The sequence below is a fragment of the Dama dama genome, chromosome X, assembly GCF_033118175.1.
Source record: "Dama dama isolate Ldn47 chromosome X, ASM3311817v1, whole genome shotgun sequence".
Lineage (NCBI taxonomy): Eukaryota > Metazoa > Chordata > Mammalia > Artiodactyla > Cervidae > Dama > Dama dama.
Window position 1 is genome coordinate 19,194,327 of NC_083714.1, and position 144,179 is coordinate 19,338,505.

At 37.3% G+C, this 144,179-nt stretch overlaps 1 protein-coding gene across 2 annotated transcripts; it reads left to right on the plus strand.

Moving 5' to 3' along the window:
- Nucleotides 1–26,081: 26,081 nt before the first annotated feature.
- Nucleotides 26,082–116,290, plus strand: PLS3 (plastin 3). 2 transcript variants are annotated; one of them, XM_061137781.1, is made up of 17 exons: nucleotides 26,082–26,184; nucleotides 67,227–67,309; nucleotides 70,299–70,379; nucleotides 84,911–85,074; nucleotides 90,952–91,081; nucleotides 91,805–91,937; nucleotides 94,300–94,381; nucleotides 95,146–95,311; nucleotides 97,222–97,364; nucleotides 105,579–105,674; nucleotides 109,292–109,487; nucleotides 111,039–111,117; nucleotides 111,839–111,953; nucleotides 112,141–112,274; nucleotides 113,130–113,253; nucleotides 113,460–113,584; nucleotides 115,040–116,290. In XM_061137781.1, exons 3-17 carry the CDS (start codon nucleotides 70,307–70,309, stop codon nucleotides 115,170–115,172), a joined length of 1,893 nt encoding a protein of 630 aa, XP_060993764.1. In that variant the 5' UTR covers nucleotides 26,082–26,184; nucleotides 67,227–67,309; nucleotides 70,299–70,306; the 3' UTR covers nucleotides 115,173–116,290. The 2 variants fall into 2 exon arrangements, with proteins under 2 accessions (XP_060993764.1, XP_060993765.1); XM_061137782.1 differs by lacking the exon at nucleotides 67,227–67,309 and having other exon boundaries at nucleotides 26,116–26,184.
- Nucleotides 116,291–144,179: the final 27,889 nt, after the last annotated feature.

Here is a 144,179-nt window from a genome sequence, read left to right on the forward strand (position 1 = left end):
CCATTGACATTTTGGTAGGGATTGCATGGAATCAATAAATCATTTTTTGGGATAACTACCATCTTAACAATATTGTGTTCCAAACTATGATCATAGGCTGTCTTTTCACTTATTTAGAGCTTCTTTAATTTCTTTCAAAAGTATTTTGTAGTTTTACATATATAAGTCTTTCACCTCCTTGGTTAAATTTATTCCTAAGTATTTTACTCATTTTGATGCTGTTATAAGTGGAATTGTTTTCTCAATTCCCTTTTTGAATTGTTTATTGCTAGTATATATAAGTACAACTAACTTTGGCATGTTGATCTTATATCCTGTAAATTTGCTGAATTCACTTATTAGCTATAACTTCTTGGGGATTTTCTATATATATGATCACTTCATCTGCAAATAAAGATATCTTTACCTCTTTCTTTCTAATCTGGATGCCCTTTGTTTCTTTTTATCATGCAATTGTTCTGGTTAGAGCTTCCAGTGTTTTAAAATATGAGGTTCTTATGTTTGAAAATGTACATTAAGTTAAACTAAGCCAATCAAGTTTTCATTATAAAGCTATGTCAAGACATTTTCTATTAAAAAGAATTTTTATGGTCAGCATATTAATATATAATTTTTGTATATGTGTGTGTGCATGTATGTGTACATGTTTGAAAGATTCTCAGAGTACATGTTTTATGGATTATGGGCCAGATTTAATTTGCTTGGCAATTTTTTTAAAATCATAGTGAAAACATATACTTATGGCTAACCTATAACTAATTTATCATATATTTTATGTTATTAGAATCTTAGTTACTGTGGTTTTATAGTACATAGTTATTTAAATGCCAATATTATTGTCAGATATATATATTTCATAGTGTGGGAAATTCTTAATTACCCTTAAAATATCTTTTTATCTTCATGTAGCCATATATTTAAATTTAGTTATTATAAGTGAAGCTCCCTTGGACAAAAGACATACTGTATAATGTATATGGTACAAAGTCACATACAGAAAAATGTATTTTAATCAACATTGAAGCTCTATCTGAAAGTATGCTTTTGCTTATGTCAGCATCTTGAGGACATGATATCTTTTTAAGCCCATATAGTGTTTTGGGGGCTGAGCAAAAGATTTAATAATCATCATAAACAAAAGCACACCAATATTTTTCCATTAAAAAATTCCTGAGAGGGCAGATAGTACATGCAAAACTGCCTAAATAGAGTTCTAACTTATTTCTATAGGCAACTGAGGTACTTGTCGCTGTGTGTGCTTTTGAAAATCACTTACTCTCTCTAAACCTCAATATTTTTCATCAGTAAAATAAAATAATATTACCTACATAGCTCAATAACTCATGGGGTTTCAAGTATAATATAAAAAACTGTGTGTTTAACAAATTATATAAACAAAAGACAGGAGTATGTAAATCATTTTAAAATTAAAAGAATAAAGATTTATAAGAAATGTATGAAAAGCAACAATTTAAAACTTTGAATCTTATATTTAAGGTTATTTCATCATGAAGATTATCTGTCATAACAGAGTTAAAACTTTGATAAGCTGTCTCGGGTTTCATTAAAAGGTTTTCTTATGACACAATAAAGAAACAACTGAAAATCTCTAATATTTCTTTCTTATAAGTTTGATTTGCATAATTTGATGCCCCTCTCAAAACTGTTATAAACTTAGTTAACAGCCCATGTTACTGAGATTCCTTTGTACTATTTTATACTTAGAATCTGTCTTTGGAGCTAGCCTGATGTGGAGAGGGAACTAATTTTTTTGGGGGGGGGAGAGGATAAGAAGTAATGCCAGATGCCGACATCAAGGTATTTAAATGTGAAGAAAGTGTATTTTTCCTTGTAAAATTATTCAGAACTAAATGCAGAACCATCAATTTTTCAGACATTTTTAAACCTTCTGATCGAAGTGTGAATTAAATGCTCATTGAAATGATCAGAACAGGTAAACTGGCTGAGTTTTAGTTAAAGAGGTGAGATGCTTTAAAATAAAAGAAAATTCCAAATGAGGTGTACATTTTGGCTCACTGCATGTTCATTTTGGGTGCGTTCCAAATTCTCAATTTAATATATTTCTACATTTTTTGACTCGGCTGCTAGCACAAAAAGGGGCTTTTGGTTCACATTTTTTTTTTTTTTTTTTTTGCAGAGGGATGCAGGGCTTTAAAAGAATTCATTTATGAAATGAATAGTCTTCTTCACTGAAGATCTTTCCATTCATTTAAATAAATCTTGTATGCTGAGCAGACATGCAGAAACAGGGAAAGATGAAAACGCAGAGACTAAAAGCAAACAGGCCTCCTAAAAATTAACCAGCCCACTGGAATATTATATAATCGGGCAACACCCTCTAAGTAACGTTAGAGTTGCCAGGTGTAGTGTGGGTCATAATAATACTAAAAAATTATTTTGGTATCTCAAATTCAAGTTTAACTGGGCATCCTTTAATTTTATTTACTAAATCTGGCAACCCTATTAAGGTGCTACTCTATCACATCTGTGGCATTTAAAATTCAGAGTCAGGTTTTATAATTAAGCATTCTTTAAAGAGGGCTTCTTAGGTGGCTCAGTGATAAAGATCCCGCCTGCCAATGCAGGAGATGGGGGGTTGATCCGTGGGGGTGGGGGAGATCCCCTAGAGAATGAAATGGCAATGCACTTCAGTATTCTTGCTTGGGAGATCCCATGGACAGAGGAGCCTGGTGGGCTACAGTCCATGGGGTTGCAAGAGTCGGACATGACTTACTGACTAAACAACAACAATTCTTTGATGAACAATAAAGGGTTAAATCATTACATTGTACACTTAAACAAATATGGTATTCTATGTCAATTCTATCTCAATAAAAATGTCATCCAAAAGAGTTATTCAATAGCACACTTGAGTTGATAATGGCTGTACAGAATATCAACTATTCATTCAGTGCTTTTGATAATTCTCTACATTTTCCTAGGAACTTGTAGTTTTGGAGAAGCTTGGTTTAATATTTAGAAGAACTAAAGAGCCTCTTGATGAAAGTAAAAGAGGATAGGGAAAAAGTTGGCTTAAAACTCAACATTCAGAAAACTAAGATCATGGCATCTGGTCCCATCACTTCATGGCAAATAGATGGGGAAACAATGGAAACAGTGAAAGACTCTATTTTGGGGGGCTCCAAGATCACTGCAGATGGTGACTACAGCCATGGAATTAGAAGACGTTTGCTCCTTGGAAGAAAACGTATGACCAACCTAGACAGCATATTAAAAAATAGAGATATTACTTTGCCAACAAAGGTCTGTCTAGTCAAAGTTATGGTTTTTCCAGTAGTCATGTATGGATGTGAGAGTTGTACCATAGAGAAAGCTGAGTGCCGAAGAACTGATGCTTTTGAACTGTGGTATTGGAGAAGACTCTTGAGAGTCCTTTGCACTCCAAGGAGATCCAACCAATCCATCCTAAAGGAAATCAGTCCTGAATATTCATTGCAAGGACTGATGCTGAAGCTCCAATACTTTGGCCACGTGATGTGAAGAACTGACTCATTTGAAAAGACCCTGATGCTGAGAAAGATTGAAGGTGGAAGCAGAAGGGGACAACAGAGGATGAGATGGTTGGATGGCATCACCGACTCAATGGACATGAGTTTGAATAAACTCCGGGAGCTGGTGATGGACAGGGAGGCCTGGCGTGCTGCAGTCCATGGGGTCACAAAGAGTCAGACACAACTGAGTGACTGAACTGAACTGAAATGACTGAAAGGGGCTTCCCAGGTGGCGCTAATGGTAAAAAACCCGCCTGCCAATGCAGGAGACATAAGAGATACGGGTTTGACCCCTGGGTCGGGAAGATCCCCTAGAAGAGGGCATAGCAACCCAAATTTTCTGGGATCCCTTTCATGGTATGGCATTTACCCCTTCCAGTATTCTTGCCTGGAAAATCCCATGGATAGAGGAGCCTGGTTGGCTACAGTCCATGGGGTTGCAAGGAGTCGGACACAACTGAAACAACTTAGCACTCACACAAATGACCTTGGAAAAAAAGAATAGTCAAAGAGTTATTACACTGCTATGTGGGGAAAAAATAAGTGTTTTTTTCCCGTGACTATAAAAACAAAAAATTTGAAATCTAACTGTTCCATTACTTTTTAAAAATAATTTAGGATGGTAATAATTTCATCTACAGAATTCAGATTCTAAGTTCCCATGCAGTGTCAACTTCAATGTTTTAGGTTTATAAGTTTTCTGACCATCCATGGATCCTCTGCCTTCTCTGTCAGGGCTCTCTATTAATACTACCCTTTCTGTTTCAGTGAACTTGGGAAAGGACAAAAGCCAGAAACACCCCTTTGCTATTAGTCCTGACTCAGTGTGCACAATATGGGCTCTGTGTCTGCTTCATACTTGCTGAGCAACAGAGGGTTAAAATCTTTTACAATGTCACCACTCAAATTGCTGTTTACCATGTAAAGTACAGGGTACAGAGTGAGGAGAAAGGCCACAAAGGTCATTATGCTTTGGTGGCAAAAGAGCTATCATTATTTTCATTCTATACAGTGCCAAGAAGCTATTTATTAAAGAACAAAATTGGAAATTCTCCACTTTGCTCTTTTTGAAGACTGTTCTATTTTATTTCCACAACCTGAGGAAAAGAAAGAAGGCTTTACAAATAGAGCACTGCAATTGTCAGGGTCTTCTGGTGCCCACAGGCTGCCCTCATACAATGACACTATGCTCATTGTTGAGACAATTGAATTTCATTTTTTCCTTATATTAAATTGAAATATTTTAAGTCTTGTTGCAGAAGCTGGTTTCATGAGACAGTCTTACCATTTGGTCAGTCACTGAGGGAAACTAATCACATGAGGTTTTCAGCCTGGAGGAATCTCTCCCCTCTCTGAAGATATATTCTCTTTCATTTGTATGGCATTTAACCCTTTATGCTGTGTATTATAGTTGTTTGTGGCTTATCTTCTCTATTCGATAATAAAAACTGTGAGATCTCAGCAGTGCCCATGTCTACTCATCTTAATCCCCCTATCCAGAACTTTACATTGCATATTGTAAATTCTTGATAAATATTTGCTGAATGAATGAATGTGTGGACTGTTTTTAGTTTGTACTAACTACAACTCTACAGTGATCATACCCAGATGTGTGGGACTTCCAAGCAAATAGAAAGGACTTTCTTCCCTTTTCTTAACTCACAACAAAAGACTTTGCAGTTCTGTTATCCAAAAGTACTTGGATGCAGAAAGGAAGAGGAGAAAGATTTTGGCATTTTCTTCACTGACAAAGTCTAAAATATAAGTAATTCTCAGTAACTAGATTTCTGGGCCCCTGTGGATAAGTGGAGAGGTTTAGCTGAAGTTAGTATTGACTGTGAGTACAGGGTAGTCTAGAGTCTTAAAACAGGCCTCTTATCATCCTCTAAGCCAAGTGGTGAAAGCTCCAGCCTGGTTGGGATCTCATCCATAATTAGGTGGGTTTTAGGTCAGTGTGTTTTTGCATCTCTGTAGGAAGGCTTGATTGTGGCCAGAAAAGGATGACAAACACTGAAGGGCTAGAAAAGTTACTCTGGAACAAGAGGAGAGAAGAATTTTTTTTTTAATCTTTGATATAATAACAGGATAAATCATGCAAAATAAGAAAGTGGCCATGAAAAAAAGTGGAAGGCTAATTTAGAAAAACTTCTCTGAGTAGAAAACCAAGGGAAGGTATTCAATATTTAGGCAGCTAAGGAGAGAATTTTTCATCTGGAGAGAAGTGGTCCTAGATTCCAGAGCACATGAATCTTGATTCCTTAGAAATTAAGGTTGGAGGGAGAAAACATAAAAGAGAAAGAGATGGATCAAGCAAAAATGGCTAAAGTTGAGGAGGAGAATTGTGGACCCCATAGGATAAGGGTAAAGGAATATGCTTAGGCCCTCTATTAGAAAATCAGATAAGAATTATTGAAATTTGATTAATCAGTTAAACAAGGATACCAGTCATTGTACCAGTTTCTTTTGCTAGGTGATCTGATTTAATCCTCCACTAACTATTCATGTAGACATTTTTTATCTCCATTTTCCAGATTTTATAGATAGCGGCTCATATATAGTCATATTCAAGAGCACACAGATAGGAAGAAATTGAGAGAGAATTCCAGCTCAGGGGTAATTCAGATGGTTCCTGACACATGGAAGCCCATGCTCTCTCCACTACACTTAATGAACAGAGTTTGCATTGGCCTGGTTTAAATAACTATATCTATATTTACTGCTATATATTCTATTTGTTGTGCTTTCCAATGGCTCAGGTGGTAAAGAATCTTCCTGACAATGCAGGAGATTCAGGAAACTCGAGTTCGATCCCTGAGTTAGGAAGATCTCCTGGAGAAGGAAATGGCTACCCTCTCCAGTATTCTTGCCTGCAGAATCCCATGGACAGATGAGTGTGGTGGGCTACAGTCCATGGGGTCATAAAGAGTCAGACACGACTGAAGCGACTGAGCACACATATATACATTCTATTTGTTACCCCGAGATTTTAATATTAATAACACTGGAATGTATTTAATTTCACAATAAATGAAGGTGACTGAATAGGAGAGAAATCAAAAGGGAAATTAGACTATTTGAAGGCATATGTTCCATTTCATGAGGTTGTGACAACAGGAGAAGTACATATTTGGACTCCTGCCACTTCCCCTCATCCCCTGTAGCCCTCAACCCTCTAATTCAAGGAATAGTTTAACTTAGTCACCTCTTACAGGTGAGCCTCACCTCATATCCTGGCCCAATCCTGATTCTAAATGGGGTTGCAGGGCCAGTGTGAAGCCGGATAAAAGAACTTAATGGTCATTATTCATATTGCTCAGTGAGACCATAACCACTGAAAGAACCGCTGGAGGCTTTGTTCCTTCTTTCACGTAGGCCTGCCAATAACTTGTGCTCCTTCTTCTACTTTAGCCCTTTTAATGTTGTCCTGCCTTCTCTCTCCCCTGACATCCTTGCCTCCAGCTTCAAATCCTTCCAAGGACTGGATTTGTGTACTTTGAACTCTAATAACTCCAATGACTCACTGGTACCCAGTGCCATATCTTACAGATGCTGACCACCACCAGCACTTTTTGTGATTCTATTATTAACAATGAAATCTGTGAACTTTACAAAGCACTGTTACATTTTTTTTTTATTTCTCCCAGTCCTCACAGTCTTGTATGCTTGGGTACATGCATTTTCTTACCCTCATTTTAAGGATAAGAAGCCGGAAGAATTTTTACTTACCCTGGGTCACAAGAATAATAAGTAGCAGAGCTCCTTTCTCTGACTTTCTGACCAGTGCTCTTCAATCTCTGCCCTGTTGCATTCTGACTATCCTTTCTGTCCACTGGCTGATACACTTGTTTCAGATCTATCTTTGACCTCAAGTTCTCAAACATGTGCTTTTTATTTTGCCTCTGTGGATCCACTTCTTAAACTCATTTTCCTCCCTATCCCAGAGATTCTCAAATTTTCTGGGATGCCTGTTAAAATGTGGCTTCTGAGGCCCCAAACCCAAGGGATGTGATTTAGTATGTGTGAAGGGAGGTTGGAGGAATCACCATTTTAACAATTAGTCTAAGTGATTGTGATGGAAGGGAGTCAGAGACCACCCTTTGAGAAATGCTGTTTTAACCATTCTGAAATAAGGCTACAGTCAGACAATCCTCAAAGTGAAAACTGATGGGGATTCTTGAGTTTGAGTGTTTTGTTGCCTTGAGTTACAGAGCTCTTACACAATGTGACGTGAATAATGTGGAACATTCAATCAACACAGTTGTTCACTGCAATAAAATGTCAACATTTCAAGTCGTTTTTTCAAAAGCCTTCTAAAGAATCAGTCTCTCTATACATGGTCCTGTTTAAAACGAATTACAGCTGCTCCAACTTTTGTAACTAACACTTCCAAATCTGTCTGTAAAATATTTGAAATGAACAAAGTGCAGCTAAAGCTATATGTGCAGTCATGTAGAACAGATCCATTGCCTTCAAAATTATGTCTGATTAATTAAAACTAACAGAAAACTTTACTGAATAAGAATGCAATTTTTAAGCATATAAGCAATGGAACAAATTGTAAATGGAAAAATCAATAGATTTGGACTACACAAAAATGGAAAAACTTAAAGCTCAAAAGTCATTACTAAATAAGAAAACCTAAAACACAAGCCACAAACTGGGAAAAATATTTGCAACAAACATTAAAACGGGATGATCGATTTGGAATACTAAATAGCCCACAAAAATAAAAGAGGAAAATGTGTAAAACACAAGAAAAGAGATAAATACACATGAGACAAGTTCAAGAACCTAATGGCTAGATTTTTTTACAGATGTTCAATATTTGAAAATACCTTTTTTGTCAATCAAATTAGGAACTTTTAAGTGATTATTTGGGAGATGGTTCAGTGTAAAGGACAGGCACACTTAAACTGTTGGTGGCTGGGTAAATTGATACAAACTTTCTTTAAGATACTTTTAAAGTTCTTATCATGTATGCTTTTTGAAAAAAAAAAATTACATACTTAGACCCACTAAGTTCCTTTGTAGGATTCTAGCCTAATGAGATGATCAGAAATTCAAACAAAGATTACAGAATTATTTTTAAGATGGAAAAACTGGAATCAAACTGAATGCCCAACAATAAAAGTATGTAATTTTTAATAAACAACCCATGGTATATTAATATGACAAAATGTTATATAACTATTTAAACGGGTGTTTTCAAATACTTAACAGCACTTGAAAATATTTCAAATATAAGGATACTTTGAAGAGCTAAGACATAGCATTGTATGTAAAATATAATCCACATTTAAAATATATATATTTTATATGCACATTAAAAATGTGCAAGTAACTACATCAAAATGCTAACAGCTGTTATATCTGGGTATTGAGATTTTTACTCTCCTCTTAGTACTTTGTACTATCAATTCTCTACAGTGACCATATGTTACTTTTTAAATCAGAAAATGCAACAAATGGTATTTCAAAAGTCCTTCTGAAAGCATAACATAAAGAAGGAAAAGTTGTCAACATAATTAATTTATAGTTTGCAAGTGACAGAGAACATTCACCACTTGTTTCTGTAGCAGGCACTGGAATCCATTTATGGAATGCCAATGACCTTATATTCTCAAGACAACTGCTTATCTGTCTCCCTAGTTGAAAGGGGGGATAGGGACTCAAGGCAACAGTCTCTGGGAACAGATGTCTGAAGGAAGATAAAATGATTATCAGGATAAAGCAAAGGGAAATTTTTACTAACATTCCTTGTTTAACTATATTCTAATTTAGAACTCTTAGACCAAAACATTTCTTGTATAATCCATTACCCAAATTGATGAACATAACATCATAAATACTTATAAGATTTTTTTAACAGAAAAGACTTTCCTTCAAGATATTTAAGTTGTAATTATAAGAGAAATGTCACATTCCATCCTTAGTTGGATGGTCGGGTAGGGGTTAATTTTGGTAGCTAAAAGACTGAAAAGGAAGATGATACAGGCTGAGTACTTGACCCAACCCATCAAAGATCAACTTTTCAGGAGAAAATACCAAAGAATCTTAGGCAACCATATGAATTTTGTATGTATCACGCTTGATAGACTGATGGGACAGTGATAATTTTGGTATATTACTTGCTAGCTGAATACCCACCTAGAGGCCAAATTTCTTCATATGAAAATCAGCATGGAAAATGGTTCTAATTGGTTGCTAGGCAAATGAAAACAAAGCAGGGGTCACTTCAGGTAACCTGGAAGGGAGTTAGAGCCAAAATTTTTATCCCAGCCCCATAAGAAGTCACTACTTGAACATTCCCAACTCATAGTGGGGAATTAGATTTGGTGAGTTTAATTCTCCATGTTTAAAAGAATAGGTTCAAAACTGAGAGATTTTGAACATTACAGCATACTAACACATATATATGGAATTTAGAAAGATGGTAACGATAACCCTATATGCAAAACAGAAAAAGAGACACAGAAATACAAAACAGACTTTTGAACTCTGTGGGAGAATGTGAGGGTGGGATATTTCAAAAGAACAGCATGTATACTATCTATGGTGAAACAGATCACCAGCCCAGATGGGATGCATGAGACAAGTGCTCGGGCCTGGTGCACTGGGAAGACCCAGAGGAATCGGGTGGAGAGGGAGGTGGGAGGGGGGATCGGGATGGGGAATACGTGTAACTCCATGGCTGATTCATATCAATGTATGACAAAACCCACTGAAATGTTGTGAAGTAATTAGCCTCCAACTAATAAAAAAAAAAAAAAACTGAGAGATTTTGGGACTTCCCTGTGGTCCAGTGCTTAAGATTTCACCTTCCAATGTAGGAGGTGCAGGTTTGATCCCTGGTAGGGGAGCTAAGATCATTTATGCCTCATGGCCAAGAGATTTAAGCATAAAACAGAAACTATTGTAATAAATTCAATTAAAGACTTTAAAAATGGTCTACATTTTAAAAAAATCTTTAATAATAAAAAAAAAAACCTGAGAGATTTCAGAGGTTGATGCACTATATCTAATTTATCACAGCTCTGCCCATGGCTAGACATGCCAATTAACATACTGTGTAGTCATTGTATACAATGTAATTTGAAAGATATTTTAAGGATTATGCATCCAAATCTCCCCTCCCCTATCTCCTCAAAACAGGTTGTCTTGAGGCTGGATATATCGCCATTCACCAAGGCATTTACTGCTTGGGAAGGATGACAAGGAGTTAGCTAATAACACATTAGCAGAGATGAGTTTATCTAACACAAACCTATCCTTTAGTACTTAGGGAAGGAAAGCAGAGACTGACAGCACACAAGGAAAGGCAGATATTGTAGGGATCCTATGAAATGGGGGAAGAGTTACTGAAATAACAGAAAATAAGGCATGAAAGAACCCTAAAGACAACTTTGCCTACATGAACTCAACAGACATCTGTTGAACCAGGTACGGTGTCAGCACTGCAAATACAAAGGAAGTGGCCTTCCCTTAGATTTCATGGTGTAGTAGGAACTGGGGAATATACAAATATGAAAGTTTAGTTGATTCTCACAATCTAGTAAAAGCTCTGGCAGACAATTCAGCCTCTTCCTCATCTTTTATCACACATTTATTTGCTCTATTATGCACCTGGGACTCTGAAACTAGGAACAAGAAGCCAAATAAGGTGGCATCACTGCCCTCAAGGAGCTTCCTATACCTAGTTTGGAAACACAGACCATCAACAATGACACACCATGCTCTGGGAGCCAAGTATGAGATGTTATGAGAGTGCAGAGATAGAACTATTAGCTCTGCCTTGGGGAAGCTGGAGAAGTCCCCTCCAAAGATATATCATTTGATGTGGGACTTGAAGGATGCTTAGGGATTTGCTAGTTTAAAAAAGAACACAAGAGATTTCCCCGGCAGTCCAGTGGTTAGGACTCTGTGCTTCCACTGCAGGGGGTGTGGGTTCCATCCCTGGCTGGGGAACTAAGATCCCTCATGTCCAGAAGTATGACCAAAAAAAAAAAAAAGGTTAGCTCAAAGAGGAATAGAGGGTACTATTTACTGATACTTTATATATATTTGATCCTTCATTTTCATTCAGTAACAACTAACTGAGCACATGCTATATAATATATACCTGGCACTATGCTCAGGCGCCAATTCTCTGAATTTTCTTATGAGGATACAAAGCATATGAAGACTAAATAACTTTCCCAAAACTACACAGAGAGCAAGAGACAGATTCAAACCAAGTTCTGACTGTCCTCAAATACACATGTTTTCTATCCCACTGCCAAAACTGGATTATATAGGTACAGGCATATTTGGGAAATGATGAAATAGCTGGTTTGGTTCAAATATGAGGGAATGTGTAGGTAAGGGGAGAAGTGGCAGCAGACGATCTGTGGAATGTTTCCCTAATTTGCCTGTTAAGGCTTATATATCTGATCATTTGCATTCAATTTTAGAAAAGAGGAAATAATTCCTTTTTGTGCCTTTTCAAGAAAATTCTGGAACAGGCACAATAATAACTTCTTAAAGTTTTTATAAACTTATGACCCCACAATGTTGAGGAGGAAAATAAATGAAAAAAGAATTAAAATTGATTCTCAATGCACCCATTTTTTACTTGCAATTACATTAAAACACCATGAATATTTATCACCCAGCTTTCCAGACAATATGCCTGAACCCAACTGCAAAGGGAACAGTTGTCCAAAGCAAATATGAGGATACCAAATAAAGATGACAACCTTCATGTTGCATCATAGCTATATTGCATTTATGTAATTTCATGTTTTCATTTTCCAAAAACCATTGCTAAATTCTGTATATATATTGAAAATTCATTTCTTAGAAAATTAAATCATTAAATCATCTACAACTATATTTAACAGTGTTACAGAAGAAAGTGTTTTGTGATAACGTTTAAGTTGTTGAGTGGTGCAAATAACCAGTTTCATGGGGTATCTATTAAGCCTTCAGGGCAATAATTGAAATGACCAATTTTAGTTACCTTGGAAAAGAATTGTCTCCTTTACTGAGAATTAAGATATTGGTTTTAAGTTTGTAGATGTTAATAAGGTGTTCCAAACCTTCAGAGGATTTTCTTTCCTCCACACAGGTGGTGCTAGTGGTAAAGAATCCACCTGCCAATGTGGGAGACGCAAGAGAGGCGGGTTTGATCCCTGGGTCAGGAAGATTCCCTGGAGGAAGAAATGGCAACCCACTCCAGTATTCTTGCCTGGGAAATTCCATGGACATAGGAGCCTGGCAGGCTACAGTCCATGGGGTCCCAAAGAGTTAGACACAACTTAACAGATACACAAAAAATGGGTTGATACAATTACTAATGGAAATATTGATTCATTTTTGAAAAACTTATATTTAATTCAAAATGGAAAGTAAGATGGAGAAAAGACCTCAATGTTCTGAATCATTTCCAGTAAAATGAATGATACATATTACTATTTTAAATATTCCAAGATAAATTTTAAAGAAGATAGACTCCTGGACAACTGGCTCTAGTCTGGCATATCCATTCATTTTGAGTATCTCGGGAACTCCAACACATAATCATATGTCATTGGGTGGTAGGAGAGGGCTGGTATTCCTATCTGGATGTAAAGGAAGCACTACCAACACTTCAAAGTCTATTACCTATGGGTCTCTTCTTGGTGGGTGTTCAACTAGGTTGAAAGTTGAAACTTACACTGCTCTAGAATGACTATGTCATGCACTTGATTAAGCAGTACCTGCTTCAATCAAGGTAACAAAGAAATTGGAAGTGATAAATAAGCCTAGAATCTGCTTCTCAGATTTGGTGACGAGAAAGGGCTTACTCTCCTTTAACAAAAGAGAAGGACTTCTGTATACTCAACAATAAGGAAAGGGAGAAATGAGAATAAGAAGGCAAGCTGGGTGAAGACTTTCCACTGTGGGGCAGAATGACCTGTCAAGTGACCTCTTTGCAGACATTGAATTCACTCTTGTTGTGAATAATTTACTCCAGCTTCCCCAGGAATAATGTAGTGACTTTCATGCCTCTTAGAATCAGAGTACTTAATTAGTGAAGGTAAAAGTGTTAGTCGCTGAACTGTGTCCAACTCTGAGGCTCCATAGACTGTAGCTCCCCAGGCTTCTCTGTCCACAGGATTCTCCAGGCAAGAATACTGGAGTGAGCAGCCATTCCCTTCTCCAGGGGATCTTCCCTTACCCAGGGATCGAACCTGGGTCTCCTGCATTGCAGGCAGATTCTTTACCATCTGGGCCACCAGGGAGAAAGCAGACTTAAAAGAGGAATCCAAATAAGAGATCTTTGCTTTATAGGACCAGTGGAAGGCATTGTCTCAAAAAACAGCAAATCACATCTACACTGAGCTGCTTTCGGGTTTTCCTTGCCTTCCCTTGCTTCCTTGTCAAGCCCTCATCTTGGACTGGGTCCTTAAAACTTGAATTTTGCATTTCTTTTGATTGACAAGGCTTCCTGATCTAGGTCAGTCCCAGTCCTACTTTTGCTCTGTAAGTGAAAGGCTTTGGAGACCCACGTATACCGTACCTGCTATCTGATTTCAGCCAGTATGGTATTGTTGTTGTTGTCTTCTCTTCCCCAGGAAACTGACAGTTGGAAGGGACTCTACCCTGCTAAATAGCTTGAGTTAAGGCAAGGTCACTGGAATGCATCATTGTGTAGCATATTTGCAAAGCCACACTTAAAATTAAATTACACAGAAAGAAGATTATAATCCTCAAAATGTCACTTGGTAGAGTAACTTTAAAAGGGCTTTGAATAAACCAAAATATTATGGCAAGTTGTTTTGCGCCTGTGAGCCTCTGTTTTACTGAGTGAAGGGGATGGTCTATAACGTTCCTTCCAACACAAAAATTCTATGATTTTCATTATCCAGCTATTTTAGTTTGTAAATTTGATGCTTCAGGAGACCCTGTATTAAACAAAATTAAATGTCAGCCATATGCTATGAGTTTTGTTATCAACACATTTATTTTAGAATATATTTCATTTGTTTAAAACTACATCCCTCCAACACATAATGATTTATATAACCCAGAATTCAGAGTTCATTAGGTAAGACAAGTTGGGCTATAATAGTGCATTTTCTGGAAAATTTGATAAATTATCCAGCCTAGAGGGTAAACTGAAAATCTGTTATTTTGTAATAACATCTGGTTCGACTAAGCTTTTTACTGAAATTATCCTATATTTTAATATCTCTTAGAATATAGCCTGAAAATATTCTTTGCTTATAGTCTTCATAGTCCTGAAATATCTATGTTACTAATCCTGGACATCACCTAAAATATTATTAAAGAGGAAGATAGAGTTATATTCTTTTTGTTGCCATTGGCATATATTTCTATTTCATGGATCCACTGACTTACTCTTCGAAGTTGACAGTGTTATTCGGTGGAAAGAAAGCACCATGTGTAGAATTATAAAAATAAATACATGCTACTATACACAGCTAACATTAGATTCTGCATAAGTATAATAAACATGCCTATTTATCAATGAAATTTACCACTAGTGGGCTAATCAATTTTCCATGAAATTGATGATCTTAATCAGTTGTGCTCCTATGCTTTATTTCTTGGGACAAAGTATAGCGAACATTTCCTGTAAGATCCTATGGTTCTATTTACAGGATGTAAATGTGAATGTATTCACACAGTATAAGATGGCGTATCTATCTTTTCCCCACCCCGACACCTCCCAACTTCTGCATTACCAGCCAAATGATCTTGGGCAAACATTACTAAATTCCATAAGCCTCAGTTTTCTCATTCTAAAATGGGGATAATACCCCTTCCATTCATGGACTAATCATTAGCCTTAAATGAGATAATACATATAAGGTTCCTAGTACAAGTCTTGCCACATAGAAGGAGCTCACTAAGGGATAGTTGTGCATGGGTGCTCAGTTGCCCAGTCAAGTCTGACTCTCTGCTAGTTGTCATTTTTTCCCCTTGATGGAATTCTGCCATTGTGATGATATTCACATTTGAAAGGTGACAAAGAAATGAGAGTAGAATACAGCTCTCTATCAACTGCTTGGTATTAAAGATTGTGAAGACCTAAGATTGTAATGTGCAAAGGGTGCTAATTTCTGTCTTAATCTGTTTCTCATATCTTCAGTCATGAATCAATTGTAATGTAAATACATACACTCCTTTAAGAATACAACTCCATCTGGATACCAAGTCCATATTGGGGTAAGCACAGGAACCCAGACAGTCAGCAAACTAAGTTGTTTCAGGCCCAGCCTTGTTTTTGTAAATAAAGCTTTATTGGCATATCACCAAGGCCATTTGTTTATGGCCATTCTCTATGGCTGCTTCTGTACTCTAACAGCCAATTTGAGTAGTTACAAAGAGACTGTATGGCCTGTATGCCCAAAATACTTACTATCTGGCCCTTTATAGACAATGTTTATAGGCCCTTTAAAATTCCTGACCTAGAATATTCCTAGGAGTCTGATCGCATTTCACATGATATCCTTTCCTGAAGACTCCCAAATATTTTTTTAAAAAATTTAAAGCTTAGTTTAGTTCTAGACCTACTCCATTCCAGCACTAGATGAGATGTATCTTACAACAACAGTGCCAGTGTGTAAAAGGGAACCCTCTCTGAATGGACAGGTTTACACTCTACTTACACCTTTTTTAGGTGACCCTATTACACTGGCAAATAAACAAGCCAGTGGATATACTCTTGGTCCTGAATTATCAAAAAGATATTTGTTGGTTCAAATGAAACTTCTTGTCATCAAGAAGTTTCTGTGACATTTTATAAGGAAACTCTTGGCTACTTAGACCAAATGTCCAATTATCTTTCTGATGGCAATTAGTTATGAAAACATTTGCATGATTTAATCCCTAAATCAAATATATCAAAAATTAAATCAAACAGGATTACTTTAACCTTTCTAAAAGTATCAAAGGAGAAATACATCATTTTTTCTTTTTTGCTATCCAGGTTCTCTTTCTGGCTTATTTGATTTGTTGAAATGTTTCTGCAAAGTTTAAATATCTTCTGTAGTAAATTAAAGCACTTTGTCATTTGTCCTTCGTCCTTATTGCAATGACAATGGCAGACAAGCGATCATTCTAAATAAGATGTAGATGACTTATCTTTCAAGGTCCTTTTGATTTCTGAGTTTAGTTTGTCTCTTGCAGTATAGATCTTTCCTATACTTGTATACATGCCATATCCTCACTAGTGTGGTTTTCATGTGCTTAAGCAGCCTAATTGTGTCAATCTCTCTCTTTTAATACCAGCTTTATTGAGATATAACTCACAACACCACACAATTAACCTGCTTAAATGGTAAAATTCGATGGTTTTTAGTGTACAGAGTTGTGCAACCATCAATTTATTTTAGAACACTTTCAAGGCCCCAAAAGGGAACCCCATTAACAGTAACTCCCCATTTTCCTCCAAATCCACTGATCCCCAGCCCAGCTCCCGGCAATAGCTAATCTACTCTTGGTCTCTATGGATTTTCCCTTTTTGCACATTTCAGATAAGTAGAATCATATAACATGTGGCTTTTTGTAACTAGCTTCTTTCATTTAGCATCATATTAATATTTTCAAAGTTTACCTATGTTGTAACTCTGTCAATCTCTTTTTAAAGTCACATTTTGCATGTTTAGTAGACATAGACTCAAATATTTATAGCATTTAACCAATAACCTATGTGGTGAAGGCTCTTTTTTCAGTCTCTTGATCCATCCATCTGTCTGAAAATATTTATAGCATTTAAAAATACTATTATATTCTCTCTCTCATACACACACACAGATACACACACTCTAATGCCCACAGAAACTTTTAAATTCACCAAAATCTGGCAAACCTATTGTAGAATCTAACAAACAAGAATAATAGGCTAGGGGCTTCCCTAATGGTCCAGTAATTAAGATCCCACACTTAGGCTGCAGGTGTTCAGGGTTCTAGCAAAGATCTTGCATGCCCTGTGGCATGGCCAAAAAAAGAGAATAGGCTAGACATGACTGTCTCTTTAGGAGCCTGATTAGTGGCATGGAAAATTATGGATAATCCCTATGAATTGGGGGATTTACAATTTATTTCAAGGAGTCTCTAGTATACCTTTACCAGGTCCTTCTCATAGGAAACCTCCAATATTTGAAATACATTCTGATGAAGGTTTAGGTTGGATATTTCACTCAAAAGAATGCCTTTATAACCCAGACATACAAAATGGTGAAATCAAGATATATATGTGAGCCAGTGCACTCATCTCTCTTGTCCTGTAATTTCAGGCATGTTCATTTTCCCTCTAAAATCAAAATGTGATATATTCCAATTAGTTATGTAAACCTCATGGAGATTAATATGGCTATGTCTAAAGTAACTGAGAACTGCTGTAACCAAAACCAAGACCTTCAGTAATTTTCAGTTTAATCATTATAAAACAAGATTTGGAAGTCTGTTCAACCTCTAAGTATAACAAATATTTTATATCTTAAATAGTTTAAATAGGTGAGATCTCAAGCAATCTTCTTTCCGTTGAGGTTATCATTGGACCTTTAGGATAGGCAAATTTGAAGCTCTTGTGTTGCATATGAGGAAGCAGAAGCCCAATCCCAGAAATGCCCCAGAAGCTCTCCTTTTTGTTTCTCTCCAGGAATGGAATGCCTGTCCTTTCCAGTTAACCTTACCAAGTCTTATGCATCTTTTAAAGACGCATTAAAGTCCTATTGTACAAAAGATGCCTTTTCTGAATACTTTAGCCCAACCATTCTCATTCTTTTCAGAATTCCTACAGCATCCTTTATATATCCTATCTTGAATTATTTTCTCATTATTTCACATGTTGCTTTTGCTATTGAATCATGATTAGGCTATTAATTCCATTTGTGTTGAGACCACACTTTTTCTATGTTGCTTTTAATATTGGGTGGGTGAAAAGTTCATTTGGTTTTAAGTAAAAATAAAAGACATTTTTCATCTTCACCAAGGACTTTATTGAACAATGTATTCCCCACACAAATACACTTTTTGGCTAACCCAATATTTAATACAATGTTTAGAACATGATAGGCACTTAAAAGAATACTGTCAACTAATTATATATTTAGCAGACAGTCAAAGTGGGGGGGGGCATTTTAATTTTGAGGATTTCCAGTGATGAAAGGGATCTTCCTTGGACCTATATAATAGAAGGTTAATGTTGATCAAATATGTGTTAATCCTAGTAAAGACATCATTAGATTTTTATCTTTTTTGTGTATGAGTTAATTTCTTGTAAAATTTATTTTTAACCCTTATGGCAGAAAGTGAAGAAGAACTAAAGAACTTCTTGATGAAAGTGAAAGAAGAGAGTGAAAAAGTTGGCTTAAAACTCAACATTTAAAAAACTAAGATCATGGCATCTGGTCCCATCACTCATGGGAAGTAGATGGGCAAGCAATAAGAACAGAGACAAACTTTCTTTTCTTGGACTCCAAAATCACTGCAGACGGTGATTCCAGCCATGAAATTAAAAGACGTTTACTCCTTGGAAGAAAAGCTATGACCAACCTAGACAGCATATTAAAAAGCAGAGACATTGCTTTGTCAACAAAGGTCCATCTAGTCAAAGCTATGGTTTTTCCAGTAGTCATCTATGGATGTGAGAGTTGGACTATAAAGAAAGCTGAGCTCCAAAGAATTGATGCTTTTGAACTGTGGTGTTGGAGAAGACTCTTGAGAGTCCCTTGGACTGCAAGGAGATCCAACCAGTCCATCCTAAAGGAAACCAGTCTTGAATATTCATTGGAAGGACTGATGTTGAAGCTGAAACTCCAATACTTTGGCCACCTGATGCGAAGAGCTGACTCATTTGAAAAGACCCTGATGCTGGGAAAGACTGAAGGCAGGAGGAGAAGGGGACGACAGAGGATGAGATGGTTGGATGGCATCACCGACTCAATGGACATGAGTTTGAGCAAGCTCTGGGAGTTGGTGATGGACAGGGAAACCTGGTGTGCTGCAGTCCCTGGGGTCGCAAAGAGTCAGACACGACTGAGCAACTGAACCAAACTGATAGTTGAATCACAATGTTGTGTTAATTACTGCTGCACAGCAAAGTGATTCAGTTACACATATACATATATATATTCATTTTCATATTCTTTTCCATTATGGTTTATCATAGGACATTGAATATGGTTCCCTGTGCTATATATTAGGACCTTGCTGTTTATCTTGATTTTTTTTGTCTTTCTTTTTTTTTAAACAAGTGGAAATTTGAAAATACCCTTGGACATGTCACAATTATTTATGAAAACCTGCTTGCAAGATGATTGGCATGTTTTAGGAGACATTCAGATTCATAGTAACCTTTGAGGTTTGAAAAATATTTGAAAGTACCTATTTAAGGAATTAACACATATGCTTACATATGTGTACATTTTGAGTTGGAAACAAGAAAACACCCCTCACTTAGTAAACAATGAAAACAACTGCTCAAATTTTTATATTCTAGATCAAGAATTTTCCAGGTCTGCCAATATTTCCTCCATGTTTAATATTTTAACAGTAAAAAACCTCTTAAAATTCCACCTAATTTTTTAAAAATTCCATTTCACTCCATGCTGTGGACATTAAACTATATTTTTAATAAGACAGGACATGTTGAATAAAAAGAAGAACTCATGATCAGTCCAAGAACCTAAAGTATCATAACAGTGTTAGGTAGGAAGTTAGGTATGAGCAATGAGGGGTGGCTTAGCAGAAAAGGATGTAAGCCAATCTCTAAACCCCATCCCAGACACATCTAGGAGACCTCACAGATATGGTACAAAAATAACCACAGAGAATTTTCCAACTCCTGCACATGCTACCCTAGGCACACAGTAGATGCAAACTAACTTCTTAATGTATCAGTGCAATAGGGCTGATACATTGATGACCTGTGCAATAGAGCCTGTTTTTATGTAACTTGAAACTGTCAATCTACCTTGAGCCTAGCCTATTTGCATTCCCTTTCCTGACTGGTGGTGGGTACAAGCCCTATTTTGCACAGGGCAGATCCAAGAGGAAGAGATCAGTTCAGTTCAGTTCAGTTCAGTTGCTCAGTCGTGTCTGACTCTTTGCGACCCCATGAATCGCAGCACGCCAGGCCTCCCTGTCCATCACCAACTCCCAGAGCTTGCTCAAACTCATGTCCATCAAGTCGGTGATGCCATCCAGCCATCTCATCCTCTGTCGTCCCCTTCTCCTCCTGCCCCCAATCCCTCCAAGCATCAGGGTCTTTTCAAATGAGTCAGCTCTTCGCATGAGGTAGCCAAAGTATTGGAGTTTCAGCTTCAGCATCAGTCCTTCCAATGAACATCCAGGACTGATCTCCTTTAGGATGCACTGGTGGGATCTCCTTGCAGTCCAAGGGACTCTCAAGAGTCTTCTCCAACACCATAGTTCAAAAGCATCCATTTTTCGGCGCTCAGCTTTCTTCACAGTCCAACTCTCACATCTATACATGACCACTGGAAAAACCATAGCCTTGACTGGATGGACCTTTGTTGGCAAAGTAATGTCTCTGCTTTTTAATATGCTATCTAGGTTGGTCATAACTTTCCTTCCAAGGAGTTAGTGTCTTAATTTCATGGCTGCAATCACCATCTGCAGTGATTTTGGAGACCCAAAAAATAAAGTCTGACACTGCTTCCACTGTTTCCCCATCTATTTGCCATGAAGTGATGGGACTGGACGCCATGATCTTAGTTTTCTGAATGTTGAGCTTGTGAGGAAGAGATGGGGAGTATAATAAGAGAAGCCAAGTGGGATAATGGGATTATGGCCACTCTTTTGGGGTCAGCACACTCCCATGTCTTGGAGGTTAATATCTGCTGTCTGTTTAATAAAACATCTATCTGCTTGAGCTGTAACTAAACTGTAACCAGCCTGTTGTTTTGAATCCTTGTTATGACAAGATAGGAGCTGAGAAATCCTGCCTGCTTGAGCTGTAATTAGTCCGTTATTCCAAATCTGTTATGACGAGACAAGACCTGAGGGAGATAAATAAACCAACCTGACAACATGGTAAACAATTATCATATAAACCATAAGATGAAAGAAAAATAGATTGGTTCTTGGAAATGAAATGATACATTAAGAAGTAATTAATTAAAAAATAGATTGGTACACAATCATACATTTAGACACTGAGAAAACAGTCAGATGAATTCAAATAAATTATTTAGTATTGAATTGAACAAGAATCCTTATTTCTTACTTATACAATGATTGTACAGTAAAGCCACATTTTAGTAGACCATAAAAAGAAGGTTTTGTTTTGTTTTGTTTATAAAAGAAGTGGATAAAATGGAAAAAAAATATAATTTACCCTAGGGAAATTTCTGGAAAAACTCAGACTATGTGCACATAATAAGTTGTTTACTGGGCAGAGTGTTCATCGGAGCTATAGGAAAAAGAGCAAAGAAAGGATGTGCTGGTGGAAACAAGGAAAGAAAGGTCGATTGGACAGAGATAAAACCTATGGGGAAACTTGGATCCTCCTATGATATCAAAGGAACACAGGAAGAAGAAATAATTTTTAAAATTTTGTGATGTTGATTTTAAGTTATTACAAAGACATGTGGGGCTGACAATTGGAGATGGAAACAAAGGGAAACATTTATGTTATTAATTCAAAGGATCTGTGAGAGATCTAGGTATAGAGCCTTTTGTTTTTGTTTTTACAAGAATAGAAACATAAGCTATCCATTAGTTCAAAAACACTTACTGAACTCCTGTGTGCTAGGTGCTATGCATGGTGCTGTTAAGGTGTGTTAGAACTCGTAATATTATAAAAAATATAAGAAACAACAAGTGTTGGAGAGGGTATGGAGAAAAGGGTACTCCCGTGCATTGTTGGTGGGAATGTAAATTGGTACAGCCACTATGGAAAATAATATAAAGGTGCTTCAAAACACTAAAAATAGAACTAACCATCTAATCCAGCAATTCCACTTCTGGGTATTTATCCAAATAAAACAAAAACACTAATTTGAAAGATATATGCATTCGTATGTTTACTGCAGCATTATTTCCAACAGCCATGATATGGGAAGGAACCCAGTGAAAGTTGCTCAATCATGTCCGGCTCTTTATGACCCCATGGACTGTAGCCTGCCAGGCTCCTCTGTCCATGGAATTCTCCAGGCCAGAGTATTGGAGAGGGAAACCATTCCCTTCTCCAGGGGAATCTTCTCAAACCAGGGATCAAACACATGTCTCCTACATCTCCTGCACTGCAAGCAGATTCTTTATCACTGAGCCACCAGGGAAGCCCACAATGGAATATCACTCATCCATGAAAAAGAATGAAATCTTACCATTTGTGGCAACATGGATCGACCTGGAGGGTATTATGCTAAGTGAAATGAAACAGAGAAAAACAAATACCATATGATTTCACTTATATGTGAAATCTAAAATAACAGAACAAATGAACAAAACAGAAATAGGCTTAGAAATACAGAGAACAAACTAGTGGTTGCCAGAATGGAGGGGCATGGGGGAATGAGTGAAACAGGTGAAGAGGAATAAGAAGTACAAGCTTCCAGCTATAAAGTAAATTTCATGGGAATATTATGTACATGTATGGAATATAGTCAATAATATTATAACAACTTGTATGGTGACTGATTGTAACTGGACCTGTGATCATCTCGTAATGTATAAAAATATCAAATCAACATGTTGTACCTCTGAAACTAATATAATTTGTATGTTAATTATAACTCAATTTAAAAAATATGAATTAGAGTAAAAAACCTGCCTTTGAGCTTCTGAAAGAGACCCTGAAGTTCATCTGTGCAAGATTCTTTTATATAGATAGAAAAAACTACCAACTTTGGGTTACTTTGTGAATGATTCTATATGTCTTAAACTGACGGTTTGAAAGATCAGAATGAAATACAGTTTTATTAGAGCTTTGAGCCCAAGGCCCCTTTCCTAGAGCAAAACACTAACCTCTGAAAAGGACTTTTAGATTTTGGGTAACACAAAAGTAGCTTAGTTACATCAAAATGGCTATTTTAGGAATTTTCATTAAAATGGAGTTTTACTTGGATTATATTGTTGAGCTTGTTAAGCGGGAATCTCAACCACCATCCAAATAGGGCATGTTTTATCTGCTGGAAACTACTGAGGCAGTGAGATGCAGTGCTACTGCCTGAGTACCCCATGGCTTTGAAATTATGACCACCGAACTTCTATTAAAGTGACATTTCTTGACCACAAACTCTTGTTGAATTCTGACATCCTTAGTGTCAGTAAGTAAATTAAAGCTTATGTAAAGCTCCTATGTAAGTTAAAAAAAAAACCAAAAAAACAGGAAAGCCTAAATAGCATATCCTTAGGATTCTTAATATTTTGACTTCTTCTAAACTCTAACACTTGAAAAATATACTAAAATAGAATACTCAGGTAAGTAATTGAGACAAATATACCTATTCTCGAAAATTTAGCTTGCAGAGTCCCTTCATACAGACGTTCTAAGTCTGTAAATTTAAGTTTTAAAGCTGCTGCTGCTGCTATGTCACTTCAGTCGTGTCCGATTCTGTGCGACCCCATAGACAGCAGCCCACCAGGCTCCCCTGTCCCTGGGATTCTCCAGGCAAGAACACTGGAGTGGGTTGCCACTTCCTTCTCCAATGTAAGAAAGTGAAAAGTGAAAGTGAAGTCACTCAGTCGTGTCCGACTCTTACCGACCTCATGGACTGCAGCCTATCAGGCTCCTCTGTCCATGGGATTTTCCAGGCAAGAGTACTGGAGTGGGTCGCCATTGTCTTCTCCCAAGTTTTAAAGCAGGTGGACTGTAAAGCTCAGGGAACTCTACTCAGTGCTCTGTGGTGACCTAAATGAGAAGGAAACCCCAAAAAAGAGGGGGTATACATATACATATAACTGATTCACTTTGCTATACAGTAGAAACTAACACAGCATTGTAAAGCAACCAAACTCTAAAAAAAATTAATTGCGACTGGAAGCTCTTCAGGAGTGATTTACAGACACCATAAAATGTAGAAAACTAAAGTACTGTATCAATGTATCTAGAAATTTTGTGTAAAGAATTCCAGAAACCATACCAAACCTTGGGCTAATTACTGAAAATTAGAAATCTCATTTTGGAGCCTCTTGTAAATGTGTGTGGCGCTATAGTGCACAGTCCACACAACGTGAACATGTTGAAATCGGTACTTTTAAGCTGACCTTAGCCTGACCCAGTACACAATCTCTCACACCAGAAATTTAATATTTCTGAAAGCCTGATGATTGCCCTCTCATTTATTTTTCACCTTTCTGTGCCTTTCATATGTTCTTCCAGCTGGTTAATCATTAATTAATATTTAACAAGGCTTTTTCACAATGCCAATTCCTTCTCTGCTGGTATAGCCTTTAGGCAGCATATGAACTCCCCTTTTCTGCCCATTTAAGAAGCCATGACACTCACTATAGGTTAATTTCTCTAAAGAAATCCAGAACATCAGATGTAGGGAGGTTTCCTTGACAAGACCATTCAATTTTTCAGGCCACTCCGAACTTGGTAGATTTTCCTAGTGCATATAAAATGAGATGTAATTGAACCAACTTAAAATTCTTAAAAAAATTTCCAAGCACACATTGCCTGAACAAAATGGTTGCGACTGAAACGGGAAAGGGCTTAGCCTTTTGCTTCTTGTGCCACAAGCCAATCTCTTGATTCCAAACGATTGGAATGCAGATAAGCAGGGAAAACCTCCGCGCGTGTTAATGAAAGAGGTCAGCTATGACACAGAGGCCAAGAAGAAGAAAAGGTACTCTAGGAAGCAGGAGCATGTCTCCAAGTTTTCTCTGGTGAAAGGAGACTGATGAGAATTGACATCCATTTACAGTCAAACAAGTGGAACCATGTAACTTTCACGTCCCTCCCCACCTCCACCTCTCACTCCTTTCCGCATGGACAAACAGACCACACAGGTGATTTTGGCCACAAATTTACTTGGCACGAAACCCAAAACATGAAAGCCTCGTCCTGTCCATATATCTGCTCCAGAGAACTAGTTAGAAAGGGAAGATTGCTGAGGTTTTCCCTTTTTGTTGCTCCGCACCTGAGCTGATTGGAGCCGAAGAGACTAATAACATCCCTTCCCATGTCCAGATTCTTTTTACGATTCTACGTTGAAACTGTACTCTCTAGACTTAAATAGGGTCTTGGTAACGTTCAAACTCTCGCTCCCACATTCTCATCTTTTCATTTATTCTACACGATTTTTGGGAACGTGGTACCCCAGCCAGGCTGTGAGGACTTCTAGTCTCTCCGGAGCTAGGAAAGGGGAGAAAAGGAGCAGAGGACCAATCTCCGCTCACCAGCCGCAGTTACTGTCCCCATCCCTCCAGGGCGCCCATCCCTGTGCCAGGCGTCCCAACACCCCGCCCAGATGATGTGACAGGCTCGTGGCCCAATCCCCTTCCTGGTTCCCAGGCCGACTGCTAGCACCACCCGAGCCAATGGCGGCGGCCGAGGGGCGGAGGGCCTGGCAGAAGGGGCGGGAGCGCTGGCTTTAGAACCACAGCCGCAAGAATTCCGAGCGGCAGAAGTTGTCTGAGTGCGTCGGAGGGAGACAGTCGGGCCAGATCCGGTACTCTGCGACTTTCTGTAAGTGCTCTGCAGGTACAGGAGGGCACGAGGGGAGCAGGGTCCCTGAGCGTGGGCAGGAGCGGGTCCAGAGGAGAGCATCTCCAGGAACCTCGGCGGGAACATGCCTGGCATGGGGGGCGGGGGCCTGAGAGGGAGGCTGGAGAGATTTCTGTCCCAGCCTTGGGCGCCAAAGCGACCGTTCACAGCAGGGATGGGTGGGAGTGACCGAATGTTCCTCAGGACCGCTACCCGCCGCAAACACATTTTCTGACGTTCACTGGGGAGATGGTGTTTTCTCAATAGTTGCTTTTAACTTGTTGCCAACCTTGGGCTGGAGTCCTTGACGCCAGCCTTTGCTTGCCCTTCTCCCCTTTACCGGCGGCGGCCCCAAAGTAGAAACCCAGCGCCTAAAGTTCCCTCGATCGTCCTTCTCCAGCTACTGCCACCCTCCTCCCGCCGCCTCCGCCGGCTCCGGACTCAGGAAATCCCGGAGCCCGCCGCCTGCTACGCCTCCAGCCCCCGCTCGCCCGCCTCCGGTGACCTCGCAGGCTCACCTCGGCCCCCGACTCCACGGGGTGCGGTGGCCCAGGGAGAGAACGAGGCTCTGGTTGCCTGCTTTCCGCCTGCTTCCCTGGCCAGCAGCGATCGCTTAGCGATCGTACCGCGTCTCCCTATGAGTAAGCACTTTTTTTCCTTTCAGTAGCAGGACATCCCCATGCCTTTAGGACAGTACCTTTCCGTTCTTCACTCTCCCGATTCCTCGCCGCCCTGGCTGCTTCTTTCTCAGCCCCTCTGGTTCCGCACCCTCGAGCGCACTCCGTCCCGGCCGCTCGGGAGACGGAGTCGAAAGGGGCGGTGGGAGAGGGGCAACATCCCCCTTCTCCCACACAGCACAGTAAAGGGTGTTTACTTTTCCGCACCCGCAGTACTTAGCGCCCTAATGAGAGGCGGGGGGGGGGGGGGCGGGGGGGCGGCGGGGAACGCCGACCACCCGCGCCCTGGCTTCTCGCCAGTCCCAAAGTTGCCGCCGCCGCCGCCGCTGCTGCTCCTGGCTTTAATGTGCTGGCGGCTCAGACCGCCGGGCTCCTGGGCAGAAGATCCCAGCCTGGGAGGTGGAGTGGACTTAAGGCTTTATGACACTTCCCGTACGCGACGCTTCTTGCTCCACACCCGATTTGCACGACATCCCGGCTGGTGCTCAAGGTTGAGTTTAGAATTAATTCGCCATTTAGGATCAGACAGACAGGATGCTGGGAGTACCTGACTTGTTACCAGGAGTGAGGGTGGGGACTGGGAAAAGAGCCTGGCAGGCCGCACAGTAGGTACCTAGGTGAAATGAAAAACTCCTGAGAGATAAGCAGATAGTCCGCTTTATAAGATGTCACAGTGTATTTGGGCGCCTAAACTTGATCCTGAAGCTGCAATTTAGAGCGAATTCCAACATAGTGGCGGAAGCCCCACACATGCCAATTGGCATCACGTGCCCCAAGTCTCTGATGCCCCCGGGGTCATTGTCACATGACTTCTTTTGACTTTAAAACTGGAATGTAATGGCTGAAGTCCATTTTCCCAAAAATACGCGACCAAAAAGGGGAGAGGGTGTGAACTAGCCTCCACTCAAGGGAATTCTACTTGGATGTGGATGAGGGGAACAGAAAGGGAATTTGGTGCTCAGATTTTATCCAGAATAAAAATAGAAGCTGTTTTTAAAACAAGGGCTTGAAACATGTTTGTGCTGGGATATGTGTCTCCCCTGTGGCTCTTCAATCTAGTTATGGCTTTTCTAAATTTTAAAAATATCTTACTAATTATTTCCTGGGAAAATTGTCCTTTTATTCATGCCCTGTTTGATTCTGAAATGATTGATTTGAAGCCATATCCTATAAGATAGTGTTTTTAAAAAATTAGGCTTTGTCCATGTACCTGGGTTTGGCCTATATTCCAGTTGAACTGTTCTCTATATTAGGCATCTGCTTGAAAGTGGTGGATAATCTCTTGGCTAAAATTAACCATCAGTTACTGTGGTTTGAAATTGGATCAGAAATAAGGCACAAAAACAGTGGACACTAAATTTGAGAAATGGAGCTGTTTGGGTTTGTGCCTGCCAATACTTTAGTACAATAATGAGATGCCACAGAAACAACTTCTGTAATGACCAATACCCACCCAAGTGACCCAAGTTAAGACTGCTGTTGGAAAAATGTTACGGTTTTTGTGATTTAGATTATATATTGCAGAGTACAGAAATGGGCAGCAGAACCCCTGAGGTCAAGAGTTTAAAAGCTTTGCTTATTTACAAAAATGGATCCAGTTGACACATATTCAGTCTTGAAAACAACTAGGGCAGCTAAAAATGAAGCTGGGAACAGTTAAGAGATTTTGGCTTTGTATGCTTTAGCCAAAAACCCTTTGTCTACGTACTGCAGCAACCTCTGAAAGACTTGAGCACTCCATTTTCATGCTGTGCATGGGTTTCTGAGCCTAAAAACTAGAACAACTTTAAAGCACATAGCTCTGACCGCCAGGCTTAACCTGACAGCACAGATTAGCTGGAAGTGGACTCAAGCTTAGCTGGAAGTGGACTCAAGCTGCACCTGAGTTAATTGGGAGTTAAGGACACACTGCTAGATAGACCCCCCTAGTGGAAGTGAGGTGATAATATAATTTTAGATTGAACTAATAAATATTTAACCTTAAAAAAAGAAAGAGTACAACTATCCAACTAGGTTAAAGTGGTCGGGAGTTAAGTTCTTTTTAAAATAATATTAACTCATGTCAAAACAGGATCCTCACTAGGCTGTCTGTCCAGTCTTTTTGTCTCGGAGGTGTCCACTTGTTTAAAACTACTGACTTCATTTTTTAGTGGTATGATCTAATGAACCCAGGCTTTCATTAAAATTAGAGGATTATGAGTCTAATACTTAATTTCTATTGTTAGATCTAGAAAGTGATCAAACTCTTTGTCTGGGGTGGGAGAGCCAAATAAATTATGCTTTGCCTCCATGGGGTCGCAAAAGATTGGGACACTACCTAGCAACTAACCAACAACTTGATTTTACACAATCCACACTCAGGTCGAAGGACTCCAATCTGATGGCATCCTTTAGGGTCAATTGCTAAAACTGTCTCGGCTTAATTAATTTTGGGTAAAAGGATTAATTATAACTAGTGAGTAATATTTGGGTTGAGATTAAGTTTCTTCTACAAATGGTTACAAGTACATTAGACTTAACTGGGACTATTTATACTGGCAGAATGTCAGTATTCAGGGCACTATCAGGAACTACATGGAAATTTTTGTTGTTGTTCAGTCATGTCCGACTCTTTGCGACCCCACGGACTGTGGCAAGTCAGGCTTCCCTGTCCTTCACTGTCTCCTGGAGTTTGTTCAAATTCATGTCCACTGAGTCGATGTCTCTCCAAGGCAAACAGTGTGACTGTTACTGAAATGAAGTGGGTAGTAGCTTCGCCATGGTGTTTGAGCACTAAGGAGATTATTTTTGGTGAAACTGACAGAGAAAAGGAAAGAAATCCATTTGCAATTTTTCCATATTCTGTTTTAGGCATTTCTGTTTGCCTATCCAAGAAATATACTGACATAATAATATTCTTAGCACATATGATAAATTAGTGAATTTGCTACTGTGTGACTGTTATTTCTTTAAAATATAGACCACTTCTGTCATTCCTTATCAGAATTTATCATAATCTAGGTGGAATGTATATGCCAAACTGTTTGTTTTTGCTGTTTAGTATAGATTCCAGAAGTAGCAGATATAAAATTGAAAACAAACATCTAACATCTGTCAGTACATGACGACTTGGGTATCTGTTTTTGGAATCACTTTGTAATTGCTCATGCTGTTTTGGTGAAAAGTAATCCAGGGGGGAAAGTTTGATGTGTGAAAATAACAAAACTCAGTTTAGAACAAAGCAGCTAGATCAATCACATTTTGAGTCTGTATAATTATTCCAGGGAATGACATACCATATAATGTATGTTCAATGTGTTGGAGGTTTCAAAGGTTTTTTGGATACATTATACTGTTGGAAGGTCTTTTAGATACCAGTGGTCAGGACTCGCTGTTTTTAGTTATGAGAGAGCTTTGGTTAAAATTATGGTCTAGAAATATTAAAAACAGTCTAATAATGAAATGTCAGTCTCAGGAAAAGATCTGATAATTCTTGGGCCAACTGGTAGTTATGGAGGTGACAGTTTCCAAAATTTTAATATGTTTAATAACATTGAATTTGCCTTATTCTTAGCCTTGAAAGACAAATATTGCTGAGTATAAACTGTTTTAGGGATGAAAACGCATTGCTGTTAAATGAAAATTACAATGGTAAGGGGGAAGTATGTTGGGCTTCCTTCAGAAGAACTACATTCTAGACATGGTTCTGACACTGACTCATAATTTGACCTTGAGAAAGTCACTAAAGATTATTACATTATTATATAACATTGAGTACATACATGTGCCAGACACCACACATTTTCTCATTTATAAACTGAGGGCATGGCTCAAGGACTTTGTGTCTTTTATATAGAAATAGTATGGCTTATTTCAATTTTATTTATCAGTTGATTTTTTTTTTTTTGCCAATTTTAATGCAACTATATTGCATGCTAAGTCGCTTCAGTCATGTCCAACTCTTTGCTATCCTATGGACTACAGGGTGCCAGGTTCCTCTGTCCATGGGATTCTCCAGGCAAGAATACTGGAGTGGTTGCCATGCACTCCTCCAGGGGATCTTCCTTACCCAGGGACTGAACCCTAGTTTCTTATGTCTCCTGCATTGGCAGGCGGGTTCTTTACCACTAGCACCACCTGAGAAGCAACTGTATTTAAGCTAAATACCTTGTTGGAAGATTGATGACTATACACCGGTGGCTTATGCCATGACTAATGTTTTTTCTTTAAAGTATAGACCATTTCTGTCATTCCTTATCAGAGATTTTTGGCACATTAAACTTTCTGATTTTATATTATAAGAAAGCTTAATTTTTCTTAGCAGTGTAGAAATTGGTTTGATGATAAGGAGGTAGTGTTGTTTACTGGAAAAAACTCCAGGGTCTTTTAATCCTCTACAGTTTGCACAGATAGGCCATCTTAAGTAAATTATGGAAGTTCTCTGTGTTCATATCTGGATTATACTTTATTTGTAAACCATCTGTTTCCAATCTGCGTATTTCACAGGGATGCTGAAAGGATAAATGAGCTATGTAAGCCTTGGCTCTTCAGCAGACAGGTGCTATATAAATTCAAAGTACTGTACTAGTATATTGTATAAGCACCAAAGTTTTAACAAGAGTTTGCAGAAATAGAATTCTCATCACTTTAAGTTTTGCCACATTTTTACTTGTCTGTAATAGTCTCCAACCATCCACTTTTACAAGCTAAGGAGAAATAAAGCCAGACATAATATAATGAAAAATAAGAGAAATGCTTAATAACAAGAGCATTAAGCCCTATACGTGTCATACTTTGTTATATTCTTTTCTCTCAAATATTGTGCCAAGTAGCCCGTTAAAGCCATTAATGTGGTGGCTTTTGTTTTTTTGTTTTTTTTTTTCCCTTACTTTTCCCAGGCAACTATCGAGCAGTATTTTGGCGTTCCTTGCTAAAGCTTACAAAGTACTTTGGCTTATCACACTTCATTCTTAGTTTTGTGATTGCCTGTTATAGGAGGTTTTGTATAAAATTGCACATGAAAAATCAAATGTTTCCCCGTGTAATTGCACTCTAAATTGTGTCTGTAAGTATGGAAAAGTGCATAATGAAGGAGATAGTCTGTTTGTTTAAGTGTCAGGCCATCATTAACACAGAAAAGGTGAGAAGTGAATGTAGATTTTCTTTTGAAAAACAAGCCTTGGGCTAGGTCATTTTCAACCCCCCTTTTTTTTGTTTTTTTGTTTTTTTGAAAAACAAGCCTTGGGCTAGGTCATTTTCAACCCCTGCCCTCAAAATTGTTAACTTGGAATTAATTTTCAATGTCTGTTGTCATCTTGCCAGTTACATAATGGTTCTTTAACTCTGTCATTCTTTGCATTATCATATGTTTTTATTTTATTAAAATTATGTTTGATAACATTTGTTAAAATATCATTTGTGAAGTAACAGTACCTAATGAAAATGAAATAAGCAGAAAGCCTTGAGTTAAAGGACTTTTGAAATTACCTGGTATCGTGTGGCTAGTTCTGAAGAGAAGATTCTTTTTGCTAAAAGAAATCATTTTCTTTTGTAAAATCTGATCTCTTATTTCTACCATCTCTGGTTTAAAAGAGTCAATAGCAAATCATTTTTTGTAACCTTGTAACCTAGTCATTGAAAATAAAACTTTGATTCTCTTAAGCTGTTTTTAATTTATATGTGTATATATATTTATATAAAATATAAACGCTTTTTATAAAATAGAATTTGTGAGGACAGTATAATAGCTTTGAATATTCATATTATTGCATTCTACATTATACACTCTAATTACATAGTGTTGTGCTCAGATTGACATTCTGCTATTGACACTGAATTATAATATTAATACATTGTCCTTTATAGACGAATGTCATTTTTAAGTTTTTTTCTGTATTTAAAACTTGCTTATATGTCCCTGTTTTTGCCATTTCTTGATGTCTTTTTGACATTTTGGAGCTTGTATTTCAGTGAGGAAGAATTTCCATTTAAGACTGCTTTCTCAGAGGTAAAAATGACAAGAGATGATTCCTTTGGTATATCCTATTGCTATAATAGTCAATAGGCATATTTAGTTAATCTGCTGGAAAAGTGTCTTAAGTAGTGTGCATTTCAGAAGTTTTTAATAACTTTACGTTGGATTAAAAAATATAAGGCCATTGTAAAAGTATTAGAAGAAAGCAAAAATTTTTATAAAGAATAAAAGTAAAGATTACTCATAATCATACCACCTGTTCATATTTTTTAATGTTTCCTGTATAGAAAGTTAAATATTTTTAAAATTGGGATTGTGTTGTATATACAGTTTGTATCTCTTTTTTTCACTTATTATACTGTGAAAATGTTTTCATGTAAAAAGATATTTTTGAAAATATTTAAAATTACTGCATGAGATTTCATAATTTATTTCACTAATTCCAGGTTATTGGATTTTTTTTTTCTTTCCATGTGTTATAGATAATACTTCAGTGAACATCTTGGGGCAAAAAGCATTTCGTGACTCTGATTATTTCTTTGGGATAAGTATTTAGAAGAAAAATTGCAAAGATTTTTGTTTTTAAAGATGAATTCCTTTGACAATCTTTGAAGTTGAAACACTGGCTTACCCAAAAAGAGCCTTGATTTCAAAGAACAGCACTCAGGAAAACAAAAAGCCATTCTTTATATAGTGTTTTGTATGTGACTAAACTGGAGCTGGTTTAGGTAAAGTATATGTCTTAGAAATATTGTGGTTTCCTCTGATCTAGTTAGCAGGTGCAAAGCAGGATGAAGTAGAATCCTGTGGGGTGCACAATCATAGGAAGTTCTATTTTTTGAAGCAGAACTGTTATTGGGGGAAGGGAGACAGGTTTGTATTTAATTAGCCTTTAGATTTCAAATTGCTGTAAAACTCTGTTCGAGTACAGAAAGCTTATTTGTGACCAGAAACTTTCAGTATCCTAAAGAAACTTTTAATCCTGAAGTTGGTTAAATGGCTGTGTTTAGAGGTTCTTTTTTTTTGTTTTATTAATTTATTCTTACTGAAGTATAGTTGATTTACAATGTTGTGTTAGTTTCTGGTGTAAGCAAAGTGATACAATTTTATACATATGTATTCTTTTTCAGTTTCTTTTCCGTTATAGGTTATTACAAGATAGTGTAGTTCCCTGTGCTGTATAGTAGGTCCTTGTTTTATATTTTATATATAGCAGTATGTGTATGTTAATCTCAAACTTATTCCCCCCTTCCCCTTTAGTAACCATAAACTACCATATGATCCAGCAATCCCACTCCTGGGCATATATCTGGAAAAGATGAAAACTCTACTTTGGAAATATACACATACTCCAGTGTTCATCGTAGCACTGTTTCCAATAGCTAAGACATGGAAACAACCTAGATGTCCATTGACAGATGAATGGATATGTGCTCTGTGTGTGTATATATGTGATGGAATATTACTCAACCATAAAAGGAATGAAATAATGCCATTTGCCACAACATGGATGGACCTAGAGATGATCATACTAAGTGAAGTAGTCAGACAGAGAAAGACAAATATCATCAAATATGTGATATCACTTATACGTGGAATCTAAAATACGATATAAATGAGCTTATTTACAAAACAGAAATAGACTCACAGACATACAAATGGCTCTGTTTGTCGGTAGGCTTTTTTATCTCAGGCTGTGCATTGCAGCTCAGTGATACATCAGTTGGGTTCCAGACTACCACCAAAATGTGAGTCACACCAATTGTTTTGACTTCCTAGCACATATAAAAGTTATGTATACAATACTGTAGTCTATTAAGTGTGCAATAGCATAACGTCTTTAAAAAAGTACATAATTAAAAATATTTTTTGTTTAAAAAATGCCAGTTCATCATCTGAGGCTTCAGTGTGTCCTAGTAACATTAAATATCACTGATTACCAATCACTATAACAAATATAATGATAATGACAAATTGTGAAATATGGTGAAAGTTCCCAAAATGTGACACAAAATGAGAAAATGTTGTTGGGAAAAAGATGCCGATAGATTCCTCACTTGATCCAGGCTTGCCACAAACGTTCAATTTGTAAAAAGTGAAATATCTGGAAAGTGCAATAAAATGAGGTGTGCCTGTACTTGACACTGCTCAATAAACTCAGTTTTATATTTCATTCAAGTTTCTTAAATAGCTAAACTGAGATCAAATAGTGGTAAAATTTCTGGTGCCATCAGTTAATTTGTGCCTAGAGTTCATGTATAGTGAATCCCCCAATTACAACACTTAACAAATATTTTGTATATTTAAATGACTCATTGCACACTGCATCTCTCTCTCTAAACTTATCCCATGCTGCTTCATAGACCCTTCTCGGATGTTTGTTTCCTTCCTCCAGTTCACCGGTGGCACTAAGGACCGTGTTGTTCTGGGCATCCTCTGATGACCCAGAAGTGATGTAGAAAATGTCTGACCACACAACTCATTCTCACCACCTCCTTTTTTTGTTCTCAGAGATATTATGTACATGCTATATTTCATAGTCAGACTGGAGTTTAGTATAAAATGTGGGTTCCCATGGCTTTGCCGTTTTATATCTCTGTGACATTGGGGAAGTTCTGTAACTCCTCCAAACCTCAATTTTACTATCTATAAAATGGGGATGATATGACTTGTTTTAGTGTTGTGCTTAAAATTAAAGGAGAACATTTATAAAGAAACTAGTGGGGACTTCCCTGGCGGTCCAATGGTTAGGAATCCACGCTTTCACTGCTGAGAGCAGGGGTTGGATTCCTGGTCAGGGAATTAAGATCCCACAAGCCATGTGGCACCGCCAATTTATAGGTCAATTAATGTTGCCTTAGGTGATCTTTATCAGGTGTCTGTAGCAACCTCTTCATTTTCCTCTGATTTACTCTTTTTTCCCCTTAAGTATCACCACTGAAGATAAATAAGATAGGGTTTTTTTGTTTGTTTTATTTAATGGTATTGTGAAAATATGACTTCCTAATGCTTTGCATTACACATGTGGAGGATTTTAACAATGTTCCAGGTTGAAGAAGCCTCTTGACTTAGCTAGAAACCCTTTTACCATTTGCCTTTTTATGAGGATATGTCATCCAGCAGTCTAAATTCACCCTCAAACGAAAACTGGAAATGATACTCTTTTAATATATTACAGATACCACTGTAAACTCATTGCTACTAACAAATTTAGCTTAGATCAGGATGGAAGGTAATAGGTAATGTTGATGCCTGTTTTGGAGGGTAGGGAAAAAAAGCTTCAAGTTCTTAAGTGTTTGTTTCTACAATAGTAGAAATAGTATAAACATGAATATTTAAAAGTTTAACTTTGAAAAATAGGAGAAAAGAGAAATTAAATCAGTCAAAACTTAAAATGCTGGGGAAGGCAGAGAGTTATAAATTAAATCAGAATCTTAGTCATGGGTGAATCCAAAACATATTCATTTTAAATTTACGATGCCCGTTATTTCCTCTAGTGGAAGTTTTCAAAAGCAAAAACCAGGAAATGATGAAGGACATTGACACATTCAACAAATATTTTGAGAAGTTTGTGGGTCTCCAGTTTAAAGCTACAGTTGAATAGCTTTTGCAAGTGGTTATGAATAATTAAAATTTTATATTTTGTCTTACAATAATTAAAAAACAATATAGCCAAATTAACATTAAGTATAGATAGCCAAAAAGTAATACTGATAGAGTAACATGTGTAAAGATATAAGCCAACCCATACATTTGGTATCTTATCCTAAATCAAAATTTTCTGGCATTAGTTGCCCCCCTCCTGAAATGAAAACAAACTAGAATATATTTATAGGAGCAAGCAGATCATGGCAAACTTCCCTAACCAGAGAGGGTTTGTGTAAAGATGAGGGGAATGTTGCTATGTCAAGTACTTTGAAATGCGTAAGGATTATATAAAATCAGGCCTATAAAGCATTTATAAAAAGATGTAAAACTCAGGGAAACTTTAAAATATGCCCAAAGTCTTCAGGTACATATTGCTGATAGTACAAACTACAGATGGAGTAAGAGTTAGCTAAATATAGTAACATGGACAATGCCTTAATTAGTGTATTTGTGGCATTCTTTTCATCATTCAACTAAAATAAGTATAATGAAAGCTGCTAGGTGCTAGGGCTACAAAGATGGTAAGATACTCCTGTAGTCTAGAAGAAAAGACATAATACTGGATTTCATAAAACCTAAAAATATTCTTACATGTAGAAAAGGAACTTAAATATGGCCTTTTTTCTCAACATAAAATAATTTCTAAATTTAAGCCTTGTGTGAACAAAGACATTCATGTATAACGCAATATAATCAAATCTAAACTAAGAACAAATCAAGTTTAAACATTGTTATTTCTTTGCAATAATTATTGCATCCTAGAAAAAAGTGCCCACCATGAGTTAATTTCACTTAAATAGAACATTGCTCAGCCTATAAATGAAGGTCAGCAGACACCAGTGTCTTGGAATAAAATAGCCCTTTGGCAAGAAAGTGAGCCACTCCCCATTTAGTTTTTACAAAAATAAAATTCTTTCCAGTTTTACTAAATTGTAGATGTTGTGCACAGCATGTACTTCTGCAGTAGTTGGTTCTGCAGCTGTGGAAATATCCATGTATGCAGAAGCCCTGAAAACATTGATTCACCATTACTTGCACATGTAGCTCTCATACTTTCTATAGTACAGCATTCTGTTAAGTTTTATCCGAGTCAAGGATAATAGCAAGTAACTACAGGTATAATGGGGCTTCCTTGGTGGCCTAGCTGATAAAGAATCCACCTGCAATGCAGGAGACCTGGGTTTTATCCTGGGTTGGGCAAAGGTGTAGCCTAATGGGCTACAGTGCATGGGGTCAGAAAGAGTCAACGCAACTGAGCAACTGAGCACATGTGCACAGGTATAAAAGTGTTAGTGTCTCAGTCATGTCTGACTCTTTGCAACCCCATGGACTGTAGCCCGCCAAGCTCCTCTGTCCATGGAATTCTTCAGGCAAGAATACTGGAATGGGTAGCCATTTCCTTCTCCAGGGGATCGTCCCAGCCCAGGAGTGAACCTGGGTCTCCTGCATTTGCAGGCAGATTCTTTACCATCTGAGCCACCATGGAAGTCCTGCACACAGGTATAACTGACACCTTAATTTTCTGCCTTGAACTTCTTGATTGTCCCAGACTTTGAAATGACCTAGGATTCCAAATGTGGTCATCATTCTGTTTGATGGGAGAGGATCAAATGGATGCACTGTATCTGGATGTACTATGTCCTCTGTATATGGTTTGCCTCAAAGATAGCACTAAATTCCTGCCATATACCATGGAAAACACTGTTCTTCTAGAGAGAAAGGAAAATAAACCCATTCTCCTGATTCTTTCACAGTACACCTGGCACATAGCAGTTCTCCATAAATACATTTGAAAGAGGCCTTTGCTAATAAAGATTAAATTGTGAAAACCTAATCAGCAAATTGATAGCTTATGAATCATAATTGAATAAAATACATCATGATGTGAACCTATCAGAAGACTAAGCAAGGGGCTTCTTTGGTTTTCTTCCTCTGACTTGTTTTAAATGGTCAGGAATGAATGTTACAGATAGCACTTCCATTATGAGAACTGCTTAACTTTAGGATCAAAAAGGAAATTGTGATATATTCATATTTTTCATTTTTAAAACAGTTTTATTGAGATAGAATTCACATTCTCTACCACTCATGTAAATTCTATAGTTCAGTGGATTTTAGTATATACACAAATGTGTATGACTGTCACCAATTTTTGAACCTTCTCATCACCTCAGAAAGAAACCTCATACTTTTAAGTTATCCCTCTCCCCAGGCACCTATCTCTCCAACCCCAAGCAGTCACTAATCTACTTTCTGTCTCTACAGGTTTCCCAGTTCTGTACTTTCATATATAAATGGAACATATAGTCTTTTTTGACTGACTTCTTTCACCTAGAATATTGTTTTCAAGGTTCATTGAAACTGTAGCATGTATCAACACTTCATTCCTTTTTATGACTGAATAATAGTCCATTGTATGGATATATGACATCTTGTTTATCCATTCATCCATTGATAGACATTTGGGTTGTTTCCACTGTTTGGCTGTTATGAATAATGGGACATGTTAATATTAAATGTCTAACTACAGGTCAGCTAATGCATTAGAAGTGGTACTGACAAGATAATATTTCATGTATCACTACTCTGCTGTTAATGCACATCCTTGCTTTCACTCTGAGCAGTATTGATTTCTACATCTAAGTGAAGCTATTTTTTCCTGTTTCCTGAAGCTTAGTAGCTTATTATCAACTTGTTCCCAATACTAACTTTTTCCTTAATATTTTTACTTGAATAATGGAAAATCTGTAAAAGTCATATAATCACATTAAAAAAATCTTTTTATATAATAGATTTATCCAAAATGCCTTGTTTAAACACATTTATCAAACACCTAGTATAAGGATCAAAAGTTAGCAGTATTAAGTATTGCAGAAGTAAATGAAAAATGCTTTGAAACATAGTGGTTTTCAGTCAACCTAAAGCATTATTGAGCATATCTAATATATTTATTTTTTAAAATTATTCTTCAAATATGAAATATAAACACAGAACAAAATTCAAATGCTATAAATGGACATAAAGAAAAGAAATGTGCCTCTGACTCCAATCCCCATGACCATTAGTACTAGTCTCTTGTGTATCTATCCAGAAATAATACTGAATACATTTGACACTTGACATTTTCAGAAGAGCTTGGTGTTTTACATTTAGAAAGTGCAGCATTACGTTTGAGGGAGTCTTTACCTTTTGACTCTTTAGGGATGAACATGAGAAGGAGGGATTATCATCCAAGGATGATGAAAAAGAATCACCTTCAGTTACAGAGTTTTTTCTTGTAAGAACCCTTCTGGTCAAAATAGGTAATGATGGCTAGAACCAGTCTCGGCCATTATCTTCTATATTCGACCCACAGAGAATTTCCTGGGCCTAGTTGCCTTATTCTTCTGGGCAGCTAGCACCTTGCAAACCCACTAGGAAAGGATAGGCCTCCCTGAGAGAGAAGGGCTGTAGTTCAGTCAAGAAAAGATATAATTTCCAGGAGACCCATTTAGAACTTCCTGTTGAACTTCCTATTTAATTGCTTGGGGCTTTCCAGGTGGCACTAGTGGTAAAGAACCTGCCTGCCAATGCAGGAGATGTGAGAGACGTGGGTTCGCTCCCTGGGTCGGGAAGATCCCCTGGAGAAAGAAATGGCAACCCATTCCAGTATTCTTGCCTAAAGAATCCCATGGACAGAGGAGCTTGGCAGGCTACAGTCCATAGAGTCTGAAAGAGTCAGACACAACTGAAGGGGCTTAGCATGCACGTATGCATTTCAGTACTTAATTCATTTGTTTTGTGTTTAGCCACTCAGCTGTGTCCCACTCTTTGCGATCCTGTGGACAGCAGCCCACCAGGTTCCTCCATCCATGGGGGTTCTCCAGGCAAGAATACTGGAGTGGGTTGACATTTCCTACTCCATTACTTAATTCACTTAACAGGGCTTTATTAATGATCAACAGTGTGCTAGGCACTGTTATCACTAAGATAAATAAAATAATGTGCCATTATTTGAAGAGCTCAGAGTCTAATCCAGCCACTCATTTTTGCAAATGAGGCAACAGAGAAATTGATTTTGACTTTCCACATCATGAAGTGGTAGAGCGGTGGTGGGGGACAGAGTCTCCTGATACCTAATCCGTCACCCTTCTCACCGTAAATTTAAACATCACATCCAGAGTCCAACTTTGTTTACTAGGAATGCCTCTTCCTCTTCCTCCATGAATCAATTTATACTAATTGAAGTTTTCTTTCAGATGTTAACAAAATGGGGAATGTCGTGTTATTAAAAGTTGACATAACTCTCTGAAACTCACCTCACCTATGACTTAAGCAGCATTATTTAACTTGACCAACTCTTCCATAGCTAATGGGAATTCATTGGTTATAGCTTTAAAGTGGTAAATTATTTTCTAGGTTGTATCTTCAACCATATACTTACAAAGCTGCAGTCCTAATCACTGATCTTAAAGAGATCAGTGCAATACATAGTATTGCATCCAGAGAATTTTGAAAACTCTAATGCCAATATATTGGATATAAGTTGAAGGATTTATCACTCATATTTCTTCCAAAATAGTTGTAGTTATGTCTATAGTGTTTCGGAAAACTTTGTGGAAATAATGTTTAAAATAAGATATGAAAAAAAATAAGATATGAAATTTTTGCAAGTAAATGTTCTTCTTTTATCCTCATCAGTTTAATGATACTATATCCCGTGTTTAATTCTGTTAGTTTTTTTAGCTGAACTTTTTACTTAGCAGAAATTGTAGACATGTACTTGTAAGAAATAACACAGAGAGATCTGTACCGTTTACCCAGTTTCCCCAAATAATAACCTTTTGCAGGACCTTAGTACAGTACCAAAGCCAATGTTGACATTGATATAGACAAGATGCAAAATAGTTCTTTCACCGCTAGAATCCCTTTTGTTACTCTTTTGTAATAGCACACACTTCTTTCTCCCTCCCCCACACCTGCCCCATTTCTTTCTACCTCTGGAAACCGTAATCTGTTCCCCATTTCTATAATTTTGTCATTTCAAAAATATATGAACAGAATCAGAATTATATGCAATCTTTTGGCTTTTTTCATTCAGCCTAATTGTCTAGAGTTCATTCAAGTAGTGTGTAATGATTCTTTCTTTTTATTGCTGAGTAGTATTCCATGGTGTAAATGTACCATAGTTTATTTAATCAATCACACATTGAACAGCATTTGAGCCATTTCTAGTGTGGACTGCTACAAATAAAGCTGCTACAAATATCGATATTTGTGTACAGGTTTTTCTGTGACTGTAAATTTTCATTTCTCTGAGATTAATGCCCAAAGAATACAAATCTCTGGGTCATATAGGAGTACATATTTAAATTTATAAATCCTAAAATGTTTTTTCATAGTAAATGTACCATTTAATCTCTTACCATCAATATATGAATGGTCCAGTTTTTTCACATCCTTGATTTCATTTGGTTTTGTCACTTTTTTATTTAGTGTAGAGATAAATCATTTTTGTTTCATTTTGCATTTCCCTGTGGTTAATGTTGCTGAGCATCTTTTTATGTGTTCATTTCCCATCTGTTTATCCTCCTTGGTGAAGTATCTTTTCATATCTTTTGCCTATTTTCTAACTGGGTTGTTTTTTTAATACTGAGTTTTGAGAGGTCTTTATATATTCTAGATAACAATCCTTTATCAGATAAGTGGTATACACACACCTCTTTTCTCCTAGTCTGTAACTAGTCTTTCTGATCTCTGAACAAGGTCTTTCACAGAACAAAAGTCTTTATTTTGACAAGGCCCAAACTGATCTATATTTCCTTTTATAGATTGTCTTTTTGGAGTCACGTCTAAAGTCCCTTCACCAAACATGCTTCCTGATGAATTTTTCAGTTTTTTTCTAAAGTTTTATGGCGTTATATCTCACATTTAAATCTATGGCCCATTTTGAGTTCATTTTTTGTGTAAATCTTTACACAAAATTATAAAAAAATGAGGTCTAGGTCAAAGTTCTTATTTTTTTCTCTCTTATGTCCAGTTCCTGTAGCACCATTCCTCCACTGACGTGCTTTTGTACCCTTGTCAAAAATCAGTTGAGCATATTTGTGTAGGCCTATTTCTGAGTCCTCTGGTCTGTTGCATTGATCTGCATGTGTTGCTCTGTAACCACATTATCCTGATTGCTGTAGCTGCAAGAAATGACTTAACACTAGGCAGACAGAGTCCACCCACTTTAATTTTTAAATATCTTTTACCTGTTCTAAAACTACTTCCTTTCCACAAAACATTTTTAGAATAAGCTCGACTGTGACCACAAAAAACTGCTATCGATAGAAATTGCATTAATAATGAGTAAATTAGAATTTTGAGATTGCATATGTAATGCTAATTTAGTTAAAAACGGTAATGGCATTCTTAAAGAAGACAATTTAATTTCTTCTGTAGTCTCATTCTAGGTCTTATTTTCTAAAGTGGTTCCTATGTTTATCATTTTTAAATCACTGAACAAATATTAACTGGTCATTTCTCTTCAGATATAACTTGGACATCTTTTTTTCATGGCCAAAATTGAAACGTCTTTTCCATAAGAATAACACATTCTTGATTTTGGTGTATAACTTTCAAGTTCTAAATCATCGTTATGTTTTTGAATTTTAAAATTATTTAAAGAGTTCTTTAAATTATTTGAAGAGTTCTTTGTAGAATTTTAAAAGACCCTCCCCCATTAGATTTCTCTTTACAGGTCTCCTAAATTTACTGCCTTAATGAAAGTATGGTTTACCTCTTCTGTTGTTTTAAACAGATGCATTTCCCCAAAGAGCAAAATAGAATATGCCCCCAAATCTTTGGGGTTTAGGTTGTTGGAGCTCAGGATGTGTTTGTTAGTCATAAATAGCAAATCAAAAGTTTTTAAATGAGAACTTTTGTGCATTCTCATGCTTTGATCTTTGATGCTGAAAACTAAAATCTTAAAAATTACAAAAAGAATCTGGTAAACCTCTTAATTTAAAAAAAAAGCATTTGAAAACTTACTATTAGGGATTTAAAAAAAAGAGAAGAGGACTGTTAAACTGATGAGAGGAAGAGAAAATGTCACCTTGTTGCTTTTGGGTGTGGGAAAAGGGAATGAGATCATGCTTTCATTTCTGTCTTGCTTTCTCAAGATAAGCTTTTCTACCCTTCTTTCTGCTTCATGGTTCAGGGTGGAAGCACCAAAAAAAAAAAAAAAAAAAAAGCAACCTGGCTCTCTTTCCCATCCTGTTTATATTCTAAATTGGCTTTTATTGTTTTAATAAATATATCACTGGCAGCCTATAAACATGGTATTAAGTGGTTACACTCAGAAAGCAGGAAATTGAAAATCACAGTCCAGTTATACTACCTTAAACACAATTACTTCTCAATAAGGAAAACTTACCTATATTATAGAAATGTAGCTCATAGTTTTAATATAATTATTACAGTGAAATTTACTACTAAGTATTGTCTTCAGAGTTCCGAAAGGATAAAAGTGTGATCTAAGAGTAGTAAGTCAGGACATCATTCAAAAATAAAGGTATTAGGCAGTTCCTGTAAATATAAAAGAACTAATAGAAAAGAGAAATACTTCAAAGTGAAATTCAGTCAATTGAAATATAGGGCAGTATTAAGATTTTAAGAATTGAGGAGTCTTGGTAAAAGGATGTGTGATGATCATTCAGTCTATGTAAATATAGAACTAAAACTGAAAAAAATTAGCACCACTAATATCAGTGATTTTTTTCTTCCCCACCTACTCCTAACTTTGTTTAGGTAATAGTCACATTATAGCAAAAACTATTTTCTGATGGAAAGAAAGTGTAATTTAAGGAAGAATGCAGTATAATGGTACTACTCACCATAAACAGATACTCCAACTTCTTTCTTCCCGTATAGCTTATCAGCATTTTAAAAATTTGATCTAATGAGAGACTGTTTAATTCTCATTCTCTAGAGCAGAGAACTCTCAGAGCCAGTGAGCCTACTATAGTCTACCCCATCAAAAGAACCCTGCTAATGGCTTTAGCCAATTTCTGAGGTAACAGTACCTGGGAGAGGGATAAACTGGGAGAAGGAAGAAGTTACTTTGTATGGATGACTTTTTGCTAACAATGAGTTTTAGCAGGCAAAGGCCACAAAAGCCATTTGATTTGTGGCAGAATTAATTAGAATGAGACTTTTTAGCTGGACCAGGTTTACCAGACTGCCAAATAAAATACTGAGCAAGCAAGACTGGTCAGTTACAATTCAGTCTCTAGAAATCTGAGCCAGCAGGAGTGTTATGTTTATGGATTCAGCTTCATCCTCGAAATACAATTGTGGTATCTCAGCAAAAATAAAAGTTATGGGGTATCTCCCAGACATTTGAATAGCAAAGGCATGTAACACTGTGTAAGACCGTGGTTATTTTTGCAGCCAATCTTAAGGATAAATCTACATTGTATTCAGGATGCTGTGTTGGGCCAAACTTAACAATGACCATTATGTGTAGAAAATAGCAACCATTGTTGTTGCCCTAAGCTTTCTCTGGAGATTAAAAAACATTTTTAATTAACCTAATAAAACCCTAATGGCAACATAACCAAAGATTAACATAACCAGAGAAGAGTGGATAGAAGCAGAAAACCTAGTGCAATTGTTGAGTTATCCTGGCAAAGGAACCCTAAACTATGTGAAGCCAGTGACTGTTTTCCTTGTCTAAAAAAGCCATTCCAAAACTATAAACACACACACATGTTTGGATTTTTCAGATAGGTCTTTAAAATGGCTGTTTCATGACAAGCTCCCAAAGAAATGGAATTTATCTGTGGTGTGTTTTGAAAGTGTATATGTATGTGTTTGCAAGAATTAAGGAAAGAATTAGACTGACAGAGTGCCTAGTGGTCTTTAAAGTGACCATTGGCTACCTTAAAGACATTTTGTTAGACAACAAGGCAACACTTTTCCTCTGGAAACATGTCTCCACAATAATAGTGGAAGTCAGAAAGTATTCCACATGCAAATATATCTGAACCTCTTCATGAATGTATTTAACACTTTGAAGTGATAGCTACATCTGGTAACAAGTATAAACCAGCATCTTATAAACTCTGGCTTCATGTTACCACTTATCTGAATTAGTCATTTAAGGGGGTTTTATAAGTCTTGCTAAGAACTGACAAGGTTAATCTTGGGCTAGGGCAGGCAGTCAGGAAATGCTGAAGCAGTTCTTCCCTTTGAAGGTTTTGTGATTGCTTGTGAGGTCAAAAAGTAGTTGTTTTAAAGTTAAGAAAGCTAAAGCATTGAGGTCATGACAGCTAAGTGAGACTTTTTTTTTCTTTGTGTAGCAACTTTGAAGAAAAACTTGATAAAATTCAGAGTTCTTTATACTTTCCATTCCACTTTTCTCTGAAATGCCTTTATTTTCTAAAGTGGAGAATTAAAAAATCATTTCAGCTGCCAAATATGATAATGGATTCAGTGCCACTAGAAAGATGTAACCTACCATTTCTTTGGCTGGATTAGCTCTCAAGAATCATTCTATTTTGTAGTTTCCCCAATAGGAGTAGATGTCTTTTATGTTTATTTATATGATTTGCATTAAAAATGCTACAGGTTTGTTCTTGATTATGTAAAACCACACAGCCAATGACAGTGAATTTAATTCTTTTAAGATGCAATGTTATTATCACATATTATTTAACATAATTTTTTTTCATTTGAAAATAAAAATTTATTCCTGAATTTTTTTCTTCCATTTTGTTGAGACATAATTAACATGCAGCATTGTTTAAGTTGAAGGTGTATAGCATAATGATTTGGCTTACATACCTCATGAAATGATGATCACAGTAAGTTTGGTGAACATCCGTTGTCTCATATAGATACAAAATATAAAAGAGGAAGAAAAAAATTCTTCCTTGTGATGAGGACTCTTAGGATTTGCTCTCTTAACAACTTTCGTATATAACACACAGCAGTGTTTATTTCTCATATTATACATTACATCCCTAGTACTTATTTATTTCAGAGCTGGAAGTTTGTACCTTTTGATTACTTTCATCCAATCTTTCCTCCCCCCACCCTCCTTAACAGACACTTATTGAGTACCTACTGTGTGCCAGGCACTGTTCTCAATACTAGAGATAGATTGGTGAAAAGACAAATCACTGCCCTTAATAGAGCTTAATAAATATTAAAGATGAAATAGAGGATTTTTAAATCCTTTAATCTGTCACTCAGATTTTAAAGACATATATTGAATGAGTTTTGAGAACTCTTGCACATTTTGCCTGAAGTTTGAACAGGGAAAATTTGACCATTTGCTTGGAATATATGGCAATAAGCTGGAAGATGATAATTAAAGCAAATTATTGTTTTGACTTTTGCTTTTATTTTTCATTTATCAGTGTTACGATTAGACCCCTTGAGTAACTGAGGAATGTTACTGATTTAACTTCTGGATTTCTTCTTTAGGATGATCTTAATTTATACAAGGGGGTGTGAATAGACATAGTAACCTTGAAAATTAAAATAAGGCACTTATAAACACCATCTTCACTCATTGGAAGAATTATAGAATACTTAATATATTTAATGTTCACCATGGAAAGTGGATGTATTACTCAGTTATTTTTGCCTATGTGAGTAGTACAAGAGCTGACTCAAAGGAGATGACATGATGGTTCCTGTCCTGAAGTGAAATAAGATGATGGGGTTGTGGTGGAAAAATGATGTGGTCATGCCCATATTTGCTCACATCTCTTGTTCATTTCCTTTTATAGAGGAAAACCAAAGAGAGTCTCATTTCTTATTTTTTTTAAGTTTCCTTTTTGTATTTTCTTTTCATGTCATTTTCCTTTTTCCCCCTTAAAATTGCATTATCATAATTTGCAATTCATTGGGTCAAGTTGTGCTTTGAAATACTGTAAGTACCCCTTAGAATGGTCATAGTAGAGACATTATACCCATTTTAGGCAATCGATTACATATATGCACACAGACATCCTGAGCTCCTTGGGTGTAAAAGGCAGGTTTCATAAATCTTTCTATTTCCTGATGCCATCTAGTACAGTGCATTTTATAGAGTGGATGTTCATTCAGTGTTTGTGCAATGAATGAATATGAGCCAAGAATTTTATTTTTGTTTTCCAAAATACCAAATACTTTATAAGCTCAAGGAATTTTTAAAATACTTATTTTTATGGAAAATTTTAAACATACAAAATAAAATAGCATAAGGAACCCCCTCAGTTTCAACAGTTTATCAATATCTGATGTTCTTATATTTCATCCTTTCTCTCCACTTCTTTTTTTTAATGATTTTAAAAAAGACTTATTTTCTTTATTTGACTGCATCAGGTCTTAGTTGTGGCATGTGGGATCTTAGATCTTCATTGTGGCATGTGGGAACTTTTAGTTGCAGCATGCAGAATCTTTAGTTGCGGCATGTGGAATCTTTAGTTGAGACATGAGTACTCTTAGATGTCACATGAGGGATCTAGTTATCTGACCAGGGATCGAACTCAGGTCACCTCCTTTGGGAGCCTGGACTCCTAGCCACTGGACCGCCAGGGAAGTCCCTCCCCTTCGTCTTTATTGTTGTTTGGGATTTGCTTTAAAATAACCTACTTATTATTTTACATACAAATACTATAGTCTTCTTCATTTTTAATATTTTAGAGTAGTAATAATTTCTGCATTTCATACAGAGTTTAACTTTCAAACCCTTTCTTTTCTAGTGTATGTGTCAGAGAAGGAAACTCCTGTTGATTATAAGAAGAAAAATCCATTTGCTACATATAAGCTGGATATTTTTAAGTAGTTTTGTAACAAATATATTGCCTTTCTTAATCTTTTAAAAATGTATTAAAAGCTTCTAAAAACTACACTATCATGATAAGCCCTTGTCTCAGGGACATGAACCTGATTCTGCAAAATGTTCAGAATTGATATTAATGAATTAGTTTTTCTTTTAACAATTAAACAGCACAGAACACATGTTAAAACTTATTCTGGTAATTGCATTCTCTGTTTTGAAATGTCTTGTTAAACACCTATGGATTTTATGCTTTTTTGTTTCTCTAAAATTGGATGACTCCATCATAAATATTAGTAAATAAAGCACCAGTTATCAATAAAGAAGTATGCCATCGAGTCCCTTGGAGAAAGTTACTTGTTTAGTAACACTAAGATGTTCTCTGATTTTTCAGTATACTGACAAGAGCAATAGTGGGTAAAACTGCTGGTGCCTTAGCATGCAAGGCAGCGGCCCCACACTGGATTATTAGTCTTTGTATTCAACACCATACCCATCCTGTTCAAAAAAGACCTACACCATATAGTTAATTAATGAATGTTCTTGATTAAGCAGGAAAAAATGATTTTTCTTAAATCTCAACTCTTGGGTATACATCTTTTCAATACTCTGTGTGATGAAATGGAAGTACATAAAAAAATTTCTGCTGCATATGGATGTACAGTGATTGTCCTGAGGAAAAGCACTTGTGCAGTTGTTTGAATTGCAAGCTAAACTAGCTGCATTTAAAAAAAAAAAAACAAAATGAATTTTACTTAAAAAAGCAGATGACACAATAACTGATTATTCAGAGCTGAATATTTTGCAGATACATTATCAAAAGTGAACCGTGTGCTAGTCACTGCAAGGAAAACAACTGAGGGTATTTGTTGCCAATGATAAAGATTTCAAACAAAAATTCAAATTCTTGAAAACTTGCATCAGCCACCATGCATCAATACTTTGACTTTTCTAATGAGGTTGGGGGTATTTTTAATGAAAGTGACTTGTTAGATATTGTAAAATGAAGTGTGACAACATTTGGACGATCTGTATTAGTTCCATATGATCCGTGCATGATGTTATGAAATCAAGCATTTAAAATCAATCAATCAAGTAAAAGGTCCATTTAAACTACAAGACAAACCAATGGGTTTTAGTGTAACAGTATGAAAAAGTCATTGATTTGGTATCAGATTCCACACTACAACTAACGTTTAAGAAACTACCACTGCCCCAGTTTTGGCGTGGTATTAATAAGAAGAATAGCCACAATTATCCCGAAAAGCTCCTAAAACACTTCCTTTTTCCAAACAACATGTCTGTGAGAGGTCACATTTTCTTCCTATACTTGAATCAAAACAACATTGCAACAGGCTGAATGCAGAAGCAGATATGGAAATCCAGCAGTCTATTAAATTAAACAAAAATGTAAACAATATCCTCTTCTCACTTTTTTTTTTTCCTGCAAAATCTTTATTTCTTTTTGGTTCAGGGCTTGGGTGAGGGCCCCAGGGTGGTTAAAAAAAATGCCTAGTGACTGCTGGGAATGGTTCAGGCAGCAGCCCTGACTTCAGGGGGATGCAGAAGGGCCCCTCAAAGGCTCTAGAGGCTCCAATTGTACTTGAGGGTGAGCCCTTGGAAAAGTTACTGGCTCAGCTTCGCATCCCCCCACCCCGTCCTCAGTCTATGGAGGTTTGGATGCGGCTGATCAAGTGGTTGTAATCTACTTAATGAGTTTCATTTACTCCTCCAGGAAACAGCTCTCTAGGAAGTCACAGGGATTGGGGTCTGTGCAGTCAGAATCCAGGGCATGCAGGTCCACAGTGTCTGGCTCAGGTTCTTCTCCAGGGCCGTGGCAGTTTCCTTATTGTCCAGAGTTCTATTCCATTCATCTTGAGGACAGCTTCTGCATGTCCTAGAAGAGAGCACGGGACACTGCACTGGTTTTGCATTTTCAAGAGACGCTGTGCACCCTTGCCCTTTTCCACAGTGGACTCATGGAAAAAGTTGTCCACGCCCTCCAGAGCCACATCTTCGCGGTGGAAACAGAAGCTCAGAGAGAGGTAGGTATAGGGGGGGCCAGATGCAGGATGACCTAGTGGTTGACCGCAGCTTTCATCTCAGTGGAATAATTCTGACCAATCTGGGAGCTCATGGTTGACAAGCAGTAAGGAGCAAAACCTCAAAAAAACAAAAACAAAAACGGTGTTGACTGATTCCAGAGGCCAAGGATGGCAGAGTGGTTGGTTCCTAAGATTATGACTGGAAAAGAGGTTGAGGTTGACCAGAGTCTGGGAAAGGGGGCGTCCCTGTATCTGTTGTGTCCAAACACTGTTGAAGCAAGAAATATCTATAGGAGCGCCGCATGCACTGCCTCCCCCCACTAATTTTTTAAGGTAGTTTTCATTTTCTTAAATGTTATTTATATTCAGATGCAGCAGGTTATCATTGTTTTTAAATAAATATCTTTAATACAATAATAAACACTGATTTAACCAACATATTCAAAAGCTCTTTGAAATCCTCAGGTCCTGAGGCCAAAAAGTTTAGGAGATGCTGAGTTAATTGGGTTTTTTGGTTTGTTTCCTGTCCTTTCCTGTTTCCTTTCCTCCCCTACCCTTTTTTTTTGAATGAGAGACCCTCAGAATAGGAAGGTGTGGAGCACATGAGTTATTTCTTTATATGATTTTAATAGCTATGAACAGAACACAGATGTCTTTCCCCCATTTCATTGAGATACAATTAACATATAAAATTGTATTAGTTTAAAGTGTACAATGAGATGATTTAATGTATGTATATATTGTGAAATGATTCCTACAGGTCTAGTTAACATCTACCACCCCACAGTGTCACTTTTTTTTTCCCTGTGATGAGAACTTTTAAGGTCTACTTGCTTAGCAACTTTGAAATACACAATTCAGTATTGTTAATTATGTATAGTCACCATAGATGTCTTCCAAATCAGTTCCTTATCCCATGTGTAGTTCTATTGATAATCTGTGGAGGACCCATGCTTTTAATCCTTCTATTTATTTCAACCTTTTGTTTTAGGGCATTAAGATAAGGTATATAATTTAATATGTAATATGACATCCTATTTTTAAATGTTGATTACTTAGTTATGCAAATACAGAGCCAACAAATATTTTCTGTTGGAGAGATACCCCTTGGAATATTGAAATTAAGATGTTCTTGTGGCTTATTCCCCCCCTAAATCATCACGTAAACCAGATCTACTTGATTGTTAAAACTGACACATCCACTCAACAGGAAGTTTGTGTACCTAAGACTGTTCCTAGTATAAATTTCCTAAACTTTCTGATATTGCCCCAAATTACAGTAGCAATGTCCTGCATCTTAATTTGATACCTGTTTTATGTTAGATCCCTTTGCATTATTTGTTTGTTTGTTTTATAACTCATGAAGATGGGTAAAGTCCTGTTCCATTAAAGAACAATAGATGAGTGTTATTGAGGTGTGGCATTAAGTACAGTGGGAGAGGCCTCCATTGTACGTGTCATACATGGAAAGAATATACCCAGTACTGGGTGTGGTGGGGAGAGGATGACGTTTGAATGAAAGTTGGAAGGGACTTTAAAAATACTACATCAAGGTCTTATGTCCTAACTGTGGATTACACCAACCTATCTATGAAACTCATGAAACTTTGGGTGTGCCTTTTTCCTCCCTTTCCACCCAGAAGGGTGTGTAGATCCACAGGTGCATGTGTGTGAACTTTTAACTTTATGGATTTGTTGGTAACATCTGAGAGAGTGTGAGCTTTACATGTACAGATAAAACACGGGTTGGTTTCCATTGGCTTTCCCCAGCCTTCATCAAGATGGATTTGGAACGCAGTATAAAGTTGTTTCATTCTGTGGCCTGCTTATAAAAATGTGAAATGTATTACACAACTCTTAACACCATCTTCTATTCCCAAACCAGTTCTCATTACCCATAGTAAAAACAGATGCTGTTCACACATATAGTCACACACATGCACAAACACAAACACTGATACCATCCTTCCTCCAGTCCCACACACCTGTGCATAACTCTTATGATGAGACATTTAGAAAATTACTGAAACTGGCTGAACTACTGATGGGATACAACAGTCTTAGGAAATGTCCTGGTATTTTACCAAGAAGTGCTCGCTCAGTTGCTTAGTCATGTCTGACTCTTTCCTACTCCAGGGGATCTTCCTGACCCAGGGATCAAACCCACATCTCCTGCATTGGCAGGCAGATTCTTTACTGCTGCTCTCTTTGGGAAGCCCCTTACTAAGTAGAAGACACCCATTTTTAAAGGGAGTATCCATTCCTAGAACTTCTGTCGCAATATTTTGCTGTCAAAATGAATTCTATTATGTTATGCTGCTGCTGCTAAGTCGCTTCAGTCGTGTCCGACTCTGTGCGACCCCATAGATGGCAGCCCGCCAGACTCCCCCGTCCCTGGGATTCTCCAGGCAAGAACACTGGAGTGGGTTGCCATTTCTTTCTCCAATGCATGAAAGTGAAAGTGAAGTCGCTCAGTCGTGTCCGACTCTTGGCGACCCCCTGGACTGCAGCCCTACCAGGCTTTTCCATCCATGGGATTTTCCAGGCAAGGGGTGCCATTGCCTTCTCCGATGAATAGACTTTAAAATCAGTGCTTGGGTATTGACAGATTTCACTGTGATCGAAGATTAGCCTTAGCGTTCAGAAAGCTAGAAAGCATACACATTTCAGATGACCATGAAAGCAAAAGCAAGGGATCTGTTTCTGGGTAGCATGATCATTGAAGAAGTTCATAGTACTTGGGACAGTGTTGTAAAGTGATAAGTGTGGCCAAATAAAAGGTAAGGCAGGGAAAACCCAACATTGCTGGCCTGATACTGATACTGTTTTCTTAGTGGAGGCAACTGCCTGTGCCCCAGTTTTCCCTGGAAAAACCTGATAACATATACACGGATGCCCTTTCTTCCAGTTAGCTCAAGGCGCTTGAGCGTAGCTTACTACCCCACATAATCCCTGACTGGCCACAGGCAGCTAGAGCTATCCTTGTTTCACAGACGGTGAAACTGAGACCTGGCAAAGTTGGAGAGGCTTCCTTTAGTGAGTCAGCAATGAAAACAGATGGAAAAACACGTCCTCTGGCTCTGACGCTCTATGCCTTCTGTTTTGGATTGTGTTGCCTTTTGATATTTCATGCAGTTTTTGTGATTGATGAAATAAAGTGCTTGCATTAAGGAGATAGAGTGTAATCCAGTGTCTGTTAATGGTGGTTAGTGACGAGAACAGGAGTACACTCTTGCCTCCTAATGTGATGTGTCCCAATCCTTTTTATAAGCGAGTATAACATGAATCGTCTCCTTATTCTGAGAATTCAATATGTTATCTTAAAATGCTTCACTTTGTTTTATATTATTTACAAAGGACTGGCGGATCTATTATCTCACTTTCATACTTGTTAGGTAGATAGAGCAGATGGTATTATGCATATACTATACCAGATAGATGATAACAGTGGCTGCCGCTTGCTGAGCACCTTGCTGGAACCAGACCCTGTTACGTACTTGTCTCATTTAATCATCATCAACACCCTTTGAAGTATGTGGAATTAGCTCTACTTTTATAAATATGAACCTGGGGCTCAGAGAAGCTAAGTTGTGTGATCAAGGTCACACAGATTTCAAGTCTGTCTGATTCCTAAGACCCTGATGCTCCCATTGCACTCCATTTCCTTTCAAGTGACTGACTTGCTCTGTCCATCTTAGACATGGTCTCCTGAACCTAGGTCAGTACTCGTATTGATTTATTGTTGTCTCCCATAAAGGGCAAGAACTCACAACTCACCAGTTGCTTCATTGAGCAAGTAACTGATTAGAATTGCTAGACCAGTTAAAGAAATTTCAATAATAAGCATATAGCAGTTACCACATACCTAATGCTTACCATGTGCCAGGCTATGATCTAAAATTTGAATACACATTAAATCATCTAAGCATCACAACAATGTACAAAAGTTATTATTAAGTGACATAGTTACTATTATCATCCCTGGATGAGAAAACAGGCACAAGAGCTTAAACAGTTTGCCGAAAGACAATGTAGAAAATTGTGGAGACAAGATTTGAACCAGTCTGGCTCCAGAATGCTGAGATACTCAACAGTACTGCCTCTTAATAGAAAATTCAGTTCAGCAAGTGCTAGCTTAGTTCCTATATGCTGTGCAGTGCTTAGTTGCTCATTCAGGTCTGATTCTTTGTGACTCCATGGACTGCAGCCTGCCAGGCTCCTCTGTCCATGGGATTCTCTAGGCAAGAATACTGGAGTGGGTTGCCATGCCCTTCTCCAGGGGATCTTCCAGACCCAGGGATTGAACCCATGTCTCCTGCATTGCAGGCGGATTCTTTACCCTCTGAGCCACCAGAGAAATCCCTTCCTATATGCTACGCTGGTAGAAAATACAATTCTTATACTTAATAGGTTACATTTTCAACAGCAAACAAAATGTAGATACTCACGGTAAATGCTCTGACATCTAGTATGTGGCATATAAGTCTTGTATGAAGACATGAAGAAGTATGGCTCAAGATGAATAATAGAAAGTTAAAGTGGTCTGGGACAGTTAATTTGCCTTTCTAAGTAATGTACTTTCCTATGGACGACTGACTTGGCCTCTGGGGGAGAAGCTGGTTCCATGTGTTCTAAAATAAGCAGGTTACTTGGCTAATGTTCAAACTTTAAATAGGTATGTGGGTTACAGCTATTTGACCTGAACCAACTTAAAATTCCTTTGTGTTTTTGCATGATTTCAGCAGAGCTGAAAAAATTCACTTTTCTCTAAATGTTGTGAAGTTCAAATTTATTAATACTTGGCAAAATACTGTGAGGCTGACAGGAAGGGGATTCATAAGTATTGTATCATTCCTTTGTCAGGGTATTCTGTCTCTAGCAGGAAGTGTTATGACTTGCTCTGTAAAGTTGCAGTTGTAAGAAGAATGTTGGGTTTCCAGATTGGCAGTTCTGGGCGTGGGAGGTTCCTTCTATTAGTACTGTGAGAAACAGGTTTGCTCTCGTCCCAGAAGGGGAACTATTTTAATATTTCATTGGGCTCTAACTTTTATAGTATGGAATATTTAAGCAGAAATTGAGACATCTTGAAATCCATATTATGTGTTTGAGTAGTTACACATTTGGAGACACTTTCTAAATCTTATGTATTGAAATAGAAGCAAATTTGTTTTAAAAGAAAATTTTGAAGCTTAGAATCTGACATTTTCTAAATATATATGTATATTCTGTATTTTCTTTATTTGGAGAATATTTTAGGGACTTTTTACTTTTAAAAAATTGGTTTTGTAGGCACTTCACTGGCAATCCAGTGGTTAGGACTTTGTCTTCTAATGCAGGATGTGCTGGTTCGATCCCTTCCTGGGGAGCTAAAGTCCCACATGTCTCATGGCCAAAAAACCAAAACATAAAACAGAGGCAATATTGTAACAAATTCAATACATGCTTTAAAAATGTTTTTAAAAGTCGGTTTTGTAATCCTAATTATATAGCTGTTTCTATCTAGTCAGATGCCCAAAGGTTTAAATGACAGATCCTTACTTTAATCTTGGAGGTGGGGCACAAGGGGATGGATTTACAAATGCCATTGAGCCCTGTTAAATGGTTTTTCAAAAATCTGTGACATAGAAGTTGAGGGTAGCTATCATGACAGAATACGACAAACAGTTGTCCTAGTGTTTATTCATACTTTCCAAAATAAATTGAAAATCACTGGTGATGAGATTTTGATGGTGTTAAATAACATAGTAATGATACTGATTTCTGATGCTCACAGACTCCACCAGGGATTTCTATCACATAGTGGTCATATAAGCTTTATTTCTCTTATTTCAGAATAGCTGGTTATATAAATCTCGACTCTGAATCAAGGGTAACCTCTTAGTTGTTCTTACTACAATTCAAATGAAGTAAAAAGTGAAGAAACAAAAGAATCTATTTTTCTCAATTAACAAGTACCTTATTTGAGAACATATAAGCAGAGTATGTGACACTACAGGAGGCAATTTCAATGACTAATAGAACAAACTTTCAGTTTAGCTCAAAGTCTAAGCTGAAATTTTATCTCTAGTGATTCTGAGCTGTACATCACAATATTTTGTTTTGAATTAACTAGTCTGATCTTGCCTTGTGAGAGATATATATCTGAAGGTTGCCCTTGGCTGCAGTGTTAATTTTCACTGAAAAGAGGAGAATGGAAATACTCCTTAGGTATGAAGGTTAGTTAATTTCATTAGAAGCAGATATGTCTTTTCATAAATCATTCAGATATTTTTGGAAAGTGTCAAAGTTTACTTAGGCAATGAGGAAGGGATTGGACCTTTTAAAAAAAGATCAGGATGGGGAATACATGTAAATCCATGGCTGATTCATGTCAATGTATGACAAAAACCACTACAATATTGTAAACTAATTAGCCTCCAACTAATAAAAATAAATAAAAAAAAATATGCTATTTCAATCCAAGGATTTAATGATTCTTAGCTTTGTAAAGATGGAGGAGAGGTATAACTTTGTTGTATCTTTGGGCTTGATACAATATTCTTCATAACAGGAAATGGGGGCTTTTTGAATATGGTTAAGAGGTACATTAAATGCATACAACACTCTTGTCTGGCAAGAATTTAAAGAATGTCTTCAATATGACAATTGATTTGACTGTTTCTGTTGGAAAAATTATTAACTTATTTTTAAATAGTCATTGCTTAAACATCTTATCTTTTTTTACTAAGACAAAAAGAGGAAAGGAAACTTTTACTTAAAATGGAAGTATTTGATATTCCTCCAGGAAATGACACAGGATTGGGCACACTTTGGGGTTTAAGTGACTCATAGATATCGGTACTTGAAAAAAAGATCAATTAGAATCTAGCTTATGCTAGATTCTAGAATAGAAGAGAGTTATTTCCAGAAGGTGAACTCATTTAATAGCTACGTAGGGTGAAATCATTCACTAGATGTCTGGGGTTTGCTTTAAAATAATTCAGGGAAAAGAGAGGGGATAAGAAAGAGGGAGAGGGAGAGCACACAGCTGAAGAGAGGACAGGTAAAGAAAATCAATGGGAAAATCCTGATAAATGTAGAGTCTCAATGATAGGATTGTGGGTGTTGTACAATTTTCTCTTCTGTATATCATAATAAAAATTTTAAGTATAGCTTTAGTTTGCAGCAATTTACATCTATTTCTAAATGATACTTTTATCTGTAAATTGCAGGTTTGTCAAAACATGATGTGTATTATTGTAAAGGTGAAATGTGCTGCTTGATTGTCAAAATTGTTGCCAAGCAAAAACTGTTTCTGAAAGAAAAAAAAAAAAACAAACTTTGTTTGACTTTCAGTTAAATTCAAAGGACAGGTTGCAAACATCTTGAAGAGTTTTGTAGTATCTTGAAGTATTAAACAGGAGTAGACAGTTAAATCATGCTAACAGGCCAAGTGCATGTGAAGAATGTGGGCGCACTATTATGTCTGAAGTGTTTTGTTCCCAGGTTTCTTTACAGAGTGTGCATTTTTGAAACCACACGAGACAGCTATTTCGCCTGTATTTTGTTTATTCCCTTTCCCTACCTGCCAACATCAATTTATTCAACAAACATTTTGTAAGGGCTTATTGTGAGCCAAGATACAAAGTCAAATAAGATACCAGCCCTGCTTTCAAGGAACTCACAGCCTAGCAGAGGAGATAGAGAAGCAGTTGGTTATCACACACTGAGGAGGGTACTGGAATGGGGGAAGGGGAGTCACTGGTCAGCAACCAGAACCCTATGCTGTGTCTCCTTTAAAACAACACAGACACAACAGTTGAGGTGGTTTAATTGATTGTAGGTATTGGAGAAATAGGGAGAAGACTAAGATGGCTCAGTTTAAGTCTGTGTGCCCCTGCCCCCATGCGTCACTGTACAAATAACAGCCTCCTTGGCTCCCCTGTCCCTCTTAATAAACCTTCATTCACCCTTCTCTTCTGCATCCGTGGGCCTTGGTGGAGCAGCATACACACAGAAGATAGCAATCTCTTTTTCACATCAACTAGTAAGCTAATGTTTAAGTGTCCTTGACATTTTTGGATCCAACCAAGGCAAAATTGCAGTTATATGCAGGCAGTTACTTGGCGTTGGATACAAGGGAGAGTTAGCCTTCAGTCCGTGATAGAACCTTCCAAAGTTCATTGCTCAATTAATTTGGAATTTGAAATGTATTTTGTCATGTAAATAGTAGGTACGACTTTTTTACGGTCACTTTACAATTGTCCCTGAAATGGTATGCTATGTCACCAAAATGATGTTTTCCGGGTTTGTATTATTAGGATCTAAAGGAATTGTAGAAACATCATTGCTAAATGTATCCAAATCAGCCAGCTGTTTTATTCTCTAGTTTCCACTTCTGTACAGCCTAACAGCATATATAAGTGTGTGTGTGCATGTGCATACACGCTCAGTTGCTCATTCGTGTCTGACGCTTTTTGACACTATGGACTGTAGCCCACCTGGTTCCTCTGTCCATGGAATTTTCCAGGCAAGAATACTGAAGTGGGTTGTCATTTCCTTCTCCAAGGGAACTCCTGACCCAGGGATTGAACCTGTATGTCCTGCATTGGCAGACAGATTCTTTACCACTGTGTTACCAGGAAAGTCCATATATAACAGTGCTTCATGGTAAAATACTGTCTGTTTTATAACTGTCTAACCAGGAATTCACTGGTTGTCCAGTGGTTAGGACCCTGTGCTTCCACTGCAGGGGGCATGAGTTTGATTCATGGTTAGGGAATTAAGATCCCACATGCTGCCAGGTGCAGCCAAAAAAACAAAACTTTTAACAAATGTGACCATGATATTGAGAAATAAATATAACATCGCTGAGTTATCTAGCGATGTCCTCTTGTGTAGTTTTACCAATTTGTGGCTGAAATGTCAGGTAGAATTACCAGAGGTTCTAGGCCAAAAAAGCAACCTAGCTAAGCAAAGTATGCGCTACTTGTTGAATTTTGCTTTCATCATAGAAGCTTGTTCTCTACTTGACTGTAATGAATAATTTTTAATAATGCTGAGGTGCTGGAATAATAAACAGTAACATATTTCACCACTTATTATGTCTGCTTTCACCTTTCCTAAACTTTCAGGGCTAGGAACCTGTGACTCAAAACAGGGAACCTGTGACACAGGTGAGACCATTTAGAGAGTAACTCACTTGTGACTTTAAGAGCAACAGATGATTGAGAAAGATGATATCAACTCTTAAACTGCTACAGTTACTCCTTTACCAAGATTCCACTAAAGTTTTCTAAAAGGAAGCAAACAAAACTCCAAGCTGCAGTCACCTTGAGAAAATAAGCTATAAGATTAAAAACTAATCACTAAAAACAAGCAAACAAAAAACTGTGGGTACCTCAGTGATGGCTGTTGTGTGTTAAAAAACAATCTTGTACTCAAAATAAATCACACTGATACTTGAGTGTGTGCTTATATCTATACTAAATTATTAGCACTGATACAATGAGAATAGTTGTTTATAGTAGTTAGCATATAAGAGGCTGAAATTAAGCGATATTAAATACAGGGAAGCAGAAACATGTCATATATAGGAATGAATGTGCTGCAAGAGAAGGTCAGCATTCTTGTCCTTATTTTTAAAAAGTCTGGCCTGTTTTTTGGTCAGTACCCACTTAACACCAATGTTTTGAAGAAAGAATGTTTAGAACGCTTTCATATATAGTCCCTACTGAACCTGTTGCCGATAATCTGTATGTTTTACACGGTTCCAGTTTTGGTGATTTCAGTTCAAGGATTAATTGAATCCCTTCTTTAAATAATGAAAATGAATTAGCATTAGCTAGAAGGGTCCCTATCTTCATTTTCTGGCAACTTTTTATATTTCTCAATATCATGGTCACATTTGTTAAAAGTTTTGTTTTTTTGGCTGCACCTGGCAGCATGTGGGATCTTAGTTCCCTAACCATGAATCAAACCCATGCCCCCTGCAGTGGAAGCACAGGGTCCTAACCACTGGACAACCAGTGAATTCCTGGTTAGGAATTTTTTAATTATTTTCCATATGGTATAATAGGCATGTGCCTTCTTTCCATAAAGCACTGTGTAGCCTCTTCGTTTTCATTTTTATTGTAAGAGTAGTTAATTACCTTCTCTCTCACATACTCTTTTTTTTTTTAATTTTACATTTACTGTACATCTCTGTTTTGGGCAAAGTCACTTAACTACCCTAAGTTTTTGTTTCTTCCCTAATTTCAGTAATCATTGGATATTGGAAATACTGGGAATTAACACCACCCTCAAAACATTGCAGTTGGTTGGAATGTGTTTTGAGGCATACTTCTGTACCCAGAGTCCAGCAAAAGATTATCATTGTGGGAATATCCGAGAGGAAGATGAAGTTTAGATTCTGTTCTTGAGAAATAAACAATCTTGAAATAAGACATCAGAGCAAGTAATTAGAAAAGTATTTGTGTGCTGATGGTGAAAGAATGGTTGTCTTTGATGGGGGAAGATTATTCTCTTTGACCAAGTTTGAGGATCTGTGTGGAGGAGGCAGATGAACTGAATCTAGTAGGATAATGGATGTCCCAGCCAGACTGTCCTCATCCACTTATATAACTATAGGAGGATGTCTGTGATTAAATTGCTGAATTTTGTGGCAACATTCTAAATCCTGTGGGAGTTGAAGAGAAAGATCAGCAGGGGTGTGTAGTCATTGGGAAACATGGTTTGGAAGAGGATGAGGCTTCTGCTGAAACTTGAAGGATGAGTAGAATTTGGATAAGGAGATAAGAGGAATAAAGCAGAGGGCATTTTTAGTCTGAAAGGTAGATAATAGAGAGAGGGTGTTCTTACTAGGAGGGAGAGATAGAGGTAGTGGGGTCAGGATAAAACAGAAGGTACTGATGTAGGAGTCAGTAGGACATGTTCAGGAGGATGGTGCATGCTTATGTGTGCTTAGTCACTTCATTTGTGTCCAACTGTCTGCGAGCCTATGGACCATAGCCTGCCAGGTTCCTCTCTCCATGCGATTCTCCAGGCAAGAATACTGGAGTGGGTTGCCATTTCCTTCTCCACAGGAGGGTGGTAGTGATCAAAAAGCTAATTTTGAGTGTTGTTGAAAGGTTAAACTGGTTAGATGTAACTAGTAGGAACGCTAGAAGACCCGGGATACCCGGCAAAGTTTAGACAAGCCATTTCAGCATAATAATTATAGCTTCCTGAAATGAGACTGACATGATCAAAATGGTTGTGAATCCTAGATGTGGACCTTTTTTGATTCAAGGTATTTACTGAGAGGGAACTCTGCTCAGTGTTTGGTGGCAGCCTGGATGGGAAAAGAGTTTGGGGGAGAATGGATACATGTAAATGTATGGCTGGGTCCCTTTGCTGTCCACCTGAAACTATCACACTAGTTAAATCAGCTATGCCCCAATACAAGATAAAAAGTTTAAAAAGAAAATAAAAGATTTATTGAGAATACACTTGTGTCCCTGTGTTGTGCTAAGTGCTGTGGTGAATACAGAGATGAGTAAGCTGTGTTACTACTTAAATAAGTTTATAGTCTTGTTGGGGAAATAAATTCATTCACTAAACTGTGATTGAGAAAGCTATAATACAGCATAACAATTGAGAATGCTGACTTTGGTGTCAGGTGGAGTTGGGTTGAGACCTAGGTCTTCCTCTCTTGAGCCATGTGACTGGGCAAGTTATTCAACTTCTGTAAGCCTGTTTGCTTTACTGTAAAATGGAAATAACAGTATTACGTGGTTCACAGAGTTTTTCTGAGAAGTAACTTTACATAATGTATAGCACAGTTCATTTAAATAATAAGTCCTCCATAAATGTTAGCTGTTATAATATAAACTTACAATGATATGTTATTATATTATCTTAATTATGATTATTACCCACTCTGTAGCCACTGTGAGAGGGGCTGGGAATATGAGGATGAAGGCAAAGCAGTCCCTTCCATCAAAAAGCTTTTGTATAGTAGTATTAAATGTTATCCTTGTGTGACTGTATTTTCCCATTCAAAAGTTAGTACGTATGATCTGACAGTAAGATATGTAAAATTAGAGCTATCTGAAAGGATTCATGCAGACTGTAATAGAAGAAAATATATAGTTTTGTGAGAGTCCTGGGAAAAGAGAATTTTTCCCTCAGGTGGGGACCGTCCAAAGAGGCTTTCTCAAAGATTCTTCTGAAGAGTAGATGCGAGAGTAGATGCCCTCATTGGGGCAGAGGTTATCTTTATAGAGTGTGATTCCAGGGTGTTCAGCGCATGTAATGGGAAGAAACATTGGAAGGATAGACAGGTATCAATACAGAAAAGTGTGTAGGGTTCTTGGATGTTGTGCTGAAAAGTTGGGACTTGCTTTCATAGGGAATATACCTTAGATCTACTCTTCAGGAAGTTAGCAGCATAAATATTACATAGAAGGGAGATAGGACTGTAGATAGATAGTCTAAAAGGTCTTTAGAAAAATCTAGACATGATAAAGGGCTATGATAATCCAAAGAGTCTAGTGATTTACTTCTATCTCCCTTTGTTTCTTGTGACCAAACTTCCTGAGTTTGTAAAGCTGGAGACTGAGGAAAGTTGAAAAGGAGACTGAATTTGACAGCAGAGGTGTTCGAAAAGGGGAGAAATAACATGGCAGTAAGTTCAAATGTAGACACTTAGACTTTCCTGATTGGGATTTTCCTCTCTGACCTTCCTTCTCCCTTGGCCGGAAAGTCAAGTCCAGATTTTGAGTTTCAGCCTTCTAAATTAGACCCTGACTCCTTCTGCTCCAACTGTGTTTGTCACAAACCCTAGGCACAGTGCTCCAACCACACTATCTTTCTCTAGCGCCAGAATATCATCTTCTCTGTGCCTAGAGTGCCTTTACCAGTGATATATGTCTGAGGATGTCCTCCTTATGTTTTAAGATAAAGTTCAAAAGTTACCTTCTCTGGAAAACTTTTCCTGAAGTCCATCACTGTCACCCCACCACTCAGTTACTAGCATGATGGCATTAATACTATGTCTTTGTTTTCCATCTTTGTCTCCTCTGGACAGTAAAGTCTTCTAGAGGAGACTTTGGATCTTAAATCTCTATATATGCAGCACCCAACACGGTGCCTGGTACCTACTAAACATTCACTTAAGGCTTGAATATAAATGAATAAGTTGGGTGAGTATGATAGACATTCAAGCTGAAATCTTCGCAAGTCGTTTGGAAACATGTCACTAGAGCTTGAGTAATCAGAGCTTTGGGTGAGCTTTAATTCAGAGGGTTGCATGCCCATCTGACTTGGAGACTAGTGCTGTTGACTTACCAGCTAGGGAGGAGGCACGGTGGCAGTTTCTGTTGGTACAGTTAGGTATGTGAAGTGTGGGTGTTCTGAAGCATTGCCTGTTTTGGACAGAGGAAGGTGACAAATGCACAGATACAAATAATGTATTCTTCCATGTTTTATCCACCTTCTCTTCTTCATGATTTGAACTTATCAGCTTAACTGTGTGTGTATGACCAAATCGCTGATTTTGAGTCATCAGCCTCACTTTCGCAATTCTGTTTACCTGCTAGTGGCTGATGAATAGCCCCTGCTTTTATCTTTTAGTTCCATTCAATTTCAAGAAAAAAATACAAAATTCATAATCAACTCTTGATTATCCATGGTTGATTTTCCCACTGTGTGTGCCCTGCTGCCCGAGCCACGGTTGGTTGTGATTGACACAGATTAGTAAATTTAGTCTGCTGCATTCCTAAAGTGAATCGCTTTAGGGGATGAAAACAGGCTCTCTCTCTCTCTCTCCCCTCCCCCCCCCCCCCCCCCGCCACACCCCTGCCGCCTCCACCCTCCATCAAATGCCTTTCAGAATTTGAGTAATTGTTTCAGGTAGTTAGTTGTAGGTACACCTTTCTCAGCAAAGATTTGTATTCAGGGTTTAAGTATAGTTAAATGACCCAGTGGAGTGGTTTCGTAATTGCTGTATTGTTAGTCAAACGCTGTAATTAGGGATGACTTCATAGGCATAAGATTCCTCTATGGGTGACGCCCTGAATTCAGACTCAGTTGTATACCATATCCTTTTATGAAAAAACAAACAGACAAGGTTTTGTTTGCTTTTGTTTCATTCCCTCATTTAAAAATCTGTTTTCCTGTCTCTCGATGTTTAAGGAGAGAGGTTTGCTTTTTTTCTGCTGTTTTTCCCTTTATAGAGAGAAGGCCAGCACTGTAGCTAGGGAGGAAAACAGAATTTGGGACAAAGTGCTCTGCAGATGACAGAATTCAGAAAAATGGAGAAACCCTGGAAGCTTTTATCTTTGATTGGTATTTCATTTGGCTAAATTTAAATGGAGGGAAAATATATATTTCTTTCTTTTTTTTTTGAAATATCAGTGCCTGCTCTCTCTCCAAATGAAGTTCATTTTTTGTGGGAAGACAGACGGGGGAAAAGGACACATTTCAACATATTTCAACAGTCAGACTTTCTTTTTGCTTACCAATGACATACTGTGAAATTTTATTCAGCAATAATAGTTACTTTTTACCTCTTCACCTTTCATTTTTCATTGCTCACAGGAAAAATAAACTGCAAAGTAGGAAGAATGTGACAGTATTGACAAGCTGTTAACTATTTTTTAAGTGGTCCTGATATAAAGTAAAAATTGGATTAAAAAAAAAAAAACTCTCCTGGCCATTCTTCAAGTTGTGTTTAGAAACTGGCCTTATGCAGGAGCCAAATTGACTCATGGGTAAATAGTGGCTGACAAATTTTCATTAGTCCCAGCCTTCTTAAATTACCTTGACTTAAAGGCTTATAGTTTTTATATATGAAGGAGATCTATCATACTCTGCAGTTGATAATTATAGGGCAAAAGATATAACTTTTCGTATATTTTATTTAAAAGGTTCTTAGTAGAACTCATGCCTTATATTTATACATAGCCTCTTAATTACTTAGGCATTGATTTGTTTCTCTTTTTCTTTCATTAAGGATTTGAAGTTGCTGTATAATGCTTTATGGTTTATAGTGTGCCTTCACATGCCATCTTTAATCTTCATCAGGACCCTAGGGAAGTAGTTATTATGGCTGTTTTCAAAGGAGGAAACTGAGGCTTAGAAAGATTAAATAAACAAACTCATAGACACACTGCTAGGAGGTCGCAGAGCCGGGACACTGATTGATGTTTTCTGATTCCACATCTCTCAATCTTCCTGTGTTAACATACTACATCCTTGGGTGGGGAACAACAGTTTGCTGCAAGTATTCAGGATTCAGTCAAGGTGTTTATTGGGCAGGAATCATCTGTTTTGCTTCCTAAACCCCAATCTGGGATGTTTTACTTATTTTGAGAGAAAGAGTACAATGAATGCCCTATAAAGAGGGTAGAGCTTTCAGTAATTTTAATTTGTACAGTTTCTAAAAATCTGATGTTCCTGGCAGTCTTCCCTAAATTATTTAAATGTGGTATTTTCTTCCAGGATAGTACTTAATTGCTTGATTCCATCAAGTACCCATAAGTAATCTTAAGGACAAACTTTTTTTTATTCATAGTGGGAAAAAATCTGCATTAAATAACTAATTTGAATATTATGATTTTTGTCAGCTGAGGTGTATATTGTGAGGCTTTTAAACTTTACATTGGATTTCTTAGTTTTAGTCCAGGTGCTTCAGGGTAGCATTTATTTATTTACTTTCAAATAATTATAAATAAACAAAATGGAGTTTATTTAAGTGGGAGACTCCTAAATTAAACTATGTCGTTATCCTGAACTAAACAAATATTCTTTGTGTAATATATGCGTGTTACAGTTCTTTTCATTCTTAGTTGTGCCTCTTCTTGTCTCCTGTAGCTGTAAAATCTGAGCTATCAGTGTAAAAGGGGTCACTTTAGGCTTTCATGATGGTATTTAGACAGGAATAAGAAATTAGGAAACTTGAAAGTGTATTTTGGGGTTTTTTTTTAATGATGTGTTTTATTAATTTTTTTTTTAAGTAAGCATGTGCCTTGAAAGCATTTCTATGAGATGTATATATATCCTAATTTTGCAGGATGAACAAAAGTGCTACTTTTTTGGCCTGCTTGAGATGAAATTAATAATCCTTAAAGTCTTCAGAGTCTTTCCCCCGTCTGTACCTTTTATTGCAACCACTAATTCACTTTGTGTCAAATTATAACTATCTACATCTTTGTCTTCCCCAGATTGTAAATTCTTTGAGGGCAGGAACTAGACATATAACAGAGGCCTGGGTAAAAGTGTCTGAGGATAGAAGTGCATATGTGTTGAGGGATGGGTATAAAGAAGAGGGAAGAGGTTTCTACCCTGTTAGCCCTGCTGCCTGCAAAGGAGAGAACTGGGAGAGAAGGACTGATTCAGAACCCACTGGTTAGCCAGAATGAAAGGTGCTGCAGGTTGGGGTTGGGGGTGGATATGGGGTGGGTGGGAGGTAAATGTCCAGAACCACTTTTGCCTAATTTTCTCTTTTATAGAAGTGATATAACAGTATAAGAATAATACATTCTTTAAAAAAACATATATTTTAGATTATTATTGACTCACAAATTGTCCAAACTAGATGGAAACTTTAGAAATAAAGGAGAGGCCACCTGTTTTCAATTTTCTGAGAGTCTGACTTTCAAACTTTCTGTGCCATTGTTCTGTGTGATGTCATTACTAGAGAGGGGCAATTATTTCACATTGAAAACATGATTACTTAAAATATGTGTAAAGAAAACTAGAGTGAAACCTGTAGAGTATTTTGATAATCAGAAGTGTTGAACATCATATTAGTAAAGTATAGAATATTTTTAAAAGTACCATCAGCAGGTTGCAGGCTAACTTAGGCAAAATCATTTTTTACTCTCCAAATCTTGAAAATGACTGCCTTCGTATCCAACTGAAGATCTTTCTTTACCCTATAGATCCCGAGACTGCTCTGAAAGGTGTTTTTTACACAGCTTATCTACTGAGAAGTTGTCCATCTAGTGACATATTAACACTAGAGGTAAGAAGCTTTATGAACAGACAAGTTTTTGAAAAGTCTGCATTTATTTATTTTTTTTTAAATATGAGTCATTATAAATGTGAATTGTATTAGGGTGGAAACATAGTGAATAGTATCATATGGTCATTTAAAATCTTTGCAGGGATTTGAGAAACCTGAGTTTGAATTCTAAAAGGAGTAAGAATATTTACCTCAAAAGACTGTTATGAGGGTTCAGAGAATTAGTAGGAATATGAATTTATCTGATGTAGGGCTTGGCACATAGTTGTTGAATGGATGAATTTATGAAAGTACTATTTTGTTGAGTCCCTTACTATATGACTGGACTGTGGTTAGTTCTAGAAGTGACAATGATGGGTGTGTAAAAGACAGATGGGGTCCACTCTCTTTTGAATTCTTCTGTATTAAATATTAGGCATCATGGCAAACAGAAGAGTTGGCAAGTAATTTTTTAACTTTTAATAAAAATGTTTAAAATAAATAAATATAAGATCTCAAATTTGCTTTTCATATAGTTTTTGAACTTTAACAGGCAACACATTTAGGGCAGTGAAACTATCCTTATGATACTACAATGGCATCCATTTTGTATATACAGAATGCATAGTATGTACAACACCAAGAGTGAGCCTAAGGTGAACTGTTGACTTAGGTGACAATGATGTGTTAAAGAAGGTTCATCAGTTGTAACAAATATATCACTGATGAAGGATGTTCATAATGAGGGAGGTTGTGAGAGTGTTAGGGAAGGGGGTATATGGAAACTAAATTCTCTGCTTTTTGCTCAGTTCTGCTAAAAAGTAAATTTCTTTAAAAAGATTATGTATGTGAAAGTCGCTCAGTCATGTCCAACTCTTTTCGACCCCATGGACTAGAGCTTGCCAGGCTCCTCTGTCCATGGAATTCTCTGGGCAAGAATACTGGAGTGGGTTGCCATTTCCTTCTCCAGGAGTTAAAAACATTAAATGAGAAGAAAAAGAAAAAGGCAAATAATCATGTGCACTTCCTTCTGTCTAAAAGTTGTTAATAAGTTTGTATGTGAGAATTTTCCATTGTAGTACAGACCTCCTTTTTCTGTAAAGGTCCCCTCATAAATATTGTATGCCAAGAGGCAAAATTAGAATATTATATTATTAATCTCAAGGATTTAAATATTGTTTCCACAAATTTTTACTGATGAAATTCAAAAAATAATAACTATTTGAGTACTTTTTTTGGTACTACAACTGTACTGATGAGAAAAATGGAATTCTTTTTTTTTTCTGGGATAACATTTCATTTTATTGAAGTTCAAACATTTGACAGCAGATGTTTATCTGAAAAAAACCATACTTAGCTTGGGGCCATACAGAAATAAGCAGTGGTCCAGAGTGGGCCCACAGACCATAGTTTGCCAAGCCTTATTTGTTGGTTAAATAGGTAAAATAGGGCCAAATCAAGAAGAGTATAAGCTCAAATAATATTAATAAGTTGTGTACACAAAGATGTGTTGATAAGCATGCTCTTGTGTGTTTCTGTATCAAACCCCAAAATAATTTGTTTTAGTTGATTCACTCTTTAATGGGGATGATTGGTAGCTGTTAGTATGCTCCTATTTGAAAATAAGGTTTTCCACAGTGAATGACTTCTAAATGACTTAAGGGGAAAAAATGGTAACTATGTGAAGTGATAGATGTGTTCACTTACTTTATTGTGGTTAAGTTACTTTATATTTCACAATATATGTATATATCAAGTTGTTATGGTGTATAGCTTAAACTTACACAATATTATGTCACATATCTCAGTAAAGATGGAAAAAATGGAACTAGCCAATAAGATAGATGCTAATTCAAAAAGTTATTTATTTATTTATTGGCCACACCATGTGGCATACAGGATCTTAGTTTCCCCTCCAGGGACTGAGCCTGTGCCCTTTGCAGCGGAAGCACAGAGACCTAACCACTGGACCGCCAGGGAAGTCCTAAAAAAGTTATATTTTACTTGAATCTTTAGTCATATAATTTTGACTTAGCTTTGGCTCATATAACCAAGAATCTATTATTGCTTGCTACCTTGCCCCTTCTTTACATTCTTTGAATGTAGCATAAGACTTTGTCCTTGAAAGGAAGATTGAGAAGTATTTTTGTCTGAAGAGCTTTTGACCAATGATAATTTCTCATTTGTTTTCTTCATTATGGCTGTATCTAGAAATATGGGAACCTATTCAGATAGTTCCAGTAGTTTGAATTTCTGTCTAAATTACCCCTAAAATGAGAGTTTACAGGATTGCTTGTAATATATTCATCACAAATTTTTTGTCTTAAAATTTTTTTCTTCCAGTTTTATAGATACAATTGACATGCAGCATTGTAGAAATTTAAGGTGAACAGCAAAATGATTTATATACATCATGAAAGGATTATCACAATAAATTTAGTAAATATGCATTATCTCATATAGATACAAAATAAAAGAAAAAATGTTTTTCCTTTTGATGAGAACTCTTAGGATTTGCTCTCTTAACAACTTTCACATTATAGTTATCATGTTGTACTTATCCCTAGTACTTACTTATAACTGGGAATTTATACCTTTTGACTGCCTTCGTCCAATTCCCTATCCTCTGGTAACCCCTTGCATCTTGTAACCACCAATCTCATCTCCTTTTCTGTCAGTTTGTTTTTGAAGTATAATTGACCCACAACACTGTTAGTTCTTGTTACTTAACATAGTGATTTGATATTTCTGTACATTCCAAACTGATCACCAGGATAAGTCTAGTTTTAATTATGTCACCACACAAAGATATTAGTTATTTACTATATTTCCCACACTGTACATTTCATACCTGTTACTCAGTTATTTTTCAATTTATAGTTGGAAGTTTGTACCTCTTCACCTTCCTCACTTCTTTCCTCCCCCTCTCCCCTGCCATCTTGCATCTACCTGTTTGTTCTCTTTATCTGTGACTGTTTTCAAATCTTAAACCTTTTTGGTTTCTCTTTAGATCTTTAAATGGATGAGATGGCTACCACTCAGATTTCCAAAGATGAGCTTGATGAACTCAAAGAGGCCTTTGCAAAAGTTGGTGAGTTGTTCTTTTGTATGGTAACTATGGTAAAGCAATGTTTATTTGGCATTAGCCAAAGTTATTTCTCTGAAAAATTATGTGAATGGTTAATCAGGAAACTAGTTAAAACGAATGAAATAAAGTTCTAGAAGCAACACTTTAAACTGTATCATTGCTAATTATAGCTAGTATCTAATATGGTGAAAGGTATTTAGTCCAGGGTCCCATTCTTTAACTGGGGGCTGCTGTGGCTCCTGAAATTTGTAGACAAATTTTGTTTTACCATATTTTTCTGAGGAGAGGATTTGAAACTTTCACTATATTCTCAAAGAGCCTACTGACCCCCCAAAATGTTAAAAACCATTAGATGATGTTGTGCATGTGTGCGTGCTTGTGTGCATGTGTGCATGTGCATGCTTGGTCATGCAGTTGTGTCTGACTCTTTGCAACCCCATGGACTATAGCTCACCAGGCTCTTCTGCCCATGTAATTTTCCAGGCAATAATACTGGTGTGGATTGTCATTTCCTACTCCAAATGATCTTTCTGACCCACTTGGGAAGCCGGGATGATAGTTTACTTTTAGTTAACATGGCTTTACTGCCTTTTTCATGGATGTATTCTGCCTTTGGATAATGCACACTGTTCTACCTTCTTGAATTAGCATATATATAAGATGGGAAGGATTAGCATACCGTTTGGCTTATCCTTTAACATCATATAACATGTCTTCAAACTTAGCAGCTATGGAAGCAATTTATAGTATTTACATTCCATTATTTCAGTGCTCAGGTCAAGTCAGTGAAGATAATGAGAAAACAGAGTAAGACCTGATTATTGATGTGTGTACTCAACAGGTGCTTTCAGAGGGAGAGTATTGCTGTTTGATATCTTCTTGATTAAAGGGTATGAAGTTAAATCATAATGATTTGTTAGTTAAACCAGAATCTACTCTTTGACCTGTGTTGGAAACCCCATTAGTGAAAAGTGAGGAAATACACATCTCTTGTTGCTGTTGTTCAGTCGCTCAGTCATGTCCGACTCTTTGTGACCCCATGGACTGCATCATGCCAGGCTTCCTTGTCCTTCACTATCTCCTGGAATGTGCTCAAACTCATGTCCATTGAATTGGTGATGCCATCCAACCACCTCATCCTCTGTCACCCCCTTCTCCTCTTGCCTTCAATCTTTCCCAGGATCACGGCCTTTTCCAGTGAGTCAGCTCTTTGCATCAGGTGGCCAAAGTATTGGAGCTTCAACTTCAGCATCAGTCCTTCCAATGAATATTCAGGGTTGATTTCCTTTAGGACTGACTGGTTTAATCTCCTTGCTGTATTCCCATATATTTGTGAGTATGTTCTATGAAGGCATTTGGTAATAACAACATGCCTTGGGAAAGGTAATGACAGCCCCACCCAACCCCCGCCCCAACAGCCAGAGTGACTATTCATAGTCCCATCAGAATTCTAACTAGGAAAAAATAGTCCTGAATCTTTAACATGACTATGTGTGTGTATGAAAAAAAAAGACAGTTAACTTGCCATAGATACCACTTACTGGGCTACTTAATGTAGTTCAAATATTCAATATTAGATTGATTATGGAAAACAGCAGGTGGATTCTTGGCTGGAAGACTGTTTAAATCACATTATTCTGTAGAAATTGTTTTTTCTTTTTTTAATCGTAGTTTCCTTTGAACTTTCTGTTTTGTTTTTATTCATCTTCAGTGTTGGGGACAGCCTAATTTTGTTGTTGTTGTTATCCATTTTATTTTATTTTTTGAATTTATTTTTAATTGGAGGATAATTGCTTTACAATGTTGTATTGATTTCTGCCTAATTTGTTTTTATTGTTGGAATTTTGGTGTGGGTACCTTATTATTGTTATTACTTAATCTTCAAGGCCTCACCTCCTCAAATCAGTGTTTACTGTTGAATACGGGCTTTGTTCTCATGTGCAGCATCTTAGAAATATATGTGTGAAATATTTTTAAAAAATCAAAGTTAATTCAAATATTATTTACCTGATGGCACTGGAATAGTTTTGTCAGTAAAAGAGCTTAATTGCTCTTTTAAAGCTTAATGATATAAAAAGGGTTGACCAATTATCTCCAAGGAGGAAATGAGACTAAATTAGGCTAATGAGGGATCAATTAGAACTTGGACTGCAAGAAAGGGTCATTGTGGAACTACTGTCTTACTTTAAATCATATATCTTGGAGGGTTTAGGGTAGGCAAAGACCTTCTCAAAGCTGAGAGATTGGACCATGTGTCTTATTGAAGCCCTACCAGGCATATATTCCTGTGATATGTAGACTCTTATCACTCTGTATGCTATAAACAGGAATTCTGGAGTCCAAAATTTTTACCTAGTAAAATTTACCTAGTAAAATACTAGTTCCACATAGTATTCTTTGTATTCCCCCTCAGTATCTAGCTCACTGTTGTATGCATTTAGTTTTCTATACATAAATAATTGAATTCTAAGGAATTATACATAGTTTTTTCATGTACTAGGACTTTGTGACAAAGCGTCTTTGTTATGAAGATTTTCATCATGGCAGAATTTACTGCTGAAGGATTTGGCCATTACAGTATAACACATAAAATTTGTATTTTTCAGCATCTTAAAAGCTGTGTATAGTCTTTCAGAAAAATGTTAAAAGACCCAGCTGAATCTAGATTTTCCTTTAAAATCTTTGTAGTTTTTAGTTATTCTTATTTACAGGGCCCTTAGGCAACTATCAAAGGTATTATGGAAATCCTTTTTTTTTTTCTTCATTCAGGGAAACTTGATTTTAAAAACAAGCTCCATAACTTATTTCCCTGACAAGGACAATTCTTTCTTATGGGGAGGGAAGGAAGGACTACTTTATCTCAGTTCAATTGTGACAAAATATGGAAATCATTATATGATTTTCCCCATCTATTAACAATAATAGCCTTGATTATCTCTTTAGAAATTCAGCAAGATCATAGTGTATGGAGAAAATCTCTGTAATTACCACTAATCATGGGTTTTGTTCAATTAATAGTGCTTTAAAATTCTCTTTACTAGCAATAAAAATCGAGTACTAAGATTTAAAGTTCTCCTTTCACTCACTTTCTGCACCTGCTTAATGTTAAGTTCCAAGCAGTATATTTTCATCTAATTATTTTCATTTTCTCAATATTTGTTTCCAGTATTTCTCATTGGGATAGCAGAAGCCTTGGCTTTCATTTTTTCTTACATCATGATGTTTCTGTTTTAATTTAAATGCTGCAAGGCTGCATAAATTCATTCTAAAGAAGAATATATAAAGCTTTTCAGAACACTTAGGAAGTAAATGTTTTACGAAGTAGAAAATGCCTTTTACATTCTGAAACTTTAATCTTGCTAGGGAAGCTAGAGGTCATTTGAATGATTACTTGTCATTTTAGGTAAATTCATGTAACGTAGAACTTCTCAGATTGGCTTTAGTCCTGCAAACACTTACATCTGAATTTTTTTCTCTCCTAAACAGTAGCCACTCTGCTTTAAAAAAACAAACAAAACAAAACAGGAATTCTACACTTTTGAAGTTAAAGAATAATGGGGTTTCATAAGTGACTAAGAATACTGTGGGTATATTCCTTTGAGGCTGCCCACCAAACTAAGCCAAAATTTTCTGGTTATGGTGATTGTAGCTGTACCAGATTTTCTCATCTCAGGAAGTTAAGTGATTTCAAATTACTTGATATTCTCTAGTATATAAAAACCACATCCAGATGATGTGACGAAAAGTACAGTGGTTTCATTTAATTTACTTTTAGTATTCAATAAAATGACACTAGTGCATATTTGTTTAAATATGGCTTAAAAAATAACAACAAGCCAGAAGGGAGTGGCAGGACATACTTAAAGTGATGAAAGAGAAAAGCCTACAGCTCAGATTACTGTACCCAGCAAGGTTCACATTCAAATATGAAGGAGAAATCAAAAGCTTTACAGACAAGCAAAAGCTGAGAGAATTCAGCACCACCAAACCAGCTCTCCAACAAATGCTAAGGATCTTCTCTAGACAGGAAACACAAAAAGGGAGTATAAACTCGAACCCAAATCAACAAAGTAAATGGCAACGGGATCATACTTATCAATAATTACCTTAAATGTGAATGGGTTGAATGCCCCAACCAAAAGACAAAGACTGGCTGAATGGAAACAAAAACAAGACCCCTATATATGTTGTCTACAACAGACCCACCTCAAAACAAGGGACACATACAGACTGAAAGTGAAGGGCTGGAAAAAGATATTCCAAGCAAATAGAGACCAAAAGACAGCAGGAGTAGCAATAGTCATATCAGATAAAACAGACTTTAAAACAAATGCTGTGAAAAGAGACAAAGAAGGACACTACATAATGATTAAAGGATCAATCCAAGAAGATATAGCAATTATAAATATATATGCAACCCAACATAAGAGCACTGCAATATGTAAGGCAAATGCTAACAAGTATGAAAGGGGAAATTAACAATAACACAATAATAGTGGGAAACCTTAATACTGTACTCACACCTATGGATAGATCAACTAAACAGAAAATTAACAAGGAAACACAAACTAAATGATACAATAGAACAGTTAGACCTAATTGATATCTATAGGACATTTCACCCCCCAAACAAGGAATTTCACCTTTTTCTCAAGTGCACATGGAACCTTCTCCAGGATAGATCACATTCTGGCCCATAAATCTTGCCTTGGCAAATTCAAAAAAATTGAAATCATTCCAAGCATCTTTTCTGACCACAATGCAGTAAGATTAGATGTCAATTACAGGAGAAAAACTTTAAAATTCCAACATATGGAGGCTGAAAAACACTCTGCTGAATAACCAAGTATCACAGAAGAAATAAAAAAAGAAATAAAAATCTGCATAGAAATGAATGAAAATGAAAACACAACAACCCAAAACCTATGGGACACTGTAAAAGCAGTGCTAAGGGGAAGGTTCATAGCAATATAGGCTTACCTCAAGAAACAAGAAAAAAGTCAACTAAATAACCTAACTCTATACCTAAAGCAACTAGAAAAGGAAGAAATGAAGAACCCCAGGGTTAGTAGAAGGAAAGGAATCATAAAAATTAGGGCACAATTAAATTCAAAACAAACAAAAGAGACCATAGCAAAAATCAACAAGACTAAGAGCTGGTTCTTTAAGAAGATAAATAAAATAGATGCATTAGCCAGACCTCATCAGGAAACAAAAGGAGAAGAATCAAATCAACTAAATTAGAAATGAAAATGGAGAAACCACAACAGACAACACAGAAAGACAAAGGATCATACGAGACTACAATCAGCAGCTATATGCCAATAAAATGGACAACTTGGAAAAATGGACAAATTCTTAGAAAAGTACAACTTTCCAAATATAAGCCAGGAAGAAATAAAAAATCTTAACAGACCCATCACAAGCACGGAAATTGAAACTATAATCAGAAATCTTCCAGCAAACAAAAGCCCAGTACCAGACGGCTTCACATCTGAATTCTACCAAAATTTTGGAGAAGAGCTAACACCTATCCTACTCAAACTCTTCCAGAAAATTTCAGAGGAAGGTAAACTGCCAAACTCATTCTATGAGGCCACCATCACCCTAATACCAAAACCTGACAAAGATGCCACAAAAAAAGAAAACTATAGGCCAATGTCACTGATGAACATAGATGCAAAAATCCTTAACAAAATTATAGCAAACAGAATCCAACAACATATTAAAAAGATCATACATCATGACCAAGTGGGCTTTATCCCAGGTATGTGAGGATTCTTCAATATCCAGAAATCAATCAACATAATACACCACATTAATAAATTGAAAGATAAAAACCATATGATTATCTCAATAGATGAAGAGAAAACCTTTGACAAAATTCAACATCCATTTAAGATAAAAACCCTCCAGAAAGCAGGAATACAAGGAACATACCTCAACATGATAAAAGCTATATATGACAAACCCACAGCAAACATTATCCTCAGTGGTGAAAAATTGAAAGCATTTCCCCTAAAGTCAGGAACAAGACAAGGGTGCCCACTCTCACCACTGCTATTCAATGTAGTTTTGGAAATTTTGGCCACAGCAATCAGAGCAGAAAAAGAAATAAAAGGAATTGAGATTGGAAAAGAAGAAGTAAAACTCTCACTGTTTGCAGATGACATGATCCTCTACATAGAAAACCCTAAAGACTCCACCAGGAAATGACTAGAGCTAATCAATGAATATAGTAAAGTTGCAGGATATAACATCAACACACAGAAATCCCTTGCATTCCTATACACTAACAATGAGAAAACAGAAAAAGAAATTAAGCAAACAATTCCATTCACCATTGCAATGAAAAGAATAAAATACTTAGGAATATATCTACCTAAAGAAACAAAAGACCTATATATAGAAAGCTATAAAACACTGATGAAAGAAATCAAAGAGGACACAAATAGATGAAGAAATATACTGTGTTCATGGATTGGAAGAATCAATATTGAGAAAATGACTATACTACCCAAAGCAATCTGTAGATTCAATGCAATCCCTATCAAGCTACCAATAGTATTTTTCAGAGAACTAGAACAAATAATTTCACAATTTGTATAGAAATACAAAAAACCTCGAATAGCCAAAGCAATCTTAAGAAACAAGAATGGAACTGGAGGAATCAACCTGCCTGACTTCAGGCTGTACTACAAAGCTACAGTCATCAAGACAGTATGGTACTGGCAAAAAGACAGAAACACAGATCAATGGAATGAAATAGAAAGCCCAGAGATAAATCCACGCACCTATGGACATCCTATCTTCGACAAAGGGGGCACGAATATACAGTGGAGAAAAGACAGTCTCTTTAACAAGTGGTGCTGGGAAAACTGGTCAACCACTTGTAAAAGAATGAAACTAGAACGCTTTCTAACACCATACACAAAAATAAACTCAAAATGGATTAAAGATCCAAACATAAGAGCAGAAACTATAAAGCTCCTAGAGGAAAACATAGGCAAAACACTCTGTGACATAAATCACAGCAGGATCCTCTATGAACCACCTCCCAGAGTAATGGAAATAAAAGCAAAAATAAACAAATGGAACCTAATTAAACTTAAAAGCTTTTGCACAACAAAGGAAACTATAAGCAAGGTGAAAAGACAGCCTTCAGAACGGGAGAAAATAATAGCAGATGAAGCAACTGACAAAGAATTAATCTCAAAAATGTATAAGCAACTCCTGTAGCTCAATTCCAGAAAAAATAAATGAACTAATCAAAAAACGGGCCAAGGAACTAAACAGACATTTCTCCAAGAAGACATACAGATGACTAACAAACACATGAAAAGATGTTCAACATCACTCATTATCAGAGAAATGCAAATCAGAACCTCAATGAGGTACCATTACATGCCAGTCAGGATGGCTGCTATCCAAATGTCTACAAGCAATAAATGCTGGAGAGGGTGTGGAGAAAAGGGAACCCTCTTACACTGTTGGTGGGAATGCAAACTAGTACAGCCACTATGGAGAACAGTGTGGAGATTCCTTAAAAAACTGGAAATAGAACTGCCATATGACCCAGCAATCCCACTTCTGGGCATACACACTGAGGAAACCAGATCTGAAAGAGACACGTGTACCCCAATGTTCATCGCAGCACTGTTTATAATAGCCAGGACATGGATGCAACTTAGATGTCCATCAGTAGATGAATGGATAAGAAAGCTGTGGTACATATACACAATGGAATATTACTCAGCCATTTAAAAGAGTACATTTGAATCAGTTCTAATGAGGTGGATGAACCTGGAGCCTATTATACAAAGTGAAGTAAGCCAGAAAGAAAAACACCAATACAGTATACTAACGCATATATATGGAATCTAGAAAGATGGTAATGATAACTCTATATGTGTGACAGCTAAGAGATACAGATTTATATAACAGTCTTTTGGCCTCTGTAGGAGAGGGTGAGGGTGGACAATTTGGGAGAATGGCATTAAAACATGTATATTATCACATGTGAAACAGATCACCAGTCCAGGTTCGATGCATGAGACAAGGTGCTCAGGGATCGCGCACTGGTATGACCCAGAGGGATGGGATGGGGAGGGAGATGGGAGGGGTATTCAGGATGGGGAACACATGTACACCCATGGCAGATCCATGTCAATGTATGGCAAAACCACTACAATATTGTAAAGTCATTAGCCTCCAATTAAAATAAATAAATTTATTTTAAAAAATTAAAAAAATAAAAACTACATCCCAACCAAAACTAAATAAATAAATAAACAGACCAGTGCTCTTTCACTGTACCATCTGGTTAACTATCAATGGAATATTGGAAATTAAGGTCTCAGGATAGTCTGAAAGCTGTGTTTTGACTATGGAAAATAGGTGCACAGATTATAGGTGTGTTGGGTAAGAGCAGGAGCATACATGTGTGTATGTATGTTCGTGTGTGTGTGTGTGTGTGTGTGTGTGTATGTGTATTTTTTAAGTGGGAAAGTGGCAGCAGGTGGGAAATCATGGCCAGTTTTGAGTTAGAAATTTGGGGTTAGAAAACAGTTGATAGACAACGTTTTTGATTGCCTGGTCTCCAGCCCTCTAATCTTGTCCAGCCTTCAGCTGTACTTGACCTCCACCTTTGGGGACACACTATTAGGATAAACTCTTCGGTAGCAACATCTATTCTACTGTTAGCTGGGACTCATTAAACTTCCTCTTATATGTATTTGCTGGAATGAGCTACCTCAAAAGGTATAAGCTGTGAAAGGGAAAATCCGTGTTTATCTAAGCATCTGGAGATGTTTAGCATCTCCCTTTTCTAAAGTTTTAATGGCTAATGAAAGCTCAATTTTATTGCTTAGATCTGAGGACAGAATATAATCTAAATCTTCTGCACAAATTTCTTGGCTGAGTCTTTTAAATTAATATTTTGTGTGCTTTCACAGCTGGTCAGGATTGTGTGTGTGTGTGTAAATCCATTATTGCTAGATACATAGATTCCTTTTGTCATTTTTTTAGTGCAAAAAATTTGTGGAGTTTATCAGCTAAACTAAATGGAACTTTTAAACATAGCATTTTTGTAAAGGATGTGCATCTGCACTTGATTGGTTTTCTTCTTTAAGTCCTAATAAGCACTGTCCACAGTGGGTTAGTAAAGAAGTTGCATATGTATTGCAGATGAAGACACACATATGTGACCTGTTTATAAAGAAAGACACTACATTTAGACAGAATCAAGGCTGGATAAAGCAACACACACACACACACACACACACACACACACACACACAAAACCTAAGAGTCAAGGGAAATCCTGGTTTTTCTCACTGTTAGATTTATAGGACAAAGTAGCACCCCAAAAGATGCATTTGAAGTGATAGATTGCACCACATTCCACCTGGACATGGGCAGTGTAAAACAGCAGCTAAAATCAAAACCACTTGAATTCTGGCTGAGCTTTCTCCAGACAAGTACTTAAAATAGCTTAAATAACAGGATGCACGGGGAGGGAAAACATTTCCTTTTAAGGATATGCATTCTTGGTGTGATTCAAACTTCTGCAGGAACATGGCTGTATAATAAGTTTATTTACTTTAAGGTTACTTGGGGGGAGGGTTTGGGGAGAGTTAACTGGCATCTAAAATAATACTTGTTAAGAGCATAGTAAGTTGTTTTTTTTTTTTTTTAAGTGCAGATGTGAATCTACACGTGTCATCATAGACAGACAGACAGAATCTGTTGTTAAAAACATTTGATTCCTTTCTGATGAATTCAGCAGCCAGTATGAAAGACACAGGCCTCTCTGGTAAACCCTTGGGAGAATCTTTGTGTGTTTTTTTTAAGTATAGCAATTTTTCTTTAAAAATAGAACACTTGATCCATTTCTTGAAATTTAGCTCTGGACTCTATGCGGGAAGTTTGTTCAGTAGGTAGTCAGAGTTTCTTCTTCCCTCCTCTCCCCAGCCCGTCAGTGTCTACCCACACTGACCATATTTTCTGAACCAAAAAGTTGAGACCCGTGCTTGCAGAAACATTGAAAATGCTCCAGATAATATAGGCTGAATGATAATGTCTACGTTATTGGGTGGTCAAAAATACGATGCTGGAACAGAAGAGTTTTTGAAATGCAAAACTTGTTTCACCCCATGCCAATGCGTAGTTAATGAAAAAGGGGCAAATGAGCCAGAAAGGGCCTCCAGAAGAATATTGACAGATTTAATGAGAAAATAAAGGACTACCATCATGCCAGGAGGTTGTGATTTCCAGTTGTTAAAACTGTTTTGTGTGTGTGTTTTGGCTGGAGATTGGGAATAAAATTAACCTAAAACTCTTTTAAAGTAATTGCACCCCATTTTGTCTTTCAAGTACTTTAGCAGCTGGGAGATTTTCTAAAATTAATCGCAAGCTGCCTTTTAAGGCTCCCTCTGCCTTCTTATTGAAACTAAAATTGTTTTCTTCAAAAGGTATGATTTAGAGACCAAAAGCCTTGCAGTAATTTACTAGTACTAACACTAAAATGCCTTTGATCTCAGGAGGTAATACAAGCTTGCTCTGCTTTTACAATATGGAGAAACAGAGTCGGTAAAAGGTAAAATTTTACAAATATGTAGAAGATGACACATGGTCAACTATTCATTTCCCATATCAAGAAAGATACAGGAGAGAGATTCCAAGTAATTCCAGATTTTGTAAGGATTTTGAAGCCACAGTTTCAAGTAAGAACCAGACGTTCTGTCTGGTTAATTCTGTCTCTTTGGTGTCTAGCCCTGTGCCTGCCACAGAGTAGGTACTCGATTTGTTCTGGAGGTTGATTCATGTTATGCAAGTGTAGTTTTTCTTAATAAAGTCAAAGCAGGTTTCTACATTTAGAATGAGAGAGAGGTCCTGACCTGACAGCCATCACTGGTAGTCTACTTGGATACTCCTTGGTGGGTGTGTTCACTTAGAAAACCAAATTACAGATCTGAAGGCTGCTGGGTGGGGACAGAATTAGAACAAAGGGAATGAGATTGAATGTTATTTAAGGGATATTTCTGTCCTCAGGGTTTCCTGATGGAGTGCCATTCGGTCTATCAGTGCTATTTCTTCATTTTTTGCTCATTGTTGTTTGCTTATTTATGTTTTTAAAATGCTCCTTAGATTAGAGCATTATTTTCCTGGTTTAATACTTGAGGATCCTAATAAGAACCTACTGTATAGCACAGTATATATTCTGTAATGACTTACATGGGAATAGAATCTAAAAAAGAGTAGGTATATGTATATGTATAACTGATTCACTTTGCTGTATAGTAGAAACCAACAACATTGTAAATCAAGTATACTCTAATAAAAATTAATTTTAAAATACTTCAGGATCTCTGGTTCTACAAAAATAATTTTTTCCCCATGCTTATTCTGTGCAAGGTACTGTGCTACATACTGGGGTTAGAGAAAGATTTAGGAGAATCTTTATCGAGAGATTTTTACAATCTCTTAAGATTGTTAGGTAATGACAAATTCATATTCCTCCAGACCCCCTTTAAAACATTTCTGCCCATTGCTGAAAGCATCTGTTATTACTTCTCTTACTTCAAAATGGTATTTCCACATGTGGTTATTTTATGCTAGTTATATTTTAGGGTGGCTATTTCCTGGCATCTTTTAATCACATCAGTGAGCTTCTAATTAATGCTCAAGAGAGGTTATTTCAGAGAGGGTGCACACAAGTGGTAGTTCCCCCATTACCTGCACCTCTCTTCTACCTAAAGCAAAGAAACTGCCAGACAGACTAGACTCAGTGCCTTTGTCAGTTTTCTGTAGCTTTGAATTCATTATAGTTCTCCAGCATAACAAATAAAAAAGTAAACATCTCTGCTTTCCACTTCTATTATATCACTGAGAATACAAAAAGAACAACATGCTAGGTCCAAGCTGGAGTAAGTAACACAATTAAATTATGTTCTGTTATTTCAGAAGTCAGAGGAAAATAGAGTATGTTTTAAAATATCTTTCTATCAGAAATTGCTAGCGTGGACAAAGTTTTGATAGTCAAAAGGAATATGCCATCTCCTTCTCTATAGACACAATAAAATGAAGGAATATGGTGGTTGCGTACTGAGGTTTAAAAATGATCAGAATGTTATTACTCTTTATTTGGTTTTCATGTGTATGATGGTTTTTTACCTCCAGTTTTTAGAGCTAAAAGGTAATCTTCTCTAAGATCAAGTGAAGCCCCCCATTTAACAGATGAGAAAACTATGATCTGGAGAGATGACTTGGGCAAATTAAATGTAGTTAGAGCCTGTGTCACATTACTCCCTCTTGTTGTGTATGCTGTGTATCTTTTACTTTGTCACACTCCTAGAACTGAGTTGTCTTTTCACTTTTTAAAGAAAGTGGGAGAAACAGATTGGTATGTGCATGGGGAAAGGTGTATTTAAACCCAAGAATTTCATTCATCAGAAGTTGCTAAAATCTTACCACAGTGCCATGTGGATTACTTTGTTCTTTTTAGCAACTGCAGATGTCATTGCTGGATTGATTTTTGCATATAAACACTTACTAATAAAGTGTTTGATGTATGGCCTTTTATCCGTTCAAAGCGAAAACAGTGAAGATGTGCCCTAAAGGGAATCAAGTACTTTACCTTGAAGGAACTGTTAGTGATTTTCAGAAGTGTTGGGTACTTTGGTGATGATGCTTTAAAAGTATGAATATTTTAATTGATAGATTTAAAATATGGTAATCTATGCTTAAGAATATTTGACTCTAGAACCATATACTTCATTAAAACTAAACATAACAATTTCATCAGCTTTCAGTTTATTAGGAAAATAGTTTCATACAGGGGATTTAATATTTTAATAATTGGCCCACATTAGCTAATATCAATTTTGCTTCAGTCACACTTAGAAGAAAATCCAGAGTGTGTACCATGGCCTATAAGAGCTTCCATGATCAGTTCCCTGACCTCATCTCTCATTTTCTCCTTTGCTCACTCTGCTCAATTCATACTGGATCTTTACTGTCTCCAAAACACGTCAGACACACTTCCACATCACAGACTGCATTTGCTCTTTCCTCTACCTAAAATCTGCCCCCTACAAATAGCCACATGATTCTCTTTCTTACCTCAGATAAGTCTTCATCAAATATTACCTCATCAAAGTGGCCATCATTGATGATTCTATATAAATAGCACTCCCACCATCACCCATATCCCCACCTGTCACTATAACCCAGGGTTCTTTAACTTCATCGTTACTGACATGTTGAGCTGCACGATTCTGTGTTGCAGGATGGGAGTGGGAGTGGGGGTCATATGCACTGGAGGATTTTTAGTAGCATTCTTGGCCTTTATGCACTGAATGTTCCCTGGAGGGCAAAATAGCCCCCGTTCTAACCCCTTGCCCCTCTTTATTTTTCTTCATAGCACTTATGCTATATGTTACTTGCTTATTAGTTGTCATGAGAAGGTGAGCTAAAGACTTTGTTTCATTGGTTGCAGTATCTCCAATCTTAGGAACGGTATCTGGTGCAATTTTGTTTTATTTTTTGTTTTGGTACAGTTTTTAAGTAATATATCAAATAGATTAACTTCATAGTATATCTTCTTGAATGGTGTTGGCATCATCTTGAGTCATTTCTCTATTCAGATTGTTTCCCTCTATTATAATTAATATATATGAAAATCAGTGGAGGAGCTAAGGAATAAAAAGCATTTCTGAACATTTAAGTATATGAAATAGCTGGTGAAAGTCCAACTGTCTTTACTGAAAAATTACACCTCAGGACATTAACCCTCTTTTCCAATAAATTAACTTTTAGTCATTGATCAGTTTTTTTTTCGATTTTTAATTGTTTCAGAATAAACATTATCAGCACTTAGATACAGTCTGTTAAAATTATGAAAGCACAAAAAATTTTTTAATTATTTGTAGACTTCATTTAAACATTTGCATTACTTATGACTGCATTTATTTTTATGAACACTGTATTTGTTTTGGATTAACACTTATTTACATTACTTTTGAAAAAATTGGCACTCAAGAGGGTAGCATAATTTCAGGTGTTCTATATAATATAATTAGCATTAATCACAAACTGTTATCTTTGACAATGGGGAGAATAAGGGGCATAAAACTCCTAAATAGCTACAGTAGGAATTGTTTTATACCATGGCAGTGTTTTATTGGTGTATAATCTGTTCTGAAGTCCTGTCAGCTTTATGATTTAATGATAATTTTATTAGACAACTATGCTTTCCTAATATTAGGGATGCTATTTTTTTTTAGGGATGCTACTTTTAAGCTAAGCTACTTACACAGTTCAAAATACAAGAAACATGATGTAAGCCATGCCCTTTCAGTTAAAATTTGCATTTCCCTTTCAGACCTCTTTAGGTAGCAAACAATAAGATAGGATAATATTGTATTTAGGTGAGCTTATGAACTTTAAGCTTTAAGAACTGAGCCTAAAATGAAGAAAAATATTCTATAGGTTAACTTATTTCCTTTTTTGCTTGTTTCTCCCTTATCAAAAAGACCTCAACAGCAATGGATTCATTTGTGACTATGAACTTCATGAGCTTTTCAAGGAAGCTAACATGCCATTACCTGGATATAAAGTGAGAGAAATTATTCAAAAACTCATGCTGGATGGTGACAGGAATAAAGATGGGAAGATAAGTTTTGATGAATTTGTTTATGTAAGTATGTGGAAACCTACCATTATTAGAAGTAATGATTGCTTCTTTGTCTTGTGGGATCTTTTAGTAATAAGTCCTATTAAGTTCCTAAATATATCATAGTAGTATTGTTATAACTAATAAAATTTCTCTCATCTCACCCACTACATTTAGTTCATTCTTTTAGCCGTTAGAATACCTTAAAAAAGAACTGAGAAAAAAAACACAGACAGAATCAAAGATATAACACTCCGCTTGCTGTGTAAGGTGAACAGTCTCCTTAGAGGGGGCGTCATTAAAGGACACTTTTCAAGGTGTGAAATCACATCCTTGAAGTGCTGTTTCTATAGGTGAACAGTGTGGTCCCAAACGTTAATGATACACCCTGACTCACAGTCTTGTAAGCTTCCTGAGTTCAACTTTCTGATTAAAAACATGTTTGCTAATCTTGTGGTAGTAGTAGTTAACTGTACCATTTTCCCTAGGATGATGATTTTGATAATTACAAGTTAGAAGCATATCTTTTTAATCCATTGGAAGGGGCAGTTAAAATTCTTGTTTTCTTCTCTAGTATCATCAAATACTCTTCAAGGTTAGGGGCTGATTTCTTAATTCTACCCCCAAGCACCTAGTGTTCCATACTCAGTGCTTAGCGAGTATGTGTGTGGTACTCATTATTGAAATTTAATGCTTTTAGCTGCTAGCTAGTGGGGTAAATTTTTTCTGGACATAGGATATTTTCCATCCATATTCACTGACAAAGTATTTGAGATTGATATTAAAGAATAGCTGTTTCCTCAATTAAGAACACTCTTAAGATTTCATCATTTTATTATTCATTTAAGTCTGAGTTTGACTAGATCTTATTTGGCATTCCTTATGTGTATTACAGATAGTAATTAGTGCCTAATATTATCACAAACTTCCTAGCACTCCTATCTTTTCTAGGGTTTGTTTTTGCCCCAAGACACCTGAAATGATAACATATACTCCCATCAGTAACCACAGCTCAATATAGCAAGTGAAATTCTGATATGTTTTCTTCTATTAGAATTAGCCCCTTTAGAACACCTGGAGAGTTCCAGAAACAAATTGACTAAGTAATGATGTCTGCTCTTCTGATAGCATTTGCCTGGGGGCAGGGCAGGGATGAAGGGAGCATTACTGTTTTAAAATGCACAAGAGTCAGAATTATAACGCTATTATAGTTCATGCCATCTTCTTTTGCAATACTGATTTCATCCCCACCATTTTTTGTTTCCAGTTATTGCCAAAGCCTTTTGTTTTAAATCCTGTGTTCAATAGTAAGTTGCAATTGACTTGCAATGTGAGCACTTGCATGTCCTCTGATGTATAACTTGCACCCCTTGTAACTGCATGTTTAATTGTGAACTTAAAGCAGCTTAGAATGGTGGCGAACTACGATTGCTTACTTTTGATATAGTTTGCTGCTCAGAATTTTTTAATCTACTAGGAAGAACAGACTTAAATAATTGAGATGTGCAGTGTGCCAGTATTTTAAAGGAGACGGTTATGAAACTGTCTTTGAGAAAAATCATCTTAGGGAAATATTTAATTTTGTATATTTTGAAATGTTGCTGATTCCACACAGCTGTTTGTGGCTGTGACTAACCTAGTATTTTCTTAAAAAGTGAATTATAGGCATCATAATTTTGGCATCACCTGGGACTTTTTTAAAAATAAAATACTAATGAGAACCATATTGGTTAATATATATATATATTTTAGAATTGGAAGAAATCAATATGTTTATACTCCTTCATTTCTCAAATTAAAAAAAAAATAAAAGCCTGGGTTTCTCAAAAAGGAAGTGATTTGCCCAACATTACACAGGGAACTAGTGGCTTTGTCAATTACCCCTCTTGTTCAAAAAATTGGAAAGGAAGACAGTAAAATAACTCACCTGAAGTTTCAGAATGATAACACCATGACTGTACTGAAAGAAAGATGGGTGTGTGATTAACCAAGCAGACATCTGTCCACTCCCCTCTGCCTTGTCATCAATGAAACCTCTTACAAATCATTAGACAAAATATGGTAGATTCTAGTTATCTGAGAAAAAGGAAGTGTTGCAGGAAGGGGGACCCCTTCCAGGGCTCGAAACTGGGCTCTTGTCTAACACTCAGAAATGAATTGTCGGAGGAGACACATGTGCTGACCAAGCAAGAGATTTTATTGGGAAAGGGCACCCAGGTGGAGAGCAGTAGGGTAAGGGAACCCAGGAGGACATCTCTGCCACATGGCTCAAAGTCTTGGATTTTATGGTGATGGGATTAGTTTCCAGGTTGTGTTTAGCCAATCATTCTGACTCAGAGTCCATTCTGGTGGTGCACGCCTTGTTCAGCCAAGATGGATGCCAGAGAGAAGGATTCTGGGAGGTGGTCGGACATGTGGTGTCTCTTTTTTACTTTTTCTGGTGGTGGCTTATTAGTTCCCTGTTCCTTACCAGGACCTCCTATCGAAGAACAACTCATGAAAATGGTTATTATGGTGCCTGGCCAGGGTGGGCCGTTTCAGTCAGTGTGCTTCCCCTAACAGAAGCATGTTATTCCTGTCAGGGATTGACATAAGGAAATAGAAATAAACATGTTCTTGCATGGTAGATTTTTGGTTTTTATTTAAATTGCTACCTAAAAGGTATTAATTGCAAACCAGGCTACCAACAAAATGTCTGTATTAATTTTGGAGGAGGATATATATGTGTGTGTGTATATATATATATATATATATATATATATATATATAATATATGGCAAAAAAGAGTCCCCAAATTATATGTAAACTTCACACATTAAAATTAAATATATATTAATTGATCTTGTTTCTCTTGAGTATTTCAAAAGTAAGTTACTAGATTTTTATACTTCTTAGATTGTAGTAAGGTATTTTCCTGCATCTGTAAAAAGACTGGTATATCATAGAGATAAGTAACTTCATATAAGCAAAGTGCTTAGAACTGTACCTGGTTTATAGCAAATACTATAGAAGTGTTAGTTGTTGGTAGTTATTTCTATTTATTAAATGGGCAGTGTTCTCTTCCTATTATTACTAAGTTTAGGCCTACAACAGATTCCTAAAAAGTAAAAATTCAAACCTACTATATTGGAAACAAACCTCAAACACTGGAAGCCAGTCATAGATTTTTGCAATTCTTTCTGAAATCTTTCCTTCTTAAACTCCTATGTCACTGCATTGCTTTGGTTTGGCCACTAGTGTTGATCTAGGAAGGTGATGACATTTTTAAAAGGAATACAGGACATATATGTTTCATAAAAGAGACTGGAAAAGATGTATAGAACCAAAGAGAGCAGTGTACACCAGGAGTTTGTTCATACATGATAAAGCAAGTCCCTCCTCCTGGAGGGAAAACAGCATGAAACAGTGAGCTCATTAGTATCACAACAGGCAGCTTTGAAAAGATTCATTGACAACTCTCCAGCACAGTAGTTGGCCTGGTGTTTTCTCTGATTTCAGAGATTCTTGTTAAGCCAAGGCTTATACTCAAATTGCCTTATCATCCACTGGAGAGATTTCTTTACTAAAGTAGAAAATAAAGTGTTCATTCTCACGTGGTGAATCCATTGAACAAATACGTAAATCTTCAGTCATCTCCTATCTTTTAACATTTGTTTAAAATCTAAAGAACAGACGAAAATACTATGAAACTGCAAATTTGCACTTGGCTGGAAGAATTTATTTAAAGATATTTAGAAAAGCAACGTCATGTAAATTTTGTAAGACAATTGAAAATGTAACTAATTTAATTGCATCTTTGCATTCAACATGTCATTCCCAAGCATCAAGGGTTTAAGTAGAGCTGTGTAAGTAATTGCATTAGAATATTGTACAGCAGATTCTTTTTTAAAATGATTATTATTTGTATTACTCCTCTTTTGCATTATGTATACAAATTTGGGTTTTTTCAGCTGAAATTGTGATCACGGAAGCAACCTAATTTTAGAAGGTAATGATCCTTAAGACAGAAATAATTGTAATAAGAAAAATAACTTTTCATATGTCATTCTGAGGCAGTAACTCCAAGGCAATCACATTGGGAGCTTTTTTTTTTATCATTCCAGTGATTTATAGTATCTCAGTGTTGAGGAAAAGACTTAGATTTTGGATTTTAATTTACTAGACACTGTTCTACTAAATGAAGTAGAGTTCAGAATGAGGTGGGATAGTGAATACTGCTTTTTCACTGAGCAGATGGATAGTTACCAAAGAGGGACCTGTTTGAATAAAATGTATCACAATGAAAACTGCTACATTCCCAAGCAACCATTTTGTTATATAACCTTGGCTTGGATGGTAAAGTGAAATAAATGAAATTCCAGTTGAATCAGAGTGTGAGTAAAAATGATTTTAATAATTTGAAAATTACCCAGAGTACATGAGTCAGCTGCACACTATTGATACTTAATAGGAGTCAGTATAATGGCCAGAGAGAAGGAAGAGTGATTTCATTGGTAGTCAGTATGCGTGTGTCTATATATTTTACATAAATAGATGGAGGCGTGCACACACATAAACACACACACCCATTCTAAAAGTCCACCTCTGAAATTACAGGCATAGCACAAAATCACAGCTGTGGAAAGTGAATAAGCTTGATTTTGTAAAACTTCATGCTTACCATTTTCCTAAATAAAATTGGGTTTATAAGTCCAAGGAAGGCCAAGATTTAAGGATGGTAAAAGGAAAAGATGACTTTATAACAGGGTTGCAGCAGCTTTCCTACTGGTTACAAAAGTCACTCTCTCTTGGTCAATTAATTACAAAAGGATGTCCTCCTGGAAAGACTAAATGTGAAAATGCACTGGTGTTTCTGCCTGCCACAGTCTTGCATAAGACCCCAGGCCTGCTTAGGGGGGTGTGGGCTGCATTTCATGCCTGCTCATGTCTGCTGTCACAGACACAGCCTGAACTGCTAGATACCACGACTCTGTTCTGTGACCTTCACATATAGGCTACCCCTCCTGAGGTGTGTGTATGAGTATGTACTAGTCAATAATGCTAAAGGCCTTGGGTTATCTTCTATTTGCTCAGTGACTTTTCCATTAGGGCTCTAAGTTTCCTTCAACAACAAGCCTGGTGTGTTTCAAACACCTTCTAAAGGAGTTTTTATGAAAATACTACATCTTGCTCTTACTTTTCTGGTGGTGGCTAATTTAGCCACGCACATTGATAGCTCAGGAACACATTGGAGGTTGGGTAAGTTCCAGTATTTCAGACTTACATTGGCAGACCTTTGGAATGTCCAGTCATTCAGTCAATCGGTTAGAGTAGGGTGTGAAATTTGCTTTGTTCCATCCTGCTTTTGTGCCTTATTGTGAAGAGAAAATCATTAAAAAGCCTCTTTTCTGGGTTTATTCATCTTCTGCTGCCAACTAAGCATATTTTCCCCCTTATTATTCTGTTCTAGCTGTTACCAAGCTACCCCAGGATAAGAAATAGTTTTTTTTGGTTGAGCCATAAAATTTCCATATTTCTTTGCACTGTGTATCGTGCTTAAAGAAGGGGGAAATCCTTCAGTCATTTCTTTGCAGGAAAAGAACAGTCTTCCTTGTTCTAGAAAATTAATAGATTTATCTATGCTTTTGAACTATGCTAGTTTTTGACTTAAAGCAGATTTCAATGCATGTGGCACTTAATATTTTTGACAAGTGTGTACAGTTGATATCTGGTGCTTCATTTTTGGTGGCAGTATTGAAGTACTTGTTTAGCATTTTAAAAACTCAAGCTTAGTTTGCCTTATCTTTTAACACTCATCATCTGTGGGGGGAATGTAGGTTACCAGCATATAAAAGAGGATCAATATGCTTATAGTTGTGCCAGATTGAAAATTGTGAATCAGCAACATGTTTTCATTAATAGATTTTCCAAGAGGTAAAAAGCAGTGATATAGCCAAAACCTTCCGCAAAGCCATCAACAGGAAAGAAGGGATTTGTGCTCTGGGAGGAACTTCAGAGCTGTCCAGTGAAGGAACGCAGCATTCTTACTCAGGTAATGGTTAACACAGTGAACTACATAGGGTGCCTGCTATAATGTCAAGGAGAGGCTCTAGAAAGACCCTGCCTCCTAGGTAAGAATACAGTTGAAGTTGTTGTGATCTGTATTTGGACTGGGGCTAATACTTGCCATAAAAGCATTACAGGTATTTATTATATAACTTTGTTAGCTTGTAAGAGCCATGATACAATATGTGCACAATATTGATATGATACAACACATGATACAATAATAGGCTTTATTATAGCAGTGTGTGCTAAGTCGCTTCAGTTGTGTCTGACTCTTTTGCGACCATATAGACTATAGCTCCCCTGGCCATGGGATTCTCCAGGCAAGAATACTGGAGTGGGTTGCCACACCCTCCTCCAGGGGATCTTCCTGACCCACGTCTCTTTTGTCTCCTGCATCAGCAGGTGGGTTCTTTACCACTAGCACCACCTGTGGTAATATAAATATAATTTTTTTAAAGAATTTTGTAACTAACTTCTAAGAATTTTGTAATTTCTGTAAAGATCAGTTAACCTTGCTCTATTTGTTTGTTAATTTTATAGCTCCTAAGAACTAGTGTGTTGCATTCAATTGTTTGGGTTTCCAAAGAGGATAACACAGGTTTATGACACACTGATTGCAGTGCTCATGAACAGCTATTTCAGGCTTTAGAGTCAAATATTTAACCTATAGTATAAACTAATGTCCTCTTATTCCACATAATTTTAGAGGAAGAAAAATATGCTTTTGTTAACTGGATAAACAAAGCTTTGGAAAATGATCCAGATTGCCGGCACGTCATACCAATGAACCCAAATACCGATGACCTGTTCAAAGCTGTTGGTGATGGAATTGTGCTTTGGTAAGATTTCCAAGAGTAGTCTTCCATGTAATTTCTGCAGTCGTTTCTGGATGCCTGACAGATTCTTCTTGGGGAAAACTAGAATTGAAAGTTGTCTAGGTTCTGTCCATTTCATCTTTAGGTCTGTCTGTGAAAGTGCCGCCAAAAGTGAATCTAAAACTCAGTCATTCAGACTGGACACCTCTTCCTAGAGGAGCTTTAAGCTTCCAGTTTCTTCTCATCACTGAGCAAGCTACACATTTCAACTTCGTTAAGCCTTTTATGTTAGTATCTCTTTATTCTCAAGTACCATAAATTCCAAAAGAGAAAAACAGGCCACTTGTCACTTTTCAATCTCCGATTACTTATTTCCGAATAATGTTTGTCACTGCTGCTGCCCTAGACCCAACAGTGTCTCAACCAAAAAGGTAAAAGATTATCAACAGCTTGTCACTAGATTTACTACCTCTTTTTTTGAGGTAGTGGAGCACAGTGGTTAACAGCATACTCTACAATCAGTCTGCCTGGTTCCTTTTCAGTCTCTGCCTCTCAGTAGCTGTATAACTTCAATCAAGACACTGACCCCTTTGAACTCTCCTACACTATTGGTGGGAATGTAAATTGGTGCAGCCACTATAGGAAAAAGTATGGAGGTTAAAAAACTAAAAATAGAGTTACCATATGATCCAGCAATACTACTCTCAGGCATATGTCTGGAGAAAACTAAAAGAGATACATGCACCCCAGTGTTCATAGCAGCACTGTTTTATAATAGCCAAGACACAGAAATGACCTAAATGTCAGTTGACAGGGAATGGATAAAGAAGATGAATGGAATGCTACTCAGCCATAAAAAGAATGAAATTATGCTATTTGCAGCAACATGAGTGGACCTAGAGATTATCATACTAAGTGAAGTCAGAGAAAGTCAAGTACTACATGATACCACTTATATATGAAACTAAAATAAATGAACTTATTTATAAAACTAACAGACTCAAGGACATAGAAAACAAGCTTATGGTTACCAAAGGGGGAAGGGGGGGATGGTAAATTAGAAGTTTTGCATTAGCAGACACACACTATATATAAAGTACACTACACACTATATGTAAAACACTATAGTGTTTTATAGTGTATATAGTGTATATGTATATACACTATATATAAAATAAACAAGGTCCTACTGTATATCATAGGGAACCATATTTAATATCCTGTAATAAACCATGTTGTGTGTGTGTTCATTTGCATCTGACTCTGTGACCCCATGGATTGTAGCCTACCAGGTTCCCCTGTCCATGAAATTCTCCAGGCAAGAATACTGGAGTGGGTTGCCATTTCCTTCTTTAGTAATAAATCATAGTAGGGAAGAATTATTAAAAGAAAATAAAAGGTACTTGACTGCTTTGCATTTCAGGATCCATCCATTATGCCATATTATTGTGCTTGCTCAGAAAGTTGTTGTGAGCATTAAGTAAGTACATACTGGAACACTTAGAACAGTGCAGTGGGTATATTTCTGATGACAATATACAATATATAAAATACATTTTTTTTCCAATACAGTCATTTTGGTTTTTTAAAAAGATGATTTCTAAAAATGTGAGATACCCTTTTACTTGCCACTTACAGGCTGTAAAGAAATAATTTCCCGTATATTTTAATAGACTCATATGATACTATTTATTTAATATTTAAATTTTGCATGGAAATAAGCATGGCTTTCTCTATGCAAAATAACTTGTTTTAGGGCAGTAGTATAAACATCTAAAATATCAGAGTCTAACTCCAAATTTTACCAAATGAGGTTGTTCTAAGTCAGATCCTGCCCTAATTAATACAACTTTTCTTTCTATCGATATTATCACTCTATTTCTAGCACCAAATATAGTACCTGTGCATCATCTAGGTACTCAATAAATATTTGGTGAATTTGTAGTTAACTACATTAAACTACAAGAATATTGGTGAAATAATTTTCACTTTTTGTAGATGAAATCATTTTAATTATACATTATATAATCTAACAGAGAGATTCAGCTTCAATGTGGGATGTTATCTGCTTTTAACACTTACTCAACAAAGTTTTTAATATCCAAGTAATTCATTCTTGTAAAAGAATGTGAAAAGTACAAAACATTAAATAAGAGAATTGCCCTAATCCCCAACTAAGAAATATTCAACTACTATAAACACTTTGGTCTTTCCTTTATTTGCATTTTTATATGTATAGTTTTTTTTTTTATCAACCTGACTAAAGTCATACATTGCTTTTTTTTTCAGATTACATGAGATACATGTTATAATAAGCCTTAAAATATTTGTGAATACTTATGGATTATTTAAAAAATAAGTCAATTTTTTAAAATTTCTGTTTCAGTAAAATGATCAACCTTTCAGTTCCTGATACAATTGATGAGAGAGCAATCAACAAGAAGAAACTCACACCATTCATCATTCAGGTATGCACTCCTCTCCTCCCATGAAACTATTATTTGAGGACCTGTTTTACAGACTGAAGTCTCTGCATTTTGCATCTTCTCATTTAATTCTTACAACAGCTCTGAGTTGAAGATTATTTTCCAGATTTCATAGAAGCTGAGATGCAGAAAGATTTCAGAGCTGTACCAAGGTTAATAATGCTGGAACTAAAGTTCAAATCCAGGTCTAACTGCAAAGCCCTATATTCTTTTCATTACATTTTGCATTCAAACATACAGAAATAAGCAAGCATGTTTAAGTTCTTAGTTAATTAGCATGCTTAAAGAATAGAAAGCTTTTATTTTCCATCTAGTATTAGGGTGTTATATAGCAGTATATCCTCATGCAAGACCATCTCTTGGGATGAGATTCAGAACTCCTAGAACTCTCATGTGTATTCAGTAGACCTCTCATTTAGGCATTTTAAGAAATTCAACACATAATCCATATGGATATACTTAATCTAGTAACTCAGCCTTTTCCTTTTGGGTCGGTATCTTTCAATAGGGACTAACTAAAAATGCTATTAACTTGACTTGGAAATCTGAAAAAGACTATAAAAATGAGGCTAGATTTGTTTTGGCTATGCTTTTAACACTAAAGCTTGGATATTGCTTTCTGTGGATCCTGTATGGGTAAACTTAATACCTAATTTCATTACTGAGTGTTATTTCAGTGAAAGGAGAAAAAGACTGTAAAAAACCAGAAAGGTCAAGAGGCATGTTATAAATTGGCTGTCTTGCAGGAAAACTTGAACTTGGCACTGAACTCAGCTTCTGCCATTGGATGTCATGTTGTGAACATTGGTGCAGAGGATTTGAGGGCTGGGAAACCTCACCTGGTTTTGGGACTGCTGTGGCAGATCATTAAGATTGGTTTGTTTGCTGACATTGAATTAAGCAGGAATGAAGGTAATGAAACACAGTCATGATCTTGAAAATTGTTTATTGGTTATTTTTTCTAGTCATGCAGACTATCATGCTTTCACCTAATTGAGGTGATTAGATGATAACTAGAATTAACAGAAGGTAATGTTATAGTGTTATTCAGGAAAACAGCCTAATTATAACTTTCTTCTTTAGTAGTAATTAGTATTTGTCTGGCTCTTCAGAATTCATTTCACAATAAAGACACGAAAACCCAGAGAGCTTAAGGAATTTGTGTAAAGTTCTTTTCTGATCTACTCACATAGTCCCCACCCCATTACCACCATCAGGCACACCATCTCCTATTAATTTTAATACCTTTTCTATTCTATTATAGATTTAGGGCTCTTCAAAAATATTCTAACCTGCCCTTGATGGTCTCATATTTCCTGAATTAGCAGAAGCACTATTTTTATATCATAGGTTTTTATATCACATCATAGACTTGTAGAATGTATAAGCATATGTATACAGTTGTCCTAAGGTCTTAGGAAGTGCTACATTGTCCTCTCCTTTTGAAGTTTAAAATATTAAGCATCACTCCAAATATTCACATTTTCTTCTGGAAATCACCATATCAATCTTCAGTTACTCTGGGGGAAGAATATATATTGGGAGTTCTCAGTATTTCAGGGTCTCACAATACCTATCAACAGTCCTATTCTGCACATTTATCCAAGACTTTATGACACTTAAAATTTTCAGTCCACTCAAAGTGGCCTGTATTTGAACAAATAAAAATTTTCTAGTTGGTGGTCTCTTCAGAGCAGTATTGATCTTGTTAGAGTTGAAGTACATTGAACAAGGAAAGGAAGACAACAAAATTAAACTACACTGACTCATGTAATAAGTCAAATGATTTATCTCTGACAAGGTCTCAGTTGCAGAGAGGTCAGACTGTTTAATCCTTTCCAACCTTTTGACTTGGAGATGGAGAGCATGAGGAGGTTTCTGTACAAGTGACAATGTTGCCTCTGCCCTAACTTAAATCTCTCAGTGCCAGAGTGACATGGTGTGAAGTGGAGTCCATGAAAGATGAAATTTGCCCATTAGAGATATTACTTAGACCTCTTTGGAAGTCAGGCAGTTTTAGTCTTCTTGTTCAGTGTAAATCTTTTATCTTATGGGAGGTAATTATTGCATAAGGACTATACAACTTCTCCATGAAAACAGTGCCTAAATTTAGATAGTTCTCTGTGTAGATGCCCAAGCTTCTACGTCTTACCTCTGGGGATATTTACTCAAAAACCCTTGGCTTCTTCTGCACATTCAACTCAACAACAAAAAATTGTTGAAGAGCCTTTACATGTTAGGTGCTATAGAAAATGTAAAATTGAATTCTTTTTCTTTAAAAACAGGTATGGCAAAAACCACTACAATATTGTAAAGTAATTAGCCTCCAATTAAAATAAATAAATTCATTAAAAAACAGGTTTAATACTTCAAAAGTTAGTTATGCTTAAATATAAATACCATAGGGTTTGAATACTCTTTTAATCAAAAGACTCCAAAGTTTTAAACATACTCCCCCAAGCCTCTGATTTTAATATTATTTAAGAACAATTTATGTAAATATATGACATAATATGATAATGTTCAACTTAAAAGCTAGAACTTACTTGGTATTTGGAATGTGAAGAATAATCAAGATGTTAAAATATGTAATGCTGTATATTCTCGTAATTAAGTGTTTCTATCTGTATCATTTTATAACTAATTATATACTTTTATTTATTTTTATTGTTAGACTGTGAGTACCTGAAAACCAGGAACTAGGACACAGTACTTTTTGAACCTCTGTTACTTACTTAACAGAGTGTCAAAAGACTCAATAAACATGTAATGACTGTTACCATGTAATGTATTGGTTGGGTTTTTCTTTTTTTCCTTTATAGCCTTGGCTGCTTTACTTCGAGATGGTGAGACTTTGGAGGAGCTTATGAAATTATCTCCAGAAGAACTTCTGCTTAGATGGGCAAACTTTCATTTGGAAAACTCAGGCTGGCAGAAAATTAACAATTTTAGTGCTGACATCAAGGTAACTGTTTAGTTAAATACTTCAGTTCAGTTCAGTTCAGCCGCTCAGTCGTGTCCTCTTTGTGACCCCCATGAACTGCAGCACGCCAGGCCTCCCTGTCCATCACCAAATCCCGGAGTCTACCTAAACCCATGTCCATTGAGTCGGTGATGCCATCCAACCATCTCATCCTCTGTTGTCCCCTTCTCCTCCTGCCCTCAATCTTTCCCAGCATCAGGGTCTTTTCAAATGAGTCAGCTCTTCGCATCAGGTGGCCAAAGTATTGTAGTTTCAGCTTCAACATCAGCCCTTCCAATGATAACCAAGGACTGATTTCCTTTAGGATGGACTGGTTGGATCTCCTTGCAGTCCAAGGGACTCTCAAGAGTCTTCTCCAACACCACAGTTCAAAAGCATCAATTCTTCGGCACTCAGCTTTCTTTATAGTCCAACTCTCACATCCATACATGACCAGTGGAAAAACCATAGCCTTGACTAGACAGACCTTTGTTGACAAAGTAATGTTTCTGCTTTTTAATATGCTGTCTAGGTTGGTCATAACTTTCCTTCCAAGGAGTCAGCGTCTTTTAAATTCATGGCTGGAATCACCATCTGCAGTGATTTTGGAGCCCCCCAAAAAATAAATCAGCTACTGTTTCCACTGTTTCCCCATCTATTTGCCATGAAGTGATGGGACTGGATGCCATGATCTTAGTTTTCTGAATGTTGAGCTTTAAGCCAACTTTTTCACTCTCCTCTTTCACTTTCATCAAGAGGCTCTTTAGTTTTTCTTTACTTTCTGCCATAATGGTGGTGTCATCTGCATATCTGAGGTTATTGATATTTCTCCTGGCAATCTTGATTCCAACTTGTCCTTCCTCCAGCCCAGTGTACTCTGCATATAAGTTAAATAAGCAGGATGACACTATACAGCCTTAACTGTTTAGTTAAATACTTCAGGGGGACATAATAACATGGAGACTTCAGGCCAGCTTAAAGGAGGGAAAATCCTATGAGTTTTATCACCCAGCCTTGTTGCCTCTAGGCCCTGATGGTAGATTTCAGTAGAGAGACTGAGCCAAGTAAGAGCACCAGCACTAAGTCTAGCTTTCATTTTATGGAAAGGGGTTTAAGTATTATAGTGCTAACATTTTCTATTCTGCCTACCGTTCAACATGCTGTACGAAAAGATCGGCAGTCATGACTTCTGTTCCTAACTGACTTTCCCAAGCCTCAGTGTACCTGTGTTAGTAAAGGCCTAGAAGAGAAAGGGCCTCAGGATTCCCCATCCCCTTTCTTATTTGGCTCCTCTTCTGTCATGTGCTCCCTCCTTCAGGCGTTCAGTTTTTGGGGGTAGTTATATACTCTTATGCATGTCTGTATCTGCTACCTCAGCCCTGCCCCTATTTTTTAAATTTAAATATATTTAAAAAAATTTTACAATGTTGTATTTGTTTCTGCCATACCACAATGCAAATCAGCCATACATTCCCCTCCCTCTCTAGCCTCCTACCTCTCTCCCCATCCCATCCCTCCAGATCATCACAGAGCATCAGACTGGGCTCTCTGTGCTACACTGCAACTTCTCACCAGCTATCTATCTTACACTTGATAGTGTATATATATAGATGCTACTCTCTCCATTCGTCCCACTCTTTCCCTCCCCCACTGTGTCCACAAGTCCATTCTCTACATCTGTGTCTCCATTCCTTCCCTGTAAATAGGTTCATCAGTGTCATTTTTCTTGATTCCATATATATGTATTAATCTACTATATTTGTTTCTCTCTTTCTGACTGACTTCACTCTGTATAACAGGCTCTAGGTTCACCCACCTCACTAGAACTGACTCAAGTTCGTTCTTTTTTATGGCTGAGTCATATTCCATGGCATATATATACATCTTCTTTATCCATTCATCTGTTGGTGAACATGTAGGTTGCTCCCATGTCATGGCTGTTGTAAACATTGCTGCTATGAATATTCAGCTTCCCATGTAGGTCAGTCGGTAGAGTCTGACTGCAATGCAGGAGACCTGGGTTCAATTCCTGGGTTGGGAAGATCCCCTGGAGAAGGAAATGGTAACCCACTTCAGTATTCTTGTCTGGAGAATCCCATGGACAGAGGAGCCTGGCAGGCTACACTGAGTGACTAAGCACACGTGAATATTGGGGTACATGGGTCTTTTTCAGTTATGATTTTCTCAGGGTATATGCCCAGTAGTGAGGTTGCTGGGTCATATGGTAGATTTATTCCTGGTTTTTTAAGCAGTCTCCATACTGTTCTGCATAATGGCTTTATCAGTTTACATTCCCACCAACAGAATAGGAGGGTTTGCTTTTCTCTACATCCTTCCCAGCATTTATTGTTTGTAGAATTTTTGATGATGGCTATTCTGAATGGTGTGGGGTGATAGCTCGTTGTAGTTTTGATTTGCATTTCTCTAAGTATTAATGATGTTGAGCATCTTTTCATGTGTTTCTTGACCATCTATATGCCTTCTTTGGAGAAATGTCCTTTGCCCATTTTTTGATTGGGCTGTTTCTTTTCCTAATATTGAGCTATATGAGCTACTTATATATTCTGGAGATTAATCCTTTGTCAGTTGTCTCATTTGCAATTATTTACTCCCTTTCTGAGGGTTATCTTTTAATCTTATTTATTGTTTCCTTTGCTGTGCAAAAGCTTTTAAGTTTAATTAAGTCTCATTTGTTTATTTTTGTTTTTATTTCCATTACTCTAGGAGGTGGGTCACAGAGGATCTTGCTGTGATTTATGTCAAGGGACATGCTGCCTATGTGTTCCTCTAAGCTTTATAGTTTCTGACCTGATATTTAAGTCTTTAATCCATTTTGAGTTTATTTTTGTCTATGGTGTTAGGAAGTGTTCTAGTTTCATTCTTTTGTAGCTGTCCTGTTTTCCCAGCACCACCTATTGAAGAGGCTGTCTTTTCTCCATTGCATATTGTTGTCTCTTTTGTCAAAGATAAGGTGCCTATAGGTGTGTGTAAGTTTATCTCTGGACTTTCTATCTTGTTTCATTGGTCTATATTTCTGTTTTTGTGCCAGTAGCATACTGTCTTGATGACTGTAAATTTGTAGTATAGTCTGAAGTTAGGAATGTTGATTCCTTCAGCTCTGATTTTCTTTGTCAAGATTCCTTTGGCTTTTCGGGGTCTTTTGTGTTTCCATAAAAGTTGTAACTCTTTTTGCTTCTATTTCTGTGAAGAATATCATTAGTAGTTTGATAAGGATTACATTGAATCTGTAGATTGCTTTGAGTAGTATAGTCATTTTCACAATATTTCTCCCAATCCAAGAACATGGTATATCTCTCCATCTGTTTGTGTCATCTTTGATTTGTTTCATCAGTGTCTTATAGTTTTCTGCATACAGGTCTTTTGCCCCTTTAGGTAGGTTTATTCCTAGGTATTTTATTCTTTTTGTTGCAATGGTGAATGGAATTGTTTCCTTAACTTCTCTTTCTTATTTTTCATTGTTAGTGTATAGGAATGCAAGGGATATCTGTGTATTAATTTTATATCCTACAACTACACCATATTCATTCATTAATTCTAGTAATTTTCTGGTGGCATCTTTAGGGTTTTCTATGTTATCATGTCATCTGCAAATAGAGTTTTCTTCTTCTTTTCCAATCTGGATTCCTTTTATTTCTTTTTCTTTCTTCTCTGATTGCCGTGGCTAGGACTTCCAAATCTAGATTGAATAATAGTGGCAAGAGTGGGCACCCTTGTCTTGTTCCTAATCTTAGAAGAAATGCTTTCAGTTTTTCTCTATTGAGAATAGTGTTTGCTGTGGGTTTGTCATATATGGCCTTTATTATGTTGAGGTAGGTTCCTTCTGTGCCTACTTTTTGGAGTGTTTTTATCATGAATGGGTGTTGTATTTTGTCAAAAGCTTTCTCTGCATCTATTTATATGATCGTATGACTTTCATCTTTCAGTTTATTGATATGGTTAATCACATTGATTGATTTGCATATGTTGAAGAATCCTTGCATCCCTGGGATAAATCACACTTGTTTATGGTGTATGATCCTTTAATATGTTGTTGGATTCTGTTTGCTAAAATTTTGTTGAGGATTTTTGCATCTATGTTCATCAATGATATTAGCCTGTAATTTTCTTTTTGGTGGTATCTTTGTTTGGTTTTGTTCTTAAGGTGATGGTGGCCTTTTAGAACAAGTTTGGGAGTTCTCCTTCCTTTGCAATTTTCTGGAAGAGTTTGAGCACCATAGGTGTTAGCTCTTCTCTAAACTTTTGGTAGAATTCACCTGTGAAGCCATCTGGCCCTGGGCCTTTGTTTGCTGAAAGATTTTTATTGGAAGTAATATCAAAGTTTAGTATATACTAATTTTTTTTCCATTTATTTTTATTAGTTGGAGGCTAATTACTTTACAATATTGTAGTGGTTTTTGCCATACACTGACATGAATCAGCCATGGATTTACATGTATTCCCCATCCCGATCCCCCTCCTACCTCCCTCTCCACCCGATCCCTCTGGGTCTTCCCAGTGCACCAGCCCCGAGCACTTGTCTCATGCATCCAACCTGGGCTGGTGATCTGTTTCACCCTTGATAATATACATGTTTCGATGCTGTTCTCTCGAAACATCCCACCCTCGCCTTCTCCCACAGAGTCCCAAAGTCTGTTCTGTACATTTGTGTCTCTTTTTCTGTTTTGCATATAGGGTTACCGTTACCATCTTTCTAAATTCCATATATATGCATTAGTATACTCTATTGGTCTTTATCTTTCTGGCTTACTTCACTCTGTATAATGGGCTCCAGTTTCATCCACCTCATTAGAACTGATTCAAATGAATTCTTTTTAATGGCTGAGTAATATTCCATGGTGTATATGTACCACAACTTCCTTATCCATTCGTCTGCTGATGGACATCTAGGTTGCTTCCATGTCCTGGCTATTATAAACAGTGCTGCGAACACAGACATTTCTCCAAAGAAGACATACAGATGGCTAACAAACATATGAAAAGATGCTGAAAGATTTTTAAATCACAGTTTCAATGTTGGTGCTTGTGCTTGGTCCGTTTGTGATTTCTAATTCTTCCTGGTTCAGTTCAGTTTTGGAAGGTTGTTTTTTGTTTTAAGAACTTGTCCATTTCTTCCAGGTTGTTCATTTTATTGGTATATGGTTGCTCACAGTAGTCTTTTATGATCCTTTGTATTTCTGCATTCTGTAGTAACTTCTTTTTTGTTTCTAATTTCATTGATTTGAGTCTTCTCCCTTTTTTCTTAATGAGTCTGGCTAGTGGGTTGTCAATTTTATCTTCTCAAAGAACCAGCTTTTATTGATCTTTGCTATTGTTTCCTTCATGTATTTTTCATTTATATCTTTATGATTTCTGTCCTACTAACTTCGGGTGTTTTTTTTTTTTGTTGTTGTTGTTGTTCTTCTTCTTCTTCTTTTTCTATTTGCTTTAGGTGTAAAGTCTGGTTGTTTATGATGTTTTTCTCATTTCTTGAGGTAGGCTTGTATTGCTATAAACTTCCCTCTTTTGCTGTGTCCCGTAGGCTTTGGGTTGTCATGTTTTCATTGTCATTTGTTTCTAGGTATTTTTATTTTCTTTTTTCATGCCTTCAGTGACCTGTTGGTTATTTAGAAGCAGGTTGTTTAGCCTCCATGTGTTTGTGGTTTTTAGTTTTTTTCCCTGTAATTCATATCTAGTCTCATAACATTGTAGCTCAGAAAAGATGCTTGAAACAATTTCAATTTTCTTAAATTTCCTGATGATTGTGACCGAAGATGTGATCTATCCTGGAGAGTGTTCCATGTGCACTTGAGAAAAAAGTGTATTCTGCTGTTTTGGAAAGGAAATCTTATTTTTAAATGAATATTTTAAAAATTCTCCTTTGATATTTTTTAAAAACATATTCTGCTTTTAATATTTTTAAAAAGCAGAGGATTGCTGGGTAATGTGAAAAGGAACTTCCAATTTATGTTCAAGTTCAAATTTTCACCTAAAGCCCCTTTTCAGATAGTAAGTTACAGACTTTGGGGTCTACTCTTTACCTGTCTTTCTCAAGTGCATAGGGAGAAGGCACATACAAATTCTTTCTGTACCTTTAGTAGATAGTTGTAAGTGAAAGCACTTTCACAACTGTAATGCGCTACTCCTTAGGAGATAACCCCTGTTCCACTAATGGTAAGATCTGGGTTTGCATTCCATGAATTGCTCTGCAGTGGCTTTCACTGTCACCTGATTCTCCCCATTCTTAGAATAATTTCTGGCAAGTGTATCAAACATACATAGTTGACTCATTGAAGATACAGCTTTCTAGGCCTCTCCCAGAGATCTGTACTTGGCAGGTCAGAGCTTACACCTGGCCATCTCCACATTCAGCAACTTCCCTGCAGGATTAGGATGTACACAATCCATAGGAGTTACCATGAGAAACATTCCTTTATCATCTGTTTGGACTGTCAAGGCCCAGGAATAGAAAACTTCCAAAGCTGGGAAAATGATCTTCAGATGTAACCCTGATCTCAGGTGGCCTTGGCCTATAGCAGTTTGAAGCAGAGATTCTGTTCCCAGCCAGAGATTGAGGTCAGCCTACAGCAGTGAAAGAACTGAATCCTAGCCACTAGACCACCAAGGACCAGTGGGACCAAGGCCCTGGCCCATCAGCTGTATAGAAGTGAATTTCCACATAGAGATCAAGATGAGTAAAACAAGTGTTTATTAGGAAGAAAGAGTATATGTAAATAGACTCACACAGGTGGGCTCAGAGAGACAGTTGCACCCTTGTGGTGGTTTAAGTCACTTTCATAGAGCATTTCTTCTGGGTTTCCTTTGGCCAGTCATCTTGCTTTGTCTGGTTCTGAGTCCTTATTTGGTTTATCTCAGGATCCTCCCATGTGTGCACATGTATCTCTTAGCCAAGATGGAGTCTAGTGAAGAGGCCTATGGGTAGGTTGACATCACTTACTATGAGCTTGAAACAGGAGATACATGGATCCAGGCTGAAGAGTTTCTCCCCTGTGGACAGAAATTCTATAATAGCAGAAACTCCATAAAAGCTGGATGATGGAGGAGGCTGGGCCTTGCCCAGATAAGAGATAAAAGACCATATATTCCTCATTCTTAAAGTCAAGGAGACCTTCCTGACTACACACGCACAGAAAGGCTCAATGGAGGTCAAAAGGGAGGGGGCATCACCTCAATTTCTGGCTGGGAACCAACGCCCTGCTTCAAGGCACTGTGGACTGAGGCTACCCAAAATCACCATGATCCTCCCTCTTCTATCTCTTATCTGGGCAGGGCCCAGCCTGCTCCATCATCCAGCTTTTATGGTTTCTGCTATTAATATTATGGAGTTTCTGTCCACAGGGGAGAAACTGTTCAGCCTGGGGCCCATGTATGTCTTGCCTCAACATGATAAAGAAGCTTCACTCCAGTTCCTGTCCTCTGGTATTCCAGAGAGGCAGAATCGTACTTGATATGTGTGTTGAAGACCCTCATTAAATGTTTACACTAATACAGTGATTTTCAGGTTTTGTTCTGTGTAGCATCCACACAGCCTAAATTCACCCAGCCCACATCCCATATAAGCAATGCCATTTTTGTTTTAGGTATTGGGATTCCAAGTAAAAGTGTTCAAGTGTTGAAAGAGGTCAAGGGCTTAAAACAAAGAGAAGCTCATTTGGTTAAATATATTCAGATGATTAAGGGTTTACTGTTATTTCACCACCTCAAGTAGAACTCATTTTAAAATTTTTGTCATTTCAATTTATAATTTAATGCATTGTTAGCACAACTAATCTCTTCTCTATAGGTTATGGTATATACATATTATGCTTTATCATGATATAACCTGTTTATTTTCTCTTTCCCTATGCTTCCTGGATTTCTCCTATCCTACTTGTTTCTCGTGCTTGTTTTATCTGTCAAGCTTATTGACTTCAGTAACTCAGTGAAGGTACAGAACTAGTTCTATGTTTTCTAGCATTATTGTATTGATGATTTCAATAAATTATAAAGTCATGACAAAATCCAGTTCATCCGTATTCAAGGCAGACATAAGGCCAGATAGGTGGACTTTTCTGGGAAAAGAAACTGTTGAATTAGAAGATAGAGATTTGTGTCACATTCTTACAAAATCCAATGCAAATATCCTTCCACACATGGGACAATAGGACATATTTATGCTTTGTAAATGTGATCTCACTGATATTTGCAATTCATTTTTAGGATTCCAAAGCCTATTTTCATCTTCTCAATCAAATTGCACCAAAAGGACAAAAGGAAGGTGAACCACGGATAGATATTAACATGTCAGGTTTCAACGTAAGTATAGGTGTTCTTGTGAATTCTACAAGCTTACAAAATTGTCAATTTCTTATAAATAATAAGAATGCTTATAATTGTATGTTATGATGTTGGCAGTTTTAAGTATTATCTTAAATTTTATTACTGTAGATGTAATTTATAGACAGAAAGATCAGCTTTGATTTATGTTAATAGTTTATTAGTGAGTTCTTTAGTTATGGTGGTGTTGATTTGTATGGATGGCATAAAATATTCAGAGTAAGTGTGGGGAAATAAGCACTAGAGGCTAACCTTTTCTGAGTTTTTGGATTACAATCACAATGATAGATTTAATGAAAACATATTCATATGTGCATCTGTAATATTCTTATGTTGAGAGTAATGTGAATGTGTTTACAAACTCCTGATCCCTGAAATCCAATTTGGTGAATTACTGTCACAGACCATGTTCCCTTGTTACATCACTTATTTGCTCAATGACCTTGGACAAGTTCCTTTGTTCATACATGAAGTAACAAGTTGGCCTAGACTATGAGTCTCAACTTTCTAGGATCCTGTTGTTTTTTGTATTCATTAGATATGGAATGGATTCTACTGATTTTTAAAAAATACACATTTCTAGCATATTTCATATCCACTTCAGGATTGAGTAGATTACACTTGCTAAACCTTTTATGCTGCCCTTACCAGAACTGAATTTGTCACTGACTTGTAGTACTTGTATTTCTGTCTGTTTTTAAATGTGAAATTCTTCACTTCAGGTCACTTTTGGTACAAATGAGGGGCCCTTCTGTGCGTGAAGGAAGCTCTCTGGGATGACTAGCCAGGTGATCTTATGCCTAGGTAGATAATACCAGTGTACTGATTCTGATTCTGATACAGCTCTTCTCTAGTCATGTCTGCCTGGTTGATCTTAAAGCACTCCTTCATTGTCTCTATCCTCCTCAGAATCCTTTAAGGATTCCCCATTGACTCAAGAGTTCAGTCTGAAATGTTCTGCTGAGCATGTGAAGCCCTGCTACACCATCTTGCTCCATCTCTTCTAGCCAGGGCAATTTCGTACTGCTCTGTCCACACACTCATTTTACTGTTGAGTCTTTCATCATGCTTTTCCCTTGTTTTTCAGTGTCCTTTATCTTTGTCAGTCTTATATCTTCTTTAGGGATCTATATCTCCATCGTAACATCCAGTTTCCTCATGATCCTTTGTGATTCCTCTCTGCCCCCAGACTCCTCCATTCTAGGCAACCACTTATTTGCTTTCTTTCAATTTAGTTTGAATTTTTGAAAATTTATGGAATCATATAATAGGTGCTCTTTTTTTTAATCAAGCTTCTTTCAGCATTATTATTTTGAGATTCATCTGTGTTATTACATATATCAGAAATTCATTCCTTTTTTGTTGCTGAATAATATTCCAGTGGATGAATATGCTATAATTTGTTATCCATTCACTGTGATGAACATTTGGATTGTTTCCAGTTTGGGTCTATTACAAATACAGCTGCTTTGAACATTCATATACAAGTGTGTGAGTTTATGCATTCATTTATCTTTGGTAAATACCTAGGAGTGGAATGGCTGGGTAATGGTATATGTGCATTTAACTTTTCTAAGCAGCTGCCAAGTTGTTTTCCAAAATGGTTGTACCATTGCACATTGCTACCAGTAGCACATGAAGGTTCCAGTTCATCCACATGCTCACTGACACTTTAATGTGGTTAGTTTAAACATTAAGAATTTTAACAGTGGTAGAGGTGTCTCATTGTGATTTTAGTTTGCATTTCCCTAATGACAAATGATGTTGAACATCTTTTCATGTAGTTATTTGCTGTCTATACATCTTTGTTTAAATACTTTACCTATTTTAATTGCACTGTTTGTTTACTTATCAAGTTTTGAGTGGTTTACATATTTTGGATAAAAGTCCTTGATTGGATATGTGATTTGCAGATACTTAGTCCCAGTGTTTTTCCAAGAACAGACATTGTTTAATTTGGACAAAGCCAGATTTACAAATCATGCTTTTGATGTTGTATCTAAGAAATTTTAGCCTAACACAAGGTCACAAACATTTCTTCTTATGTCTCTTCTTAGAGGTTTTATAGTTGGGGTTTTATATTTAGTTTTATATTTATAGTTTTGGGTTCATACATTTACATGTGTGTGTGTATTGAAGGTTAACTTTTTTTTTAAAATATGATGTGAGGTATGGGCTGAAGTTGTTTTGGGCATATATATATATATTTATTTGATTATTTTTTGTTTCATTATTCTGTATCCTAATTTTTTAAAATTGTTGCTATTTCAGTGTTTCATTCTACTCCAATATTATTAATGCTTTTTGTTTAAGAATGCCAAGATGATTAAAAAAATACGGGATTTAAAAATAAAGACAGTAAATAGCACAAACCAGAAGTATTAAAGTAACAAGTGACAGATTAAAAGAAATAGAATAGGCTCTATGAGATGAACTCACTAGGCTCATGGAGAATCCCCAAGGCTGAATCCCAGTCAATGGCCCATCTGCTGGTGGTTACTGATTGCTCTGCAATGGTAACAGTGAAGGGTAACACAGTAAATACCCATTCTTCTAGAGACCTAGATGATTGAGGCATCTCACTGGAGATGAAAAAAGTAAAGATAGCATCACCCATTAAAGACTGAGTTAAGACTCTCAAATTATAGAATCTGAACTGTGTTGGTTTATAAGTAACATTTCTCACATTTCCTTTATCTCTTATTTCCCCCTTATTATAAAAATCCCTTCTTACCTGAAACTGTTTTCCAGAAGAGCTACATTTACCCTAAGGCATACTGGGGTGGCCATGTCTATAGTAGCTGCCAAGAGAAGTCTGGAGAGGGCAGGTCACTAGAAACGAGTAATCCAAAAGCAATTGTTCCTCCTGCAGCTCCAGGTTTTTGACTTTTATTATGGGGAGGTGGGAATGGTGAGCACTTGGGAAACTGTCTTTAATTTGGTCTGAAATTATCAGATCTATAACTTATAATCCTCACCAAACTGTATGGTAGTCAAGAAATCAGCATGCATCTTTCCAAAAGGAAAGAAGTTGGGGTGGAGGAGAAGACAAAACAAAGAAGTTAGGAGTCCTAGGAATTAGTTGAAAGTAAGTATTTTACACAGAAATAGACAACGTTGCTTCCTGGATGGAAAAGTAAAAACAAAAAATAGTTTGAGAAAGATGATAATTTGAAATATGCAATTTAAACCTCAGAATTATTGGAGCCTGGTATCCTTGATTATTATCTTAAAAAAATTTCTTCATAATTCCTTCATATTTTTCAGCCTTACACCCTCTTTAGGGCTTAAATTTAAAATCTGAACAGGTTTCACTTTTTTCTTAATAAATTTTGGCATGAGAGAAGTGATCTCAGTTGAGTGAAATCTATTCTGTCCTTAGATACATGATCTGTGCCATCTAGGGTATTTTCAAGGTACTGCATATCCAGCACAGCCAACATTTTTTTTTTTTGCATTCAAAATAGTAATATAAGTATCATGTGTTGGCTAAGAGAAAATAGAATTGTATACCCAGCCTATCATTGTAGGGCAAAGTTTCTATATTTTTAGTAATACCTTTGAAAGAAAAATGTCTTCTTATTTTACTTCAACAGGAAACAGATGATTTGAAGAGAGCTGAGAGTATGCTTCAACAAGCAGATAAATTAGGTTGCAGACAGTTTGTTACTCCAGCTGATGTTGTCAGTGGGAACCCTAAACTGAACTTAGCCTTTGTGGCTAACCTGTTTAATAAATACCCAGCACTCACTAAGCCAGAGAACCAAGATATTGATTGGACTCTATTAGAAGGTAACTAAAGGTTTCTTAAATTATGTTTGGGACTACACAGTGGAAATACATAGGCCATGATGATTTCATAATCTTGATTTAATAAGTTTCCTTATCCATTTTCCTTTAGCAACTGTCTACTAGAAGTAGTCCCAAGGGCTGAGTAATAAGTGGCAACTGATAGAAAGGGATGATAACAAGGGAACTTTTATTTTAATTTACTTATTTTTGGCTGCTCTGGGTCTTTGTTGCTGCATGACAGCTTTCGCTAGTTGCTGCACCCAGAGGCTACTCTTTGTTGTGGTGCTCAGCCTTCTCATTGGGGTGGCTTCTCTTGTTGAGGAGTGTAGGTTTAGTAGTTGGGCTTCATTACCCCACGGTATATGGAATCTTCCCAGACCAGGGATCGAACCTGTGTCCCCTGCTTTGGCAGGAGGACTTTTATACACTGTACCACCAAGAAAGTCTGGGAACTTTTAAAGTAAGCTAGCCTAGGATCACTTAGTATAAGGCCACTTAGTAAACCAATGTTTTATTTTAATATTTTATATTTAGGTCACTTATTTTTAAACTTCCCTCCAAAAAAATGCACATGTGCATAAAATTTGACCTATATAAATCTGCATTATTGTTTCATTCTTCCACAGTGAGACTAACTGAAACTGCTCTCAGTTCCTTTCACCTTTAACCTACTCAAAAAATAATAATGCATGTAAATATTCATTTAATTTGGGAAAGGCAGAGTATACCTTTGCCAGATTATATATGCATGAAGTATAGTACTTAAAAATTAACAAATGTAATTAGTAGCTCATTGCATATCCACTAGCATTATTATGAAATCAGATGGTAAAGAATCTGCCTGCAGTGCAGGAGACCTGGGTTCAATCCCTGGGTTGGGAAGATCCCCTAGAGAAGGGAATGGCTACCCACTCCAGTGTTCTTGCCTGAGAAATCCATGGACAGAGGATTCTGGCAGGCTACAGTCCATGGGGTCGCAAAGAGCTGGACACAACTTAGCAACTAATACTTTCAACTCTCAATTAGCAGCTTATTGCATATATACTAGGATTACTATAAAATCTTTAAATTTTATGCTTTTGAAGTTTCAAATAATTTGTTGCTCTAATATAGGCATGTAAAAAAAGTTCATATATGTAACTTAGTATCAATATTTTTAAATGGGTAGAGAGAAGATGTAAATTAATGTGAGTATAGAGGTTTGTGTGACCATGGCAAATGTTTCTAATAAAAACTAAACCGATAATATCAGTTACTTTAGAAGTATGGGGATTTGGGGAGATACTGGAGAAGGATGAGATGGAGAAGAGATTATAAAAAGTTCCTATACCTCTTAGCTGGTTATAATAAGGTTATATTTTTACTTTTAAAATAAAGTCATCCAATTTAGAAAACAAGAGAGAATGTATTCAGAGAGACTGCTTGATGATTCATATTGGAGAAAACCTCTAGATCTGAAAAAAAATAAAATAATCTAATTGTGGGTTGATGTTATATGTACATATGCAAGGTGTTTAATGATTATATAAATACTGTGAATATTTTTAATAGGAGAAACTCGTGAAGAAAGAACCTTCCGTAACTGGATGAACTCTCTTGGTGTTAATCCCCATGTAAACCATCTCTATGCGTAAGCCTTCCAATGCTATTATAAAGTTTTGAACATCATGAATGGATGCTGCATAAATAATTATAGCTCTAAACCTTTTCTAAATGTTAGTTTGTAGCCATTACTTTATTGGAAAATGTGGTGACTTCCATTATCATTTCCCAAATACACAAAAGCCCAGACGTTACATGGTCATTAAGTGAAAGAATGTGTAAATATCTTTCTAACACCCTAGGGAACAGAGACTTTATATTTTGAAATGGAGACCAGAGAGTACATTAAGTAGACCATCCATGGTGCCTTGAGCTCTTTGTGCTCACTGTTCTCTCAGCCTGGAATGTTCTTTTCCACATCAAATGCCTTATTCCCTTGCTATATTCAAGCCACTGATTCAGATCCTAACCACCACCTATCACTCCCTAACTCCTAACCTCGTTCTTTTTGTTTTTCATAGCAATTAAATACATTCCCCTAACCCATTTATCCATATACTTGTTTATTCTCTTTCTTTCTCCGACTCTAAAGGCCTGGGATTTTTCTCCTGTGAGCCCAGCTCCTAGAACAGTTCTTTGTAAACAATAAGCTCTCAATAACTACTTTTAAGTGAATTGGATGGTGTTAGCTCTATTTTTAGCACAGATTAATAAAATGCATGAGTCTTTTGACAGTGTAGTGTCCTTGTTTTTAAGGAAACAGGCTCTGCTCTCTGAAAACACTGATCAAACTCTTTTTAAATCATCAGTGACCTGCAAGATGCCCTGGTAATCTTACAGCTATATGAACGAATTAAAGTTCCTGTTGACTGGAGTAAGGTGAATAAACCTCCATACCCGAAACTTGGAGCCAACATGAAAAAGGTAGTTAATTAAGTTGCTGCACATATTTGTTACAGACTGTTTTTATTCTCAATTTGTTTCTTTTGTTTGGGAAACTCTTTGACTCTGAGCTTCTTGAGGACAGAAACTGTGTCTTACTTTGTGCACACGTGCATATACAGATTAAACAAGTGAAAATCTTTAAACATTTGCTTTTGTTTGTTTGCAGCTAGAAAATTGCAACTATGCTGTTGAATTAGGGAAGCATCCTGCCAAATTCTCCCTGGTTGGCATTGGAGGGCAAGACCTGAATGATGGAAATCAAACCCTGACTTTAGCTTTGGTCTGGCAGCTGATGAGAAGGTATGGTACACAATTTTAACTGCTTAAGCTTCACTATCATACAGGTCTGTGATCTAGTCTTCACTACTTCTAAGAAAACGTATCAATGACTACACCTTTGAAATTTTTGTGTTTAGACTCTGAAGTGAGCTTAAGTAATGAATATATGTTAGATGGTCAATGGGAAATGCCTTCTTGAAAGTGAGGCAGCAGAACTGTGAATATTTCCCTTTTTTCATAATATGCCTGACACAGACCTGAGCCTCATTTTGTGTTGGTGAATAAAAACAGCAAAAATTATGAACATGTATACATTTGAGAAAGAAGATCTCTTAACTGTAATGCTAAAAAGCAATTCATTATAACTGGGTACCAGCCAAAGCACAGCTTACTTTAAGTCGTTACCATGGGTTGGCCTAGTACAAAGTGAGCCTGCAGTAGACTGGTGAACTTTTACTCTTCCTGCCACCAGTGCAAAAAGCAGCTCAATGGCAAGTCACTACTACTTGAAATTCTTTTTTTTTTTTTCATATAGTGTGAATGTCTTCTTGTGAAATCTTTTCTTTAATCTCTCAAACCTAAGGAAAATAAATGAAAGATAAAGCATCTTTCTAATATTTGTATTTTTTCTAATAAACTAGAACGGAACGTGTTCTGCTGTTTTTTTTTAAAATTAATTTTTATTGGTGTTTAGTTGCTTTACAATGTTGTGTTAGTTTCTGCCATACAGCAAAGTGAATCAGCTATGTGTTTAAATATATCTCGTCTTTTTCAGATTTCCTTCTGATTTAGATCACCACAGAGCATTGAGTAGAGTTCCCTATGCTATACAGTAGCTTCTCATTAGTTACCTGTTTCTTCTGCTGCTTCATTTAGATATACCCTCAATGTCCTGGAAGATCTTGGTGATGGTCAGAAAGCTAATGATGACATCATTGTAAGCTGGGTGAACAGAACATTGAATGAAGCAGGGAAATCAACCTCCATTCAGAGTTTTAAGGTAAGAATTCCATGTCTGACTATTAAACGTTATGTTTGCTATAGAAAGTTTAGAAGGCTAGCCTTTGGTTTCTTTGTGAGTGAGATCGTTGTGGGGCTAACAACATGATTCTTTTTTAATTCACTAGACTTTGTTTTTGACAGCTTTATATAAGTGATTGTGCATTAATTTGTACACATGGAAATTCTCAAATGTATTTACTCTAGGATAAGACGATCAGCTCCAGTTTGGCAGTTGTGGATTTGATTGATGCCATCCAGCCAGGCTGCATAAACTACGACCTTGTTAAGAGTGGCACTCTGACAGAAGATGACAAGCACAATAATGCCAAGTAAGGGATGCTGCCAAATATCCTGATAAGGGCATAGGCATTGTAGGCAGGCAGATCTGCATTATCATTCAGGTTCTGCCACTTAAGAATGGTGTCAGCTGGGGGAAATGTCTTCTAGCCTCAGATTCCTCATCCATAAAATGGGAGCAATAATACTTACCTTGGAGATTTTGAAATGAGTAAACTACATAAGAGCCTAGCATTGTTGCACCTGACCTAGTAGGTAGGTGCTCAGTCAGCCACTGGTTTGTAGGTTATAGAAATAATGTATGTGTTAAAGCAACTTAGCTGCAAATTTAAAACAAGGGGAAAATGGGCAAAGGATAAGCATGCCTTTGATAGGGTTTTCTTTTGTTGCACTCTTCAAACGTTTTAAAAACTTACTGTGCATAGCCCACCTTACTACGTACATTGAGTTTATTATCTTCGTCCCTTAATTGGGCAGGATGCTAAACCCTCAGCTGAAACCGTGCCTTGAAAGTTTCCTGCATTTTGACAATATTGAGAAGGTCTTTTCCACCTGCCTCTTCCCTTCTTCTCCAGAGACCTGGACTGTGATCTGCTTTCATGGGCAACCCGTGAAAGCTTTCCTAGTATACACTGAAAATCAGCTCCCAACAGGACTTCACAAGATAGCTAAGAAGCATTACTGCAAAACTTCATTTTGGCATCACATACTGTGTCAAATCATTTCTTCCCTCCTTGAAAAAAAAAATTTTGCAGCATAATATGATAAAGATTCATAGAGAGCTCTTCAAACTTCTTTTTCCAGAAACTTGATCATATTTAAAGATTCATGTTACAAAACACCTAGAAACGCCTTGTGTATTAATTGAGGGGTGCTCCTGCAAATTTCCTCAGCTGGACTTGTCAGTTCTTAACTCCTTTCCCTTCTCTATCCTTTTCATTCCTTGCTTCAGCCACTCTGACATGTACCATATAGACTCTGTCTCTTCCCTTGAATATTTGGAAGTATTCACTGCATCTATGAAATTGTATTTTGCATCTGGCACAGTTTTCCACTGTGTCTCTAAGATCTCATTATAGCCACTGTTATCTTATTTCATGCTCAATGAGAATATCAACATCTGAGTATATATACATATTTTCAACATCTGGGTGTGTATACACACACACACACACACACACACATATTCTGGAAAAATGTTTTTTCATATCAGTGCTCCTAAATTGCTCTCATTTTACATTGTAGAAAAGGAGTGAATAAATATTGTCAGCCCCAAATAGTAGAGCTAAAAAACTCTGATATCACTTATGAGTAACCTCACAAAATAAAAGAGAAAACAATGAAAAATGAAGTCATTCTGATTTGAACTCTTGCTGTAGAAGTTTTGTATCCCAGACAATTGAGTATATGAGAGGAAATAGTTGCCTCATGTTGTGCCCTTGACTAACCAGAAATGAACCTCAATTTTTGTTTGCTCCAAAAAATAGGTATGCAGTGTCAATGGCTAGAAGAATTGGAGCCAGGGTGTATGCTCTCCCAGAAGACCTTGTGGAAGTAAAGCCCAAGATGGTCATGACTGTGTTTGCATGCTTGATGGGCAGGGGTATGAAGAGAGTGTAAAATAACCAATTTGAATAAAAAACAACCTTGCTCCCAGGTGCATGATTAGCAGTACAGCAATTTCTGGCTGAAGTGCTCATGGCTTAAGAAACTATTGGTTATTGAAAGGACTTTTTAGTTTTAACAAGACTAAGCTCATCATGGGAGCCCTCAGGTGAAAGAGTTTTAGTAACAACATCTCCTCTTTCCCATAGTCAAGGTGGATTTGTCAGGCCCACCTGAAATGTGCCCATAGTCAAATCATTTACTCACTCCTAGATTGCTGCCCTTGACATTTCCCATTGCTGTACGTATTTCTATGTATCTGTTTTCCTCTTAGAATGTCCGCCTCCTGGGACTTGCTTAGATGATTGAATATGAATATTATTGGTATTATACAATAATTTGCTTTCCATTCAGTATGCTAGTTCTTATTCAAGAACTGTGGTCAGAGGGTATTTGTATATGAGTATCCTTTGCTTATCTTTCTAGTACTGAAAATTGACAGAAGTAACTGGCTGTGCAGAATGTAATAGAAGCTTTTCATATTCTTTTATTCTTAAAATCAGTATCTTTTTACAGTATTCTTTCTACATGATCCTTTTTTGTACATTTAAGAATATTTTGATTACATTAAATAAGACTGCTGATTTTGCTACTTTTTTTTAAGGGGTCTTCAAGTAAGTAAAAAACATACATTATAGGTAGAGGGAAATGTACCTTGAATTTCCATCTTCCCTCTCACACTAAAGCTGTAAACACTTGACATATTTTGTCCTGAAACACTTGGTTCAATATATGCTTATTTGTTTTAAAACATGTACCATCAAACTCTCTCTTTAGATTTAAAATACTGTTGAATATGACACTTTTGAAGAGAGAGTGGGCTCAGAATTTAGGAAGGATATGGTAGGCCAAGTATGCTAAGTGTATATTAAATTTTCTAATTTTACACCTAAGGTAAGGAGATGTGGTCACTAAAAAATAGACATATATGTAGGACTTAATGTATTCTAATGTACTCTTGCTTTGTCAAGCTGTTTGCTATAGTTTTTAAGATCATAATGTTACTCTAACTCTGAAAAGTATTGTAATCTGGTAGCAATGTATTAGTTCAAATAAAGGCATTTACATAATTAGTCTCTTCACGCCTCTGTCCCTTCGTAGTATGCCTATAATGTTTGCCAGATTTTTTTCTCCAATATTCTAACTCATTTTCTGGTATACTTTATAAAATGATGTTTGTGAAATTTATGTTTTTGGAGCTGAATTACATGGATGGACAGATTAAGGTTATAATCATCAATGAGGTCAGATGGTTTTCTCCAACTTACCAAAATTTCCTTATCCAGTTTCTCCCTTTTTCTTTCTTTTCCATGTCACTCAATCTTTTCAGTGTTCAGTAATGACATATGTGTTTGCCTGCGTGCTCAGTCACTTCAGTCTTGTCCGACTCTTTGCAATCCTACGGACTGTAGCCCGCCAGGCTCCTCTGTCCAGGGGATTCTCCAAGCAAGAATACTGGAGTGGGTTGTCATTCCCTTCTCCAGGGGATCTTTCCGACACAGGGATAGAACCTGCAACTCCTGCATTGCAGGCGATTCTTTACTGCTGAGCCACCAAGGAAGCCTGTTCTATGATATACAGAAGGTCAAAACAATGGGGATCTGAACAACCAGGAAGGAGAAGTGGTTTATGACAGGTTTTCTTAGCCTCATCACTATTGACATTTTGGGTTGGATAATTCTTTGTTGGAGGTGGGAGGGAGCTGTCCTGTGCATTATTGCAGGGCATTTAGCTGTGTTCCTGGCCTCTATCCACTAGATGTCAGTAGCATACCCCCAGTGTGTAGACCAAATATGTCTCCAGAACTAGCTAAATGTTCCAAGGTGGGGGCAAAATCATCTCTAGTTGACGAACTGTTGTTTATTTTAACGTTTTGTGTGAATGAGTAATATGAAATGCAGTCCTTTAAGGAACTACATGGTGATAACTATAAAATATTTTTTACTTATAGCCTAAGAATAAGAAAGACCTCTCTTAATAGGATATAAACCCCAGAGACATAAAAGAAAGATAGACGTGACAATTCTGCTTTTGCAATAAATGAGTAAGCAAAGTCAGAATACAGATGACTAAGAAAAAAAGTTTGGTCCCATTGTCTTAGTCCATTCAGGCTGCTGTAACATGGTATCATAGACTGGGTGATTTATAAATACCAAATTTATTTCTCACAGTTAGGCAGTCTGGAAGTCCAAGATCAAGGTACTGGCAGGTTTGCTGTGTGGTGAGAGCACACTTCCTAGTTCATAGATGGCTATCTTTTAGCTGTAACCTCACATTGTGATAGGGACAAGGACGCTGTGGCATCTCTTTAATAAGGGCACTAACCCCACTCATGACTTCACCTTTATAACTTAATGTCCCACCTCCTAATACCATCACACTGGGAGATTATGTTTCAACATACGAATTTTGGAGGCGCCTGAAACATTTAGTCTATAGTACCCATATGATGGATTTTCTTAACATAAGGCTAAAAGACCAGTCTCTGCAAATATTTACCAGGGTAACTGATAAGACAGGACAGTTGTATCTTATGACCTGTCTTTTACTTTGTATTTCCTATGCTTATCCACATTTGTTTCCTTCCAGGTACAAAGGTTCTCTGCAAGTAATGCCTTGAAGTGGCTTTGAAGCAAGATATTAATAAAAAGACTTATTCCATCTTGCCCCTTATTCAAAACAGGAGCTAGTTTCTTGGGTGGTTCACTGTACAGAGCCCACCATCTGTAGGAATGCACCTTTGGTTACTTAAGTGTTCACATGAAACAGTTGGCCTGAACACACCATTTCTTCTTTCCTCCAAATAAAGGGCTAAAAGCACTAATATATTAAGAAATCTAACAAATCTATGAAAGAGAAAGTTCCATTAGAAAAATGGGCAAAGGAGATCAATATCCAATTCAAAGCCTATAATTAAACAAAGAACATTAAAAGGGAATGCTGATTCTCAAAAAGTAACGAGGGTTATGTAGTTTCAACTAACCAAGAGCTGCCTTTTTTAGTAGACTTTATTTTTAGAGCAATTTTAGGTTCACAGTGAAATTGAGTAAAGTGTACAAAGATTTTCCATATACTTCCAGCCCACACACATGCATGAGCCTCCCTCACTAACAACATCCCCCACCAGAGTGGTGCATTTGTTATAGTTGATGAACCTACATGGACACATCCATAATCACCTAAACTCCATAGCTTACCTTGGATATTCAGTGGATTTTGACAAATGTGTAATGATATGAATCTACCTTTATAGTATAATATATAGGATTTTCACTGCTCTAGAATCTTCTGTTCTCTGCCTTGCCATCCCTCCCTATTCCCTAACCCCTGGAAACCACTGATCTTTTTACAGTCTTCTTAGTTTTGCCTTTTCCAGAATGTCAGAATCATATAGTATAGCCTTTTCAGATTGTTTTCTTTCACTGAGTAATAGGCATTTAATAGAACTGTCTTTTTTTATGAACTGCCTGCCATTGATTTTTTTAAAAAAGTAATTGATAAATTATTTGATGCTGATGAAGGTATGAGCATACAGGCATTCTCTGACACCACAGATGGAAGAGTGATCAGTTTATAGATTGTTGAAGGCAACTTGGTAATTACAGAGAAACCAAAAACTAGCATATCCTTCAATTCTGCAGCCAGCAAGTACAGCAGTGTGCCATGATACATCTTGTAATACAATAAAGGGTTGGTGAGGTAAATGTGGTTCATCTACACAATGCAATATTTATGTAATTGTTAAAACGATGGCTGTGGCTCAGAGCACCGGCTTTGAGTGCCCTGCTTCAATGCATAGAACTTCCACTGGTCATCTATTTTACATATGGTAATATACATGTTTCAATGCTATTCTCTCAAATCATCCCACGCTTGCTTTCTCCCACTTAGTCCAAAAGTCTGTTCTTTATGTAGAATCTGAAAAAAAAGGTGGGGTACAAATATTTACAAACCAGAAGTAGAGTCACAAATGTAGAAAACAAAATTTTTGGTTACTTCAAGGAAAGGAGGGGATAAATTGGGAGATTGGGATTGACATGTAACACTACTATATATAAAATTGACATTTACACACTGCTATATATATATATATAAAATAGATAACTAATGACAACCAACTGTATAGCACAGAGAGCTTTACTCAATACTCTGCACTAACTTGCATGGAATCTAAAGAAGAATCTAAAATCTAAGAATCTAAAAAAGAGTGGATAAATATGTATGACTGATACACTTTGCTGTACAGCAGAAACTAACACAATATTGTAAGTCAACTATTCTCCAATAAAAAGTTTAAAAAATAAAAAAAAAAGATGGCTGTGGCTCTATAATGACAAGGAAAGATGCCCTGTGTTAATCCCATTTTAGAAAAATAAATGATAGTATATATATGTATAAATAGATAAAAGTGTTATAAATTCCCATAAATATATTTGTGTAGTTATACTTGGAGGGATGGAGTGTGATAACAAGGGGTTTTTACTTTTTATATTACATATTTCTATAATATCAGAAGGTTAAGATTAAAATACACTATTACCATAATCAGGCAAATAACAGAATTTTTTTTAACCTACAATGAAGTTAAGAGTGTTACAGTGAATATGTATATATTGTTTACCTAAATTCCTCAGTTGTTAACATTTTGACATAGTTGTTTTGTATCTGTGTGGTTTTTTGCTGAACCATTGGAAAGTAAGTTGTAGATATTGTGACATTTTACTCTTAAATATTTCATCATAAATCTGAAAATAAGGACATTTTCCCACATGCTACAACAACATTGTCATGATGTCTCCAAAATATAACATAGATATGTCTAATATGAAGTCCAAATTCAAAATTTCCAGATGATTCCAAAAATATATTTTTAAAAAAATTTTCTTGGCAGATAGTTAATTTTCAAAGTTGTATTAGTTTCAGGTGTACAGCAAAGTGATTCAGTTATACATATATTCATTCTTTTTATATTCTTTGCTCATATAGTTTATCACAGGATATTGAAGAATAGAGTTCCCTGTGCTATCAAGTATGTCCTTCTTGATTATCTATCTTATATATAGTAGTGTGTATGTGTTCATCCCAAGCCTCTGATTTATCCCTCCCTGCCACGATTCTGTTTTGATAACCATAAGTTTGTTTTCAATACTTTCAGGGATCATTTCTATAGTTTGTAAGTCTCTTTCAATTTTGTAAACAAGTTCATTTGTATCTCTTTTTAAATTAGATTCCACATATGAGTGATATCATATGATATTTGTTTTTCTCTGTCTGGCTTGTATGATAATGTCTAGGTTCATCCATGTTGCTGCAAATGGCATTAATTCATTGTTTTTTAAGGCTGAGTAGTATTCCATTGTATATGTATACCACATCTTCTTTATCCATTCCTCTGTCAATGGACATTTAGTATAGCTTATCTCTTCATTTAGTTAGGTCTTCTTTGTTTATTTAATCAGCATTTAAAATATTTTAGTCTACAGATTCTGTACATTTTTTTAAAGTTTATACTTAAGTATTTCATTTTATTTGGAGTTTTTGGGTAAGTTCTTTGGGATTTTCTACATAGACAATCATGTCATCAGCAAAAATTTGTTAAGACGGTGGATCTCATGTTAAGTGTTCCTAAAGATAAAAACAAATCATTGCTAAATTAATGGAAAGTGGTCCTCTGTCCTTCATATACTTTCCCAGAAACACTGCATGGAAAGGTTTATTTCAAGGATCAGCAAGATGGAGATGACAACCATTTACTGGAAAGCAAATAATATTGGCAAAAGGTTTTTAAGTAAAACCATTAAACACCAGGTAAAGGAACTTGCAGCAATTCATGAGGAATTTATCAGGTTTTGTCCACTTTGTGAAATGTCCCTCAGGGAAGAATTTAGGACTTTAGTCTTCCTCTTCTGTCACCTTTTATTCAACAAACTTCCTGTGCCTAGAGAAGTTCTCCAAGTTACATTTTACTTTTAGTCTTTTGTTAAAATATTTCTCATAAACGGTCAGTTAAACAATATTAAGCAACTGCTTAATTTCAGGCTTTTGTCTAAGGCCTGAATAAGACGAATGAGACCCATTCTTTTCCTTGAGCTCAACAGTTGCAGATCTGGGATACGAAAACTTACCACTAATTTGAAGTGTGACTGGAAGTTTGTATCCAGAGCCCAAAGTCAAAAAGGGTAAGTTTGGACAGGGGTAAACAATGTGAAGAAAGCTGAGCACCGAAACATTGATGCTTTTGAACTTTGGTGTTGGAGAAGACTCTTGAGAGTCCCTTGGACTGCAAGGTGATCCAACCAGTCCATCCTGAAGGAGATAAGTCCTGGGTGTTCATTGGAAGGACTGATGCTGAAGCTGAAACTCCAATACTTTGGCCACCTGATGCGAAGAGTTGACTCATTGGAAAAGACCCTGATGCTTGGAGGGATTGGGGGCAGGAGGAGAAGGGGACGATAGAGGATGAGATGGCTGGATGGCATCACCAACTCAATGGGCATGAGTTTGAGTAAACTCCGGGAGTTTGTGATGGACAGGGAGGCCTGGCGTACTGCTATTCATGGGGTTGCAGAGTCGGACACGACTGAGCATCTGAACTGAACTGAACTGAACTGAAACAATGTGTGTGGTTCAGGGTCATGGTACTTGACAAAATCCCCAATGCAAAGTGATGTTTAGCTGCTGGTTTATTTCTTGCAAATTTGATTGGAGATAAAGGGTCCCAGATAGGGTTTTTGAAATCCTGCAGGCTTCTTGAGGTTCAGATTTGACCTATATTTACTCCCTGGTTTCAAAATCTTAATTTCAAAACTGCTACAACTCACTAGATTTCATGGAAGGGGCTCCTTGTAAGGCTTGACTGCCGAGACTTAAAATATAGATAAGACAGTCCTCTCAGAGTCTATGTCATTGATAAGAAAGTGGAAAATAGCTCCTGGCCTATGGGAGCTGGCCTGGCATTCACGGCTCAGTCTGTTCTCTCGTGAGCATGGAGAAATTCACATGCCAACATCCGACAAGGCCCCTCTGAGGTGGTGACAAAGTGAGACCAAAACAAGACCACTGTGTAATCTTGTCTGAACACAGACAAAACATGAATGTCCTCTAAGTCTCAGAAATGAACAAACATCCTCTCCTCCCTGATAGAATGTACTGCTGCTATCTTTTCTCTAATACAGCTTTAGCCTTGGTAAAATCTAGTGTGGTTTTATGGTGTTGATTATAAATATTTCTTGTCTTTAGATACTTAGGACTTACACCTTGTCTTCTCTGACAACTAGCCTTGATTTTGCCTTTCCCAAATCCAGGCTCCAAATTCAGAATCATAAAATTACTAAGACATCTTTTATGCCTCAACTGTGTTTGGGTGTCCTGAAGTGGCCACTAGAGACTATGAAGATTTCAGTCTCAATTCTATATAAGAATAAATTTTTATACTATTTAATCAAGTCCAAACTGTAAAAATAATGGTGATGATAAACTTGACAAATTAAGGGTTTATATTCCTATGTTAATTTTGCATAAATAAAGTATGGTACTTATGTCTTTCAGTGATTGAATACATTTCAAGTTAAAAGAAACATACATTTAAGCACAAAGACAGATGCACTGACTCTGCCAAGCATTTTTATAGGATTCTGGATTCAGTGATTATTTTCCTTTTTTGTTCAAAATATTTGTGGGTAGGCACTGGGGGTACTGACTCAGTTACATAGGATTTGTGAAAAGTCTATTTTTTAGATTCAATAACCAAGACATACCCTCTTTGCAAGCTGTAACAGCAACAACAAAATATGTGAAAACTTCAATAACTTAAAGTCTTCACTAAATGTAATGGCTCTAGTGCTATATACACTCTTCCATGAAAGAAAACCGTTCACCACCTTTCAGCTAGTCACCTAAGAAATATTGCAATATTTCAGGGCTAGTCACACGCCTTCCTTCACCTGAACTGGAAAACCCCTATGGTTGCTTATAGCTTTTAGGAGATTGTCTATGTGCCCTGGACAGACCTCCTAGAGACTCTAAGAACTGTGATGCAGTTGTATTTGTTAATGGTTCAAACAGAAAAAGTAAAACCAAACAATTGCTACATAAGATACGCTATTCAGTTCAGTTCAGTCGCTCAGTCGTGTCCAACTCTTTGCGACCCCATGAACCACAGCACGCCAGGCCTCCCTGTCCATCACCCAATCCCAGAGTCCACCCAAACCCATCTCCATTGAGTCTGTGATGCCATCCAACCATCTCATTCTCTGTTGTCCCCTTCTCCACCTGCCCTCGATCTTTCCCAGCATCAGGGTCTTTTTCAATGAGTCAGCTCTTCGCATCAGGTGGCCAAAGTATTGGAGTTTCAGCTTCAACATCAGTCTTTCCAATGAACACCCAGGACTGATCTCCTTTAGGATGGACTGGTTGGATCTCCTTGCAGTCCAAGGGACTCTCAAGAGTCTTCTCCAACACCAAAGTTCAAAAGCATCAATTCTTCAGCACTCAGCTTTCTTTATAGTCCAACTCTCACATCCATACATGACCACTGGAAAAACCATAGCCTTGACTAGACGGACCTTTGTTGGCAAAGTAACGTCTCTGCTTTTAATATGCTGTCTAGGTTGGTCATAACTTTCCTTCCAAGGGGTAAGCATCTATTAATTTCATGGCTGCAATCACCATATGCAGTGATTTTGGAGCCCAAAAAATAAATCAGCCACTGTTTCCACTGTTTCCCCATCTATTTGCCATGAAGTGATGGGACCGGAGGCCACGATCTTAGTTTTCTGAATGTTGAGCTTTAAGCCAACTTTTTCACTCTCCTCTTTCACTTTCATCAAGAGGCTTTTTAGTTTTTCTTCACTTTCTGCCATAAAGGTGGTGTCATCTGCATATCTGAGGTTATTGATATTTCTCCCAGCAATCTTGATTCCAGCTTGGGCTTCCTCCAACCCAGCATTTCTCATGATGTACTCTGCATACAAGGTAAATAAGCAGGGTGACAATATACAGCCTTGACGTACTCCTTTTCCTATTTGCTATTACAGATTTAAATATCTTCTTGAAATGTTGAAAGCTTCTCATAGAAATTAAATCAGTTCTTATGGCTCAATTAATTGTCTGTGCTCAGACTAACCAACAAAATATTTAAGAGGATATTTTATATTGATAGTAAACAGGTGATTTTAGGTTAATTACATGATGTCTACATGGTGTACAAACAAAGATTTCCTGACCTCTCCAGGAACCCCTATAAAATAAACAATGCCTTAACAGACCTTGAGATGTTTGACCATTATCTAAGAAGATAACCTTGATAAAAACAGATTTTAGCAAAAATGCTTCATGGTATCACACTCAATAGCAGAGCTAGTTTGACCACAACGTTGAACTAACAGTCGGGGAAATGGTAAGTATTACTGAGGGTGCTTTCAGGGCATGTCCTACCTGCAAGCTCACAAATCCTGAAAGTCTGTAAATATAGGAAATAGGAACCAAAGATTCAAGGTCCCCTTAAACATCTCCAAGTGGGCAATGACTGGGTTCTGGTTACTGTATCTTCTTGGGGTGGGTTGAGGCCTCTCTGCTGGAGAGCCAAGTGAAGTTATTTCCCAGTCCTGATGTCAGAAGTCCCAAGGTACCTCTCTAGTAACAGGGACCACATTTTGCTAATATTGTTACTTTTAAATCCTTTAAAGTATTAACACTTTACTCAGAAATTCCTCTGTATATGCCATATTCAATCTCAAAAAATAAAGTTAAGACAATTCTATCCTTTGATCATTATGTAGTGTCCTTCTTTGTCTCTTTTCACAGCCTTTATTTTAAAGTATATTTTATCTGATATGAGTATGGCGACTCCTGCTTTCTTTTGGTCTCTGTTTGCGTGAAATATTTTTTTCCAGCCCTTCACTTTCAGTCTGTATGTGTCCCTTGTTTTGAGGTGGGTCTCTTGTAGACAGCATATATAGGGTTCTAATTTTTGTATCCATTCAGCCAGTCTTTGTCTTTTGGTTGGGGTATTCAACCGATTTACATTTGAAGTAATTATTGATAGGTATGGTCCCGTTGCCATTTGCTTTGTTGTTTTGGGTTCACGTTTATACAACCTTTCTGTGTTTCCTGTCTAGAGAAGATCCTTTAGCATTTGTTGAAGAGTTGGTTTGGTGGTGCTGAATTCTCTCAACTTTTGCTTGTCTGTAAAGCTTTTGAATTCTCCTTCATATCTGAAAGAAATCCTTGCTGGGCACAGTAATCTGGGTTGGAGATTACTCTCTTTCATTACTTTAAGTATGTCCTGCCATTCCCTTCTGGCCTGAAGAGTTTCTATTGATAGATCAGCTGTTATCCTTATGGGAATCCCTTTGTGTGTTATTTGTTGTTTCTCCCTTGCTGCTTTTAATATTTGTTCTTTGTGTTTGATCTTTGCTAATTTGATTAATATGTGTCTAGGGGTGTTTTGCCTTGGGTTTATCCTGTTTGGGACTCTCTGGGTTTCTTGGACCTGTGTAACTATTTCCTTCCCCATTTTAGGGAAGTTTTCAGCTATTATCTCCTCGAGTATTTTCTCATGGCCTTTCTTTTTGTCTTCTTCTTCTGGGACTCCTATGATTCGAATGTTGGGGCATTTCACATTGTCCCAGAGGTCCCTAAGGTTGTCCTCATTTCTTTTCATTCTTTTTTCTTTTCTCCTCTCTGCTTCATTAATTTCCACCATTTTAACTTCTACCTCACTTATCCTATCTTCTGCCTCCGTTATTCTACTGTCGGTTCCCTCCAGAGTGTTTTTGATCTCATTTATTGCGTTATTCATTTTTAATTGACTCTTTTTTTTAATTTCTTCTAGGTCCTTGTTAAACATTTCTTGCATTTTCTCAATCCTTGTCTCTGGGCTATTTTTCAGTAACTCTATTTTGTTTTCAAGATTTTGGATCATTTTTATTATCATTATTCTAAATTCTTTCTCAGGTAGATTCCCTATATCCTCCTCTTTTGTTTGGCTTGGTGGGCATTTTTCATGTTCCTTTACCTGCTGGGTATTTTTCTGCCTTTTCATCTTGTTTAGATTGCTGTGTTTGGAGTTACCATTCTGTATTCTGGTAGTCTGTGGTTCTTTTTTATTGTGGAGGTTTCTCCCAGTGGCTGGGGTTGCACTGATTGGCTTGTCAAGGTTTCCTGGTTAGGGAAGCTTGTGTTGGTGTTCTGGTGCACGAAACTGGAATTCTTCTCTCTGGAGTGCAATGGAATGTCCAGTACTGAGTTTTGAGATGAGTCCATGTGTTTGTGTGACTTTGGGCAGCCTGTATGTTGATGCTCTGGGTTGTGTTCCTGCGTTGCTGGAGAATTTGCATGGAATGTCTTGCTCTGGAACTTATTTGCTCTTGGGTGGTGATTAGTTTCAGTATAGGTATGAAAACTATAAAACATTCTTGAAAGAAATCAAAGAGGAAACAAATAGATGGAGAAATATACCATGTCCATGGATTGGAAGAATCAATATAGTGAAAATGAGTATACTACTCAAAGCAATCTATAGATCCAGTGCAATCCCTATCAAGCTACCAATGGTATTCTTCACAGAATTAGAACAAATAATTTCACAATTTGTATGGAAATACAAAAAACCTCGAATAGCCAAAGCAATCTTGAGAAAGAAGAATGGAACTGGAGGAATCAACCTGCCTGACTTCAGGCTCTACTACAAAGCCACAGTCATGAAGAGAGTATGGTACTGGCACAAAGACAGAAATATAGATCAATGGAAAAAAAATAGAAAGCCCAGAGATAAGTCTATGTACCTATGGACACCTTATCGTCGACAAAGGAGGCGAGAATATACAATGGAAAAAAGACAACCTCTTTAACAAGTGGTGCTGGGAAAACTGGTCAACCACTTGTAAAACAATGAAACTAGAACACTTTCTAACACCATACACAAAAATAAACTCAAAATGGATTAAAACTCTAAATGTAAGACCAGAAACTATAAAATTCCTAGAGGAGAACATAGGCAAAACACTCTCCAACATAAATCACAGCAGGATCCTCTATGACCCACCTCCAAGAATGTTGGAAATAAAAGCAAAAATAAACAAATGGGACCTAATGAAACTTAAAAGCTTTTGCACAACAAAGGAAACTATAAGCAAGGTGAAAAGACAGCCTTCAGAATGGGAGAAAATAATAGCAAATGAAGAAACAGACAAAGGATTAATCTCAAAAATATACAAACAACTCCTGCAGCTCAATTCCAGAAAAATAAATGACCCAATCAAAAAATGGGCCAAAGATCTAAACAGACATTTCTCCAAAGAAGACATACACATGGCTAAGAAACACATGAAAAGATGCTCAACATCACTCATTATCAGAGAAAGGCAAATCAAAACCTCAATGAGGTACCATTACACGCCAGTCAGAATGGCTGCAATCCAAAAGTCTACAAGCAATAAATGCTGGAGACAGTGCGGAGAAAAGGGAACCCTCTTACACTGTTGGTGGCAATGCAAACTAGTACAGCCACTATGGAGAACAGTGTGGAGATTCCTTAAAAAAACTGGAAATAGAACTGCCATATGACCCAGTAATCCCATTCCTGGGCATACACACAGAGGAAACCAGAATTGAAAGAGACACGTACACCCCAATGTTCATCGCAGCACTGTTTATAATAGCCAGGACATGGAAGCAACCTAGATGCCCATCAGCAGACGAATGGATAAGGAAGCTGTGGTACATATACACCATGGAATATTACTCAGCCATTAAAAAGAATTCATTTGAATCAGTTCTAATGAGATGGATGAAACTGGAGCCCATTATACAGACAGAAGTAAGCCAGAAAGATAAAGACCAATACTGTATACTAATGCATATATATGGAATTTAGAAAGATGGTAATGATAACCCTATATGCAAAATAGAAAAAGAGACACAGATGTACAGAACAGACTTTTGGACTCTGTGGGGGAAGGCGAGGGTTGGATGTTCTGAGAGAATAGCTTTGAAACAAGTATACTATCAAGGGTGTAACAGATCACCAGCCCAGGTTGGATGCATGAGACAAGTGTTCAGGGCTGGTGCACTGGGAAAACCCAGAGGGATGGGTTGGGGAGGGAGGTGGGAGAGGGGTTCAGGATGGGGAACACATGTAAATCCATGGCTGATTCATGTCAGTGTATGGCAAAAACCACTACAATATTGTAAGGTAATTAGCCTCCAACTAATAAAAATAAATGGAAAACAAAAAAGAGAATTCTAAAATTTTAGTTATTAAACCTCTCAAAAACCCTTGGACTTCCCAGGCCTAAAGTACTGCCATTAGCCCTATGATGGTAAACTCAGGCCACTCAAAGTTCCACAATTTTCTTCCTTGTATGTTAATAAAAAGCTGCCTCATGCATCTAGGAATTTCACTTCCAATTCCAGATTCGACTTTATTTACAGGCTAATGTGACTGAGTACTCCCGGAGACTTATAAAGTATCTCCAACTTTATGACTAATGGATATAAGGCACATCTTCAAAATACTTACCTAAACATCCACTGTGAGATCTGCCACCTGGAGGTTTGGTCTTCTGAAATAGGTAACAGAGATAAAACTTCATTGAGCCTTAGTGAAAAATATCTTGTTGGTACTGTTAACAACTGATATATCAGTAAAACTCCAAGATACTGATACTTAGACGTTTTTTGAAAGTATATCAAATGTTTACTTTAAAAGATATACATCATTTCCTCCCACACTACTGAACATTCATTTCATCAGAAGACCTTAGACTAAGGATTCGTAGGAATCCCCCAGAAGCTGCTAACTGTGGAAGTAGGCGGCTTCTGCCCGAGACAACAAAAGCTTCTGCCGTCAGAACTGGATAGGTTCCACCCAAGATGACAGAATGGAGATCAATTTTCTCATTTTTTAACACTCTTTCTGTCCCTTTACCCAGGGGCTTCCCTGGTGGCTTAGAGGTTAAAGCATCTGCCTGCAATGTGGGAGACCTGGGTTCGATCCCTGGGTCAGGAAGATTACCCTGGAGAAGGAAATGGCAACCCACTCCAGTATTCTTGCCTGGAGAATCCCATGGACGGAGGAGCCTGGTAGGCTATACCCCACAAGGTCGCAAAGAGTCGGGCACGACTGAACGACTTCACTTTCACTTTTCATGACACTTTTACACCCTCAAGAACACTATTGTGATCTCCCTTCTATTGTTGTTCAGTCACTAAGTCATGTCCAATTGTTTGCAACCCCATGGACTTCAGCACGCCAGGCTTCCCCATCTTCCCCTATCTCCTGGAGTTTGCTCAAACTACTCAAACTCATGTCCATTGAGTCGGTGATGCCATCCAACCATCTCATCCTCTGTCACTCCCTTCTCCTGTCCTCAATCTTTCCCAGCATCAGGGTCTTTTCCAATGAGTCAGCTCTTAAATAGCCAGAGTGTTGGAGCTTCAGGTTCAGCATCAGTCCTTCCAATGAGTATTCAGGGTTGATTTCCTTTAGGTTTGATTGGTTTGATCTCCTTGCTCTCAAAGGGACTCTCAAGAGTCTTCTCCAGCACCACAATTTAAAAGCATTAATTTTTCAGCACTCGGCCTTCTTTAAAGCTTATCTTCATCCTATTATTTTTATCCTTTAAAAACATGTTTTAATCTTTTTTTGTTTCATCCCATTATATTTTATCTCCTGTTAGATACTCTATCACCATCCAGTTAGTTTTAAACCCCTATTGCCCTCTTCTGCCACTTTAGGGAAAACAAAACTCTCCTATATATTTTTCCCAGTCATAGCTGCTGCTCTGAATTTATCTGATTGCTAGATCTAATATCCTCAACCAGACCCTGGGGACACTAATTTAATATAAATTCCTTTAAACATCTTGGAAGGGAGACGCTCTTATAAGCCCCTTCTGGCACTTAAGCTTCCCTCATATCATTAATCCCACTCTTCAACCTTATAAAATTGGACCTTGACCTTACATTATCAGAACACTTCTGCTAAGGTTTTTATAATACCATCAGCAAGACCTGCCAGTCAGTAGTAGACAATAATATTGAGGCTTCTTGACCATGACAGTCAGTCCACCCTCTTCAGAAAACCCTGCTTTGCTGACCTATTTAATTCCATTCAGAAGATATGTCTTCCATACTTAATACCATTGCACTATACACTTAAAAATTGTTAAGATGGTAAATTTTGTTATGCATATTCTACCACAACTACAAATAAAAAATGCACTCTGGAAAGAAAAAAAGTGTCTTCCTCGAAGGATACCAAGCTGGCCTCACCTTGTGATAAATGATACTTACGCTTCCAGTATAGTTTACTTCCAACTAGGGTACTCCATTTTACATAGATAGGCTTCTACCGATCTGCCACGCACTGATTTATTCTGTGTACTCAGGATAATTATAAGACAGTTTTACATATTTAAAGGTACCATCCCTCCTGTGGATCATGTGGAAAAAAAATACTACCCAGAAACCTTCAAAATGCAGTGCACCCAAGCTCATTAAAAAACAATCCCTCCAGAGGTTCTGTTTAAATGCATACTTTATAAGTGGCAATTTCCTCTTAGGGGTAATATCACTGACAAGCACAGCCCAAAACTTTTCTTAGACTCTAATAAATCATTAGTAATACAATGTAAACTTTGAAAGACAAACTAGTCTAAACCCATCAGGATTGCTATGGGCAATCATGCAGGGCTTGATAACCTCTTAACCAGCCAAAGTGGAATTTATGCTATGGCAAACACTCCTTACTGTACCTATTGATAAAGGTGAGCCACATATCAGGACCCACAAAGTGAAGCCCACCCTAGTGGCCAGGCCCACATCACGAATCTAAACCTAAATCAGCAGGCACTTATAGGAAACATCTGTCAAGGAATCCTCACACACCTATAACTATCTGCCAACTCCGCTTTAGTGATTTACCTTAGAAAACAGGGCTTACTAGCCTTAGAAGGAAATCCCCGATCTCCTAGCAAATCGTGCCTTCTTTCGGCACTGCCTCTTCTAACTCTATAAAACTTGCTCTTCCCAAAATCCCTCAGGAAGAGTGCTTCATTGTTTGTGAGGCACTGTACTTCCCAATCCAGGGACTGTTTTCCCCTACATAATGGACATCAAACTCGTAACCAAGTTGTTTTGTTTCATCAACTGACCGTTTTGGCAATGAGCTGAGACCTGAAGAGAGCTACTGAAGATTCCATGAACTGGATCTCTGGTAAGCTTCTCTCAGGTTTATCCCTGCTTATTTTGTGTTCTGAATTTTTGGAGTTTGTTTGTCCTAATCCTTCTGAGTGGAAAATTGGGGTGTGAAACACTCCAGACTTTTCTAGGTGAGACTTACTGGGCCACAACATTTGAGTTTGTTGCCAACTTCAGGAGGTTTTGATAGGTCTCATGAGCCACGCACAGGCAGCCAGAAACAGTAAGTCTCATTGAACTAGGGAGGATTATTTCGACAAGGGAAAATAATGATACTCTTCAATCTAAGAAAGCAAGATGGACACTGTTAGGAGCTTTGCAAATCTTCAAGGTGAGCCCACAGCATAAACCACAGGGGGGCTTGGGGAAACAAATTAAGATAAGAAATTCTGACTGCTTTGACTGATGGTACATCAGAATCTATGTAGGCACATGTTGAACTATTTAAAACCTTTAGGATGTCTGTCACTGTAAAGAAATCTTGTGAAAGGAATAATAGATCTATTGCTAATGCGAATCTTGGAAACCATAGCCACAAAATTGGTGACTACAGGTGAAGCACTTAAAAGCTGTTAAGAGTGCTTGCTACCTAACTCTAATGTTACCTGCCAACCTCAAGAAGTGTGTGCATGCTCATTTGCTTCTGTCGTGTCCAACTTTTGTGACCCATGGACTGTAGCCCGCCAGGGTCCCCTCTCCATGGGATTCTCCAGGCAAGAATACTGTAGTGAGTTGCCATGCCCTCCTCTAGGTGAACTTCCCAAAGCAGGGATCGAACCTGAATCTCTTATGTCTCCTGCATCAGCAGGCGGGTGAAGGTCTATACAAAGAGTTATGCTGTAAAATACCTCAAAATCCCCAACCCAGTAGCACTTTCCTCTTAGGTATTAATTTGGTTCTGAGAGACCTAAGACTTAGCTAAAGAAATGGGAAAGAGACATGTGCACCCCATTGTTCATCGCAGCACTGTTTATAATAGCCAGGACATGGAAGCAACCTAGATGCCCATCAGCAGATGAATGGATAAGGAAGATGTGGTACATATACACCATGGAATATTACTCAGCCATTAAAAAGAATTCATTTGAACCAGTCCTAATGAGATGGATGAAGCTGGAGCCCCTTATACAGAGTGAAGTAAGCCAGAAAGATAAAGAACATTACAGCATACTAACACATATATATGGAATTTAGAAAGATGGTAACGATAACCCTATATGCAAAACAGAAAAAGAGACACAGAAACACAGAACAGACTTTTGAACTCTGTGGGAGAATGTGAGGGTGGGATATTTCAAAAGAACAGCATGTATACTATCTATGGTGAAACAGATCACCAGCCCAGGTGGGATGCATGAGACAAGTGCTCCGGCCTGGTGCACTGGGAAGACCCAGAGGAATCGGGTGGAGAGGGAGGTGGGAGCGGGGATCGGGATGGGGAATACATGTAAATCCATGGCTGATTCATATCAATGTATGACAAAACCCACTGAAATGTTGTGAAGTGATTGGCCTCCAACTAAAAAAAAAAAAAAAAGAAATGGCATCCTCAAGTTTCAAAGAATTAAGCACACCACCTTCTGGCACACCTACTAATTCTGTGTCTAAGTAATGTGCTCCCTTCTGAAGCTATCACTATCTACAAAAATGGCAGAATCTTACTAAGACCACCTAGAATCACAGTGGTCATTGTGAAGTACACTTCAATTAGACAAGGTCATTCATTTAAGAAGTGTACTTGAAAGTAAGAGTTCCCAAGTCAAACATGCACAATGGGATACCTATTTTAACTGGCATGTAGAAGCCTCCAAAAGGCCTTAGAATTCCAAAATGGCTTCTTTGGATGATTCACTGCAGAAGACCAGGAAACATTAAAGACACAAGAATTATCTAAAACAAGACTGTAAGACTGACATGACTCCTACTACTCTATTCTCCTTTACCTGAGTATTCAGTCTACTAATCCTCTATCTGAATTGCTATTCAACTCTGAAGGGACTCAAGTCTGCCAGGTTAATGGCCTTACAGATACCTTCACATCTACCCTTGTAGGAGGGCCTCTTTTTCTTCCAGTCCTGTGGGGCTCCTGCAATTAAGCTCCACTTGCCTTCAAAACCAAATACTCTGGGGTCTCCTCTTTCCAGTGCTGTACCCACAGGCTGGGAAGCCTGATGTGGAACTCAGAATTCTCACTCCTGTGAGAGAAATTCTACAATAGTCTACAATTCCCCAGTGTGTGGATCCCCCACCTAAGGGGTTTGGGATTTGATTATACCACAAGTCCATCCCTCCTATCCCTCCTATCTTATTGTGATTTCTTCTTTATGTCTTTAGTTGTAGAAGATCTTTTCTTGTAGGTTCCTGTCTTTTCCACTGATGGTTGTTCTGCAGATAGTTGTGATTCTAGTGTGCTTGTGAGAGGAGGTGAGCTCAAGGTCTTTACTCCACCATCTTGGCCACAGAAGTCCATACTTAGTTGGGAACTAAGGACATTCTGCCCTGAAATGGCTAAGATGGGGCTCTTTTTTGACATTCCAAAACTGGCTTTTGCCTATGCAACTAGAAAAATCCAGCTTGATAAAAACATCTTTTCAAAATTCTGATGCTACAGGAACAAAGTCCTTCTAGGAGGACCTCAAACAAAACCCTGTGCCTTTGAGAGGTAAATGTTCTACCAAGGCTCTCAGGAACTCTTACCTTACTTTTGCCTAGACCATCTCTACTTTCTGAGACTGAGGGGAGAAAAGGGGGAAACTTTTTAAAATTTATTTACTTATTTTACTTGAGGATAATTACTTTACAATATTGTGATGGTTTTTGTCATACATCAATATGAATTAGCTATAGGCATACACGTGTCCCCTCCCTCCTGAATCTCCCTCCTACCTTCCTCCCAACCCCATCCCTCCAGATTGTCACCAAGCACTGGCTTTGGGTTCCCTGTATCATACATCAAACTCCCACTGGCTATCTGTTTTACATATTGTAATGTATACATTTCAATGCTATTCTCTCAAATCATCCCAGCCTCTCCTTCTCTCACTGACTTCAAAAATCTGTTCTGTGTCTGTGTCTCCTTTGCTGCCCTGTACATAGGATTGTACATAGAATCATCAGTGCCATCTTTCTAGATTCCATATATATGCATTAATATATGATATTTGTCTTTTTCTGACTTCACTCTGTTTAATAGGCTCTAAGTTCATCCACCTTATTGGAACTGACTCAAATGTGTTTCTTTTTATAGCTGAGTAATATCTCATTGTGTATATGTACCACAACTTCCTTGTCCATTCATCTGCTGATGAACATCTAGGTTGATTTCTTGTCCTAGCTATTGTAAATAGTGCTGCAGTGAACTTTGGGGGTACATGTGTCTTTTTCAAGTCTGGTTCCCTCAGGGTATATGCCCAGTAGTGGGATTGCTGGGTCGTATGGTAGTTTTATTCCTAGTTTTCTAAGGAATCCCTACACTGTTCTGCATAGTAGGGGGAAACTTTTTAAACTCAAGCAAGTGAACTTAAACAGTTATTTATAAACTAGTGAGTTTATATTATAGTATCTGATTTATGACTAAGTTTCTGAACAAAGCTATGAGAGCTCTAGTGTGTGTCTGTATGTACATTATAGATATGATATGCCTCTATCTCCAAATGGCATTGCCAAAATTAATTTGTAAATGAGCTCTATTTAATTTGCTTAAAGTAAGTTTTCAGAAATATAAAGAAACTAACCCAAATGAATTTCAGGGTCACATGATCCTAGAAACATTCAGGTTAAAGTAATATTTGGTATTAAATTTAGTTTGATTTAAGTAATATGGACATGTCTTTAGAGTCATCAACATTAAATATATAATACCTTTATTATACCTAGGTTTGAAAGAAGTCAAATAAGATCTTATCACATTTATTATATAAATTCTTAGCAAGAAAAATAACTTGATATGATATTTTCATAAGTAAATTAAATGTAAATGAAATAAGAGTTTTTAGGTGAACTCTAAGGATAAATATGTTTTATATTCTATCTAATTAAAAATATTTCTCCAGATATTTAGTAACTTGAAACCTTAGAGTTTTGCTATATTAAGTTAGATGTGGAAGTTTATTGAATATCCAAAATAAGATACTGAAACAGTTAATGAACATAGGCTTCCTTTGACAGAGAAACTAAAGATAATTTAAGACTCTTAATAAATATGTTTGGTGCCATACTGAGACATTTTCTATAAGAAAGTACATACATTTTAGAAATTGTAAATAGTGTTTATCAGTTTGCTAGCCTAGAGAATGCTAATGTAAAAGCCTGCCCCTAATTCAGACACCAGTCACAAGTCTCAGGTTGCTACTTGTATTTTTGACCAATTGGTTATAAATCAAAGATTCCCATGACCCCTCCTCAGGTTTGATAAGTTACTAGAACAGCTCACAGAACTCAGTAAAATGCATATACCTACTGCTTTATTATAAAGAATACAACTCAGGAATAGCCAAATGGAAGACACATATGTGAGGGAAGGGAGATGCAGAGCTTCCATGATCTCTTCAGGCATGCCACCTTCTGAGCACCCTGCTGAGTTCACCAACACAGAAGCTCTCTGAATCCTATGGTTGAGGGGTTTTATGAAAATTTTATTATGTAGGCACAATTCATTAAATCATTGGCTGCTAGTGATTATATTATTCAAGTAAGGTTCTCTAGAGAAACAGAACCAATGGGAGATTATATATATATATATATATATGTATGTATGATGAATTGGCATTGCTCATGTGGTTATGGAAACCAATAAACCCCACTAATTAGCATATGCTAGCTGGAGACCCAGGAAAGCCAGTGGTGGCATAATTCAATCAAAGTCTGAAGACCTGAAGAACAGGGGAGGCAATAGTATAACTCTCAGTTCAAAGGCCTAAGAACTCAGAGTAGGGGCTGATACCAAAAATCACCCTCTGTATACCAGTACCAAATTGAATCTTGGAGATAGAGTTTTGGGTGAAATATAAAAGAAGAGCTTTATTGCTTTGCCAGAGGAGAAGAGTGGACTAATGCCTTCAAAACTGTGCATCCCAACCTGGGATGGGAAGGAGTTGTGAGTAGTCTTATAGTCAAGGAGTGGAGTTGATGATAAGGATAAGGGTACATGCAGGGCTCGTATTTTTTCAATACAGAGATCATCTGGTATCAGATGGTCTCATGGTGGCCTTCTGTGATTCTCGATGTTATTGAACTTTGACCTTCTCTCTGGAATGAAGAATGCTTCATCGAGTAGTTTACATCTTCCTTTTGGTGGGGATTTTTAATTCTCAGTGATATCTTTGAGCATATCATTATGTTGTTCAGTCGCTAGGTCGTGTCCGACTCTGCAGCCCCATGGACTCCAGCACGCCAGGCTTCCCTGTCCTTCACCATCTCACGGAGTTTGCTCAAACTCATGTCCATTGAATCAGTAATGTCATCCAACCATCTTGTCCTCTGTCGACCCCTTGTCCTCCTGCAATCTTTCCCAGCATCAGGGTCTTTTCTAATGAGTCGACTCTTCACATCAGGTGGCCAAAATATTGGAGTTTCAGCTTCAGCAACAGTCCTTCCAATGAATATTCAGGATTGATTTCCTTTATGATTGACTAGTTTCATCTTCTTGCAGTCCAATGGATTCTCAAGAGTCTTCTCCAACACCACACTTCAAAAGTATCAATTCTTCTGACTGGCGCTCAAGCTTCTTTATGGTCCAACTCTCACATCTGTACATGACTACTAAAAAAAAAACATAGCTTTGACTATACGGAACTTTGTTGGCAGAGTAATGTCTTTATTTTTAGTATGCTCTCTAGGTTTGTCATAGCTTTTCTTATAATGAGTAAGTATCTTTTAATTTCTATTGTTTCCCATTCTACTATTTTCCTTTATTTCTTTGCCCTGATTACTGAGGAAGGCTATCTTATCTCTCCTTGCTATTCTTTGGAACTCTTCATTCAAATGGGTATATCTTTCCTTTTCTCCTTTGCCTTTCGCTTCTCTTCTTTCCTCAGCTATTTAAAAGGCCCTCTCAGGTAACCATTTTGCCTTTTTCTATTTCTTTTACTTGGGGATGGCCTTGATCACTGCCTCCTGTACAATGTCATGAACCTCCGTCCATAGTTCTTCAGGCACTCTGTCTATCAGATCTAATCCCTTGAATCTATTTGTCACTTCCACTGTATAATCGTAAGAGATTTGATTTAGGTCAGACCTGAATAGCCTAGTGGTTTTCTCTACTTTCTTCAATTTAAGCCTGAATTTTGCCATAAGAAGTTCATGATCTAAGCTGCAGTCAGCTCCCAGTCTTGTTTCTTGCTGACTGTATAGAGTTTCTCTATCTTTGGCTGCAAAAAACATAATCAATCTGATTTCAGTACTGATCACCTGGTAATATCCATGTGTGGAGTCGTCTCTTGTGTTGTTGGAAGCGGGTGTCTGCTCTGACCTATGTATTCTCTTGGCAAAACACTGTTAGCCTTTGCCCTGCTTTATTTTGTACTCCAAGGCCAAATTTGCCTATTACTCCAGGTATCTCTTGACTTCCTACTTGTGCATGCCAGTCCCCTATGATGAAAACAACATCTTTTTTTGGTGTTAGTTCTAGAAGATCATATAGGTCTTCATAGAACCATTCAACTTCAACTTCTTCAGCATTAGTGGTTGGGGCATAGACTTGGATTACTCTGATATTGAGTTGTTTGCCTTGGAAGTGAACAGAGATCATTCTGTCATTTTTGAGATTGAACCCAATACTGCGTTTTGGACTCTTTCATTGACTATGAGGGCTACTTCATTTCTTCTAAGGGATTCTTGCTCACCGTAGTAGATAAAATGGTCATCTGAATTAAATTTGCCTATTCCAGTTCATTTTAGTTCACTGATTCCTAAAATGTCAATGTTCACTCTTGCCATTTCCTGTTTGACCACTTCCAATTTACCTTGATTCATGGACCTAACATTCCAGATTACTATGCAATATTGTTCTTTATGGCACTGGACGTTATTTTCACCACCAGACACATCCACACCTGGGCATTGTTTCCACTTGACTCAGACTCTTCATTCTTTCTGGAGCTATTTCTCCACTCTTCTCCAGTAGCATTTTGGGCACCTACCGACCTGGGGTGCTCATCTTTCAGTGTCATATCTTTTTAACTTTTCATATTTTTCATGGAGTTTCAAGGCAAGAATGCTGAAGTGATTTGCCATTCCCTTCTCCAGTGGACCACGTTTTGCCAGAACTTTCCACCAAGACCTGTCCATCTTGGGTGGCCCTATGTGCCATGGCTCATAGTTTCATTGAGTTAGACAAGGCCTGATCCATGTGATTAGTTTGGTTAGTGTTCTGTGATTGTGATTTTCATTCTGTCTGCCTTCTGTTGGATAAGGATAAGAGGCTTATGGAAGCTTCCTGATGTGAGGGACTGGCTCTGGGGTAAATTGAGTCTTGGCTGTGATTGGCGGGGCCATGCTTTGTAAATCTTTAATCCACTTTTCTGTTGATGGGTGGAGCTGTGTTCCCTCCCTGAGGACTTATGACAGCATGCCACACCTCCTAGAACTGTTGTATTCAGTGCCTCTGACCCTGTGGCAGGCAACTGTTCACCCACATGTCCGCCAGAGTCTCCTGGACACTCACAGGCAAGTCTGGCTCAGTCTCTTGTGGAGTCCCTGGGTCCCTGTACACATAAAGTTTTATTTGCGCCCTCCTGAGGCGGGGAGGGTATGATGTTTGAAGCTAAATGTGATCATTATGTACATCCTAGTACTTGAAAGGGAATCAGAGCTCTGCCTCAAGGCTGCATTGTTGTTCTTGATTGTTCCTCTCTTGTCTTTGAATCTTCTCTGTTCCCTGATAAACAACTGCTTGAACCTGCCCTAGTGGTTCCCTAGTGGCTTCCCTAGTCAAGAATCTGCCCTCAATCCAGGAGACCTGGGTTTGATCCCTGGGTCAGGAAGATCCCTTGGAGTCCAAAGGATGGCAACCCAATTCAGTATTCTTGCCTGGAGAATTCCATGGACAGCAGAGTCTGGCGGGCTACAGTCTATGGGATTACAAAGAGTCAGACCTGACTGAGCAACTTTCACTTTGGAACTCAAGGAGGGTCATGGAGACTGGATGAAGCCTATTTCCTACAAACAAGGAGTAGGGGCGGGGGGACACAGAAAGCTTTTGTGCCTAGGCCCACAGGGCTTGCTTGGTTTCAGATTGAGAAATAATTTACTGCTGCTAGTCCTGGTCCCAGGGCCCAAGAACCAGGAGCTGTAATGTCTGAGGGCATGATTAGCTGGATGCCCTGCCTCAAGAGAGAGAGACAGACAGAGAATTCACCATTTCTCTGCCTTTTTGTTCTATTTGGGCCCTCAGTAGGTTGGATGGTGCCAGTTTACACTGGTGAGGGTGATTGAACTCAATTGCCAGTCCATTTCCCCTCCCTGGAGGTCAGAGGATGGGGCTGAAAGTTTCACTCTCTAATCATGACTTCATCCTTCTGAGACCAGCCCCCAGACACCAGTCATCTCATTAGCATAAAAAACACATTCTTATTCCCGGAGAGATTCCAAGAATTTTATTTTTTGACTTTTTTTTTTTTTTTTTGCTGTGCTGTACAGCATGTGGGATCCTTATTCCTTGACTAGGGATGGAACCCACACCCCCTGCAGTGGAAGTACAGAGTCTGTCACTGGACTACCAGGGAATTCCCTCCAAAAGTTTTACAACCTGTGTGCCAACAACCAGGAACAAAGACCAAATATTTATTTTTTATTATATCACAGCATACAATCTAGAACAAAGCACTAATTCTTTCAATCCTCTGTAAACCATCTAATACACATTAAAACCCCATATTAAGTCCTTTCTTACAACCTTTTATGGAGGTCATCCATGATTTCTTCAATAAACAAGAAATCTCACTTTTTTTCACTACAGGGACGGATGGTCCTAGTGTTTATTAATGCAGGAAGCAACAGCCTCCTCTTCACGTTGTTTGCAAGGAGAGTGAGAAAGTGCATTTAAGTTTCGCTTCTACTCACATACCCAGAACTGGTCTCCTTGTCTCCAGTTTTCCTTCAGTCCACTGCCTTATTTCCTCTGGCTTTATTTTTGAAAAAGAGGAAAATAATTTTGCAACACACCTACTTCACCCCTAGAAAGAGCTCAAAGTACTTAGCATGAAACTACTTTTAAAGATATGTGAATAACTGAATGAAATTTGGATTAGTTTTTCTGTGTTTGAAAGGACCTCTGCTCAGCAAGCTTGTTGAGGATTCCTTTTAAATACATTTTCAACAAAAGTGGAGCCTCTGTGTTTGTCCTGTATTTCCATTAAAAGTTTCAGATATTCTTTCCCGATTAAAGTGGTTTTCTTTAAAAGAGTTCTTAAATGTGGAGGGAGGATGTAAAGAGGACAGATTTACCAATGTGGAAATGAGGTTGATAATAAAAATTACACTTGCTAACATTATCAAGATATGCTTGGGAAAAGCTTCTTTCACCAAAACTAGATCAGTTCCTCTTGCTTTGTCTGGGGCATCCCCCTGTGACCACCTGGAGTTGTTCTGAGCAGTTAATGTTATACTCAAATTGAACAGGTCCTGCCATCTAGTTGTTAAATTGCATAATGCAACTTGCTTATTTAAAAATTGAACTAAAGGCAAGGAAAGCTTTAAATTTTGGGGAAATATTATGTCTTTAGAAGGAAAATAAGGGAAGGATTTTGACTTGACCTTGAAGCTGAGGTTTCCTTTAATCCTAGGTGCATATGACCAAGTATGTGGGTATTTATGGTAAAGAGGTCTTCCCTGGTGGCTCAGATGGTAAAGCATCTGCCGGAGAGATGTGGGAGACCTAGATTTGATCCCTGGGTCAGGAAGGTCCCCTGGAGAAGGAAATGGCAACCCACTCCAGTATTCTAGAATGGAAAATCCCATGGATGGAGGAGCCTGGTAGGCTACAGTCCATGGGGTCACAAAGAGTCTGACACCACTGAAGCAACATGGGTATTTATCTTGAAATCATGATGGGATATATTTCAGGCGGGAAGATTCTGAGAGCAGAATAGGTGATTTTGTAGATTTCAGGAAAAATATTTGCCAGCCTAGGCCTCTCCTGCCCCCTACAAGGGTGCAGAAAGCATGAAGGGGCCACAATTTCTATCCCAGTGATTTCAGGGAGATAGCAATGAGCAGGAGCTCAGAGTGAGACCTTAGTTCCTTGAGCAGATATTAAACCCTGATCACATTGGTAACAGCACCGAATCCTAACTGAGGCAGAAGATAGATGGGCCCCAGGCTGAACAGTTTCTCCCCTATTGACCAAAACTTCATAAAAGTTGGATGATGGTGGAGGCTGGGCTCTGCCCAGATAAGAGATAAAAGACCACATATTCCTCATTCTTGAAGTCAAGAAGACCTTCCTGACTACATAGGCACAGAAAGGCTTTTTGGAGGTCACAAGGGAGGGGGCGCTGTCACCTCATAGTCAGTGATGTTAACCTCCCCATGGGCCTCTTTACTAGAATTCATCTTGGCTAAGAGATACCATGCACACATGGAAAGATACTGAGATAAACCAAATACAGACTTAGAACCAGAGAAATGAAAATGATTGGCCAAAGGAAACCCAGAAGAGATGCTCCATAAAAGTGATTTAAACCACCACGAGGGCGTCTCACTCTCTCACTCTGAGCCTGCCTGTGTGTCTATCCACATGTACTCTTTTTCCTCTTAATGAACTACTTCTTTCACTACTTTCCATCTCTATGGAAATTCATTTCTACACAGCTGAGGGGCCAAGGCCTTGTCACTGGCTAGTATTTGGTGCTCTTCCTGCTGTGACCTGACCTCAGTCTCTGGTTGGGAACAGAAACCCAGCTACAAGCTGCTGCAGGGTGAGGCTATGTGAGATCATAGCCACTAGACCATGAGGGCCAGAGACTAGAGTCTGCAATCCAGTTCTTGTCTGCATTGGAAAAAAAAATGACAAAAAGACAGAAGGTAGAGAGGAAAAGGTTTTTATTAAGAAAAAAGAATACATGCTGACAGACACACAGGTGAGCTCAAAGAAGTCATGGCTTTGGGACATTTAAATCATTTATAAGGGAGCCATCTTCCGGGTCTCCGTTTTCCTCTGGCCAATCATTTTGTTTGGACCCAATAGCTGATTTGTCTCAGGGCCCTCCCTGTGTGCACACACATCCTTTAGCCAAGATGAATTTCAGCCTAGGGACTTTCGGGTTGTTAGCAAGACTTATCATTGTCTGGTGTCCCCTTCCTTCTTGACCTCCAAGAATCCTTTCTCTGCATGTGCAGCTGAGATCGCCTTGACACCAAAGATCAGAAATATGTGACCTCTTGATCTTTTATTCAAGCAGGGCTTAACACCTCTCTGCCCCTGACATTACTGTTATCTTACAATGTCCACAGGAGACAAAGTCTAGCTGTTTACCTGGTTCCTATTATTATTCCTGTCTCAAAGTATAAACAGGAGGCTGGTTGGAAATGTCTAACCTGGAGCCCATCCATCTCCTATCTTACCACAATGCCAGAGCTAATTGTGGAGTTCCAGGGGATTCAGGGGCTAGGGGAGTGAGATTGATGCACTGAGTATTGAACTTGTGAATCAAAAACCATCCATAGGCAGGAGCGGAAACCCTGGGGGGAAGTAATGTTCAAGAACCCAAGCTGAGGCAAAACTGGAGAGAACAGGAGCAGGCCAGAAACCAGGCCAGGATGGTCCTGGCCTGTGGCTGAGAAAGGAACTAAACTCATCTCTGTTGGTGTTGAAACTGGGTGGATCCAGAGAAGTGAAATTGGAGCTGGAGCTGAGGCTGGGAGTCTATTAATAGAAGCATCAAGTGTTACGAAGTTTGCAGGTCAAGTTGGTCTCCACTATGTAGGGGAACACAATTTGCCACCCCCAAATGTCTCTTTGGCCTGCAGATTATTTTGAGCTGAAAACAATCAAGACCCCAAAGACTCAGGACACTTTGACTTTCCTCTAAAGAATGTGGATAGAAGATCTGTTCCAGGAAGGGGTATGACCATAGATAACTATAAAATGGACTAGACAGGGAGGAACCTAGCAAAGTCTGTTTGGTAAAATTCCTCTCAGTGTCTAGTTGTCTCTGCCTGACCCAGCATACATTTTTTTTTTTTTTTTACCAAACATTTGCTTTTCATGCGAATTGCTCCATGTGTATTGCCATCCCCCCTTTGAAGTCCCAAACCACTACACCCAACATTCTCTTTTGTTTTTAGGTGAAGATGATATTTAATGTGAGGGTTTCAGCAATTTTAGTGAAGTTTTCAGTTTTTCTGGGTCTTTCCCATGAATACATTATGAAACTTTGTTTGATTTTCTCCTAATAATCTCTCATGCCAATCTAATTCTTAAAACAGCCAGAAGAGCCTAGAAACATAGAAGAAATGAAATCGAAAAGTCCATTTATAGCATGGAGAGAGCAATTAATTTGAAGCCTGAGTAGCCCACATGTGTGAATTTATCATGTGAAAACCTGGTTCACAATGTCAAAATCAGTTAGCCTCTTTGGACCTTGGTTTCCTGGCATACTTGCTTATATCACCTTTCACACCATCCACTGCTGTCCCTTTTATTAAGGAACTCTTTCTTCTGATGCAGGTCAACCCCTTGTTCATTGTTGTATCTCTCTCTTTGTTTCTGCTATCAATGGGACACATTCCTTGTCCTCTCTCTTTTTTGACATGTACTCT

Coding starts and splice junctions, on each gene's coding strand:
- PLS3 (XM_061137781.1), top strand. CDS start 70,307: ATGGATGAGATGGCTACCACTCAGATTTCCAAAGATGAGCTTGATGAA. Junction 70,380..84,910: donor AGAGGCCTTTGCAAAAGTTG/GTGAGTTGTTCT, acceptor CTTATCAAAAAG/ACCTCAACAGCAATGGATTC. Junction 94,382..95,145: donor TCACACCATTCATCATTCAG/GTATGCACTCCT, acceptor GCTGTCTTGCAG/GAAAACTTGAACTTGGCACT.